Raw genomic sequence first — 144,179 nt, forward strand, 5'->3', positions numbered from 1 at the left:
TAATATGTCCCTATCCATTTTTTAGTATTTTTTTTCCTTTCTGGACACAACAAGATATCCTGACCATCTTGTACTTTTCCTTTCCAGTCCCAGAACCAGTCACTTCTCCAAGCAGACCTGGTTTCTTTTCATGGAAAAGGATGTTTGGGCACTGGTTCTTTTATTTTTGGAAGCTAGTCTTTCTGAGTCGGCTTTTTTTGAGAGGAATTATCCTTTAACTTCTATTACGTCACCTTTCACTCGTGTGCCTTCTCAACCCCTGTTGTTGTTGTTGAGTTGCTAAGTCATCTCCCACTCCTCGTGAGCCCATGGACTGCAGCCTGCCAGGGGATTCTCTAGGCAAGAATACTGCCATTTCCTTCTCCAGGGGATCTTCCTGACCCAGGGATTGAACTCGTGTCTCCTACACTGGCAGACCGGTTCTTTACCAGGGAAGCCCTACCTCCAGATTTTTCTCCACTTGGCAGACTTGGTGCCTCTGTATTCATAGGAGCTGGAAATGTGTTTCTCCAAAGGTCAGTGACTCTGAGAAAGTATAGTGAGCTTATCAAGTATACATTTTTATAGAATCATATCAAATTTAGGGGTAAATGTCAGAATTGCAATTTAAGGCCCAAAGCATTTCACAAATAACTTCACCCAACTCAAGTTTTTTAATGGAATCCAAAATTCTTTAGCAAAAGTGACCTACAAATACCCACTTTTTATTTTGTTTGTTTCCTAAGTAATATTTAACAGTTATTGAGAGCTTAAAGCAGGTACTATTGTAGCCTTCTCTTTCTCTAGCATCTCACAGGGTGTGTTTCATGGAACATGAGTCTTATAGACGGCTAAGAGGGGATCCCTGAAAAGCAGGAGGGGTGGGCTGGTCTCCTGACTGTAGAATTTCTCAAAGCTTTTTCTTATTTTTTAAATGTTTACTTATTTCTTTATTTTTGGCCGCATCAGGTCTTATTTGCAGTGCGTGCAGTCTTTCTTTGTGGCACACAGGCTCACGGTTGCAGTGCATGGGCTTAGCTGTGCGTGGGCATGTGGGATCTTAGCTCCCTGAGCAGGGAGCAAACCTGCATCCTCTGCATTGGAAGGTGGGTTCTTTCTTTAATTATGAAACTATAACACATTTATAGGATTCTTGGAAAATACAGAACAAAATTACATACATAGTTCCATTATAGCTTACGATTATTTTTTTAAATAGATAAATTAAGATTTTTAGTTTTTTTGTTTTGTTTCCTAAGTAATATTTAACAGTTATTGAGAGCTTAAAGCCAGGTACTATTGTAGCCTCCTCAATATCCTCCTTGAGGATACACGACTGAGTTCAGTCGCTCAGTCGTGTCCGACACTTTCAATATCATGCCCTCAAAAATTAATAGAATGGATAGACAAAAAAAGTAGAAGGATACAGGAGACTTAAAAAGCACTATGAACCAATTCAACATAATTAAGATTTATACAATTTTCACACAACAGTAGGATACAAATTCTGTCCAAGTTCCCATAGACTATAAACAAGGAGACACTGGAACATTTTCAGGAAAGCAAAACAAGGGGCAAAAATGTCACGGTCTAAAGGTATTGAGATCATATGGAGTCTGTTCTTTTATCCCTGTGGAATTATGTCAGAAATCAATATCAAAAGATATTTGACAATAGTGGATTGAGAAGGTGGATTCTTAACCACTGCACCACCAGTGAAGTCCCTCAGAGGTTTTTAATATGTTTATGTGTGTTGTGACTTCCAAGGAGAATGATGGAATATAACCCTTTCCAAATTTCTTTTTTTTCTTAACATATATACTTTACTGAAATATAGTTGACTCACAATGTTTCAAGTGCACAGCAAGCTGATTCAGTGATACATAAACACATATATTATTTTTGAAATTATTTTCCATTATAGGTTACTACATACTACAAGCTATTGACTATAGTTCCCTGTGCTATGTAGTAAACCTTTGTTGCTTGTTGCATTTTTTTTTATTAGAAATCTAGCATTCTATTCATACTAAGTCAAACAAGTAGAATCAAAATGTCATAAATGCTTTAGTTGGGCAAAAATTAATGTTTTCTAAAATCATCTCTCTTGATCTTAGAATACTTCCTGTAGAGCACCTGCTGACCCAGGTTCCACTCTTCCAACACCCAGTAAACCAACTCTGCTTCCTAAACATCTCTAGAATTTACCCACCCCTTTTCAACCTAACAACCACTATCCAGTTCAAGTAGCAAAGTCTCTCACTAACTGAGACCTTAATTGGTCCATTTGTGTATCAGTCAGGGTCCAGCAGGAAACAGATGGCTGCTGAAACTGGAGACTGGAAGAAAAGTTAATAAAGAAACAGGCAAGGCTTACAGATAATGTAGGACCCCCTGGGGCTAGTTACAGCAGGAATCATTAGCTCTCTGGGCCACAGGGGACCTGGGGAAGGATTGCTTACTGCAGTAGGGAGAAGGTGGTTATCTGTAGAGAGGAACCCGAGAGGAACTCTGGCCTTTGGTAGGGAGAGAAGTTAATTCACAGTGACCTGGAAGAATAAGTCTTAACCTCTTCTTATTCTGGGCTCCCCTGGTGGCTTAGATGATAAAGAGTCTGCCTGCACTGCAGGAGTCCTGGGTTTGATCCCTGGGTTGGGAAGATCCTCTGGAGAAGGGAATGGCATCCCACTCCAGTATTCTTGCCTGGAGAATTCCACAGAGGAGCCTGGAGGGCTATAGTCCGTGGGGTCACAAAACATCAGTCACGACTGAGCGACTAACACTTTCACTTCACTGTTTTTTCACCTTATTTTAGACCTCTGCTCTCCTGAGGTGCCTGTCATTGGCCAAACCCAAGCAGAAGCTGGAGGGAGACAGTGATGTAGTCTACACAGCCAGCTTCCTAGGGCCCAGAGGAGAGTAGAAGGTGGAGAGTGGATCTGAGGGACAAACAGGAAGTAGCGTAACCTGGAGTCTTGCCTCCGTATCCCCATCCATCCTCCACATTTCTAAGACCCAGATCTCATCATTTCTTGCTCTTAAAACCCATCCATTGCTCCCTATTACTGTTGGAATAAAATTAGTAGTTTAGCACCAACTCACGAAAGCCAACTGTTAGCATCTTTTCCCAACTCTAGGGACTTCCCTGGAGGTCCAGTGGTTAAGACTCTCATGCTTCTGCTGCACAGGGTGAGGGTTCAATGCCCGGTTGGGGAACTTAAGATTCCGCCTGCCATACGGTGTGGCCAAACAAGACAAAACAAAAACACTTCTACCCCTCAACTCTATGTTCAATGACCAATGGCATCAAGCCTGAAATCAGCTGTGGGAGGTGTTCACACTACGGAATTGGCAAATGCTACAACCATTATTTTTTTCTTTCATAGAACTGCATATGTTAAGATAAAAGCATTTTATTAGAAGAAAAGAATGAACTCAGGAAATGTTCTTTAAAAAACTCTTTCTATTGAAAACAGAGACAATGACCAACCTAACAGTCATGAGTTCTCCTAGCACCCAGACTATATTTTCCAAGTACCCTTTCCCACTAAAAGTAAGCAGGGGTCCTTGGAGAAATAGCTGATTTGAAGTCTGGGGGTGAGTAAAGTAGCAAGATGTGGCTGGAACATCTTAAGCCAGAAAGCAAGGAAGCTATCAAAGTCTACTGGGGTCATGATAAAAGGACAGTCACCACTGAAGGACTTCTACTGGTCCAAAAGAGGACAATTTGAGCATGTAAAAACATTAAAAAATTTTTAACATTTAAATTTAAAATTTACCATAAAATTCTTATATATTTTAAAAATATATGTATATCTACAGTGGACTGAAAGACATTGAATATTAATACATTAAAAAAACTAGGAGTCACAGGATTGAAAAAAACAAAACCTCACCGGTCACCTTTAGAAGATGTTAGGAGCCCGCCAGGCTCCTCTGTCCATGGGATTTCCCAGGCAAGAATACTGGAGTGGGTTGCCATTTCCTTCTCCAGGGGATCTTTCCCAACCCAGGGATAGAACCTGCATCCCCTGCGTGGCAGGCGGGATCATTGCCACTGAGCCTCCTGGGAAGATGAAGATGTTAGGGAACACGCTTTTTCTGAAAGCTGGCAAATAAAGGGAGAGAGACAGCATTCCATCTTTTCCTGTATCAATAGTCTTCAAGGTAACCAAATAGTTGGTGATAGGACATTCTTTTTGGAAAAATTCTGATAAATGAAGAAGTAATGGCTGATTATCACCATTCTGCAACCCTCAGTGAAGTAAGAAATCTAGTCAATCATGTCAGTGGCTGCTGAATCCATGTGGTATGTGATGAAAAGGGGATAGGAAAATTTATAACAAATGAATCAAGCTGGAAATATTTGAACTTTGTGATCAGGCTTTACATCACAAAAAGATACATCCCTGAGATCACCCTGAAGATCAGGATATAATAAGAAACCTCAGAGAATAGAAATTCTATAGGATCAACACCAAATATTGTGTTGACCAAAAAGTTCATTTGCATTTTTCTGTAACATCTTGCAGAAAAACCTGATAGAAAATTTTGGCCAACCCAATATGTTGCAAGATTTGAAAAAACAGAGAGAGGTTTCCCTGGTGGCCCGTGGTTAAGAATCTGCCTTGCAATGTAAGGGACACTGGGTCAATCCTTGGTCCAGGAAGATGCCACAGGGCAACTAAGCCCATGCACAACTACTGAGCCTGCGTGCCCTAGGTCCTGTGCTCTGCCGTGAGAAGCCACCACGAGAAGGCTGCATGCCACAGCTAGAGAGAAGCTCCTGCTCTCCGCATCTGGATACAGTCCCCACAGAGGAACAGAGAATCAGAGTACTCAAAAATATTAAAATTTTAAAAAGAGAGAGAATTCCTAGATTAAGAGATTTAAGAAACCCATCAACTAAATGTAATGTGGGAATCTTGTTTGGCAGCTGATTCAAATATATGAAATGTTTAAGCCAATTATCAGATGTCTGGGGAAATGTAAACAGTGACTGCCTATTCAGTATTTCAAATTTATTTTTTAGGTGTGATCATGGCTTGGAGTGTTTTTTTTTCCCCCCAGTGTTAAGAGTGGGATTTCTCACCCTGGGTTCTACCGACATTTTGGACTAGCTCATTTTCTGTTGAGGGGTCTGTTCTCTGCATTAAGACGTGCATGAGCAGCAACCCTCATCTCCACCCACTAGATGCCAGCAGAGCTCTCTTAATAAAGACAGCAAAAACCATCTCCAGATATTGTCAAGTGTTTCATGGAGGGACAATTGCTCCCTGTTGAGAAACACCGTGGTGGAGATACATACCCAAGTATTTGTGGTTGAAATGATACTGTAGCTGGGATTTGTAAAAATAACCCAAGGGGATGTGGGTGAAGGTAGAGATGAAAGTGTTGGTAACTGCTTAGGCTAGACAATGGACACATGGGAGTTCACTATACCATTCCTTCTGTTTAGATTGTTAGACATTTTTTTCCATGATAAAATTTTGTTTAAAAATTGTCATACCAAAGAAGTATTAAAATATTTCTACTTTTCCAAAGCATCACTAGCATATTAGTTTAAGTAAGTTATCTCTAAGTCAAAAGGAGAAGGGGGCAGAAGAGGATGAGATGGTTAGATAACATCAGTGACTCAATGGACATGAATCTGAGCAGACTCCAGGAGACAGTGAAGGAGAGGAGCCTGGCATGCTGCAGTCCATGGAGTCGCAATGAGTCAGACTCGACTTAGCAACTGAACAACCACAAGTCAAAGGTTATGAGTGTAACTCATAGTCATTCAATAAGTCTTAGTAAAGTCCCTCGCCTACTTCCCAAGCCTTGACACACACAGTGTATGATCTACAGACTGGATAATAAGCTCTTTTCCAAACTTTTTTCGCTTTCAGCAAAATTAGAGGGCCTAATCATATTTAATTTTTTAATTATAATTTCATTGAGATTTGGGAGATATGATTAGAGTCCTAAAAAATGGGTGACATCATTATCACAAAACACTTTCCATTCCATATATTAGTACTTACTATGGACTTCCTGGTGGCTCAGAGGGTAAAGCATCTGTCTATAATGCGTGAGACCCGGCTTCAATCCCTGGGTCAGGAAGGTCTCCTGGAGAAGGAAATAGCAACCCACTCTAGTATTCTTGCCTGGAAAATCCCATGGAAAGAAGAACCTGGTAGGCTACAGTCCATGGGGTCCCGAGTCAGACCCGACTGAGTGACTTATTTATGGTAGCAAAGGTTCTCAGAGCTCACATTTATAAAAGTGAAAATAGGAAGAGAATTGGTCAACAGCTCTCTTTTATTATGGCCAGCAGTAATGCTTATCCACATATTTGGGAGGGGTGGTATTCCCAGGTGGCGCTAGTGGTGAAGAACCTGCCTGTCAGTGCAGGACACAAAAGAGACAAGGGTTTGATCCCTGGGTGGGAAAAGATCCCCTGGAGGAGGGCATGGTGACCCACTCGAGTATTCTTGCCTGGAGAATCCCAAGGGCAGAAGAGCCTGGTGGGCTACAGTCCATAGGGCTGCAAAGTTATAGACACAACTGAAGTGACTTAACATGCACGCACTAAAGTTTTTTATTCTTTTTTATGTGGCTCATTCTAAAGTCTTCATTGAATTTGTTACAATATTACTTCTGTTTTGTGTTTTGTTTCTTTTGGCTGCTAGGCATGTGAGCTCCCCACCAGGGATTGAACCTGCGTCCCCTGCACTAGGGAGAAGGCAATGGCACCCCACTCCAGTACTCTTGCCTGGAAAATCCCATGGACAGAGGAGCCAGGTAGGCTGCAGTCCATGGGGTCGAAAAGAGTCGGACACGACTGAGCAACTTCCCTTTCACTTTTCACTTTCATGCACTGAGGAAGGAAATGGCAACCCACTCCAGTGTTTTTGCCTGGAGAATCCCAGGGATGGGGGAGCCTGGTGGGCTGCCGTCTATGGAGTCGCACAGAGTCGGACATGACTCAAGCGACTTAGCAGCAGCAGCAGCAGCCCTGCAATAGAAGGCAAAGTCTTCACCACTGACTGCCAGGGAGGTCCCTAGCCATAAGCTTTTAAACTTGCACTTTAAGAACTTTCATTTATTTCATTAAGAGATGCATTTCAAATATCTTTTAGAATTTTTTGTCAAGACAATACATTAGGGGATTTTGATTAAAGATGCACTAACAATAATTATGATGAAAAGAATTTTTCTGGATCGTTAAGAGCCTTATGGTCACAGGCAATAAAATATTTTAAATTTTTTCACAAATAACGATGACAGGATGGTCAAAAGTTAAGACTTATGCTTTAAAAGATTATTAGAATAAAATTCTAAGGGAATGGAATAGAAACACGAGTTTAAAGAGGAAGAAAAGATGTCAACTTTCCAATCGACAAAGGGCTTTGTCCACATGCCTTTTATTTTTATTGGAATGTAGTTGCTTTACAATGCTGTGTCAGTTTCTGCTGTACAGCAGTCAATCAGCCATACGTACACATATATCCCTCTTTTCTGGACTTCCTTCCCATTGAGGTCAGCACAGAGCACTCACGGAGTCGAGTTACCAGTGCTATACAGTAGGTTCTCATTAGTTATCTACCTTATACATAGCAGTGTATATATGACAATCCCAATCTCCCAATCCATCCTACCCCGCTTCATGCGCCTTTTAAAACAGTCAGTCCCATTGCAGTGCCCTACCAATGAGCTCTTCCTCTCATAAACAGCAGGGTATTTCCTGCAATTAATAAAGCACAAGTATTAAAAAATAAAATTAGGGGTTTCCATTGGGTTCCTTTAAGAGTGAGGTTATTTTTACCTGGAAATTCACAATATGTTGGCAAGTATACACTTTACAGTTTTTACAAGCGGGGCTCCTCTCTAGGCGTGGGCTTCTCACTGCGGTGCCTTCTCCAAGGTCCGGAGCATACACTCAGGAGTTGTGGCGCACGGGCTTAGATGCCCCACGGCAAGTGGGATCTTCCCAGACCAGGGGTTGAACCTTAGCCCCCTGCATTGGCACATGGATTCTTTACTACTGAGCCACCAGGGAAGACCCTTTATTTGTATTTTTAAGTATGGCTGCCCCTCGGGGTCTTATTTAAAAGGCAGCTATTTTCCCTCCCTTTTGCTGCTGTTTCCTTTTCCCATATCCAATGTCCCATAGTCTTTTCTGGTGATTTGTACGTAATGGAGAAGTCCCTGGAGGGACATACTGTGACTTAGAGTGCTACTGCCATAAAACATTTAATGCTACTGTAATTTGAAATTTCCAGCCATTCGCTGATCAGAACTGACATTGAAATATCCACCAATAATGATTAAAGAAAAACTGGATGATTTTTAAAAAAATATTTATTTAGGCTGTGTTGGGTCTTAGTTGCACTCACAGACCCTTAGTTGTGGCGCGTGGGATCTGCCCAAGGGTCTGAACCAGTGACCCCTGCATTGGGAGAGCAGAGTCTTCACCACTGGACCACCAGGAACTCCCTGGATGGTTTTTTCACCTTAAAAAAGAACTAAGTGACATTATGCTAGTTCTCCACCTTGCCACACCCCCCAGTTCTTTTTATGCCAAGGCTACTTACAGCATTTTATATCTAAAAAGGCTCACGAGTTAAAAAAAATTGCTTTGAGATAGCTGATTTGTTTGTTCCTTCAAAAAGACTATGCAGGGGTTGTTTTCTGTTGTGGTTTTCAATTATTAAACTTCACTCTGGTTAGCACTGTTTTGCAGGAACTGCTAACAATGAGACTGAGGAGAATCAACACAAAAACAAACGAATGACCTTTTATTTCATACAGAGATACAGAGGCAATTGTGTGGGGCAACGATCTGATGGGCAGTCCAAATTCTTGAAGGAGGAAATTCATGGTAAATGTCATGATGGCTGGTTGAAGAGAAGGTCAAAGAAGGAGAGAATTGAGACAGAGACTGCGATGGCTAATAAATTAAAATTACAAAGAGCTACCAGGTTTTAATGCCATGACTTGACTTTGTCTGGGCATCCTCAATGCTGTGAACACCGTAATTATGCACAGTTACCATCAAAATTCTTGAGGGTAGTTTGTGCCATTTGTGGCAAGGGAACCATGCTCCTTACAGCCACTGACACATCATGCTTCATTAAAGAGTTGTGAACTTCGCTCACTGTCTGTCATCGATGTGGCCTTTGGGGCCCGACATGAATTTGGGTTGAATATCATCTTTTAAGGTAAAACAGTTGACAGTTTGGTTGGTCCCAGTTTTTGAGGCAATGCCACTTAGAGTGATTATCTTCTTTTAATCTGAGGAAAATATCTACTAAAAAAATTGTCTTGCTACTAAATTGTCTACTAAAAAACACAAGAAACGAGGTCAAGGTAGTGGAGACTCTTGCCATGACACTCCACACCTCACCTCTTCACCTGTCTGTGGGCTGCATGGGGTGTGCAGACTCGTAATCTGCACCTGCGGACCTGACTCAGTAAACTGACTCAGTAAACAGTCTATCATGAAAAACACACTGCCAACACTTAACATCTGTAACTGGGACACGTCACATGATTTGTTATCAATGAAGACAGTTTATTGGCTTTAAATATACACCAGTAAATGTTTAACTGTTAGTTTATGTTTTACGATAAAAGAAGACTGAACCAAAACATCAGAGGAAATGAGGCTCAGTAGCATGATTTCAATATATTTTCCTGGATAAAAAGACTGTTTTAAAAAAGTACATGACTTTTAATCTAAGAATGAAAGCTCCATGAGCTCAGTGTTTAGCACTGAATTGTTTGTGACTAAATTTAAAAAAGAGTTCATAAAATAAAGGCATAGTGTGGGCAGCAAGAGAAAAGACAGAAAAAAAGGGGGGGGGCAGCTTTTAATATCACGTGTAACATCACTTGGCTGCTTTTGTCTGGTTTTGTTTCAGTCTGTTTAAGGCAGGATAATCTCTTTGCAACCCTGCAGATAAACCCTAGTGTTTTAGCTACAAGAAAGTTTTAAGAGTTCAGATATACAGATAAGCCAATTAAAAAAAAGAAAAACCCAAACCGTTTTCTTACAGTATTCTAAAGACTTTTGAAGCATTATATAAATCTTTAAAATTCCTATCATCCCCACTTTAAGAAATAAATCTACACTTTCATAAGGCACTCTTAAGACATAAAACAGCTTTGAAAATAGTTACATTCTACGCTAGGGATAACCCATTCCTTTGCCATAGGGATGGAGTGGATCGTCTGCCTGAAACTAGTCAATCTTTTGCACCAACAGAAACAAGCAGGTGTTCAGACCATTCTGAATTTACCTAAATAGCTTAATTTTAACAATGGGACTCTCCCATCCACTGATGAGAATTGCCCAAATTTAATGGTCAAATTTAAAAACAATATCCCTCTCTTTCTAGAAAATGCTTCCTTTGAACACAGAACAGTGACTTCTATTAGCTCCCACCATAAAGGAAGACAGAATGGAAGACAACCAAAGCCTCCCCATATCCTTCAATTTTACTGATGGAACAGTAATATAAAGGAACTTCACTTTTAAGTGACAACCTAAAAACTATGGATAATCTAACATTTTAACTGTGTGTCTTCTAAGTATGCACGTTATTGGGCTAATGGCTTCCACTTCTAAACAGCAAGTATTCAAATCCCACTGTCCCTATTGCTAATAGAAACAAACACCAAAGCTTACAATATAGTAATGCAACCTCTAAGACTGTAACAACATGAGAGATTTTAGGACAGTTCCCACTCTTCCCTAATAGAAGAGAACGAAGGAACAAGATGGGTCAGACTGGGCCGGAAATACAATTTCACTATGAAGAAAGGACGACCAATGTCCCTGTTGAGCGGGAGGAGTTAAACTTGTGGAGCTGGGGGCGATATTAGACTGAGGCAATGGTGTGGGCTGGGTCTTTGTTTCCAAGAAGTAAAGAAGGACCTTCAGAAAGGCTGCCACTGGGCACTCCTTTCTTCATCCTTCTGGGCTGGAAGCAAATGCTCTGTTACTTCTCGTAGAACTTCTTGTTGAGAAGGAAGATGAGGAGGTTGACGTTGACTTTAGCTCTGTCAAATAATTTCATGACAGCGACTCCTTCATACTGTAGCTGCAGCAGGTCCTGTTCAAAAAAAACATTCTGATGGTTAATCAAGTCCGTGGGACAAGAAAAGGAGGGATCCGGAAGGGACGAGGCCTGCCTTGTGTGCCAGATGTGAGCTGGGGTGCGACACAAGTCCCCAACTACGGAACCGCCTGCTGTGGCCCAGTCAGTCTAGGTGACATGTCGCCTGGAGAAGGTGACGGCGTTTCAATCCATGCTGAGACATAGTAACCCCTGAACACAAGATAAGGCCAGTAATGTCATCTCAACACTGTCTACTAGAGTCTCCATTCCCTTTTCAAATGACAGCTTTCCTATCCTGAACGCGACGGGGAAGAGAGGGCTAAATGGTTTTACATTTACTATATGCCCCTCAGTGTAGGAGCATGTTATATGACGTCTGTTTAAGTCCTGTCAGAAATCCTACCAGGGGTGATTATCTCACATTTAAAGATGAGAATACTGAGGCTGGAAGATGTTAAATGACCTGCCCAACAGAACAGAGCAGGACGTGGTAAATCTGGATCTGGCAGCTAAGGCCTGTTTCTCTACTACCCTCCACTGTCCAGAACAAATCGAGGAAATCAGAGTGGTCTCACACCCAAACTCTGGAAGAGCGGTAGTGAAAAAGCAACCATCAAAGGGCCTGAAGGCAGGACTTCTCAGTGGTCCAGTGGTTAAAACTTCACCTTCCAAAGCAGGGGGTGTGGGTTCGATCCCTGGGTGGGGTGGGGGGACCAAGAGCCCACATGCCACAGGGCCAAAAATAAACAAAACGTAAAACAGAAACAATACTGTAACAAATTCAATAAAGACTGCAAAAAAAATCTTTAAAAAAGAGAGGGGCTGGAAGGGACCCCAAAAGTTCAACCAATTCATCTTTTGGAAAAATCTCAGGGGCTCCAGTTGGACAAGGACCCTGATGTGTCATCTGAACTGTAACACCTTGCACCTGGCGGTCATTCCATAGCTAATGACTCTGTGCATGGAGTGATACGCTGAGGCAGAATGGGCAGCCAACACAAATTTGGTGAAACTGAGAGAATAAGAGGCTCTTTTTCACGTAAGGACTTGAGTTAGCTAGGTGCATCATAAAATCATTTCACATCTGTACAGTTAATGTGTTTTGAGGGTCTACTGGTCATTGAGAAGGAGACAGAGAAATACTACCTGTCCTTAAGGAGTCTGCAGTTTGGAAGTCGAGAGGAAAGTAAGTTGATGCCTGTAGTCAACAGGGGCTGGCTCTCTCTATAGGCTATGGAGGCGAAGGAGAAACTGACTGTGGTGTGGCTGGTGGGGCAAGTTTTAGGTGTGGTAATGACATGAAAGTCCTCAATAAATGACAGAGGAAAAAAGCGGGGGAAAACTCCCAACGAAGGGGGAGCAACATGTACAAGAGCCCGAATTTCCTTTCAGCGAAAGGCCCCTGACCAGCCTGACAGGGTGCAGCCATCTGAGGAACATAAGCTGGGTACCAACCACGAAGCACTGTGCTCACAGAACTAATGGAAGCTGGACGTTACCTAGGAGTCCTCTCACTGCCCTTACATTTTTTAATGCAAAAAAAAAGAGAGAGAGAGATGTTTTAAAATAAAAATTAGGGATAGTTTTGTTACAAAATGATTCACTGCAGAATTCTTAAATTTAGAAAGGGATTCAGAGGGGAATTCCCTGGTGGTCCAGTAGTTAGGACTTGGTGCTTTTATTGCTCAGGGCCTGGGTTCAATTCCTGGTGGGGGAACTAAGATCCCAAAGCAGTGTGGTGTGGCCAAAAAAGAGTCATATTGCATAACAGCTTCAGACTGGAAACCCAGGCCCATCATTTATTTTTTTCATTCTGATGTAACTCACGCTGTTTGTCTGCTATTTGTTCTGTGATCCCTATTTATTAACTTAGATTCAGTAAAAAAGTTGCTTTCTCTCCAAAAAAAAGGGAAAGTTCCCAAAATATAAATAAAGTGAGATTCAGTTTACAAAGATGCAATTTACACACATCTTGTCAGAAGTATACCTTTAAACCCCCTATATCAAATCAAAATGAGAGGGGGAAAAAGATTTCAAGCTCCTGAAAAAGTTCATGACTTTGTACAGTCGAGATCTGTACCTAAGCATTTTGTTCAAATCCAAGGTGTCGGTTAATTTAGTGGCAATCCTAAGTGGAAGCTTCAGGTATGCTCTCTGAAGATGTATACGTCTGCAAAAGCTCACTAGCCCAAACAGACCAAATCAGACACACAGAAGTCCTCACTGCCATGTGCGGGCAGCTCTCCTCACGTGGGTCTGCTTTTCTCCCCGTTCCTACCCTGACAAGAACACGACTATCTCACACACAGAGCTGTCAGTTTCACCTGGTGCAGACCCACCTGATAATGTAACATAAACGTCTCCATTTGAACTCCCATGAACTTGGCCTTCACTTCGAAGTCTCCAACTTCTTCTGTTGGACTGATTTCAAAGATGACATTTTTAAACCTGTTTGAAACACAGCATCATGAGGGTTTGATTTTTGTGTTCTCATATAAAAATATTCTGTGAAGTCTGGAAAGGAGATGAGCTCAGTGTTCAGCAGTGAAAAGGGGGACAAAATAAAGGTGCAAAGTGCTTTCACAGGGGGGGATGTGTGTGATATTGATGCTGTAATTACCATCTGCTTTGGGATCTGGAGAGAAGAGTGGCAACCTCTCCTGGGAGAACGTGCTTCCTACTGAGAGAGGCGCCACTGAGGAAGGACACAGTGACCTCTGAAGGGATGACGTCAGGAGTCATCCTGGCCTTCCATGTGGCCACTCCTGAAACATGATAGTGAAAGGAGAATCAAGAGGAAATGGGGCCAAGAGGAGGAGGAAAAGACAGATGTCTGAAAACAAGCATGTCTGAGGACTGGAAATGGTACATAAACAAAGCCGGGGTCAGAACCAAAAGAACCAAGACAGTGGGTGTTCTGGAAGGAGTAGGTGCTACAGATATAAATGGACTGAGTATTACCAAAGATAGACTGCTATTACTGAGAATACTTAAGGTGCCACTCACTCTCAACATGTTACATGCTCAGGAGCTTTATGGCACCAGAAGTTGGGAGCAAGCTGTTCTCCAGGTGATCAAAGTGTGTCACCCCAGATTTCCAAAACTCAACTATGGAGCAAACTGCTCTATTATAAACAGGGTTGAGAATCATGGAGGATGCAAAAGAGGTCACTGAGAAGCTAGATGAGAGGTTACAGAGTCCACAGACTAAAACACACGCATTTTACTCAACAGGAGACTCTCATGGGTTTTATAAAGATATTATTTTACGTAATAAGTAATTTTATTTTAACTGGTTTGGTTTGTCATCTGGTTTCTAATCTGTGGTAGCAAATTACTAAATAATGATAGGCACCTGAACAATAACAGGAAATAATGACAAAAAAGAAGGGAATAAATAACAAATTATGAAACAGGTCTGAAAAATGCATACAGTGCTAATCTAAAAAACAAATAAACCCAAAACACCAAGGTGCTCAATTGAAAAAATAATCAGAGAAAACATAGATAATAAGCCATGTTTAAATACACACACACACACCCCCAAAAACCTCAACTAGAATTCTAAAAAATGCAAAATTTAAAAGTGTTATCTTTTTTATCTATTAAGTCAAAAATATCAAAAATTGCTTTGCTATTCAATGATGGTAAAGAGTTACTGAGGTAAGAGAGTGCTAGAAAAACATCTATTTCTGCTTTATTGACTATGCCAAAGACTTTGACTGTGTGGATCACAATAAACTGGGGAAAATTCTGAAAGAGATGGGAATACCAGACTACCTGACCTGCCTTCTTGAGAAATCTGTATGCAGGTCAGGAAGCAACAGTTAGAACTGGACTTGGAACAGACTGGTTCCAAATAGGAAAAGGAGTACGTCAAGGCTGTATATTGTCACCCTGCTTATTTAACTTCTATGCAGAGTACATCATGAGAAATGCTGGGCTGGAAGAAGCACAAGCTGGAATCAAGATTGCCGGGAGAAATATCAATAACCTCACATATGCAGATGACACCACCCTTATGGCAGAAAGTGAAGAGGAGCTAAAAAGCCTCTTGATGAAAGTGAAAGAGGAGAGTGAAAAAGTTGGCCTAAAGCTCAACATTCAGAAAACTAAGATCTTGGCATCTGGTCCCATCAATTCATGGGAAATAGATGGGGAAACAGTAGAAACAGTGTCAGAGTTTATTTTGGGGGGCTCCAAAATCACTGCAGATAGTGACTGCAGCCATGAAATTAAAAGACGCTTACTCCTTGGAAGGAAAGTTATGAACAACCTAGATAGTATATTCAAAAGCAGAGACATTCCTTTGCCGACTAAGGTCCGTCTAGTCAAGGCTATGGTTTTTCCTGTGGTCATGTATGGATGTGAAAGTTGGACTGTGAAGAAGGCTGAGTGGGCTGGATGGCATCACCAACTCGATGGACGTGAGTCTGAGTGAACTCTGGGAGTTGGTGATGGACAGGGAGGCCTGGCGTGCTGCAATTCATGGGGTCGCAAAGAATCAGACACTACTGAGCGACTGAAGTGAACTGAACTGAAGTACTTTCATACACATTTTGGACGCTGTTTGAAAATATTTTGTAATATTAATACATATGAGCTAAAAAATCTTTTTCAACTGCTATGGAAAATCGTATGGCAGTTCCTAAAAATATTAAAAATAGACTTTATCATATGATCCAGTAATTTCACTTCTAGGTATACATCAAAAAGAACTGAAAGCAGGGTCTCAAGAGATATTTGTACTTCCATGTTCAGTGTAACATTATTCACAACAGCAAAAAGATGGAAGCAACCCATATGTCCATCAAGGGACAAATGGATGGCAAAATGTGGTTCACATATACAGTGAAAAGCGACTCAGGCTTAAAAAGGAAGAAAACCTGTCACAGGTTACAACCTGCATTGCCGGGAGCCAGTGTGAGGAATCCCGCCCGTGACAAGGTCATGAGGAAGGAAGCTGACATACACAAGGCGTGCTCAGACTTCAGGGACCCCTCTGGAAATTCCTAAGCATGTACCCCAACAAAAATCTGCCGGCTTTACCCCAACAAAAATCTGCCGGCTTTTGTGCTCTGTTTTTCCACTCTTCTGACATTTTCTGGAAAAAGTCAATTCAGGGCTTTAGTCTTCTGCATTTGAAAGAGTGTTTCAATCCAAATACCCCTCTGATGGCTTTCTAGCCTGCCTGCAGGACTCGTACAGCTGCGCATGTGATTGTTTGAGGCCTCCTGACCGCAGGAGGCACAGGAAGCTTAAAACATCATAGGAATGTAGGAGCTTCCGAGGAGTCAAAATCTTTAGAATAGGACTGATTAAAAGTTTCATTTGTTGAGCCAATGCTTGCTGCCAAATTTTCATATCCTTTGTTTCTAGATATAGTTGGTATATAAAAAAACAAGTAGTAGACCTGGTATTAGATCTTTGAGTTAAGTACCTTCTTTGTTATAACCAACTGTGCCTTTGTTCTATAGAGATGTAACTTTAGCGCTTTTAAGGAGATGCAGATTAAAGAAAAACACTTCAGGAGAAACAAAATTAACATTCATTAAGGAAGAGAGCCAAAAAGTGTTAACAAGCCTCTTGGCCAGAAGATAATGTAAATCACCTGAGACCTTTTGTATACAAAATGATATACAAAAAGAATCTGGGTGGCGAACGCTACATAATTTTGTGTTACCCATTGATCTCCGTGTTTTATCAAAAGTATAAAAGGCCTTCTGAACAATAAAGGATGGGACCAGTTTCTTGGACCAGCTTCTCGGACCAGCTTCTCGGACTAGTCTCGGCCTGGTTTCTCGGGAATCTGGCTCCCCCCGTGTCTCTCTCTCTCTCATTTTCTCTCCCTTTCCCTCTCTCTGCTCTTTACTTTAATTTCAGGCTGAATTTTCATCTGGGACGCGGAGGCTCGCCAGGTCTACTTACTTGCCGTGGTTGTTAAGACCCGCGCGAAAGGGAGCTTAAGGCGAGGCACCCTTAGATATTCAAGCGGGCGCCAGTGGCCCAACGTAGATGGTGCAAATTCCTTGTCTGGAATTTTATTGGTCTTCCGCGTAAACCAAGCTATTCAGCCCTCTTCCTCCACTTAATCTTCCTACTACACTATAGTTTCTTAATCTAATCTTATATTAATAAATAAACGAGTTTTTCCACGCCAACGCCGTCCACCCTTCGAATTCCCTGGATCCACCGGGGCTGGACCCCGGCACTGCATGAACCCTGAGGACATCATGCTAACTGAAGAAAGTCAGACACAAAAAACAAGTATATTACTCCCCTTGTATGAGGCAACTAGGAGTCAGACTCAGAATCAGAGAGGAGAATGCTGGTTTTCCGGGGCTGGGGGAAACGGGAGTCGTAATTTAATGGGTGGTTTCAGTTTTCTAAGATGAAAAGGTTCTGGAGATGGGCTGCACAACAATGTGAATGTACTTAACACTACTGAACTATACACCTAAAAGTAGTTAAAAAGGACTTTCCTGGCAGTCCAGTGGTTAAGACTCCAACTTCCAATGCACAGAGCATGAATTTGATTCCTGGTTCGGGAACTAAGATCGCACATGCCTCACAGTGTGGCCAAAAAACTAACTACTTAGAAAAAAATAGTTAAGATGGTAAATTCTATGTTTTGTGTTTTTCACAATAAAAAAAATTATACAATGACCAGAAATTGCATTTTTAGGCATCTATCATAAAATAAGTAATCAGAGGTAGAACCAAAGATTACATTATAAAGGTGTTATTATATGTGTAATATTGTAAAAAGCAAAATCAACTTAAAATATTCTACAATAGGTAAATGGTTAAATTAAAACTACAGTATTAAAAATTATGTGGTCATTCAAACTATGCGAAAAATGCTCACATCATGTAATGAGGAAAAAAGCTGGATACGTGACTATAAACAGTATCATTCTAATTTATGTTAAAAAAAAAGTAGGAAAGTGAGTGAATAATCTTTATGTGAATAGAGGCCTATTAGGGAAAAGATACAAATACATTCCATTCTATGAAAGACAAATTAACTCTGGGTATTAGGCCAAATTCTGCATATAACTGATTAATTAGTCAATTACAAACACACATAAAATATAATAATGATTATCCAGATAAGAGAAAGTCAGTAAGATAAAGCTATGGCAAACGCAGAAACAAAAATAATCAATATATAAAACAAAGTTAAAAAGTAAACACTCACTGATTCACTTGCAGGTCCTCAATTTCCAAAAGAACTCCTTTTTCATGTAGTCTAGCTGCCGTGTATTTTAGAGAGATCTTTTTGCTCTTCTTCCCTTTCATTTCCCTAGGCTTTTTGGAGACCCTGTAAAGACCACATTATGTTACTTTCTATAAGTTACTATCTACTGTGAATCTCTGTTGGTCACTCAAGGATATGAGGTTGGAAAACAAACTTCCCATACCCAAGCATAAGTAACAAACCAATTCTAAAATGGCAAATGAATGCTAGGATTTCTACTTCAGGGAACTATACTGAAGGGAATCCCACAGGAGTCACTCTTAGCCCCCTTGGCTGTGAAGAAGAAAAAAAAAATACCTTAGAATGTGTCATTTTTAAAAGAGTTTAAGTCAGCATAGCAACATAGATGAATGGGAACAAGGAAAAAGAAACAGATGTTAGCAGGCCACTGGGATAACCAAGGCAAGAAGCGGTAAGAAAAGTAAGCTAGGGAGGAACTGAGATGAATAAGAACAGGATCTGGGACTCTCAAGGGAGGGCTCTCAAGAAATGGGGCAGAAAAGCTGGTAGTTGTATAAAAGGTAATAATCCCTACAGCTGGCTACTGAAGTATCTATCAAAATCACAACTGCATAAAATTTTGAAGCTGGAAATTACATTTCTAGAAATTTATCTTAAAAAATATGCCTACATTTTCAAAATGACATATGTACAAGAGGCTATTTGTTACAGAATTTTTTATAATAAGTAACTGGAAACAATGTCAATGTCTATCAATGGAGAACTGACTCAGTGGTTAATTTATCTCTATAATGGAATACCATGCAGCCATTAAAAAGGAAATGAGAACCTAGCTCTGTCTGCTTAGAAGGCCTGAAACAATAATGGCTCTGGCAATGAGCATATCTAGTCCCTAGATTTCGGTTTCTAAATACCATTCTTCATTAAAAGGAACAAAGGATGTTTGGAAAAATAGCTGATTCCAAGCCTGGGGAGGGGAGAATACAAACTGAACCAGAAACATCTTACGTCACAAAGTCAAGGGTTGCTCAGAGAATGATGTGGACATTTCAGAAGGATAGAGGCGCCAACTCCACGGGCTCGGTTACATGAATCTGATTTTTACCCCTTCACCGTCAGCCCTGCCTTACTTTGGGAAGTCTTCAGGGAGGGAGAGAAAAGGCACAGATGGGAAGAGTAAGCAGGCTAGGGAGAGGGGAAGCTGATGGGCTAAACACAGTCAATCTGTTGATAGCTGAAAATTATGGGTGCTTACTTTTCTGGGGTTTGAAAAGTCTCAAAATGAAAAGTTGGGAGTAAATAGTAAACAGCCTTCTAGTAAGCATAGCCTGTGCTTAATCACTTCAACTCTCTGGATTTTCAGTTTCCCTCCCTGAAAAATGGGCAGACTGATGGTTTGTAGCCAGCACCAAGGAGGCTGCATCAGTTCTTCCTTGGAAGCTGGGAAAAAATCATGGTCTGGGAGCCTGTGCTCAGGAAGTACAAGAATTTAACTGTTTATACTGTTTCTTAATTGAGTTTTGAGGCACATCCTGGTTTGGGGGCCACTAAATGACCCCTTTACAAGGCTCTTTAATTTCTAGGGCCGAGAAGATACTTTGGAACACAGGATGTTTAGAAATAAGCATCCCTGAAACCCTCCACACATTATTTATTTACACCATACCATAACAAATGGAGGGCTTCCCTGGTGGCTCAGCAGTAAAGAACCTGCCTGCCATGCAGGAGACGTAAGAGACTTGGGTTCGATCCCTGGGTCAGGAAAATCCCCTGGTGAAGGAAATGGCAACCCATTACGGTATTCTTGCCTGGGAAATCCCATGGAAAGAGGAACCTGGCAGGCTACAGTCCATGGGGTCACAAAAGTTGGACACAACTGAAGTGACTTAGCAAGCACGCACACATAACAAATGGAACTAGGAGATTACAAACAATTAGAAGCCAAACAAAGGACTAATGCAATAAACAGATCCAGTGTGTTGTCAGTAAAAAGCTCCAATGTCACTCACTTCAGTTGCCTCTGCTTCTTCCCCTGACATTGGTTCTTTATAAAAATACTCACTTGCCCTTGCTGGCTAAGTTATCCAGGCAGGTCTTGATGTAGCTTTTATAGTAGTCCACCTGCTCTCCATAAAAGGTGGCCTTAGAGTTCAGGGCAGCGTACGTCTGCTGCAGCTTCACCAGCTCAGCCTTCCTCCTCTGTCGGTATCTCCGCTGATTCCGAATATCCTGAGACATAATTATTAAAATCACAAAAATAATGATGTCACGTGCTTCTCGAACCATTAACACTAGAATCTGGCAGTGTTTAACTCGGCCTTGCTTCACCACATGTTCGTCATAGGCAGCAGTTTTATGCTCAAAAATGAACAAGGAAATTCAGATGTCATCCATTTTTCCCCCCATTTCTATTTTCTAGAGGCAGGGGAAATGGATTCCTTTCACAGTCTCAGAATCAACTTGCAAAGCTTGTTTATACATCTTAAATATGTTGTCAGGAGAGGGAGGAAAAAAATCATTTTACTATAACAAGTGCCAAGCTGCGAGGTGTGTGTGGTGTGCCCTTAGTGCAACGGCAGAGGACGCATAAATTCCTCGGCCTGAACCAGAGCCTCTTACTTGAAAAGACTCACACAAACCTAGGATGTGATAATCGATCTGAAGCGAATTTCTACTGCACAGTTATCACTGAAAAGAGCCAGAGGGATTCTTTAAGGTCAAAAGACAAACTGAGACACAGGAAATTCTAATCAGGCCAGGGAATAAGCCATGGGAGGGCAGGCTAGGACCTCATGCTGGAAGGGTCAGAAGTGATTCCCGGGAGGAGAGGACCTGAATCGGCCCGTGAACTAAAGGTATGTTGTCACTGGAACAGCTACCATGCCCCCACAAGCCTCTGAGACAGCTTTCAGCACGGCCAGGCCACTGCTGTCCCCTAAATGCCGTACCCTGGCGATGTCATTGATCAGTTCCTGGTATCTGTTCTTTGGGTCTACGGTGCCAAGCTCTGTGAGCTTCTTCAAGCCTGACTGGATCTTCTCCTTCTTCTCTTGAAGACTGAGGTTGCTGTCCTCCTTTATGGTTTTGGACTTCTTCATCTTGTCCGGGGTTTTGGCATCACGGATGGCGCGTCTCTGCATGGCCCTCTGATGCTCTGCTTCCTACAGCAAGAAAGAGGATTTCGTGGGAGGCCTCCACCCTAACCCACACCGGAGCCTACCCAACTCACACATTCTATTCTAGAAACAGAGGGTAACATATTTATATCCCCCCTGCCCCCCAGCCCAACACATGACAAACTGCATAGAGCAGAGGCTGCTCTCCTTTCATCTAGAAGAGAAACATCTGTGAAGCTAGATCTTGGCATCTTTTTTTTTTAATGTTGACCATTTAAAAAATCTTTATTGAACCTGTCACAATATCGTTCCGGTTTCTGGCTGTGAGGTGTGCGGGATCTTAGCTCCCTGACCAGGGACTGAACCTGCACCCTCTGTATCGGAAGGCAAAGTCTTGACGACTGGGCTGTCAGGGAAGTCCCAAGATGATGGCTTCTTTCCTGGACTCCGAGGTTTAATCAGGAGCTTGAACTCTACTGCATACAAAATCCCTCACTTTTTCCCTATCACATGTGGGATATGGAAACCATTTACTTTTGCTTGAAACCTGGCATGATGAACGTTACAATCACACCAATGCAATGCCAGTGGCCGCTGGATGTTTTCTTCCCCCCACCTCGTCACAGCTGGATCACCTGCAAGCCTGCCCTCTGCTTTCAACGTGCTGCAAACGCCAGTGAAGAGACCCTTCTTGTACTGGTATCTTTCTAGTCACCAACCAATGTCTGTCTGTTGTGTTCCCACCCAACAAACGAGCCTTCCCCTTCTTTCAGCACTTTCCTCAAAGTCTGGCTATCATCACCAGTTCTCATTACCATTCCTCTCACCCCAAATCCAGTGCCTTCTCTTAGCTGTTGCCTTGTTCATCTTCTCTGCACATCTTCCTTGTCCTAGCAAGGGGTGGTGCCGCCAAAGGACCCATGGTCCTTTCCTGATGACTGTTCTCTCTCAAACCCTCAATGATCACCTCTGTGCTGATAGATCCTAGCATGTGGCTAAGGTTCTGGGACCCTATTTTGAATTGTTTATACTATGGATGTTTATACTCAGAAAAGTTGTAATTTTTCCCAACCTGGAGCAATTCCTTTCCCAATATTCCTTTTTCTTCTAATATCAAAACTACTGCTTATCATGTGATATAAAGAGCATGAACTGGAGTCAGACAGAACCAGACCCAAGTTTGGTTCTGCTACTGCAAGTGAATGATCATGGGCAAGTTATTTAACCTCAAGGGGGTCTCAGTTTTGTCATCTGTGAAATGAGGAACCTTGGTTCAAGCCCCATACCTTCCTGATGCTTTGCTCCTCACTGGCCCCTTTCTTAATTTTTATTATTTTTAGAGTCAAGACCACGGTGAATTTTCAGTGGTTTTCTAATTGTTTCAGTTTATATGTCACATATATCAAACTGTATCATGAGTTCACAGAACTCAGGAGCCATATTCTACTCTTCTCTCCTACCTACCAAGGCATTTAACAGAATTCTAACTACAGGACTTCCCTGGCGGTCCAGTGGTTAAGAATCCACCTGCCAATGCAGCAGACATGAGTTCGATCTCTGGTCTGGGAAGACCCCACACGCCTCGGGACAGCTAAGCCCGTGCTCCAGAACTACTGAAGCCCTCAGGCCCTACCGCCTGTGCTCTGCAGCAAGAGAAGCCACTGCGATGTGAAGCCCATGCTCACCACACACAGAGAAAGCCCTCATACAGCAACGAAGACCCAGCACAGCCAAAATATAACGTAATGAAATTTTAAAAAATTTAGAAATACAATATTCAATAAATTGCTGGGCAGACTCATTGATTCTGTCTCAGGTTAAATTAAAGCACACAGACAGACGGTATGCAAGTGCCAGTGAGCTCTGTGCCCTAGAAACATCTACCTCTGGATTTAGGGACCAACAGCTTTCTCCGGAAGCCCTGAACACTACCATCTGCCAGTCACATCCAGGCCCACCTCCCAGTGACCGCCTCTCACCATCTGTGTCAGCCCTGTCACATGCCCACCACAGGAGCACCTGTCCATCTAATTATGGTACACGCTAACCCCCAAAACTTTACCTGTTCACTGGTGGCTGGTGTCTCTAGGATTTCAGTCAAGGTCTCTCCCGGCTGGAACCGGATGACATCCACAATTAAGCGTTTTGTGCTGAAAGGAGATTCAGGAGGCATCCACACATTAGCACCTGTCCCGCTTCCTCTCGAAGGGACCTCGGCAGGAGCAGAACAAACACCGCCTCCCAGAGTCCCACTGGGCAGCCCTAACACAGGTACCTGAAGCCCCAGGATCACTCATGCAGCTATGACAGAGTGGGCACTAAGGTCAGGATCTCAGAGATGCAAATTCGTTTCAGCATCTCATTAGCAAATAAGGCAGGTAAGTTCTGTGCCAACTATACTATGGGAGATGACCAGAACTATATTGGGCTTAAATGGCCAAGGTCATTTTAGGTACGAACAAGTGGACTCGTTCAGCAAGACCAAGGGACAGGCGTGATCACTGGGTTAGTCACTCCACTCCTCCTCCTTTCAATCCTCACTTCAGTAAGATGGTCCGAGCATCCATCTCTGCATTCTCGTCTCCAGGCACATCGAACTTATTGGTCAGTGTGAGAGACACTTCCGTCTTAGCCAGTGCCTCCTTATTTGGGTCATTTAAATTGCCAGCACCTTCTCCTAAAGTTTTGGAAGGGTAGGGAAAAAAAACCAATATAATACAGAGAAGAGACATTGGAGAGTAGATGATAATTCAAATAAAAGAGAATTCAAGTTTAAGAAGATAGTTGAATCAGCCAATATGTACCTTGTGGCAAGGATACCCTTCAGTGAGAAAAAAAATATTATGCCAAATGATTAAGACAAAGGACCCCTAATAAAATAATAAATGTTTGACAAATCAACACTGTAATATTTCTCTCTCAAAATACTCTGCTCATTTCCTTTATAGGACTCGTCATTTCTAGTCACACGAATATCCGTATTGCTCTTGCTGTTCAGTCGCTAAGTTGCGTCTGACTCGTGACTCCATGGACTGCAGCAGGCCAGGCCTCCCTGTCCCTCACCATCCCCCAGAGTTAGTCCAAGTCCATGTCCAATGAATTGGTGATGCCACCCAACCATCTCATCCTCAGATATGTGTTATATCTGAGCGTTTATAATATGCATTATTTGAGTCCATTATCCACTGGACTTTAGTTCCTAACAGATGGGGATGGCACCTCATTTCTTCCCTGATGTGTATTTGGAGCATGAACAGCGTGGAGACAAATGAGGAGACAATCACAGCACTCCTACCATGCTCCCCATCTCCAGCTTCCAGGCAGTTAAGTCGGAACCTTACCTATCAGGGACTCGATGGTGGGCACCTCGCCGAGGTCGTCCAGCAGCTCGTGGATCGGATCGTTGTGCTCCGGGGCAATGGCATCCTGGTGGTCTAACAGGAGCTGCATCCACACATCCAGGGGTCAATTCCATTCACACACTCAACCCACCATCCCCCAGCCCCACCCACAACATCTAACAGCACAAAAGATAGACAACAAAACTCCTGTGTTTTTAAGAACTGACAAATTAATCCTCAACAGACTGACCCAAATAAACAACATGACACACAGAGCAGCATGCTGGCCTGTGATGCATGAAGAAGAAATGCTGGTATTCTCCCAGTACCAGATAGAAAGGATTTAAATGCACCCTGCAGAAGAAAACTAGCTTCCCTGGCGGCTCAGACCGTCAAGCGTCTGCCTGCAATGCAGGAGACCCAGGTTTGATCCCTGGGTTGGGAAGATCCTATGGAGAAGGAAATGGCAACCCACTCCAGGACTCATCCTTGGAAAATCCCATGGACAAAGGAGCCTGGTAGGCTACAGTCCACAGGGTCGCAAAGAGTCAGACATGACTGAGCGACTTCAGTACAGAAGAAAGAACAAGGAAGCTCACAGACTTCAATACCCAAGTTATCAACGTACTCTACAACCAGTTCAAATGACTCACACTCATGCTTTTGCTTAAAGCTTCTGGTATATACTATCTTTTAATTTAGAGAAAAGTGCATCAGATCAACATTATTAATAATTCAGGGCCATTCGCCAAATCCTGCATGGTGATATCCTCAAAAATGACAATCACTGAAATTTCATTTTACTTCCTCATTTCTTGTTCTATATGCCCCCAAAGGGGAAAAGGAATGAATTGTAAAAACAGTATTTTATCCAGTCATTATATCAGAGGTCACAACAGAAATTCTGACGCCCACCCACGGGGCTTCTGATTCAGCTGGCCTGAGGTGGGGTTCTTGGAAATTTTGTTCTTAATAGCCAGCCCAGATGATATTGACACAGGTGGCCTGGGGATCAAGCAAGAAAGTTAAGAAAAATAAGCAAAGGAAGATAAGAAACAAGGCAGATGTGATGTCAGTAAGATCAAAGGATGGGGAGGTATCTAGCATCCAGAGACAGTGGGCAGCGGCCAGAGAAGGCAATTTAGACAGAGCAATGGAATCACGTCATTGAAGAACACTTACCGTGTGGGTGTTGATGATCTCGCCGATGGAGATGTAGATCACTGGCTTGGTGAGGGTCACTAAATCGGAGTACTCGTCCACATTAAATTTATCCTGAAGCTCTGGGACATCACAAGCAGTTTGGAAAAACCGTCTGAAAATAAACACAGGAGCCGGGCCCCAACAAGTGCCACGCGTTTAAGAAGCTGATTAAGGAAGGACACCCCACAAACCCTTGGAATGGTGAGTTCAAACAGAAGCCAGGCGAGACGGTTGACTTGAGAGAAACCGCGGCATGTCCGTTGTGCTTGACAGCCTTGGGACGTTGGTGCTCTTTCCACTTTATTTTAGTTCTGCCCACAAGAACCGCTCAACCATAATTTAAGACGGTTCTCAAACACCAGTTGTCGTTAGTGGACCCAACTCTCGAAGACAACGCCCTGAACTCACGACTGAATGATTAACTTACAAATACTAAAACTACTCTCCAATTCTTCTCTGATTGCAAAGTAACATGTGCCTGATGTAGACGTTATGTTTATGGTAAGCATTGTCTATTTCATAGGAACACATTTTACTTTTTAAAAATATTTTTAAGTATTATTTTTCATTTCTATTTTGCCTCTGTTGGGTCTTTGCTGCTGCTCACGGGCTTCCTCTCCCTGCGGGACAGGGGCTTAGTTGCTCCACAGCATGTGAAATCTTTCCGGACCAGGGATCCAACCCCTGTCCCCTGCATTGGCAGGCGGATTCTCAATCACTGGACCACCAGGGAAGTCCAGAACACATTTTAATAGCTCACACATGCTTCTCATCATCATCTGGAGCTCTGAGCACATCAGCAACGTATCCTACAATACTGTGGTCCAGGGAATTCTGGGTGTGGTATTTCATCTCATCGTTACCCTTAAAAGTTAGAAGCACACCCACTGTCTTCTATGTACCTCATCCCTTTCCCCTTACCTGAATTTCTGGTAGGACTGGGAGAGGTATTCATTAATGATGCTCAAGTGAGCATTATCTCCCAGGAACATCTTATTGGAAGCTGCGTGCTGGAGCATCTTGGCAATGGACCCAAGATTGCGGCGTTGGTCTGTGGTGAGCTGGCCTCCTGCCGACAGGTCAATGATGTCAAAGGCATCGGGAGCAACAATGGCTGGATTCATGTATCGGTAGTAAAGTAAGTTGCCAATAATCTGGGAACAGAGGAAAAAGAAATGGGTGTTAAAAGCCACTTCAACAAGAAAGCCAAAAATGACTTTGCTAACAAAACCAGAAAATGTGGCCCTGTGAGGAAAAAAAAAACCACTTTATACACACACACGCACACACACACACACACGCACACACACGCGCACACATGCGCACGCACACACGCACACACACACACCTTTTCTCAAGGCCTGAAACTAAAATGACCAAACTTCCCTCGACTGGATGCAGAGAAAAAAAAAGAAAATGAGAACAGAATTGAAAATCACTATAATGAAAGAACAGATTCAGAAGGTAAAAATGGTAGACATAAAGTCTGTTGTTGAGCACTTTAGGGCATTCTTTGTCCACATATCATGGCAGCAAATAAAGCTGTGTCAGCCACATGTACTTTTCATTACCATGGAGGTGGGCACTCATTCTAAGAAGCTAAAACAAATCCTTGAACTTGACCTAGCGTCATCTGTCCAACCCCCACCATCCTCATGCTGCGGACGTCAAAGGCAGACAAGTCAATGCCTCTGAAATCAAAGCCACTCAACACATATCTCTTCTACAGAAGAATTCAAGGACAGTCAAAGTATTTCCCCTGGAGTTTCATTCAGAAAAAAAGAAAATGAATTCACCTGAACAGAAAGTCTAGAATCGAGGCCTCACTGTAGGAAAGCAGAGAGCTAGGAGAGAAGAAAAATGCGTTCAGATTAAGGAAAAAAAAAAAGAGGGAGCACAGCTGAGTAAGAAAGAGTTATCAGCAACAGCCTTAGCGCAAACAACTGTGCTTGCTACCATTCACCTGGCCACCAGCAGAGGGAGCAAGTCTTCAGCAAAAAGACAGGACTCAAAGAAATGCTATCTCAAGACAGAAAAATCCATCTTCTCTACTTGGTGGATAGCCGTGTGCCATTCAAACAACATAGGAACCATACAGGAACTAAGAGAGGTATCATTTATTGTTTACCATCACTTTCAAAACCTCACGCTTAATGGTGAGCTACTGACAAAATCTATGCTAAGGTCCTTATTACTAAAGGTCTAAGGAAGGGAACAGCTACCCACTCCAGCATTCTGGCTTGGAGAATTCCATGGACTGTATAGTTCATGGGGTTGCAAAGAGTTGGACATGACAGAGAGACTTTCACCTTTACTTTTCATTTTCAAGCTCAGGCTTAGTCCTGGAGAAGGAAATGGCAACCCGCTCCAGTATTCTTGCCTGGAGAACCCCATGGACAGAGACCAGCAGGCCAGTCCATGGGTTCTCAAAGAGGCAGTCACAACCAAGCGACTGAAACAAACAAAACGAAGGTCTAAGGCCAGGTTTGGTCTGGGCACCTTTCCCTCCAAGGGCTACTATCGGAAGGGAAAGAACATGCCAGCTTTCGGTCTTACCTTCAGCAGCTCATCCTCACCAGCATCAGGGAACTTCTCGTGTAAGGAGTCCTTCAGCACTTTGGCAATGAAGCGCATCCCATAGCTGTGGGGTAGACAAAACTTGGTGAGAAGGACCGGGAGCTGGAGGCCACTAGTGCTGGGCTCTACCGGGGGCCACAGCGGGCGACACTCACGGGATTTTGTCCACGGAGCTGATGATGGCTGCCAGGAACTTGTCAGTCACAGCCCGCATGTTCCGGATGGAATTGTCTAGCCGAGTCCTGACTTCCTCGTGAGACAGGGCCTGCTCTGGGGTCACGTCGTAGGGCAGTTTGCTGGGAAAGCAAACATTACCCCCAAGTATGTTAGACCATCACTCCATGGCAAACAGAAGGGGAAAAAGTAGAAGCAGTGACAGATTTTCCCTTCTTGGACAAAGGTCCATCTAGTCAACACTATGGTTCTTCTAGTAGTCATGTATGGATGTGAGAGCTGGACCACAGAGAAGGCTGAGTGCCAAAAAACCGATGCTTTCTAACTGTGGTGTTGGAGAAGACTCCTGAGATTCCCTTGGACAGCAAGGAGATCCAACCAGATCCAGCCTCCAGCAAGGAGGTCCCAGATCCAACCCTGACGCTGGGAAAGATTGAGGGGAAGAGAAGAAGGGGGCAACAGAGGATGAGACAGTTGGATACCATCACCGACTCAATGGACATGAGTTTGAGCAAACTCAGGGAGTCAGTAGAGGACAGGAAAGGGTGGCGTGATGCAGTCCATGGAGTCGCAAAGAGTCTTAGCAAATGAACACAACTTAGCAAATGAACAACAACATGCTAGACCAGCAGCCTGAGGCAAGGCTGTGTCTTTCACAAGCAGAATGACCCAGAGAGACCAGGTAATTTTGTTACACTCACAGAGCTGGTGAACGGTGGGGCTGGAACTGGGGCTCGAGTTTTCAGCTGTGAATTTGGAGCCTAGATCTATGTGCCAGGCACTGTGATGGGCATTTGGGATCAAAGTGTTAAGAGACATGATAGCTCCCTGAGTTCCTCACGGTTTATACATGTGGGAGAGACACCCACGTAACTATCTATAAACACATCGTGCAACAAGAAGAAACTGACCGGAAGTCTTACAATGCCACAGAGAAGAGGCTTCTACTCAGATTGGAGGAATCAAGAAGACGTCCATAAGGAAGAAACGTATGAATTCAGAAATATGGGAGAAAAAAAAGTCTTCTAGGAAAGAAGATCAAACCCAAGGAGGTAAGAGGAGGACAGATGAGAACATTAAAATAAATAGAGGCCACGTCATGGAGGGCCCTGTGTGTATTGCTAAGTCTGGACTTTCCCAGAAGTCAGGGAGAGCCATTTAAGGGACAGGAGATCTGAATTTTGAAGGTTACCCCCCGAGAACCTCACGTCTGATCTAACCCTACTCTACACCAAATAAGAAACCTGCTGCAGACCACATTGCTCACATCTCTAGCCCTCACCCAAGCTAGATAAAATCAGAAACATTTTTGCTCTCTGAGCTATCTTTCCCCAGCATTTCCCATATTCTGGTGACACATTCCTGCTCTGGATGTACTCATGTAGGTGGTAAACTATGGCCTGGGCACAGAAGTCTCCTGGATTATGGTAATTTATTTGGCCTAACTTGCAGTGTTCCAGGGCAGCTCATCATTTGCCCACAGCATCTCCTGTTCCCTCTCACAGAACACAAAGATTTCACTCAGATCCAGGTGTCTCTTCACACCTAACCCCACTTCTGCGATGCCAGTGTCCTTCCAGTCTTAGGCTCTCTGAGCTCTTTTCACCTGCCAGCATTTGGACAGGAAGACTCTGCACTCGGCAGGGCCCACTGCACCCTCCAGCCTCCACCACATGATGCTCACCCGCTCAGAGAGGCTCTGTCCAACCACTCTAAGTTAGCTCCCACTTGTATGCTTTTTCACAGCTCCCTACAAAACTACAAAACTTCACAAAACTACTCTCAGCTTGAAACTTCATTTCTATGTACCTGTCTCATCTCTCCAAACTATGAACAGAGGGCAGGGAGTGTGTTGGTTTCAATCATTATTGTATGTCTCATCTGTTATTGTATTTTTTTTTTTTTTGGTTTGTTTAATGTAGACCATTTTTTTAAAGTCTTTATTGAATTTGTTTCAATATTGCTTCTGTTTTATGTTTTGTTCTGGCTGAGAGGCATGTGAGATCTTAGCTCCCCAACAAGAGATTACCCGCACCCCACCCCACTTAGAAAGTGAAGTCTTAACCACTGAACCGCCAGGGAAGTCCCCAGCATCGTATTAGTATATGTGCATTTAACCCACTGTCTGGCACTTGGGAAGTACTCTATAAATATTTGCTAAATAAGTGAAGAAACTACCAATTCAACTACTTAAAGAAGAGGTTCCTATGGAAAAACTATTTGAACAATTACTAACTTTCAAATCAAAGAAATATTAACTGCCTAAAAAGAGAGAGAAAATACTAAAAGCATGAAAGAAAAAGGGGCTGTGATGATCATACCTCGCCTCTCCTGTCTGGGACTCCATCTGGTTAACCCAAGACTTGTAAATATCCACGGGGTCAGTTTTGATGTTGAGGGTCTTGTCGTCCATGATCTCCTTCACCACTGGAGCCAAGATCTGTCTGAGCGCGTTCTGGCCCCGGGCGCCGCGGTTGAAACTCACAACCATCTTAATAACTGTTGGATTTCCTGTCACAATCTCTTGAATCTGATCTACTTTCGACCTGTAAAACACAAGAAACAAGTTCAATTCAAACTAATCACGAATCTACCAACTTTCGGATCCTTCCTACTTAAAGACCCCATCTCCTTAAAAACAGAAGTAGCTGGAAAGAGGTTGGGTACATGCTCTTTCTCTAGAAACTTTCCCAATCTCATCTGAATACGGAACCTGCCTGCTGCTGCAAACTCTCATCATGGGGACATGATCAGGTCTCTTATTAGCTAAAGATGAGAAAGTTTCCTGTTTGGATCAGTTTCTTTAAAATTCTATCTTAATACAGAATGTTTCTAAAATTACTGGCAAATGTCTTACTCTATCATCTCCCCAGAAACAGCAACACTTTATATTAGTGTTTGTATCAGTTCATCATTAGCATATTAGTTTATATTGTGTATATATGATTAGTTTATATTGGTGTGTAGTATACACAGTATGAAAAAGTGAAAGTGAAACTGTTAATTGCTCAGCCATGTCTAACTCTTGTGATCCCATGGTCTATAGCCCACCAGGCTTCTCTGTCCATGGGATTTCCCAGGTAAGAATACTGGAGTGGGTTGCCATTCCTTTCTCCAGAGGATCTTCCCGACCCAGGGATCAAACCCAGGTCTCCCGCATTGCAGGCAGATTCTTTACCATCTGAGCCACCAGGGAAGACCAATTAATTACATATATATGGTATATGTGTAGTTAATTTGTACTTTTAGTACAATTAGCTTGCATTAGTGTATAACATACATTGCTGTTGTGGTTTAGTCCCCAAGTTGTGTCCGACTCTTTGCAACCCTATCGACTGTAGCCCATCAGGCTCCTCCGTCCATGGGATTTCCCAGGCAAGAATAGTGGAGCGGACTGCCATTTCCTTCTGCAGGGCATCTTTCTGATCCAAGGATAGAACCCACATCTCCTGCACTGGCAGGTGGGTTCTTTATCGCTGAGCCACCAGGGAAGTTCTATACTATGTATTATTATGTTATAAAAAATAGATGCTTCTTTAGATTAAGTATTTCACACATATCACAGTGTGGAGAAAAGGCACAAACAGGCCTGAATCTCTAACTGGCAGCATCTGTGATGGAGGGGAGGGGTTCCCAGCTCTGCAGAAATCTGTCCCTACTTGATCTCCTCTTGCAGGGCTGTCTTGAAGAGCCGCAGGAGCAGGTACTCCTCGCGCTGGTTGGAGGCATAGTTGTAGAGAGTGAAGATCACAGAGTCCATGAACTTGGTGGACTTATTCTGGGGCATCTGAAAGATCAGCTTCGCCAGGTAGGTGGGGTTGGTCTGAAACATAAACCAAGGAATAAGTGACTTCCATGTAACGTGAAGGCTGGCACAAATATTCAAGACTTTCCAGCTTAAAGGATCAGGATGTACCTGAATAATAAAAGAAAAATAAGGCAAGCCCTTTGCTCACCCCTCAGTGGAAATCAGAAAGACTTCCACAGAGATCCATGCATAAGGTTTTCTTGAGAAAAAGTTAACTAACTTTTACAGTACTGATTCCAGGAGCCACTCACCTGCAGTAAATAAAATAAGTGTTGATACGCTTCCAATTTCTCTCTCTTCTCCTTGCTCAAAGCCTTCAGACCTCCCTTCTGTTTATTTAGCATCATCATATCAGACAACTGTTCCTTATTTTTTTTGGTAAGTTTTTTACTGTGGGAAACCACATCCTGTAAACAAACACATATATACGTAAATCAAAACACTTTCAAAGATGCAACTCTGGGCATTATGGACAGGTTTTTACCACGTAAAACCTTTCATGACGGTCTACTGCACTGGCAGATCCCATTATATATTTTAGAATTACTACCATCTGCTGTTGCTGTTTTAGTCACTCAGTCGTGTTTGACTCTTTGTGACCCCATGGACTGTAGCCCACTAGGCTCCTCTGTCCACGGGATTCTCCAGGCAAGAATACTGGGCTGGGTTGACACGCCCTCCTCCAGGGGATCTTCCCAACCCAGGGATCGAACTGCTTGGCAGGTTGATTCTTTACCACTGAGACATCTGGGAAGCCCCTGGAATCATTGCATTAAATCCTATTTTCATTATGTCAATCAAATCTATTCCTACTCAAGTCTACTTATAAAGAACCTAATCCTAAAAATGTCCATTGATTCAGGAAACCAGCTTCTAGGAGTCTATCTTACAAAGTCTTATATACAATAAAAGCTACATGTACACTGAAACATTAACTGCAGTATTATTCTGTAATAAAAAAAAGTTGAAAATGCCAAATAGTCTGGAAAAAGACGTGACTCAGACTACTTCCTGATCAATTATTACACTGCCATTAAAAATATTTGTGATGATATCACATAAAATGTATCTTATCCTCTATATTAAATAAAAATGTAGGATACAAAATGATTGTTAGAGTGGTGGAATTATGGGATGATTTTATCTATGCTTTTCTGTTTTTAAAAAATATTTATTTGGTTGCCCCAGGTCTTAGCTGTGGCAAGCAGACTCTTAAGTTGTGTCATGTGGGATCTACTTCCCTGAGCAGGGATGGAACCCAGGCCCCCTGCACTGGAAGCATAGTCTTAGCCACTGGATGGATAAGACTAAAGCTATATGGTCAAATAATTTCATTTCTTATATAACATGAAAGAAAACGCACAGCATTCACTGAGAAGAAGGCCAGCCCTTCAAGGCATAAAGGGGGGAGGCAGAGGTATCAGGGAGGACAGTGCCCCAAGGCCCTGGCTGGCAATGGACCATACCTGCAGTGTAATTTTATTTTTCACCAGCAGTCCGATTTTGATATCCATGAGATTGAGGTCATTCTCCAGCTGCTGGTTAGAACGGATAAGGGTAATAACCTCTTCCCGCATCTTCATAAGATCGAGCTCCTCCTGAAAATCCTGGTCACTTTGGTCAAGCAGGTGGACAAATTTCCGGACCACAATCATAGGCGGATCCTCAGCGTTGACTGACAGAGAGAAAGCATGTGTCAGATGAGGAATGGCATTCCCAGAAGTTCTGTCTCTTGGAAAGCATCAGCATTGTCATATATTTACAAAGGAAAACAAAAGCAGCTCTATTCACACGTAAGATATTCGTTTATTTTTGAGATGTGCAGAGACAACCACCAAGTGCAACCTTCCTGGTCATGCTACTGCTGTGTTGTTATGTGGAAGGCAGATACGGCAAGCAGCAAGACACCAAGCCATGGGTTAGCAAAGGGGCTTCAGTCACAAGCAGCACCCTGCCCCCCAAGCCTTGCCTGCAGGACAAGAAAAGAGATCCGTGGAGAATACCCAGAACCCGATGGCTCTCAGCCACTGCCTCAACTCTTCTCTGCTGAGCCACAGTTACTCACTGAGAGTCTTGTAGTCATCACGAGCTTTGTTTGCCCGGATAAAAGCCTGGATTTTGATAATGTCATTTATCTAAGGGACACAAAAGAAGAAATTTCTCAATTCATATGTCCACCACAAACACAGCAAAATTGATTCTACTGGTACTTCTCTCCCGGGGTACTCACATGATCTCGGAAATACTGCAGGCGTTCTCTATAGCGCTTTCTAGCTTGGTGCATCCTTGCCAGAGACTGGATCTGTGGAGAAGGAGAGGGGGTCCCAGAAATGAGAAGAGCCCTTCATCTCTGCACATGTCACGCTCGCATGCCATGCTGACGAGAAACCCTGCCTGGGATACGTACCTTTATAACTTCATCTTTGTGGGAGCGCAGGTAAGCCAAGCGGTCTTGGTACGCCTTCTTCTGCTTGTATCCTCTCCACTGAGACTGAAACCCAAATGTTACAGAAGACACGTCATTTCCCAAGGCTCAGAGGAGGTTAAAAAAGGTCCCCCAAGAGCAATTCGCGACACAGCTTTAAAAAGGACCACGCCCACTTGTGATGGAGGAAGGAGCAACTGGGCGGCACCTCCACCAGGAGAGCACCTGGCCAACTTCCACCTCCTGGAGGTGAGCACAGCGCTGCGCGCTTTTCAAAGGGCATCCACACAGATGCTGTCACTGGCTCCTCACAACCAATCGGCGAGGAATGTAAGATGAACATTAGCATCTGCATTTACAGAGGAGGACACAATCTCAGAGAAGAGGCTCGCCGCCACCTGCCAGTGCTGGAGTCGTAACTCCTAACCCAGAATTCTTTCCGAGCTTCCCTATCACTGAAGCAAAGTCAAGAGTTGCTTCTCTCCATATTCAAACCTCACGTAAAGGAATAGCCTTAGGAGACCGCGAGGTGCCGAGAAGAACTGCCACTGAGCTGGACAACTTACCACTGAATACCATTAAGCACACGCTTGATTATGTGGCAGTAGAGAAAGGGATGGTCAGAAGGCAAAAACCCACTCAGACATTCGATCATAGGCACTGGACTGTTCATCACGCCCAGACACTTGACTGTAGGCTCTGACTGTTCATCACACTCAGACACTCGACTGTAGGCACCGACTGTTCATCACACTCAGACACTCAGCTGTAGGCTCTGACTGTTCATCACACTCAGACACTCAACTGTAGGTGCTGGGTGTTCATCACACTCAGACACTTGACTCTAGGCACTGAGTGTTCATCACACTCAGACACTCGACTGTAGGCACTGACTGTTCATCACACTCAGATGCTCGACTGTAGGTACTGGCTGTTCACCACATTCAGACATTTGACTGTAGGTACTGACTATTCACCACACTCAGACACTCAACTGTAGGCACTGGGTGTTCATCACACTCAGACACGACTCTAGGCGCTGACTGTTCATCACACTCAGACACTCGACTATAGGCTCTGACTGTTCATCAGTCCTGCTCTGGAAGCCCCCTTGCTGTCTGCACACAGGAGGCTCTGAAATACCTGAATGCAGGTGATGGCCGGGATCTGTTTCTTCAGGAAATTCATCCTGGATTGGAACTCCTGCCGGACTAAGTACCCCCGGCAGCAAGCCTGCAGCTTGGTGATCAAGCCTTCGTTGGCCAGCCAAAGTTGTTCCCGGTTATACGCAGCCGTTACCCCAGAGATGGAACTCTGAAAACACAGCAGTCACGTGAAAAGATGTACACATACAGAGTTTTAACATGGTGTCATCTGCAGTGCACACACTAATGCTCACAGCTGGCCAAGGCTATAGTTGCAGTGCACAGGCTTACTGACCTCACGGCATGTGGGATCCTCCTGGACCAGGGATCAAAACCATGCCTCCCGCGTTGGCAGGTGGGTTCTTTACCACTGACCCACCAGGGAAGCCCCTATTCTAGACCTTTAGCCAAGAAACAGGAATGAAGACTTCAGGTCTATTTTTCAAGGCCAAGTTGTCCTCACATCCTTCTTTGACCTCATGTCATTTCCTTTACTCACTCACCTACCTAATGCTGACCATCCCAGGAACTGTGCTTCCTGGTCTGGGGTCATACTGACAAGAAGACAGAGAGACAAGTGCCACCAAGGCCTGGAGCCCCTGGAATGCCACAGAGGAGGGCCCTGTGGGGGAGTGGACAGACTACAGATGGTCTGGAGAAGCAGCCTAGCGTGTTTGGACTGTTACTACCAGCTCCGGAGAACCATCAAACCTTCAAAGAAGAATAAAACCGTCAGATATGTTTTTAGAAAAGCAGCATGGTTAGCTGAGTAGCTGGCAGATTAGCATGAGCGGGTGAATTAGAATTCTGGTAGCGTATGATCCCAGTGAGAGCAACCCTGGATCACTCTGGGTGAGGGCAGGAGTGCCGAGAATGGTTACTGAGAACACCTGCAGACCCACCTGATAGCCATGGTCCCTTCTTGTCTTGGATGTCAGAGCTGTTCCCCTGCTACCCCCAGGCCGCAATGTGTACAGTTAAAAGACTACATGAGGACCTCCCTGGTAGTCCAATGGTTAGGATTCTGTGCTTCCACTGCAGGGGGGATGGGTTTGGTCCCTGGTCAGGGAATTAAGATCCCACATGACATGCAGTGCAGCCAAAAAAACCCCCAAATAAACAGAAATAAAAAGACTGTATGACCTAGGGACAGTCCATGGGATGCAAGCAGAAGCAGCTTGGTAAGATCTTTGGGAAGGAAAACTCTTTAAGAGAGACAGACAGTTGGCATCAGGCCTGTCTGTTCTCCTTCCCGTCTTCCTACTTCCTGCCTGCCTTCCTTCTGGAGGACAAGGTGACCTTGAGAATGGCAGAGCAGGAAGACAGAAGAACCCTGGGACAGACCAGATCGTGGAGCCACCACACCTTCCCTGGATGCTCAACTCCAGAATTACTTTATGTGAGGAAAAAAAAAATACACCCTCATGTACCACTCCAGGCCCAATTTTCCTGCCAACCTGTGCTGAGGTGTCTGCTGGACTCCTAAACTGCAGATGCAAAGGCACACCTGGTGGTGAGGAGAAGGACTTAGGTGGCAGGCGGCGAGTCTGAAGGAATAAGACTTAGGTTTGCAGGCACACAGGCCAAAGTGGGGGCTACCGGCTTGAAAGAGACGACTGAGGAAGCCTACAGAGGAAGAGAAAGGGGCTGATGGAACCCAGATATAACACAAGTGGAGTCAGAGGAAACGAAAGGAGAGAAAAATTAAGCAGGGACACTCGGAAGTAGAACCAGAAGAGAACAGCGCTGGAGAAGCCGAAAGAGTTGAGGGTTTAAGGAAGAAAACACACTGAGAGGCCGCCTATGATGAGAGCACACCTCCTCGCTGAACTTGGCCATTAAAAGGCCACTGATGCATTCTGAAGCAGGAGTTTTACTAAAGTAAGAGCTGGATAGCCATGAGCTAAGACGTGAATGGTAATGGAAAATGAATTCACGAAGGACAGACAAACTTAAAGGCATTTAGTAAGAACAGAGTATGAACTTACAGGCAAGACTGAATCAGGAGAGCTCTAGAGGATTAAAATTTTTCTCTTTTTTGTTTTTCAAAGACAGGGAGACATCATTATGTATGTAGGTGGTATTTAAAACTATATGCTTGAACCAGCAGCACCAGTATCACCTGGGAGCTGGCCAGAAATGTAGAATTTCAGGCCTCATGTCAGACCCACAGAGTCAGTCTTCACGTCACCAGGATCCCCAGGTGATTCACACACACACGTTAACTTCTGGAGAGCATTGATCTATGTTACACAGAGGAGGTAACACTTGAGATGGGTATGCCTGGACAGCCAGAATTTTGACAGATGTAGATGGCAGGGGAGGGACATCTCACATTAGCAGGGACTTTGTTTTGTTTACGATTACACATCTGATGCGCAGAAGAATATCTGGTACATGTAGGAGGATAGGAGGTGTTCAGAAAGTGTCAAATGAATGAAGAAATTCTAAAAAGAATGAACATCAGCATCAGCAAAGACATAGGGGATGGTAAAGATGTGCTTTGAAAGCTGAGATAAAAATATGCTAACTATGTGAAAGTGCAGGCTATAGTCTAATAAAGTTTGGAGTTTGTGGGATAGTCAGAAAAGAGATTAAGCATGTAAATTGGGAAAGATTAAGAGTAGTTGTATTTAATGAGGTGTCAGAACAACTTCTCATTTTTCTTTTTTGCTGGACCATCCAAGTTTTCTTTAAAAAAAAAAAACGCACACAATTTATCTGACCTAATTCTATAATCCAGATGTTCTACTAATTTAGATCTGAGGTACTCGTACTAAAAAAAATTATTCCAAATTAGTTACATAGCCTTAATTTTATTTTTAAAATTTATTATTTACTTTTAAACCTTTTTATTTTATACTGGACTATAGCCAATTAATAACGTTGTGACAGTTTCAGGTGAACAGCGAAGTGACTCAGCGATACAGATTCACGTATCCATTCCCCCTGAACTCCCCTCCCATTCAGGCTGCCGCATCACACTGAGCAGAGTTCCCCGCGCTGCACAGCAGGATCTTTTCTGTAGCCTTACTGTTAGTCTAGGGCTTCTGACCACACACCCTTGTTCTTCCTAAATAGTATAACCTCTAAACTACAGGTACTGTCTCTCAGCTTCTTTTGTGAATAAATGTGACCTACCTGGATCTCCTCCCGAGAAAGTTGCATGGAATTCTGCACAAAGTCTGAGGGTTCATCCCATCCTCCTTCCTGGGTCTCCAGATTGTGGTAATAATAATATCCACCTTTCACCCAGTGCTTCACCCACTTGCTGTTGTTATCTCCTGACATAAATGAAAGATCAGAGAAACTCAGAGCCACACTCCCCACAGCCACATGTCTAATCCTATAGGATCATTCTGATTAGGCTAAGCAACCGAAATGAAGACCATTCCCAAAACCTGCCCCTTGGGTCTATCAGAGTAAACAGGGATCCTCAGTGCCTCTTAAATTATGGCTCTGTAATGTCTCATTTAGCTCATTCATGTCCACACTATAAAAAGAAAATCCCTATGAAGTCCACATGGGGAAACTGACCTCGTCTACCTCTGCCCCTTTCAAAGCCCCCACCAAAGTAAAACCACCTGTATCAGAAAACTATTCTCATAAAAGACTTGCAAACACTCAGTCTCTCTAGTTAATTTTCAAAAAAAGGGGGGGGGGCATAAAATGGGATAAAATATCTTATCTCTATTCCCCCCTTTCTGCAGATGAACTACTTTTAAGTATCTTATAGGCTTAGGTAATCAGAACTATATCCTATGAAAGAAACATTTTCAGAAAATTGACCTTCTTAACAGTAGCTGTACTCAAGGGGCAGAAACAGTTATTTTTAAACACGGGAGTATTATCTCCTTATGCAATGAGCCCCATACTGTATACAGTGCCTTTCCCTATAGCTTGGCCCTTTCCTCTTCTTTTGTTTCATGACATCGCTAAGCTCTTACTTACTGACACACTGATTTACCCATAACTCACCTGCTGCCAGTTTTTTCTTCTTGGCTTCAGCAAGGTCACTCTGGTAAGTCTCACCACATTCGGGGATGACGCCATACAAGCCGACGTCGGGGGAACGAAGGGCGCTGAGTGTTTTGCCGACATCGCCTTTCTCCACTGCTTCATTGATGGCAAGGATCCCTACGGCAACTACCCCAGGAGAGAACGGCTACTGGAATAGTTTAGAAAGCACCTAGATTTGCTTACTAGCACACTGTCCCCCCTACAACTATCTTGTTTTTTTTTTTAAATTTTGGCCACACCACCCAGCCGGTGGGATGGTTCCCCATTCAGGGATAGAGCCCGGGCCTCCACGGTGAAAGCGCCAAATCCTAACCACCAGGCAATCAGAGAATCCCCAGCCCTCTATCTTGGTCAAGCTGAGTACTGAGCTATGGAACACCTTGCCACTCCCCACTTTCCATCAGAACAGAAGTAAAACAGATACATACACCTCTGTGCCTCTTGGGTGTCTTTGTTGGACTGCCTGATTCCACCTTGAATTTCATCCAACCATAACACAGCTGACTCATCCTGGGTTTCCTATAAACCATTAAGAGCAAAACGGTATTAGAGGCATGAAATCAGGGTACATGCCATGATGGTGGCTTCTGAGACTCAATGAGAAACAGAGGAAGAGGTTTCATATATACAAGACATGTGGAATAATCAACTGGAAGAAGCCAGCATCAAAAACTAGTAAAAGGGTTACATGAGAAATATCTCAAATATAAGTGACGGATATAGGAAGATGAATTCCAGTCATTCAGGAGAACAAGAGTAGCTAGAAGGGGCAAAAGGTCCAAACTGGGAAGAGGCCCAGGGACTTAAATGCTGACAAGGACCACAGCACGCACATGAATACACAGTACATTTTTTTTTTAAAGCCTTCTTTGCCAGCAATATTCAGAGGGAGTAAATATTCTCTATGTATTTTTGGGGGTTCCCTGGTGGCTCAGTGGTAAAGAATCCACCTGCCAGTTCAGGAAACACAGGTTCGATCCCTGATCTGGGAATATCCCCTGGAGAAAGAAATGGCACCCCACTCCAGTATTCTTGCCTAGGAAATCCCATGGACAGAGAAGCCTGGTGGGCTACAGTCCATGTGGTCGCAAAGAGTCAGACACAACTTACCGACTAAGCAACAACAAAAATACATTCTCTATGACCACTATTTTTAAGACTATCAAGACTTTATCACATGTAAAGCTAGGAGTCACTAGGGGAATTTAAGCTTATCATCAACTTATATTCTAAAACTTGGAAGTTAAATCAGTTGTTGGAAACTTAGAGACACATCTTCACACAGAAACATAATAAATGGTGATTAGTTTACTCAGCATGGCCAACAAGAGTTTCTCCAGCCCACAGTGTAGTTTGAGTTGAATACTAGTGACAAGAGTGAGGCAGAAATGGAGTCTTTTTCTCCTTTTAGGCAAGGCACCTCGGGTTTCAAAGTGACCAGGCTGGGAGAGCTGTGTTTGAGACAACCTTGGCAGACCTAGCAAGAGTAACTACTCCTGAGGCTTGAGCTAATAGCAGTTGGGATAAATTGCAGCTCAAAAAATCCTTTGAGACTGCTTGATATAAATATAATTTGCCAAGGCACCAAGGAGACGGTTGGGGTCAGTTACTTTAACTGTGTTGTCAGATGAAGCAGGGTCTTGGTTTTGGGAAAAAATGGAAAGTTTCACTGTCTTCAGCACGCACAGTAGTTGAAGAAACTACAAAATCTTAAAGGAGGCTTGGCTTTCCTCCTCTGTTATTGGGGAGAGACACACTATTTCATTCAGCCAAGCCAAGAAGTCACAAATCCCCGCAGTTTACAAAGTGCCTTGGTGACAGGGTAAGGCCAAAGGAAGGCACCTGAAATCCAAAGTAAAGATTTCGCTCAAATGCAGAGTTTTAGAAAGAAAGACCACTTTAAATTATGTTAAGTGCTGGGCTTACAATCATAGGCACTATCCCAATGTAAGAAGCTCAAAGTCTTGGTAAAGGAAAAGAGGACTCCAATAAACAAACGCAAGAACAAGTCACCCAACAGCTGCAGAACTTAGCCGTTCTCTACCACTGGTCAGTTTCTGTTACTCAAAATAGAAAATGGCCACACACAACTCTCAAGAGTCCTATGAATAAACACTGGCAGTGCTAAGTAATAGTTTCAACATGAGATAATACACTGAGTCAGTGACAACTTAAACTGAGAAGTCATGAGCGAGACAGCTGAAGGTGTAGTCTCTGAGAGAAGTGGCGTAAACGTCCTTGCACCCTAAAAATGGGTACTTCCACAGAATCGCGTCATTTGGAGGTTCACTTTTAGGCTACTCGTACACGAGCAATCTCTGCACAGAATCTCCTGTAAGCAAAGCTGGGAGGTTTGGCTCAGCCTTCCTTGCATCTGGAGAAAGCTGGAGCTTAACAAGAACTCTGACCATCCAGGGGATTTCCCTGCTGGTCGAGGGGCTAAGATTCCATGCTCCCAATGCAGGGGGCCCAGGTTCAATCAGGAATTAGATCTCACATGCTGCGACTAAGATGAAAGACGAAGATCGAAGATCCCTTGTGCTGCAGCAAAGACCTGGTGCAGCTGAATAAATAAGTAAATATCAAGAAAAAGAAATTCTGACCATCCAGAGTTCTGTCATCTTTGTCCCATGCAGACTAGAGCAGGAGGAACAAAACATGGCCTTTCATACACACATTTCATACGTTCCTCAGAAACAAGTGACAGAGCTGTGGTGTGAAAGGGAAAAAAAAAAAAAAGACTCGATCTGTGTCTTAGGTGGGTCAGGGGGAAATGAGATCGAAACATCCTTCCTCTGACTGAAGGAGGCAAGACAGATGACACACACCATCATCCCAGTATAAGGCGAGAAGAGGACCTCACTACTCCAATTAGATCAAATCAGATGACAAAACCCAACATCCTCCTGTGAGAGTTTGCTCTAAGGAATAACTCAAACCACTCTAGAGAGTTAAAAACCTGACAAGATACTGTAGAGGATATTAAGATGAAATAGATTTAATGTGAAAACGCCATATAAAATATACCGAAATAACCTCCCCTGACATCTCTGACTACACTTTGAAGCACACTGCATTTTAGAAGAGGTAAAGAGCCAGGGACCAGAAACAAGAATCCAAGTAGTGGGCAGTGATTGGAGGTAAAAGAGGTAGAGATGCCACAAGATACAGGGAAAGGAAAGGGAAGACAGGTGAAAGAAAGAACAGTTACCATTTTATGTATATATATGGAAAGCACACAGACATTTGCAAAGGGTACTGTGAAAGTGCAAGTCGCTCAGTTGTGACCGACTCTGCGACACCATGCCTGCCAGGCTTCTCTGTCCATGGAATTCTCCAGGCAAAAATACTGGAGTGGGTAGAGTCCCTTCTCCAGGGGATCTTTCCAACCCAGGGATTGAACCCAGGTCTCCCACACTGCAGGTGGATTCTTTACTGTCTAAGCCTCCAGGGAAGCCCAGAATACTGGAGTGGGTAGCCTATTATCTTCCTGATCCGGATTCCTTGCCAGTTGAGCTACCAGGGAAGCCCACAAAGGGCACTTCTCACCCCTTAAAACCTCCTTAGAAGTCTCTCTTGTTTTATGTGGCATGGATGCACGTGTCATGATTTCTAAAATATTCATAAATGTGTAGACACATATGTGTAATATAAATGTAATATCTTAGCACTCATCACATACATTAACCATGCTATATATACACATAGATATACATTAAAGCATCATACATACCATATACACATGAAACACACATACATGAATCTATAAAACATTTATTAACACAAGTGCTGAGCAATCAAAATGGAGCCTTGATGGTTTAGGTATCGATCTTCTTGTTGCTCACAGTAAACGTTCAGGGAAAGAGCTAGAACTGGGGGTGCCACACATTTGGGAGGTTTGGGACAGGAGCAGTGTACCAAACAAAAGTATCCGATATTCTAACAGCTGGGCCAGCTGTGTCAGTGCACACCCGCTGGGTTTTAGCTACATGCACGTATGCATGCCTGTACACACAGACTGCGGTGGCTGAGGAGAAGCAAGACTTAACATCATTCATATTTACAGTTATAAGTTCCTGGAGAACCCCTGGTGATACTGAGGCAGGGCCCTGTGGGGTTCCAGGGCACAGAGTCTTTCTGTCTCCCATTTCTTTGATTACAGGAAACAGCTTTCATTCAGCCTCTGTGACCTTCCCTGAGTTTGGTATTCTGCCCACAAGCATGTAGACCCCAGACTAGTTGGACCTAAAGGTTGATGACGCTGACTCTTCTTACCTCACTACCCACCCATCAGTCTCTAAAACTTCTTACTGTCTTCTCCAAGTGGGGACATGCAGCTTTTCAAGGCAGGAGTTTGCTGTGTCCCACTTTGCCTAGCAAAGTAATAAAGCTATTCTTTTCTGCTTCACTCAAAATTCTGTCTCTGAGATTCGATTTGGCACTGCCGCACGCAGAAGCTGAGCTTTAGGCATCACTAATACCATGCCTTGGAATTCAAACAATACTAACCCAGTGACCAGTAATCTACTTTTAGCAAGGATTCCCAAGGCACTAGATTTAAAGAAAGAGAGGAGTGACTTGGTGAAAACAGTAGAGGCAGAACCTCCGAATATCCCTTCTACATAAAAACAACAAAAACACTGGCAAAAATCATCAGGATTAACTTTTTCAAAACTCCAGAAATTAACCAAAGGCTTCCAGCAGTCAGAGAGAATTTATCAAGAACAGTTGACTCTCTGTAAGAAGAGTGAGGTTTGTGGCGCTTTAAATGGCTTTATTCCCTTTTCGTGCTCTGCCCACACACTCGGCTCCCACCCCGTACACACCTTCCTCCTTCAAATCTACCTATTCCCAGAGAACTGTCATTAGTTGACACATTAGGGAGTTCCCTGGAAGACCACAGCTAGGTTCTCTTTATTTGACCTGACTCAGAGCATGCCCAGTGCAAACAGCCTTTCTGGAGTATCTGTCCAAAACAGTAAGGGGTAACTGCTTCACATCAGAGATGTCTGAGGCAGTGGATACACACTTAGGCAAAAAAAAGGCTAACAGAAGAGCTTAAAAGGATGGACTTCCCCAACGGTCCAGTGGTTAAGACTCCATGCTCTGACTGCCAAGGGAGAGTTCAACTCCTGGAGTTCAATCCCTGATCGGGGAACTAAGATCCCACAGGCTGCGTGCACAAAAAAATAAAACCAACTCCAGAGGAAAAGCTAGAGAATGAGATGTCCACAGACAGCTCTGAAAAGCGCTGACAAGTTCCTGGGACGGGGATCTAGACGACAGTGCATGTGTAGGCTCTGCACACGCTCAGAAAAGATCTGACAAGACTGTAAGCTCTGGCCACTGGCTGAGCCTGAGGCTCTGGGCAAGCATGAAGTGAAGGTTAAAGCAAAACTGTGAACTGCCTAGCTGAGTGTTGAAGGCAGGCCCCAACACACAAAGCCCCTCAGCAAAGGCTGGAAGCTTTGCTGGTTCTAGGCATTCAGGGAAATTTCTGTCTGATCATTAGCTGACCACTAGCTAACCAAGCAGAGACTTCAGCGGACACACATGACAAAGAACACAGACTTGGAAGAACTGAAAGTCACTAGCAAGCAACGACAGAAGTGAACCGGCAAAGCAATAAACCCCAAGGCGGGGCAGAAGCTGATTCCCAACCCTTCTCTATTACATTATTAAAGTGTCTAGCTTTCAGCCAAAAGTTACAAGATATGTGAAAAAACAAGACAGCACAGTCCAGAGAGGAAAAGAATAAAGCAGACAACCAGGAGACAAAACAGTCAGTCAGCAATTCAAAGTATGCTCAGATAACTAAGGGAAATGAGAACGATGCCTCACCAGATAGAGAATATCACACGCATGCACACACACATTAAAGAAACAGATTAAATTATGGAGTTGAAAAACACAATAACTGAAGTAGTCACTAGAGGGATTCAGCAGATTTGAGTAAAGGGAAGATATATGCAAAGTGAAAGAAAAAGAGGCATTTTACTTGAAGAAAATCTGAACAGATCTATACCAAATATAGAGATAAAAACCAGTTAAAAAAAAAAATCAAAACATAGCCTACAAAAATAAAACCAAACCAAAAATTCAGGACCATATGACTTCACTGGTGAATTCTACCAAATGTTTAAAGAAGTAACATTGATCCTTTACAAACTTTTCTAAAACGTAAAAGAGGATGGAACACTACTCAATTCATTCTATGAGGCCTTTATTACTCTGGTACCAAAACCAGACACAGAGATAATACAAGAAAAACAGACCAAATTTAAATTAAGCTCTTTCACTTGCTAAATTTGGAACTCAGATGGCTATTTTTAAAACTACTCCCAAGAGGAACTTAAAAGCTGAGCTGAAGCTTAAAAAGAAGACAATTATACCGAAACTATAGTGTACCCAACTGAGCCTGGCAGTGTAAGTAAAATCTCCTCTTAATTCTCCCTATTCCCCTGCCTTTGATGGACTCTGGAAAGTTATTCCACACCAAAAGGAAATACTTCAAACTCCAGTCACATCCTCTAAAAGTTTAACTCCCATGACCCAAACAAAGGGAGCAGTGAGGCCCATCACATGATGAGAGCAGGTGCAACTTATATCCTCAATCTTCTTTCCTTTTTTAGACATGGACCCAGACTTAGTTCATTCTTTCAAAAGTCCACTCCTTCTGGACTAATAAGGCAGCAAAAGACAACATGACCACCACTGGCCTGTGCAGAATCATAGCAGCCAGGCCCCACACCAGAGATTCTGGACTAGTAGAAACAGCATTAAAGCTTAGGAATCTGCATTTTAAAAATGACCTTTCAAGGTTTCTAGTGATCAGTCGAGTTTGGGAAGCTCTGATCCAACAAACTGGTATCACAGACAGACCTCCATTTATGGCTTCCTATGGCCAACTGTTTCTCACTAGAGGGAACTAAAACCAGCTCATGCCTCTGTTTCAATTTCCCGGCTACAGAATTTCCTGGGAGTTGTGATTCAGCCGGCAGCACAGGATCAACTGACATGCATAATAACGACCCTCTTAAAAGGAGCCTGGTACTTGCTACATGTGTACATTTAGGACACATTAATGTCAAGCACTCTCTTGACAACAGAACCAAAGATCTATCCACATTACAGTATGGGGCTTCCCTGGTGGTCCAGCAGTTGGGAATCTGCCTGCCAATGCAGGGACACCAGTTCAATTCCTGGTCCGGGAAGATCCTACACGCCAAGGAGCACCAAAAGCCTATGTGCCACAACTACTGAAGCCCACACACCCTACAGCCCATGCTCCACAAGAAGAGAAGTTACTGCAATAAGACGCCACACTGCAACTAGAGTAGGCCCCACTCTCTACCACTAGGGAAAGCCCACGCACAACAACAAAGACCAATGCAGCCTAAATAGATACACACATTTTAAAAATAAAATCTAGGCCCTGGACTAATTCCACAGTTGATTTTTGCCGCTTAAAAAAAAATAATTGTATTATCTACAACTCCTGCCCCACAGCCCAAACTTACAGAATCCACAAGGACGTCAGTGTACAAAAGCTCCAATTATACAAAAGCACTGGTCTGTTTTACTACTTTTCACTTTCCAGAAAGAATCTGACCTCCTGAATAAAGAAATTCTTTTAGCTCTTCTGCCTGCTGCAAGAACCTCATGGCAGGGATCTTCAAAGTTGCAGGTCTCAGCACAACTGTTGAGGAGGTCCTTATTCAACTGTTGTTGGAAGAATTTAAAAGGAGATGAACCACAATTCAGATAAACAGATGGTCATTACATTTTAATCACAGAACAAACAACTGAGGGCCTACTAAACGCATGGCAAATTCCTACTCGTAAGGACTAAAACAGGTATAAATCTCATCCATCTCCTCAACAAACTGGCTAGGAGGCAAAACAAACTTTCTAAAACTGTGTGACAGTTACTTTGGAAAACATATTCATATCAGCATTATCCCCAACAGCCACAAAGTGGAATCATGATCATCAGCTCATGAACAGATAAATAAAATGTGGTGCAGCCATACAACGGAATATTGTTCAACAATAGAAAGAAAATACTAATGCATGCTACAGTTTGGATAAACCAAGCTAAGTGAAAGAAGCCAGTCACAAAGGACCACACCCTGTACTGATGATTTCATTTATATGGAATGTCCAGAACTGACAAATCCACAGACGGAAAGTAGACTGATGGGTACCTAGAGCTGAAGAGATGGCAGGGAAGCAACTTGGTACTGACGGATACCAAGTTTCTTTCTTTGTTAAAACAATACTTGTTTATTTATTTGGCTTTGCTGGGTCTCAGTTGCGGCACATAGGATCTTTTAGTCACAGCAGGTGGGACCTAGTTCCCTGAACAGGGGTTGAACCTGGGCCCCCTGCACTGGGAGTTTAAGAGTTTCAGTCACTGGGCCACCAGGGAAGTCCCCTAGGTTTCTTTTTGGGGTGATGAAAGTGCTGCAAAATTGATTTTGGTTATGCTGTAAAACTGATTGTCTATGAACAACGAAAAACTACTGGACTGTACATTTTTATGCAGTGAGCTATATGGCATGTAAACTGTATCTCAATAAAGCCATTATTTTAAAAAAAACTTTATGGCATTATTTACTAAAGCTTAACATATGTATTCCCTATGACCTACAAATTCCACTGCTAAATGCATACTTGATGGAAATGCATATATACATTCACCAAAAGACATGCACTAGAATATTCACAGGAGTACTGATTGCAATAGCAAGTCAGAAACAGCCAAAAATTCACCAATAACAGAATATGGAACCACAAGACAGAACAGTACACAACAACAAGAATGAACCAACTACTGCTACATGCAACCCCATGGATGAATTTCACTAACATTATGTGGAGCAAAAGAAGCCAGACTCGGGAGTAAATAATGTGTGATCTCATTTAAATACAGTTCAAAACCAGACAAAAAACAACTGGGGTGTTGGAAATCAGGACGCTGGTTACCAGCACATTGCAGGGAATGAATAAGTTTGTAAGGGAATACAAGGGGGTTTCTCTTAATGCTTTTTATAATCCGAGCACCAGTTACATAGGTATGCTCACTTGAACATTTATACATATATATACTTAAATAACTGACACATTTTCCTGGATCTTTTGTTTCAACAGATAATTTATGTAAAGAGACATAAGAGGTGTGTCTACAACCATAACAACAAACACCAACAAACGAACCAAAAGCGTAAAATAGCACAAGTTCTGGAAGGCAGAGTCTATGACTCTTACACTGTGTACGCCACTGCTCCGAATCTAAGGGTGCCCAAGGAAAAGAGTCATTGAGCGAATGCCCGTCCCTCTGTCTCTGTTCTAGGATGGATGGCATTCTCTGAACAGAAAGGAACAATTCAGGGAAACTCACCTGGGCCTTCTCTCTCTTTGCTCTGATCAGTGTGTCCTGATAATGCTGGGCCACTTCTGCGAGGACCCCCTCGAGTTTAGCTGCAGGAATTTGCAAGGCCTGCAGGGTCTTCTGGGCATCACCTTCATCCAGGGCTTCGTTAATCAAACCAATGGCTAAAATCCCTACACAGGGATGGACAGAAGGTTATTTTTTTTAATTAAGAAACTGTATAAATAAATCAGTCTTTAAACAAGCTAAGTGACCATCAATCCTCTACCCAAGTGCTGCTGCTGCTAAGTTGCTTCAGTCGTGTCCGACTCTGTGCGACCCCATAGACGGCAGCCCACCAGGCTCCCCCGTAAGTGCTACCATGAGTTAAACTACAATTTGCCATCCAAAATGTTAAGCAGCATTTAAATTGTCTCCTTTAAATGTAGTGGGGATTTTTCATCTAAGTAAACTCCCTTATATCTATTTCCCTACTGAAATCTCAAGTCTTTTTGTTTTATTTTTAATTGGTCTAACTGAAGAGTGATGAAGACTGTGACGAAACTAGCTTTACAGGATAGCTTTCAAGTATACTCCAACGTGTGATCAAAGCTATTCTTGATTCACAAAAAGTCTAGGGTTCAAAGGAATCTTTTTTTTTTAAACTTTTTACTTTGGATTAGGGTATAGCTGATTAACAATACTGTGATAGCTTCAGGTGAACAGCAAAGAGACTCTGCCATACATATACACGTGTCCATTCGAGAAGGCAATGGCACCCCACTCCAGTACTCTTGCCTGGAAAATCCCATGGATGGAGGAGCCTGGTGGGCTGCAGTCCATGGGGTCGCTAAGAGTTGGACACGACTGAGCGACTTCACTTTCACTTTTCACTTTCATCCATTGGAGAAGGAAATGGCAACCCACTCCAGTATTCTTGCCTGGAGAATCCCAGGGACAGGGAAGCCTGGCGGGCTGCGGTCTATGGAGTCGCACAGAGTCGGACACGACTGAAGCGACTTAGCAGTAGCAGCATTCTTCCCTCTAATCCAGGCTGCCCCATAACATTGAACAGAGTTCCCTGTGCTATACAGTAGGTCCTTGTTGGTTATCCATTTTAAATATAGCGGTCTGCACGTGTCAATCCCAAACTCAAGCATTCAAGGGAATCTTCAACATCACCTAGATCAACATTTTTATAGAAAAAAATAAAAGGATGAGGTTTAGGTAGCTCTTTAAGATCACACAGCAAACAAGTGGCAGATGGAAAATCAAAGTTCAGGGCCTCCTTCTCCAAGGCAAGGCTCCTCCCACTAAATCACTGATTATTTCTCACAGGAAACACTAAATAAAACTAGGAATGTTCACTCCTTAAGTACCTCAGCCAGCTGGACTACTCTTCTTTAATCTTTATTTTCTGGCACACCACATGGCATGCGGGACCTTCGTTCCCTGCCAGGGATCGAATGCACCCCCCGGCAGTGTAAGCGCACAGTCTCGACCACCGGGCCGCCAGCAAAGGCCCTGTGCTGCCTCTGTAATGACTCTGCTGTGTGATAAAGAATTTGGCTGGTCTTTGTCTCTGGCTTCTGGAAAGTGAAAGTTGCTCAGTCGTGTCTTGACTCCATGCGACCCCCTGGGCTGTGGCCCACCAGGCGCCTCCGTCCATGGGATTTTCCTGGCAAGAATACTGCAGTGGGAAGCCACTCCTTTCTCTGGGGGATCTTTCCGACCCAGGGACCAAACCTGGGTCTCCTGCACTGCAGGCAGATTCTTTACCATTTTTCCCAAGTGATAGGAGTATCTTTGTTGTTCATGGTAGGCTCCTAGGATCACACCTGAGTTTATGCCAAACAGGTGACTCCTGCTGGGCCCCTATTAACTTCTGGGGTAGGGGCTGGTCATGCTGGAAAGACCAACCATGTGATCAGAAGGTTGGGGTTTTGAGTCTTACGATCTCGGAACATCAGCTTGGCTATTCCAGACACAAAAGGCAGACTGGAAACTGAGCTCCATCACTTGGCCACTACTTTGCCACATAATTCAATCAATCAGAAGCAATGAAGCCCCGGTAAAGCCTCTGGATAGCCAAAGCTCAGGTGACCTTCCGGGGATATGACACACATCGGTGGGCTGGAAAGGGCAACATATCCTGAGGACACAGAAGCTTTGAATTTGGGGCCCTTCCAGACACCACCCCATTGGTTTCTTTCGAGTGGTCCTGATTTGTACTCTACACAAAACTCTTTTTGTACTCTTGTACAATAAAACTCAATTTGTACTCTTTACAATACTTTGGCCACCTGATGCAACAAGCTGGCTCGTTAGAAAAGTCTCTGATGCTGGCAAAGATTCAAGTCAGGAGGAAAAGGGGACGATAGAGGACAAGACGGCCAGAATGCATCACTGACTCAATGGACATGAGTTTCAGCAAACTCCGGGAGGTGGTGAAGGACAGGGAAGGCCGGCATGCTGCAGTCCATGGGGTTGCAGAGTCGGACACGACTGAGTGACTGAACAACAACAATGATAAAACTATAACCACAAACACAGTGCCTTCCTGGGTTTAGTAACTCAGTCTAGTCAATTACCGAAACTGAGGGGGTGCAGGGGACCCCTGAATATATTTTTCGAAGTGTGGTGACCTGGGAACACTAGGTTCAAAGCTGGTGTCTGAAGTGAGACACCTCTTAGGGAGGACAGTTTGTGCAGTATGATCTAGCTCCAGGCAGTGTCAGAACCTGTTATAACGGCATTTAAAAGTAACAGATCACATTCAATTCACCTCCTGAAAAACCTTAGTTCTCTTTACATTCTTCACCAATTATAGCAGTGGCCTGATGTTTTTAAAATAGACAACCATAGCTTTTTGAGATAGCTAAATGGACAGGCTTTTTTGTTTTTTGCAGTTCCCAGAAATCCCCTGGGGCAGCGTCCCCGGGAGGGCACAGCCTGGGGAGCGGAAGCAGCTCACTCACTCTCATGCTCCTCCTGCACCACCCGGTTCACATGGTCCACAGAAGCCTGGATGTCATTCCACGTAATGAATTCATTGTTCTCTGCATGGGCCTGAGCTTTCAGTTTCATCAGCTCATCCAGATACCTGCCCCATTCCCCCAACAAAAGAGAGAAGGGCAACATTAGAAAAGGGACCTGCAGGGTTATTTCTGTGGATGGGAATAAGAAGACGTGGGGGCACAGGATCCAAGAGATGGCTGAGGAACCCCAACAGTTTGATGTATTCTAGAGATCAGCTTTGGCACCCAGGCGTTACCCTGAACAAAGGGTAAAAATACAAAGATACCACTAATTCTTAATATCTATATGAAAAATATTTATATTACTTGTTCTAAATTTCAGGTAAGACTAACTGTGGAATCAGAGGCAGCAGCTCAGACAATCCCTCTGAGGATCAGAAAACAAGGTCATGCGCCAGCTAATAAACGTAGAAGGGATGACAGGTCAACAAGTCACCATTCAGCAACTCTCACCGAAAGTCTGGGTTTACACAAGGATTATCAGTTGGAGTTAAAAACATTAGACGAATGGTTAATGGGAAACTGGACATTGTGATGGTGTAAAAGGTACAAAAAAAAGATTATGTTCTGGAGATAAGGAAGAAAAATAAATACACAATGAAGGGACTAGCTGACTGCCTAATCCAAGGATCAATCTCAGTATCTCTGGTGGTGGGGACAAACAGGTATTACATGCCTCTTAATATGAGAAAATACGAAACACACGTCACCAAAACTACTTCACTGAATCTTGACAAGCCTTTAGACCTGATTTCCAATTTACAGGAATAAAACAAATATTAAGAAGCAACCAAAACTGAAGATGGGACATTTTAGAGGACAACTGGCTCCAAGTCTTTAACAAGTCAGCACTATAAAGAAAGGGACAATGCTAGATTAAAAAAATATCAAAGTGTGGGGGGTGAGGTGGAAGAGGTTCAAGAGGAAGGGGACGTGTGTACTTATGGCTGATTCATGTTAACGTATGCCAAAAACTAACACAATAAAGCAATTATCCTTTAATTAAAAATAAATAAATTTTTTAAGTAAAATTAATAAAAGCTACCAAAAGGACACAATATGGATTGCATCCTGGTTTGAACAACCAGCTGAAAAGAACAGTTTGGGAACAAGAGAAGAAGTAAGAAAACAGACTAGTTTAGAGTATATTCAAGAAGTATTATTGACTTGACAAGGTATAAGAGTGTTATTTTGACTACATGACAAATATCCTCATTGTTTTAAATAAGCATATTTATAATAAATTTAGGAGTGGAATGCTATAGTATCTGTAATTTACTACAAATCCTTGAGCATAATAAAATGAATTGAAATACGGGGGTGGGTGGGGAACCAAAAGACGATTACAAGGAAGTCCCGATTCCTGCAGAGAAAATAAGTGTTGGCTCACAGAAGACAGAGGTTAGGGTCAGGGCCACCCACCTCTGGCAGTTCTCCTCTTCGATGTTTGTAAGGCCTGTCACTGAACTGCTCAGCTGTTTCCACACTGTGTTCATGTCTCCAGATTCTAGTGCCCTGTTGATTAGGGCCACCGATGACAGCATCTCCACCGCAACAGAGAGCTCAGGGTGGGTGAGGCTATGCTGCAGAGAAAGGGAGACGCGGGGAAAGAGTAAGGAAGGACATCTTGGAAGACCCAGGGAGGTCAGACATTTAATAAAAGCACAGGGAGTCTAAGATTCTGGTTAAAAAATAAAAGGTTCTGCCTAACTACACCCAGAAGTGGGTATTAAATTCATGTCCACTCTTGTTTTGCTCACAAACAGCACGGGTTTGATGAACTCACCTCGGGACTCTGTTGCTGCAGGGTGGCCAGCTCCTTCTGATAAAGATCGGCGGCAAACGGGTACACCTGGGGCAGCTGGGCTTCGGGGTTCATCAGTTCCAGGACAGTCTTCTCGGCCACACCCTTCTGGATTGCGGCATTGATGGCTGCCACTGCCGCCAACCCTGGGTAGAGAACTCGAGGTCAGAAAAGCCACTGGCTCCCAGAGCCCCAAGGGGGCGCAGATGCCAGTCTTCACAGGAGAAAATCGTATTCTGCAGCTAAACTATTAGTTGTGACGTTTGAAGTGGAACTTCTACCTTCAGACAGTGGTCTTCTTAGTCTGAGGATGAACTCAATGGGATGTGAGCCGCATCTCAGTAAATATGTTTTCTTTCCTCTTCTCTTCTCCTCACCCATTTTCTTTCTGCTCCAACTCCTCCTGCCTGCCACCACTACACTCTACCTAAAACATCCCTCCTCTACATCAAGGAGAGCCTGGCAAAGTCGTTGTCGTCGTCGTCGTTCAGACACTACGTTGTTTCTGACTCTTTGTGACCCTATGGACTGAAACCCACCAGGCTCCTCTGTGCACGGGATTCTCCAGGCAATAATGCTGGAGTGTGTTGCCATTTCTTTCTCCAGGAGCTCTTCCTGACCCAGGGATCAAATCCACTTCTACATTAACAGGCAGATTCCTTACCACCGAGCCACCAGGGAGTCCTAACCAGCCACGTAAGCACGTGCTTAGAGCCAGAGTGAGCCTGCACAGACTCTGATTCTACTTTTAAAACTAAAGAACTCCTACTGCCACCAAAGGTACCTGGTAGTTGACTGTGGCTAATAGGCTTGGGGTGGGTTGAGGAGTGACAGAATCTACTCTTAGGCTCCTCCATGACACAAAGGCACTCTCCTCCCCTACTCAGCACCTCAGGGGACACACAGTTGAGGGGACTCTTACTTCTCTGATATTCCTGGGCGGCAATGTTTGCGGCATCCACTCCAGACTGTAGCTCCTCCTTCTGCAGGAGCTCAGCCTGACCACCCTGAGAAAAGCAGAGAACATTCAGGTGAAGATGACTCTGGCCTGCATGTCCAGACCTCACAGTTCTCACATCTCAACAACAGTCGTCAGGGACACTGAGACACAGACCTAAGAGACAGCTCAGGCTACAAGCAGCTGGAGCAGCAGCCCAAACTGAAGGCAAAACCCTTGTCAAATCTGGGGAAGAATGACTTTCCAGATACCAGCACACTTAAAACAATATTTTGCAAAGAACGTCGAAATGTTCCAAGATAAAATCTTTACAGAAGCATTAGCACATTAATGTTGCTTTCTCTGGCCAATAATGAGAATTTATAAAATGTATACTAGTCCTTATTTAGCAAAAAAAAAAAAAAAAAGCCCCTTGTATTTATTCTAAAAAATAAAAACCCATAGAGTACAATCCCACACAGTCTACTCTTACCGCAATATTAAATGCTTTCCCAGTGTTAGTGAGAGGAAACTAGTGAGGTGTGGTTTTTTTTTTTTTAAGTGGAAATTCCTGAAGAACATAAAATTTCAGGTTCTCCCCAGTGGCTTTTGTTGTTCAGTCACTGAGTCATGTCCGACTCTTTTGCAGCCCCATGGACTGTAGCCCACCAAGCTCCTCTGTCCATGGGATTTCCCAGGCAAGAATACTGGAGTGGGTTGCCATTTCCTTCTCCAGGGGATCTTCCCAACCCAGGGATCAAACCTGCATCTCCTGAATTGGCAGGTGGATAGTTTACCACTGAGCCACCTGAGAAGTCCTCTGCCCAACAGTTTCAAGTTGGGGATTTAGCAGACTTCAAGTGAAGAGGTGGTGAGATTCAGAGGGTGGGCGAAGCTGTTTAAGAGGGGATTTACAACTCTACAAGGAAAAGAGAGCCGAGGACAATGTGCACTTTACCTGAGGATATTAAACAGCTTAATTCACATGTAGGAGAAACAGTTATACTAGTGGGGGGGTCGGGGGGAAGGCTCCACAGATTTCTTTACACAACAGCATGAGACTGAAATGGATGGAAGTCAAGCCTTACAGGTGCCACTCAAGAGGTTACCTGTCTCTTCTGCTCTCTGTCACTCAGGAGCTGCTTGAGGTACCAGTCACTATTCTGCTGCTGCAGCCCTCGCAGGCCCAGTGCAGGTGACTGCAGGATCTTGAACAAGGCTGGTGCAGATCCCTGCTCCAAAGCCAGGTCTATATTTGTTAATGCAGCAAGCACTGAGGAGGAAAAAAAGGCAAATGCTTAAGACAAAACTATGTTAACATCATAGCCGGGAATATTTTTCCTTCCCAAAAACCAGTCTCAGTTCAGACTGGGGAAATAAAATTAGATAGCCTTTCACGTGAAAGAGACACATGTACCCCAATGTTCATCGCAGCACTGTTTATAATAGCCAGGACATGGAAGCAACCTAGATGTCCATCAGCAGATGAATGGATAAGAAAACTGTGGTACATATACACAATGGAGTATTACTCAGCCATTAAAAAGAATACATTTGAATCAGTTCTAATGAGGTGGATGAAACTGGAGCCGATTATATAGAGTGAAGTAAGCCAGAAAGAAAAACACCAATATAGTATACTAACACATATGTTGAAGGCTCTCACATATATGGAATTTAGAAAGATGATAACAATAACCCCGTATGCGAAACAGCAAAAGAGACACAGATGTATAGAACAGTCTTTTGGACTCTGTGGGAGAGGAAGAGGGTGGGATAATTTGGGAGAAAGGCATTGAAATATGTATAATATCGTGTAAGAAATGAATCGCCAGTCTAGGTTCAATGCAGGATACAGGATGCTTGGGGCTGGTGCACTGGGATGACCCACAGAGATGGTAAGAGGAGGGAGGTGGGAGTGGGGTTCGGGATTGGGAACACGTGTACACCCGTGGCGGATTCATGTTGATGTATGGCAAACCAATACAGTATTGTAAAGTAAAATAAAGTAAAATTTAAGCAACAAAAAAAAAAGATAGCCTTTCCTGTGGAGCATCACAGAAGCATTAGGTTTTGAGGGTGGAAGAGAACCTTAAAGTCTCCAAGTTCAGAGGTTCCCAGGCTGTTCAGAATTAATGGATTCCTAGACCACACCCTAGGCCTACTGACAAACTTCTAGATGTAGACAGCCTGGCACCAATAAGGGCAGCAATTTAAGAGGCACCAATGATATATGCCTGCATTCCCGCTAAAATGCCGAGTCTTTATCCAGACTGAACTACGACACAGGAGAAAGTGTCTCCCACTGCAATTTACTACATCTCTAGATGATTCTGTTTAAAAAAAAAATTGTTAAAGCTTACACACTAGAGTTGATACTTGAGTACCTCCAACCCCTCTTCCCTGTGACAGTCTACTCCCGACTAAGGAGCCTTAGTTCCTTCAAATATTCCTTATACAGCATCATTCTGAATCCCTCCATCATCCTGGCATCTCCTGCCCCTAAGCAGTGCTGAGACATCAAGGCTGGTCTGACCGTGTGGAGCAGAAGGGGCTCTCAGCGCTGCCTCAACATTCTGTACTTCTAGTCATAGAACCTGACATCACACAAGGTCATTAACACATTATTGACAGTAAAAATGCAGATTTCCCTTAATCTGAAAATGATAATAAAGGTACGTTCCTCCTAAGATTCCTCATGAGATTAAATTAAATCATACATGTGAAAGTACTTTGCATATTATAAAATAAATAAGGTATTAAATTGAAAGTCAAAATAATATATTTTCTGATTTCAGAAATGACAGCCCCTGGAAAATCGTAATTATTATTTTCAGCTTCCCTATTTTTAGAAGAAAAAATAGGGTTCTCCTTCCCGTGCCCCATCCAGGAATGAACATCTAATCTTATCACCAAAGTAGCAAAACAAATCAATAATAAAATACTAAAAATCAAAATACTGGGGGCATAGCAGTAGTTATCAGTTTAAACTGTTTTCATTTGTAAAAAAAAACAAACAACAAAACAACAAAAAAGAAAATTAACGTAAGATGTCATAAAGAAAACAGTCCAAGAAAAAACAGTCTCAAACCAAAACTAATAAATAACACCAAGAGGTAAAAGGGCGAAAGGCTAGATTCCTAAGACTGTTCCCCTCTTCCCAACCTTCTCCCCTACGATTTGGCTCACAGGTCACCACAAAGAGGAGGTGAGCAGCTCTCTGAATCATGGCTGCAGGTCTACGTGGCCACTAGCCAACTAACCAAGCATTTTCCCACCACAAGGACCAGGCTGTAAACATGCTGTAAACATAGTCAGGAACAAAACAAACAGGTTGTCTCCATCCTCAGGGAGCTTCTGTAGTAGTGGGGGACTGAAAATACAAGCAACACAGGCTGGTAACAACCAGGCTTCCTCTCTGTAACGCAGAGTTTCAGATGATCCATCTGCAAAGGCATCTAGTCATTTATGCTTTTACTGGAAACGTAAACTTACTATGTACATAAATATGTAAATATTTAAGTGGATATTTTCTAATACTTATACTATAAAGTTTAGAACAGGGGTTCCCAACCTCCAGGATCTAATGCCTGATGATCTGAGGTAAAGCTGATGTAATAACAACAGAAATAAAGCGCACAAGAAATATAAAGCGCTTGAATCATCCTGAAGCCATTTCCCACCCCCACCCCCATCACCCTGGTTCATGGAAAATTTACCTTCCATAAAACCGGTCCTTGGTGCCGAAAAGGTTGGGGACCACTGATCCGGAACATTATTCACATACTTTCTCCCACTATGCTTTAATTATCTAATTTTTCTTATCCTACTTAACAAAAAAATAAGAACTCTTTCTCATTTATAACTATTTGGCCTGCAGCTTTCTTCTGGGGCAGCATAATGGCTTCACTGCAAGCCCTAGGGAAAGAATCTTATCTATAATTACATTAAGATAATTCTTGGGACCTAAAGTCCCTCTGTCTTCCAACGTTCCCTTGTCTCTGACTTTCCCTACTGTTAGGAAAAGACTGTCCCTCTATTGAGAATTCTGCCTTATCCTCACCTCCTTATCTACCCTAAGAACCCCAGTGAAGGGTCATGTACAAACCTTGAGGAAAAGTCATCATTCTTTTCTTTACTCTATGACTATATTTCACACGTCTCTGGTTGCCTTGAAATTACTCACTGAATTGTTCTAGCCAAGTTGCCCTGAAATTATGCATTTGCCTACCTTCCTCACTGAAACATATCTGAGGGAAGTTTTACTATTTTGTTCCTTTGACCATGTAAGAACAATATGCATGGAACACTTTCAAAATATACACATACGTTTCTTTCCTTATGAGTTTATAACTAACTCTAACATAATCAGCCAGGTATAGCAATAAAGGCCCCAAACAACATAGTAGAGAGAAAAGTCCCTTAGTAAATAAAAGTATTTTATGCAGTGTGTACAGCAGGAAATGTGCTAGACTTTCTTCTACAGAGAGAACTGAGTGCAAGGACATTCTGGTTTACCCACACGTGAATGGAACTACAGCTCTATTCAGAAAGCTATTTATCCTAAAGGAACCAGAATGGAACAAAACACACAGACTCCTGGTCAGGATTTAGAACTCTCTACCATAAGGAGTTGGCAAAATCTATAAATTCTCACCAGTTATTCAGAGCATTAGTACAAGTGAGAAATTAGGATCTCCAAAGAACAGAGAGGACCCTGATGACTATTACTACTATTATTATCATCTTGATCAAAATAACATAAGGTCAAGTCTGGTTGAATTAAACAAGGTTTTCTTTACTTCTTTCGGTGACTCTAACTCTATGCTAGGAATTATGAGGATTTAAAAAGAAGCAGAATTCTTAAGCAAACTCAAGTTTAAGTCTGCTAAGCTGCTGCTAAGTCGCTTCAGTCGTGTCCGACTCTGTGCAACCCCAGAGATGGCAGCCCACCAGGCTCCCCCGTCCCTGGGATTCTCCAGGCAAGAACACTGGAGTGGGTTGCCATTTCCTTCTCCAATGCATGAAAGTGAAAAGTGAAAGTGAAGTCTCTCAGTCGTGTCCGACTCTTAGCGACCCCATGGACTGGAGCCCACCAGGCTCCTCCGTCCATGAGATTTTCCAGGCAAGAGTACTGGAGTGGGATGCCATTGCCTTCTCCCAAGTTTAAGTCTATACAGATGTAAAAAAACAAAACAAAACAAAAAAAGACAACAGAGAAGTAAATACAAAATCGTGTGGTTAAGCATACAGATGCTGTAGGAGATGTGAAAGGCAAGTATATAGTGAGCTAGGATACACGCTGAGGTGAGAACTGAGCTGAATCTTGAATGATGGGTATAATTTGGATGAGGTAAGAGATGAGGCGTGAGGGCATTACAGTGGGGCAGTTACATGATTAACAACAGTAATGATAATATTATTGAGTGTTTACTAAATACGAGCCAATTAACATATATTATCTCATCACGCATATAATGATTCTATGCCACAGGTGCCCAGTTCCCACAGTGATTAACACAAGGGCAAGAGATCAAATCCCAGGTCTGAACAACTCCAGAGCCACTCTTCATGAGTCATAAAATGAACACAATGAACGTGGGAGATGAGTAGGCACATGAGTATCTAGAGAGTTGTATGCATGAAACAGTGCATAAACAGCTCCACGAGGCCAGGGAATAGCGTTTGACTGGCAAGTAATAAGAAACTGATGCAGGTTCTTTTGCAAAAGAGAGACTAAATTAATTCAAGGAATTAATTTTTCAAATTAATTTTTGTGTAACACATACACAAAAATCAAGATGAACAGGACAACCTCATTTCTGTTTAAATACGTTTTGAAGGACATGTTAAAAATACCAAGCATGGTCATTCTTAGGAGTCTAATTTTTTATTTGTGGCTCATTTCTGGATAACTTGTATTAACCTTTAAAAGCAAAACAAAACTAGTATTACTTTAAAAATAGAAAAATAAAATCCCTCTTCAGATTTAAGTGTCTAACACAGGGTGAAAAGAGTAAAACTGCAGCCAAAAACTCCAGTCTGTGAGTTACAACAGAAGAGCGGGGGGGCGGGGGGTGTGCTGCCTGAGGACCATGGTAGCCCAAAGAGAAGACACAGGAACACAAAAGACAGTAAATAGGCAACAGTTCCTAGGCAAAGCCACAAATGCCTGATATAAACTTAAACCATGAACAGATCCACAGGCCCATTATTCAGTGACATTCCTTTAGGGGCTTGACGGGGGCACATACTTACAGTTGACCTTATTTATGTTGCCTTGAATTTCAGCTTGAGTGAGCAGTTCCTCATAAACGTCCCTTTCTCTCTCAGAGCTTTCTGTCTGAAGATGAATAAAAGGTGTAGCTAAATTAGCGGAGGTCTCTAGGAAGACCACAGAAATACACGTGTTCCTCCCCTACCACGACAGAGTCAAGAGCAAGGAAGGGTGTGGCTTAAAATCCTTAATAAAGAACAAAGCAGAGTGCTACCTGATTGTGACCAAAAACATAGAAAGGAGATCCACTCGTAAGTAACAAGCTCAAGGGGTTCTTCCAGAATCCGGCAGAAGGAGACACTGGTGAACCCTGCCCTGCTCATCTGGGAGCCTGAATCCTTGTCTCAGACTAGATGTCAGAGCCTCTCACAGGTTTGCACACAATTCAAGAAGAAAGTAGATGTCAAAATAGAATCTAATACTGAAAGACTACATATATAAAATTCCAAAAAAGATAAGCTGAAGTGATAAAACATAGACCTGGAGTTGCCGGGGTCAGGGGTGGACAGAGGGAGGCAGTAGAGGTTGACTCTGAAAGGGAGATATGGGAACTTTGTGGGTGGTGGTCACATATCTGTATACACTGGTCAAAACTCATCAAACTGTACACTTTACATGGTTGGGTTTTATTATACATCAATTAGTATCTCAATAAAACTGATCTTTAAAATGGAGTCATATTAAATAATGAAAGACTGTAAATCAGTTGTGAAAAGTGAAAGTCGCTCAGTTGTATTTGACTCTTTGTGACCCCCATGGACTATACAGTCCATGGAATTCTCGAGGCCAGGATACTGGAGTGGGTAGCCCTTCCCTTCTCCAGGGGATCTTCCCAACCCAGCAATCGAACCCAGGTCTCCCATGTTGCAGGCGGATTCTTTACCAGCTGGGCCACCAGGGAAGCCTGAGAATACTGGAGTGGGTAGCCTATCCCTGCTCCAGCAGATCTTTCCAATGCAGGAATTGAACTGGGGTCTCCTGCATTGCAGGCAGATTCTTTACCAGCTGAGCTACCACGGAAGCCTCTACAGATCAATTAAAAAGAGCAAATGTTCCATTTTTACCCTATTTTTAGCATTTGCCATTTTGTCCTGTTTGGCCTGGTAAAGTATGTCCTGGTAGGTAGAGGCCAAGCATTCTTCAAGATTCACAAGCATGGCATTGGGATTTTTCAAAGCTGTGAAGGTGTCAGCTGGAATTCTGTGGTCAATAGCTTCATTAATGGCAATAACAGCCGCATGTACTGAAAAAAAAGAATTCAAAACACAGAACACTGAGGTTATATAAAGTAAAGGACGTACATTACACATTCAAACACAGCAATCCCCCAGCACAAACAGAGGCTGCTTTTTCATAGACAGAGGGGTTAGAGGAATCCCCAGATCTTGTGAGCCCTGTCTTTACCCTAACACAAAAAGTCACAGCTCTGCCTATAATCCATATCTGAAATGCTCAACCTGGAATCTTATGGGGAAAACATTCAGTAAGGGACTTTGCAGGGAGCATGTGAGCATTTGTTATGGAAATGTTCATCCTTAATTATCATGTAAACTCCATTAGAAAATAAGAAACTAAAAAAGGCACTGAAATGTAAAATTTGCTTTCTAGTGCTTTTATTTTAATCAAACTTATTTGATTTTTTCGCACTTATTTCCAAATAACAGCATAGACAACTGTATAGCAGTGTTTGAAACTGTATCTACTGACCGAAAGAAAGAAGTCTAAGTGTTAGTTGCTCAGTCATGTCTGATTCTTTGCAACTCCATGGACAGTAGCCCACCAGGCTCTTCTGTCCATGGGGATTCTCCAGGCAAGAATACTGGAGAGGGTTGCCATTCCCTTCTCCAGGGGATCTTCCCGACCCAGGGATCGAACTGTGACCTCCTGCATTGCAAGCAGACTCTCTCTTTACTGTCTGAGCCACTAGACATCTGCAGGCAAAATGCCTCATGTCCAAGACCACCATTATAGTATTAATCATTGAAAGCAAAAGCAACAACTCCACTTGAACCCATGAAATCACTCTCTTCTTACATGCGGCTTCATCCACTGACAGCTCATTAGCCAGAATACCCCCAATCTTGCTAAAGGCAGGCATCTGAATCCCATACTTCTCCAGTTCAATCTTCATGTTGTTGATTTCTTCTTCTACAGGAAAGAATTAAGACCCAAAGGTAAGCACCCTTTCAGGCCTTAGAAGGAAACAGATTCCTTAACCACAAAATGTACTGGATAAAAAATGATATCTAACTCTTAGGGTTGTCATAAGGATTTAAATAAGATAATATATGGAAAGCACTTAACCTGATATCTGGTATATAACATGCATTCAATAGACACAGGAACTATTACTAGTACTATCAAGAGCATCAGAAATAACCATAACATGAGAATGGCTCTATACAGAATAGTTTTCCCAAACTGCTACTAATGGCATTTCCTCTAATGAACTTATGAATGGAGTAGCTTTAAAGGGACCTCGAACAAGAAGTGAATCACAAGCCAGTTATCTTAGTCTTTATAATCCAAGTCACTAGCTACTACTAAACAATTCTGTGTCTAAGGCCAGAAGCCAAATGATAAAGGAAACATTTTAAGGTTTGGCCCTTGCCCCGAGTCTGGGGAACAACTTCCCTGCAAGAAAAAACATCATAGATAAAAGCTGTATTACCAATTTTTAAAACTTCAAGGCCTATAAAATAATCACCAGTTCAAAAAGATTTGAGTCTATTTTACCCTTCGCCAATATTCCCCCTGTTCTTTTTCTCCCCAAGCCCCCATCTCTTTAAGGATTTGACTATAGCAAATATACACAGAAACACCCACCCAAATAAACTAAAGTTTTAAAATTAGTAAACTGTCATCTTTGTATCATCTCACTACCATCACACCACTTCGTTTGCCTACAAATGGTGCTCACCGGAAGGGAAAGGGAAAGGGAAAGACTGTCATAAAGTTTTTCTCACTGTACGTGAACATTTAATATTAGATGTTAATATTCTTTCTAATTTAGATATAAGAAAACGGAGACTTCTCAACCACAGCATGTCACAACTGAGAGAACAGAGCCTGAAACCCCAAGTCCTGTGTTCCTTCCACCACACCAGAAAAGCAGGTTCCTCGTGCTTTTTTTAAAAATCTCTGCTGGCACAGTGTTTTTAAAGCCCCGCATCTTTAAGATTGGTACAGTTGACTCTCCAGGCTATTTCCACATAAATCAAGCACTTCCCGCCAGGTCTGGAACTTCTTACCTGTGAAGTCAACCTTTCCGTACAGATCTTGAATCTGAGGAGCCAGGCCTAGTTTGAACAGGTACAAACTAGAAGACATAATACGCAAAAGAGTCAGGACTCCCAGCCAGATGTTCTGCTGCTCTAAAGTCAAAGGGGAAAACCAGCATAAAGAACAGAAGCATTCTGAACATGGAGACTCCCAGGACTCTGCCATATTACACTCAGCAGCTATGATACTTTATCTCAGAGCCTTCTTTTTCTATAACAAGGAGGTCCTTAAAGTCACATAATGTAACGCAAAAAGCACTGGGCTGGGACTCAGGAGACACAAGTTTAAGTCCTAGCTCCAGGACAAATCCAATAAGCAATCAGACAGTAACATAAATGTTAATATAACAAATATAAATGAAGCCTCTTCCCTTCTGTTTAACCTCCTGTGATCAGTAAGTTTTAACTGCAAAGACATTTTAGAAAAGTCTCAGGAAAATGACTGAGCAAATCTTACTTAAGCTGAATTCGTATTACTGGTGGAAAAGTTTAATTCAGGTACTTTAAGAGTTTTACATAAAGTATATATCATAAATCTTTACTCTTTAAATAAAAATCTCCTAGACTCTAAGCCCCATGAAGTCAGGGTCAATAAAAGTCTTGTTTACCAGTGGCCTACCCAAAGCCTGACATATATTAATAAATAATAATCAATATTTCACAGATGGATGAATGTCTATAAATATGAATCAGATTAACCAGAGACTAAGGCTCTACCAGCTCAGAATAAATTAGATTAGAAAACCACTCCACAGGGATTAACATGAGCAAGACACTGACAGCCTAGTAACAAGAGAGGAAATAAAAAATATCTAAGAAACAAACCACAGAAACTCAACAAAGTAGCCTACAGCATTTGCAGATACTCTCTACATCTAAATGTTATCTAAATACAAACATGTACCATGTACACTGCATTCACAAAACTGATCAGCATCCAAAGTGTATAAGATAAACCCAAATGCATACTCTTAAAAAAATCAAGTATTCTGAAAACACATTAGAATATATACATCCACAGTAACCAATCATTTTCTCAGGTAAGTACAAATACAAATGATACATATACAATTATGGGCTTTTCTTTTCAATAAAATGCTCGAGATGGAAATAAAGTTCCTCCCTCCAAAGATTTTACATTATTCAACACAGTTTCCAAAGTCAAAGAGCTAATCACTTTCTGGACGTGTAATATGCTTCTTCATGTACTCTCCCTGCACAGTGTGTTCCATCTGCATTCTAAATTGGTAAAAATGTTTTTCTCCAGAACCTTCTTCCTCTTTTATTTCTACTGTAGAACAAGAAAGTGGTTGCCACACTTCAACAAAAGCTTGAGCATGTTACTTTCACAGCCCCAGCAAGAGTGCGTTCCTAATGTCTTCAATGATAATCAAAAGCATCACAATGCTATCACTAGTTGCTGTAAAAAGCAGAAAAGGGAAGCTGAAAGCAGATGGGCATCATCTTGCTTTTATCTCATTTTAATTACTAGGAATATTTTAAGGACATGCTGGAACTATAAATGGAATCATAATGGCCACTTGGGTCCTCTTATTCAGCCTTGAAAGCGCTTAGTTCAGTTCAGTTCAATTCATTGCTCAGTTGTGTCCAACTCTTTGTGACCCCATGAATCGCAGCATGCCAGGCCTCCCTGTTCATCACCAACTCCCGGAGTTCACTCAAACTCAAGTCCATCGAGTCGGTGATGCCATCCAGCCATCTCATCCTCTGTTGTCCCCTTTTCCTCCTGCCCCCAATCCCACCCAGCATCAGAGTCTTTTCCAATGAGTCAACTCTTCTCATGAGGTGGCCAAAGTACTGGAGTTTCAGCTTTAGCATCATTCCCTCCAAAGAACACCCAGGCTGATCTCCTTCAGAATGGACTGGTTGGATCTCTTTGCAGTCCAAGGGACTCTCAAGAGTCTTCTCCAACACCACAGTTCAAAAGCATCAATTCTTCGGCGCTCAGCCTTCTTCACAGTACTCTCACATCCATACATGACCACAGGAAAAACCATACCCTTGACTAGATGGACCTTTGTTGGCAAAGTAATGTCTCTGTTTTTGAATATGCTATCTAGGTTGGTCATAACTTTTCTTCCAAGGAGTAAGCAGTCTTTTAATTTCATGGCTGCAGTCACCATCTGCAGTGATTTTGGAGCTCCCCAAAATAAAGTCTGACACTGTTTCCCCTGTTTCCCCATCTATTTCCCATGAAGTGATGGGACCGGATGCCATGATCTTCGTTTTCTGAATGTTGAGCTTTAACTCAACTTTTTCACTCTCCTCTTTCACTTTCATCAAGAGGCTCTTTAGTTCCTCTTCACTTTCTGCCATAAGGGTGGTGTCATCTGCATCAGTTCAGTTCAGTTCAGTCGTTCAGTCATGTCCGACTCTTTGTGACCCCATAAATTGCAGCACGCCAGGCCTCCCTGTTCATCACCATCTCCCGGAGTTCACTCAGACTCACGTCCATTGAGTGCATGATGCCATCCAGCCATCTCATCCTGGATCGTCCCCTTCTCCTCCTGCCCCCAATCCCTCCCAGCATCAGAGTCTTTTCCAATGAGTCAACTCTTCTCATGAGATGGCCAAAGTACTGGACTTTCAGCTTTAGCATCATTCCTTCCAAAGAAGTTACAGGGTTGATCTCCTTCAGAATGGACTGGTTGGATCTCCTTGCACTCCAAACGACTCTCAAGAGTCTTCTCCAAGACCACAGTTCAAAAGCATCAATTCTTCGGCGCTCAGCCTTCTTCACAGTCCAACTCTCATATCCATACATGACCACAGGAAAAACCATAGCCTTGACTAGACGGACCTTAGTCGGCAAAGGAATGTCTCTGCTTTTGAATACGCTATCTAGGTTGGCCATAACTTTCCTTCCAAGGAGTAAGCGTCTTTTAATTTCATGGCTGCAGTCACCACCTGCAGTGATTCTGGAGCCCCAAAAAAATAAAGTCTGACACTGTTTCCACTGTTTCCCCATCTATTTCCCATGAAGTGATGGGACCAGATGCCATGATCTTCGTTTTCTGAATGTTGAGCTTTAGGCCAGCTTTTTTGCTCTCCTCTTTCACTTTCATCAAGAGGCTTTTTAGCTCCTCTTCACTTTCTGCCATAAGGGTGGTGTCATCTACATATCTGAGGTTATTGATATTTCTCCCGGCAATCTTGATTCCAGCTTGTGTTTCTTCCAGTCCAGCATTTCTCATGATGTACTCTGCATAGAAGTTAAATAAGCAGGGTGACAATATACAGCCTTGACACACTCCTTTTCCTATTTGGAACCAGTCTGTTGTTCCATGTCCACTTCTAACTGTTGCTTCCTGACCTGCGTACATATTTTCAAGAGGCAGGTTAGGTGGTCTGGTATTCCCATCTCTTTCAGAATTTTCCACAGTTGATTGTGATCCACACAGTCAGAGGCTTTGGCATAGTCAATAAAGCAGAAATAGATGTTTTTCTGGAACTCTCTTGCTTTTTCCATGATCCAGCGGATGTTGGCAATTTGATCGCTGGTTCCTCTGCCTTTTCTAAAACCAGCTTAGGTGAGGTTATTGATATTTCTTCCGGCACTCTTGATTCCAGCTTGTGCTTCTTCCAGCCCAGCGTTTCTCATGATGTACTCTGCATATGAGTTAAACAAGCAGGGTGACAGTATCCAGCCTGACGCACTCCTTTTCCTATTTGGAGCCAGTCTGTTGTGTTCCATGTTGCTCCATGTTCGAAAGCACTTAAACTCACAGCTAAAACTTAAAAATCCTAACAACAAACATTACTTTCAGTTTTTGTTCCTGGCCTCCTATGCTTGCTTTCACAAATAAGCTATCAGCTACCTATCACAATCAGCCTGTAATTGAGTTCAGATTTCTTTTCTTTTTTTTCCTAATTAAGTTATACTCTATAGCAATGAGAAGCTTGTGTCAGCCTATCTGGATTCTATCATCAACGACTGTGAAAGTGAAAGAAAGTGAAAGTGAAGTCACTCGATCGATCGTGTCCACTCTTTGCAACCCCTGTGGACTATACAGCCCACCATGCTCCTCCATCCATGGAATTTTCTAGGCAAGAGTACTGGAATGGGTTGCCATTTCCTTCTCCAGGGGATCTTCCCAACCCAGGGATCAAACCCAGGTCTCCTGCATTGCAGGCAGATGCTTTACCGTCTGAGCCACCAGGGAATACAAATCAATGACTGTACAGTAACCTATGAAAGAAATCACTATGCTAATCTCAAAGATCACTAACAAATGCTCTTAAACACAGAAGGTGATGAGGAAACAGAATCTAGTACAGGCCCACATCCTTTACCTAAATTCTCTTGGGCCAAATACTAATTTAGGATTTCTCAGAAAAGTTGTACAGTGTATGTAGCATTATAAAACACCCCCAACAAGTCTTGGGGAAGCACCCCTAATCAAATACATTACCTTTTCTGCAGAAAAACATCTGAATAATCACATTAAGTAGATATACATTCTATGTAATCTCAATTAATACTGATCAGATCTTGCCAACAAATGAGTTTGAACTGAACCAAAACTCAGAGTTTTTAGCATGTTTTTTTGAATTTAAGATAAAGGATTATGGGCCAATTTAACCCCAAAGTGAATTCTTAAAAAGATAAAGCATGTGGGTAGGGAATGGAAAGGAAGTATACAACTACATCTGGAATAATGGAGAAGTAGGGTCTTATCTGAGAGTGGAGTGTAACCTACAAGAGTAATTTAGTCTGACTTAAGAACAGTGAGTACCTCAGGAATAACGCCAGTCAAGACTTGGGGTGGTGGGGGGGTGAGGACAGATGGCAGGAAGGGGGAAAACAAGGAGATAATGCTTCTTTATCACAATTGATTCAAAAGGGAAACAGTGCCTCACCCAAAACAGGTTAAGTGGAGTGAGGGAGCGGCCTTGAACACAGTCCTGTGAGGGTAAACAAGAGCCTCAAGCACTTAGAAATACTTCCTACATATTATCAAGAGTGGCCAACCCACCCCTCAGGAAAAACAGGGAGGAAAGAAACTGTAAATCACCCACCGGGACACACTGCTGTGTATATACTTTCTAAGCACGAACTGCCTATTGAAGAGAAATCGAGAACAATAGCAGGCTTCCTCCCTTTCTCATTCTGATTCCTTCATGAGAAAGGCACTGTTAGTTCTTCAGTCTCTCTTCAGGGGAAGTGAGGGCCTGGGACCCCGGTTACATGGCAGAGAGTCGTAGCTACAGGCCTAGCAGAGAGGAACTCTGCCAGCTTAGCTTCTCTGCCTGCCAACTTCAGATACCATGGTGGGTACTGCCTTCACAAGATTAGCAACACTGACAGGCCTCACGGAACCCTGAGCCAACCACAGCACTCAGAATTAATCTGATTTTAGCTCAGACATATATATCGGAAATGGCTACATTCTGAAAATTCTCTGACTTATCACCTATTCCTAAACGATGTTTTTAAACCTCATTTTACCATTGTCTGTCCAACATTATGCCATGTACCTTTGAGAGAAAAAAAGAAGTAATGCATGACTTCTGTCACTAAGATGCTAATAAATATAATAGGAAGAAAAGATATGAAAGAAGGAATATATAACTAAACAGACACAAAAAAGAAACAAACAAAAAAATCCAGAGGCTTAGAAAAAGATAAAAGCTGTCATTGGAGAAACTTCAAGAAAGTGAGAACTGAACTGCACCGTGACTGGATAAGCAGAGACAAACACGAAGAGCCCTTTGATAAAGACAAAGTACCATTTCCTTTTTCACTGACAGAGCACAAATTATCCCCCTGGGCTGGAGAAAGGGAGGGAGATTTGTTATAATGTATAAGTTGGACACACACATTTATTGTGGTTATATACCAGGCATCTAAGTACTAACAACACAAAGATAAAGAACAAAGGAAATACTTCTTGCCCCAAAGGAGTCCACAAGAGAGCCAAGCAGAAACAGTAACCAGAGGACAGTGTAAAAAGTAAGATAAGTGGAGTGAGAGGTATGTTCAGTTCAGTTCAGTACCTCAGTCGTGTCCGACTCTTTGTGACCCCATGAATCGCAGCACGCCAGGCCTCCCTGTTCATCACCATCTCCCGGAGTTCACTCAGACTCATGTCCATCGAGTGCATGATGCCATCCAGCCATCTCATCCTCGGTCGTCCCCTTCTCCTCCTGCCCCCAATCCCTCCCAGCATCAGAGTCTTTTCCAATGAGTCAACTCTTCTCATGAGATGGCCAAAGTACTGGACTTTCAGCTTTAGCATCATTCCTTCCAAAGAAGTTACAGGGTTGATCTCCTTCAGAATGGACTGGTTGGATCTCCTTGCAGTCCAAACGACTCTCAAGAGTCTTCTCCAACACCACAGTTCAAAAGCATCAATTCTTTGGCGCTCAGCCTTCTTCACAGTCCAACTCTCACATCCATACATGACCACAGGAAAAACCATAGCCTTGACTAGACGGACCTTAGTCGGCAAAGGAATGTCTCTGCTTTTGAATATACTATCTAGGTTGGTCATAACTTTCCTTCCAAGGAGTAAGCGTCTTTTAATTTCATGGCTGCAGTCACCATCTGCAGTGATTCTGGAGCCCAAAAAAATAACGTCTGACACTGTTTCCACTGTTTCCCCATCTATTTCCCATGAAGTGATGGGACCAGATGCCATGATCTTCGTTTTCTGAATGTTGAGCTTTAGGCCAGCTTTTTTGCTCTCCTCTTTCACTTTCATCAAGAGGCTTTTTAGCTCCTCTTCACTTTCTGCCATAAGGGTGGTGTCATCTACATATCTGAGGTTATTGATATTTCTCCCGGCAATCTTGATTCCAGCTTGTGCTTCTTCCAGCCCAGCGTTTCTCATGATGTACTCTGCATAGAAGTTAAATAAGTAGGGTGACAATATACAGCCTTGATGTACTCCTTTTCCTATTTGGAACCAGTCTGTTGTTCCATGTCCACTTCTAACTGTTGCTTCCTGACCTGCATACAGATTTCTCAAGAGGCAGGTTAGGTGGTCTGGTATTCCCATCTCTTGAAGAATTTTCCACAGTTGATTGCGATCCACACAGTCAGAGGCTTTGGCATAGTCAATAAAGCAGAAATAGATGTTTTTCTGGAACTCTCTTGCTTTTTCCATGATCCAGCAGATGTTGGTAATTTGATCTCTGGGATCTCTGGTTCCTCTGCCTTTTCTAAAACCAGCTTGAACGTCAGGGAGTTCACGGTTCACGTATTGCTGAAGCCTGGCTTGGAGAATTTTGAGCATTACTTTATTTATTTATTTATTTATTCTTTTGAGCATTACTTTACTAGCATGTGAGATGAGTGCAATTGTGCGGTAGTTTGAGCATTCTTTGGCATTGCCTTTCTTTGGAATTGGAATGAAAACTGACCTGTTCCAGTCCTGTGGCCACTGCTGAGTTTTCCAAATTTGCTGGCATATAGAGTGCAGCACTTTCACAGCATCATCTTTCAGGATTTGAAACAGCTCAACTGGAATGCCATCACCTCCACTAGCTTTGCTCATAGTGATGCTTCCTAAGGCCCACTTGACTTCACATTCCAAGATGTCTGGTTCTAGATTAGTGATCACATCATCATGACTATCTGGGTCGTGAAGATCTTTTTTCTACAGTTCTTCTGTGTATTCTTGCCACCTCTTCTTAATAGCTTCTGCTTCTGTTAGGTCCAGACCATTTCTGTCCTTTATCAAGCCCATCTTTGCATGAAATGTTCCCTTGGTATCTCTAATTTTCTTGAAGAGATCTCTAGTCTTTCCCAATCTGTTGTTTTCCCTTATTTCTTTGCACTGATTGCTGAAGAAGGCTTTCTTATCTCTTCTTGCTATTCTTTGGAACTCTGCATTTAGATGCCTATATCTTTCCTTTTCTCCTTTGCTTTTCGCCTCTCTTCTCTTCACAGCTATTTGTAAGGCCTCCCCAGACAGCTGTTTTGCTTTTTTGCATTTCTTTTCCATGGGGATGGTCTTGATCCCTGTCTCCTGTACAATGTCACGAACCTCATTCCATAGTCCATCAGGCACTCTATCTATCAGATCTAGGCCCTTAAATCTATTTCTCACTTCCACTGTATAATCATAAGGGATTTGATTTAGGTCATACCTGAATGGTCTAGTGGTTTTCCCTACTTTCTTCAATTTAAGTCTGAATTTGGTAACAAGGAGTTCATGATCTGAGCCACAGTCAGCTCCTGGTCTTGTTTTTGTTGACTGTATAGAGCTTCTCCATCTTTGGCTGCATAGAAAATAATCAATCTGATTTCGGTGTTGACCATCTGGTGATGTCCATGTATAGAGCCTTCTCTTGTGTTGTTGGAAGAGGGTGTTTGCTATGACCAGTGCATTTTCTTGGCAATGCTAAAGGAGCACAAAGATGGTAAGTAGCTAATTCTGCTTCAGAAGGAAAAAGCAAGAGAAGATACTTATAGCAGCATTCTGAGGTGGCACCCCGGGAAGAGCACAGGTTAAACCAGGGAGAAAAGGGCATTTTAGGCAGAGGAAACAGCAGAACCAAAGGCATGAGATACTAGAGCACAGATACGCGCGAGGGAATGACTAGAGGTGACACTACAAAGGAATCATCAAAGCATTTTATGAAGTGTCTGGTAAGATGAAGGCTGTTCTGGAAACATAGCTCTGAATGCAGCCTAACAGATGGACCAGAAGGTAGAGAGCCTAGGGAGGGAACCTCTGAGGGGGTTAATGCATCCATCAGTCCACACAAGAGGTCTACCAGCCCTCAGTTACATTCTCTCTTTCAAGGGTTTCATGCTAATTTCAGTGATACCCAGGGTCTGGCACACATTTGATCAAGAAACTAGAGACAGCAGGCTTCTTGTACAACAACAACATTATACATACATTTATATATACAATTAACATTTATTAGGTGCATACACAGGATGCTATATAAAAAGAACAGCCCAAGCAAAAAGAAATCTCATAGTCCATGTTCCTTCTTATACTCACCCACTTGTATCGCCTTCTGGTTTAGTCCTATGGCCATCCAGTAAATCTAAGCCACTCTGAAATACTAGACTACCAGCACCTGCTCCCCTCCCATCCTACCCCGCCCCCTCCAGACAGATCACCTCCTCCCTCCAACTTAGTACTGTGTTCCTTCTAAGGGCTGAGGACCTGAAATTAAGTCATCTTCCAAATTTACTATGAAACTGAGAAAAAAATTATACCCTGTTTCAATTCCTATTTATTATATTTACATAGTCATAAAAATTATTTAAGGAACAAATGACTTGTCAGGGTCCTAGATAACTAAACAAATTATCAATCAACCATTTGATAATTGCTGGTACTATGTTACCAATCAGTATCAAGACATAGAGTATTATGTTCAGAAAGACTCACAAACTTAAGAGAACGAACTTATGGTTGCTGAGGTGGAAAGACGGGGGGGAAGGTATAGTTCGGGAGCTTGGGATGGACATGTACACAAACTGCTCTATTTAAAATGGGTAACCGACAAGGACCACTCCCAAATCCCCACCTCTGGCAGCTACCAATCTGGGTTCTATACCTATATAGTGCTTATTCTACCAAGAAAACCCTATTACCTCAGTGCGTGAATACAGTAGATACATCTGGGCATGTTCTTTCGATCATAGATGTCTGTAGTTTCTGGATAAAAAATCTAAGGAGAAATAAAAGAAGCAGAGTCAGGTATGCATCCATCTGGTTTCATTTAATCATTCACCAGCCATCACTGATACAAGTAAAACTTTGGACAATTAGCAAAGATCATCAGTGTTCTGCAAATAACTTCATTAGGGTGAACAGACAATTCATCATAAGCAATGTAAGGAATCAACCTTACTAATGTAGGAATCAACCCTGAATATTCATTGGAAGGAATTCATTGGAAGCTGAAGCTCTAATACTTTGGCTACCTGACGCTAAGAGCTGACTCACTAGAAAAGACCCTGAGGCTGAGAAAGACTGAAGGCAAAAGGAGAAGGGGGCGGCAGCAGAGGACGAGATGGTTAGATAGCATCACTGACTCAACGGACATGAATTTGAGCAAACTCCAGGAGACAGTGAGAGACAGGGAAGCCTGGTGTGCTGCAGCCATGGGGTCGCAGAGTTGGACAAGACCGAGCACTACCACCACTCCCACAATACCTGTGGCTCCCAATAAGAGCTGTGCACCAAAAGAGAGACAAGACGTACCAGAATCACCTCTTTTGACAATTTTTAAATTATGTGCTCATTTCCTAAGACTAACATGTCTTCCCCTGAACAGTGAAAATCATGGTCAAAGTCAGTTATCCTTCCCCCAAAATATTACAGAATCCATTTTAGAAAGTAATAGGAAAAAAAGGTTGGTTAGATAGGACAGAGACAGATTATGAGGACTTTGACAGTCAGACCAGTTTGAACTTGATATGCAGGCCTCAGAGAAGTCCTAGCTTTGAAGCCAAAGCTAAAAACAGAGCCTCAGGAAGATCTGACTGCAGACAAGACACAAAACACAGTGAATAGTGAAGAGAGTGAAGCTGGAGAAACCAGGCTGGGAGGTGGTTTCAACAGAAAAAACAGACACCGCAAACAACTGAGGAAGGCTTGGGGAAAGACTCTGTTTAGGAGTCCAAGGAAATGCCAAGGCTTTGAGCCTGGATGACCGGGAAAATGATGACACGGTGCCACTTACTCAGAGGAGAAGTTCACTTGGGAGAAAAGGTAGGCTTAGTTTTAGATACGAGAAAGTCCAAGAGATAGAAAGCTATCCACAGAGAAACGTCCAGTAGCCAATTGAAGACGCTGTGTTTATCGTAAAGCAAAGAACAACTGAAAACAACTGAAACCATGAGAATTAGAGAATGTGGCTAAAAACAGAACTGCATCTTAAGGAACGCCCACCAGGATACACAAGGTAGAAAAGCTGAAGAAACCAGAGGACTATCAGGCAGATTAAAAACAATGGTGTGACGGGGGGGGTTCGGGATTGGGAACACGTGTACACCCGTGGCCAATTCATGTTGATGTGTGGCAAAACCAATACAATATCGTAAAGTAAAAATAATAATGAAAATAAAATAAATAAAAAAGCAAAAACAATAACATGCTTCATGGAGGAGCTGGCCAACAGCACCAATTATAATAAAGAGTCAAGTGGATAAAAATCGAAAAATTATATTAAGTCTCTACAGTTTGTGTATGTACCACATGAAAAGATTAGGAAAGACATCTCAACAAAACTATGTATGTGTTGCTATACGGCAGAAACCAACACAATATTGTAAATCAATCATCATCCAACTAAAAATAAATAAAATTTTAAAAATACTATATAGGTATTGTCAATTATTGATCACACATTATATTATGGGCAAAAACACATTTTTTAGGCTAAGCATCTTTAGTCTACATTACTCAGAAATCTTCTGGACTTAAATCCTACAGAGCAAGGCTAATAGCCATGGGCTCAGTCACTTCAGCAGTGTCCGACTCTTTGCGACCTCATGGACTGTAGCCTGCCAGGCTCCTCTGTCCATGGCAATTCTCCAGGCAAGAATAGTGGAGTGGGTTGCCATTCCCTTCTACAATTGTTCTGACAGCCTTTGGGGAATTCTGTTTGTCAAGACTGTGGTTCAGGACAATGCACTACTGTTAGTAAACAAAAAAGGTAATAAAATTAAATTATTAAAAAAGCATTTTTATAGTAAAAATACTATTAGAAAGAGCAATTATTAACAAAACTCTTAGTATCATTCAAAAAGGTTAAACTGTCATTGCCCATTGGGCATACTATATAAAAAACAGGAACAGGAAGTTACAGGTGCGCAGAAAGGCCTAGTGGCTGTAAGAGCATGACGTATTGCACTTCCTGACATGTGTGGGGCTTAATTCTCAAATGTACCAGTGCAGGGAAGAGAGCTTCAGCACTTTGCTCTGAACAAAAGAGGACACAAGCTAGTCTTCAGCCAAGACGTAGCTCTGAGTTAAACTCAATTCAACAGGCATGTGTGCAACAGTGAGCTGAGCACTCTGCAAAATGCCAAACACTAATTTCCCAGTGGCTTCAGCCACCTTCTGATACGCTACATTTCTTCTGAATCTTTCTTTGGTTACAAAAACTTAGACTCCACAGGAAAGTATAAATAGAATGAAAACCACTCCTTAACTCCATCACACAGAAATGAAAACTATTTCTGTCTGCAGATTTTTCCCAAGAACACTCTATTTTTAGACAAAAATCCTGACCTCATCTAAGCCAGAACTCAAAGTTGTATAATCTTAGCCTGATTTTATTTTTCACTTAACACATCACAGTTAGGTATACAGATTGACATCATCCTTTTTCAATGGCAGCAGTAGTATTTGACGGGCTGTAACATGGTTAATACCTGGAGTGAAGGAACATGTGGTTTGCTATCAATTTTTTACATCATAAGCAATGCTGGAAAGCCTTACATAATATTTTTTTGTGCTTGTCTAATTTTTTTTCCTTTTTTTTATTTTGAGCTGGTGGGATGTGGGTGGGGATAAATTGCTAGAAGGAGAATTCTTAAGTCAAAGGATGGTGGGGGTAGGGGGAATAAAAGCTGTCCTTGCCTCTAACAGTTATACTACATCATGGCCTCTCTGGCTATTCAAGGTAGGACTGGGTAGCTAGTTGTATGATCACCACCCAGGTCAGTGATTCTCTTGCTTTCTGTACATCACCTGCTCAACCAGACCCTGATTCATCTATACCCTATTCATATGACTGACATTCCCTCTTAACTGTACAGCCTGATCAGTAAATGCTAGTGACTGTTCTAATCTTTAGATCAGAATGGCTCCACGATGCTACTTTATCAAAGGGAAGACTTCTGCTCGAGGGGCCAAGAGGGACGTGCTCCGCTGCTGCTTTCCCTGGGCCAAAGAAAGTGGTAAACAACCCCCCATCTGCACCACCAACAGCAAAGCCTGCTGCCATGTTCTGTCTGCTGTCTGCGACCCATGGCAGGGTGTTACTCCAGAGCTTGCTCCAGACACGGAAGATCCCCTATCCAATAAACCAAGGATGTCTCTGTTGCTGTCTCTGGGCTCTTCCTTCAGTCTCAAAGCTGGGCAACTACAAGGCTTGCCAGCCTGTGAAGTGCAGCCCAACATTTGAGATAGCAATTTCACTAAAAGCAGCACTAAACAAACTCAGGAGCAAAAATGCTCAAAGATGCCTACTCCCATATCAAAAGCACAGCCCTGGACTTCCCTGGCGGCACAGCAGATAAGAATTTGCTTGCCAATGTATTGGACTCTGGTTTGATCTCTGGTCCGGGAAGATTCCACCTGTCATGGAGCAACTAAGCCCACGTGCCACAACTACTGAGCCTGTGCTCTAGAGCCCGGGAGCTCCACCTACTGAGCCCACATGCCGCAACTATTGCAGCCCCATTCCTAGAGCCTGCGCTCTGCAACAAGAGAAACCACCACAGTGAGAAACCGCACACTGCAACTAGAGAGTAGTCCCTGCTCTCTGCAACTACAGAAAGCCCGAGAGCAACCACAAAGACTCAGTGCAGCCAAAAGAGAGCTACAGCCATCATTCCAAACTCAAGACATAAAAGTTAAATATGTGTCACTTTTCTACCATCAATTATACCTCAGTAAAGCCGTCATAAAAACAAACTACAGCCATCACCAAGACCAGATATAGGAAGTCAACATCATTATATGGCCTACACAGTCTGAAATATAAAATAAGCCCTTCATACTCCCCACAGATTTTGTTATTCAAAAGCTGGAAAATCATGTTTCTAAAATATTTCCTTATGTTTCCTAAAGTCAGACCTGAATGTAGCAATTCTGTGAACAAACAAAATCCACTGAATTGTGTACTTTAAAATGGTAAATTTAATGGCACGTGATTCCCACCCCCCACCCCCCCTTTCCTGGCTACACCTCAAGGCTTGTAGGATCTTAGTTCCCCAAAAAGGGATTGAACTTGAATGTCTGGAGTCCTAACCCACTGGATGACCAAGGAATTCCCTCATGGTATGAGAATTTCAACATTTATAATTTGGTGCAGTAAAAGTAAAGGACATCATAGGGAATTTCTCTAGGGTAAGGTGAAGCAGGGATGAGAAATATAGAAGAAAAAGAACAAAGCTAATTCCTAAAACAAACTGGAGAGCTCCTTTAGCATTTAAAAGAGAAAAATTACACACACACACACACACACACACACACAAACATATATATAAAACACCAACTGAAGATAATTTTATATGTTGAATGAGAACTGTTCCGCCAAAACAGCCAGAACTAAGCCAGAACTATGACTATCACATAAATTACCTTAGGCAATCCAATCTCGCCCATGGCATTCAACCACTGAATCACGTTATCAGTATGTCTGAAGTGAAGGCCAGTTGCCTAGAGCAAATGAAAGACCATTAGACATTGTTTGGCAATACTGAAGCAAATCCTAAATAAAAACTCTCCTTGTAAAAGCTTCTCTGTGAGACTTCACATGTCCCCTTAAACTTAAGGTCTATCTCTAGCATACATTCACATTTAATCCCTAGAAGCCAAAACCACATCTCAGCTCTTCTCAATGGAGTACCATCTGGAGAATCTTCTGAGTATGGTGTGCTCAACAGAACATGGTCTTTGGAATTCAATTATTCTGGATTCTGTTCCTTACGTGGCCATCTATTGGTGACACTGGGCAAGTCACTTCACCCTTTTGAGTCTGAGTTTCCCCATCTTTCATGGAGAAGGAAATGGCGACCCACTCCAGTATTCTTGCCTGGGAAATCCCATGGACAGAGGAGCCTGGCGGGCTACAGTCCATACAGTCATAAAGAGTTGGGCATGACTTACTGACTGACACTGTTACCCATCTTTAACATCTACTTTATGTCTGTCAGAAAGATTAACTGAGAAAATGTACATAAAACACTCAATGTGGTGTCTGGCAGGCAGAAGATACTCCCCAAATGAGGTTTTCTCATCCTACACATACAAACGTCCCCCTCTAAACCTCTGCACCTGTTGTTTTTTAGGAAGGCTCACTCTCAAGACAGGTAGAGGAGTAGGCTAATTGCTTTTACTGCTGCTGCAGTCTCCAGGCCTCTCATGTCTATCTGTTCTGCACACATTCTGTAAGCTCTTAACAGAACAACTCAGGAGGTATCTTTAGAATAACTACTTAGTTAACACTCCACACATAAACCTTTGCTTTTTAAAAAATTTTAAAATGAGGTTAGCATAATTCTTTCTTTATTTTTTGATTGCATTGTGCAGCATGTGGGATCTTAGTTCGCTGACCAGGGATTGGACCCACACCCCCTGCATGGAAGCATGGAGTCTCAACTCGTGGATCAGCAGAGAAGTCCCAAGTCTTTGCTTTTTGATGAGGGAAAGTTTCTATTTGGGATGTTAATTCTGGCTTAAGATCTATCGTTCCCTTGTTTTCCTTCGAAGTTAAACATAAAGCAAAAATCTTTCTTGACTCTGTCTTCATTGTTAATTCTCAGCTCTGACCCAGTTCTGACAGTTGACCCCTCATACATTTGCTCTTGGTTTTGTAATCTTCCACTATCTTCTACACTCATCCTTTTCTAGATAAGAGCTCGTACGAAAGCTCCCCACAAAAACTCTGTAGGCAATGGAATTTGGTCCTAGTCAACATCCCAACTTACTTAAAGTAGTCCTCTTTTTGAGGGTCCCAGGCCGCAAGAATCAAACACTCATCTCAATTTCTTAAAATCAGATCACTTTCCTACTTATCTTAAACTTCAATATCACGAGGTGATTTTCTTCCCTCCAAAGTTGCTAATGATTTTAATCTGTCAACAAATCTCAGAATTTGGTTAAAATTAAAGTAGTTATTCCCCTAGTTATCTCCTCGGCCTTCTAAGAAATAAAAAATTCATTAAGGACCATAAAAATTTCTCTATACAAATTACTGATTAGAATTGCACCAGGAATACAGTCAGCTCAAGTTCTTTTACGACTATATCTTGACTTTGCACTGAACTTTCTCCACTCTGCCAGGCATTTTATTTTGTTGGAACAAAGACATTTCCACATATTTCTCAGTAACTCTTTCATGGGATAAGGGATGCTAAACTTCTCTCTTTGATTTATGGAAACTGAAGCACCAAGCAGGGAAGGACTCACCTTGTATCTGGTCTGCTCTCGGTCATAGATCTTCTTCAGGGACACCACTTTAGGGGAGAAGAAGTTTCCCAGTTTGGCAAGGTAGACCCCATTCCTAAGCCCCTCTTCCAGTTCCGTGGTGGGAGGCAGATCTTCCCCAAGGCATGCTTCCATCCACCTGCACAGAAGGAGAAAGGACTTGAGAAAAGCGAGGGAAGGTCTGAACACTTTCCTCAGAGATCTCAAGCTTAATTTCCACTCTCTTTGGACAAGTTTATATCGAACCTAGGCAACATTCTTTAAAGATTCAACTTCAGAGGCTTCCCTGGTGGCTAAGTGGTTAAAGAATCCACCTGCCAATGCAGGAGACACGGGTTTGATCCCTGATCTGGGAAGATTTCACACGACTCTGAGCATCTGAGCCTGTGCCCCACAACTACTGAGCCTGTGCTCTAGAGCCCGGGAGCCACAATTACTGAGGTCTGAGCACCCTAGAACCCACGTTCTGCAACAAGAAAAGTCACTGCAATGAGAGAAACCCGTGCAGCAATTAGAGAGTAGCACCCCCCGCCCCGCCCCGACTTGCTGCAACTAAGAAAAGCCCGAGCAGCAGCGAAGACCCATCACAGACAAACATAAATAAATAAATAATTAAAAAAAAAAAAGATTAAGTTTCACATACATCCTTGTCCTGGCCCAGTCACACCTCAGAAGCCGGGAGCTGAGGAAAATTCCTGAGTATAAACGCCGCCCACTTCTCTGCCCTCCTTTCCTCTCCTGCAACAAGACGCCAGCTGGACCGGGTCCTCACTGCCCACGAAGCTCAACCCAGACCCTCTCCCTCACTCCTTCAGTTGCTCCTGAAGAACTCCTAAGAATAATCCTTTGTAACTGAAGCCACCATCTCTCAGCTGCTCAGAAACTTAAATTTGTAGATGAAGTTCTCTTCTGGTTTGAGAATTCAGCATTGACAGTGAATTTCTAGATTCAGATTTTAAAGCCGTTTGGGGGTTAACCAAAACAGTCAATCATCTCACCTAAAATACTTTAGGAAACTCCAATGGAACCAGTACAAATGAATTAAGTGTTTTTTTAAGAGGGGAGAGGAAGTTGGAAAGGAAAAGAAAACTCTACTGTCCACCTCAGATTCCCCTTATAAGATTTTAGGGAAGCCCAAGATAAAACCCTACTGGCTCAGATGGTAAAGCATCTGCCTGCAGTGCAGGAGACCTGGGTTCAATCCCTAGGTCAGAAAGATCCCCTGGAGAAGGGAATGGCAACCCACTCTAGTATTCCTGTCTGGCGAATTCCACGGACAGAGGAGCCTGGTGGGCTACAGCCCACGGGCTCACAGTCACTGGACAGAGCGACTAACACTTTCACTTTCAAGACAAAACAAAGCAAAATTTACTTGCATACATTTTCTACCAACAGAAATGTAGGTAACTAAAATACCATTCAGGGCAATGCTTTTAAACTTTTTTTTTGAGTCACAGAATCCTTGGAATATGTAAGGAAAGCTATATGCCTCCCCTCAAAAATGTACACATACCTAAGTTTATAATTTCAGAGATTTCATTGACTCCATATTGAAAACCCTTAATTTAAAATTATGCTACTCAAACTTTACAAGGCTATTCTTATCCCCATGTTCTTCACCACACCAGGGCAGTGGGTGGGGTGGGAAGAGGACCCCTATATGATGCCTGGTCTATTTCACTAGTGCTAAATATTTGAAAAGCCAAATGAAAAACACAAAAGAAAAAAGATACAGCAGACTGAAGTAAAAATTAGATTTACTGACAAATGAGACAACAGAAAAATTAAGCATTTATAATGTCAATTGATACATAAAGTTTAAATTAAAAGATAATAAAATTCCTTGTATTCCATCTTTTCAAACTTAGATTACCACTCAGAATCTTTAAAAAAAATAATAAAGGAAAGCAACAGTGGCCCCGCCTTTCTCAAGTTCTACAAAATAGTTATTCAACCTCACTTTCAAAACTATCCTGTTTCTAACTCAGCATAACATCTGACACTAAGTCGGTACTCAAATAAATATTAGTTGGATAGATGAATGGGCAAGAGAATTTTCTGGTTATTTCCTATATCCAATGATATTATGTTTTCTCCTCTGGATTTTCTTTTACTAGTAGAACTGAAATGTCACTAGAGGAAAAAGAAGAAACAAATTAATTTCCCAAGAGAGTTGCCACAGCAACTAGATACCAATTAGTAACAACTATAAAATCCAAACTATGCTTCTCCAACAGCGTAAAGACCAGGAGGGCAATGTGGGGAAGAATGTAGGTCCATGGTATGAAAAAGAGCTGTAGTCATCAGAAATAATCATCCCTCCAATGTTTTACTGCTGAAAAGGATACAGCAAACAGCTCCTGGCAACCCCTGCTCTCAGGAGGCAGTCTAACTTGTGTTCTCGTTAACAGGGACAAATCTGGAATAACTCGAAGCGAAACACAGTCCTTTACCACATAAGGGTGTAAAGAAAAGGTAATGTTTTCCTCTCAAAATGGAGAAGACTGGATAAACAGCTCACTAGTTCTTTTGCCTTGCATCAGAGCCAGCGACCAGGGCTCTGCAGGCTCTCCTCTCCTCTGAGACCACTAGATTACAATCACAGTAAAAGGAGGGACCACAGTCACACCCCCTACAATCCTTCTCTGCCTCCTCTTGTCTGACGACTCTAAACCAGTCCCGATTGAGGACAAGACTCGCAAGCTTTCTGGTGGAGGTGAATGCCCTGCGTATCACACAACTGTCAGGCCGAAAGAAAAGTCACCTGTGACCTGGTCAAAAAAGATAAAGCAGAGAGCAGGAGCTAGAATAAACAAGCAAAGCATACGAGGGTCTCTAAACAAGCCCCTAACTGCACTCCAGTTCCCTGCATGGCTCATCCTTCATTCTAAACTCTGCTCCACAGCAAAAGTATCATCTGGTTTGTTTATAAGCATAAAATTAGTTAAATGAGGACAAAATTATTTTGGAAAATTAAGAATATTAAATGACGTGCTATATTACTATCATTTTTAATCATAGCAGCAGTTTGAGTTCTACTATAATTCTGAGGAGATAACAACAAACCCACCCGTCCTCTCCAGCCCATCTGAGATTCCCCCTCTGCCACTAATTCAAAGAACCACAAAATGCGAGAGCAAGGAGCTGTTAGGACAAATCCCTTTGGGGTCTTCCCCCCAATATAACACACATCCATTATAGAAAACTACAAGAACTTTCTCATTATTTTATGAATATTTTCCATGTTATTATACAGTCTCTGAACACCCTGAGTCACATTAAAATTCTACTAAGTGCTTAATCAGTCACCTATCTTGGATATTTATAACATTTCTAAATGTTTTCAATTGTTAAATAATTCTCCAAGGAACATCTTTGTACACAATATTCTTCTGTATGTATAATTAACTGCTGAGGAAAGATCTTAGAAGTCTAACTCCAAAACAAAAGACGTTATTGACCAAAAGCTCACCCAAAGATTGTACCAATTTGCACAACCCTCTTGTTTTACAAATAAGAATTAAGGTCTATCCAAGGCTACCTGCTAGTTAGTGACAAAGGTGGGATAAGAGGACCCTGATTCCTAGTTTAGAATCCTTCTCACTAAACCACTATTGCTCTTACCACATCACCCCAGAAGCCTAACACGGCTGAGCTCCACAGAGCTGTCTAAACAGGACAGAGCTGTAACTCTCCCAAGCAGGAAAAAGACTGGTATCTCTGCACATTTTGTCCACTTAATAGGGTTTTAAATATTTCAGCTTAACTGTAAGTCCACCAGTATTTCTCAGCTCAGATACAAAGCTTCCTTATAACAGTTAAGCATTTAACTGTATAAGTTCACTTTAGAATAAATCTGCACATTGATACCTATCTTATGCCAGACACGAAAAAAATCAACTCAAAATGGGTTAAAGACTTGAACACTGTAAATCTGAAACTGTAGAACCCCTTTAAGAAAACATAGAGGGTAAGCTCCTTGGCATCAGTCTTGGGGACAATTTTTTTGGAGGGTTTGACATCAAAAGCAAAAATAAACAAGAAGGATCATATAAAATTAAAAAGCTTCTGCACAGCAAAGGAAACCATCAACAAAATGAAAAGGCAACCTACAGAATGGAAGAAAGTATTTGCAAATCATATATCTGTTAAGGGGTCAATCTCCAAAATATTTGAAGAACTCAACAGCAAAAAAAAAAAAAAAACCACACACACACACAAAAACCAACACTCCAATTTTTAAATGGACAGAGGTACGGAATAGTTTTCCAAAGGCATACAAACAATGAACAGGTAACTGAAAGGATGCTCAGCATCATTAAATCATTAGTTCTGTTCAGTCGCTCAGTCGTGTCCAACTCTTTGCAATCGCATGAATCGCAGCATGCCAGGCCTCCCTGTCCATCATCAACTCCCGGAGTTTACCCAAACCCGTGTCCATCGAGTCAATGATGCCATCCAACCATCTCATTCTCTGTCGTCCACTTCTCCCGCTGTCAATCTTTCCCAGCATCAGGGTCTTTTCAAATGAGTCAGCTCTTCACATCAGGTGGCCAAAGTATTGGAGTTTCAGCTTCAACATCAGTCCTTCCAATGAACACCCAGGACTGATCTCCTTTAGGATAGACAGGTTGGATCTCCTTGCAATCCAAGGGACTCTCAAGAGTCTTCTCCAACACCACAGTTCAAAAGCATCAATTCTTCAGTGCTCATCTTTCTTTATAGTCCAACTCTCACATCCATACATGACCACTGGAAAAACCATAGCCTTGACTAGACGGACCTTTGTTGGCAAAGTAATGTCTCTGCTTTTGAATATACTATCTAGGTTGGTCATAACTTTCCTTCCAAGGAGTGAGCGTCTTTTAATTTCATGGCTGCAATCACCATCTGCAGTGATTTTGGAACCCCCAAAAATAAAGTAAGCCACTGTTTCCACTGTTTCCCCATCTATTTCCCATGAAGTGATGGGACCAGATGCCATGATCTTAGTTTTCTGAATGCTGAGACAACTTTTTCACCCTCCTCCTTCACTTTCATCAAGAGGCTCTTTAGTTCATCTTCACTTTCTGCCATAAGGGTGGTGTCATCTGCATATCTGAGGTTATTGATATTTCTCCCGGCAATCTTGATTCCAGCTTGTGCTTCCTCCAGCCCAGCGTTTCTCATGATGTATTTGGCATATAAGTTACATAAGCAGGGTGACAATATACAGCCTTGACACACTCCTTTTCCTATTTGGAACCAGTCTGTTGTTCCATGTCCACTTCTAACTGTTGCTTCCTGACCTGCATACAGATTTCTCAAGAGGCAGGTCAGGTGGTCTGGTATCCCCATCTCTTGAAGAATTTTCCACAGTTTATTGTGATCCACACAGTCAAAGGCTTTGGCATAGTCAATAAAGCAGAAATAGATGTTTTTCTGGAACTCTCTTGCTTCTTCCATGATCCAGCGGATGTTGGCAATTTGATCTCTGGTTCCTCTGCCTTTTCTAAAACCAGCTTGAACATCTGGAAGTTCATGGTTCAAGTATTGCTGAAGCCTGGCTTGGAGAATTTTAAACATAACTTTACTAGCATGTGAGATGAGTGCAATTGTGCGGTAGTTTGAGCATTCTTTGGATCGCCTTTCTTTGGGATTGGAATGAAAACTGCCCTTTTCCAGTCCTGTGGTCACTGCTGAGTTTTCCATATTTGCTGGCATATTGAGTGCAGCACTTTGACAGCATCATCTTTCAGGATTTGAAATAGCTCACCTCCACTAGCTTTATTCATAGTGATGCTTCCTAAGGCCCACTTGACTTCACATTCCAGGATGTCTGGCCATGGGTGAGTGATCACACCATTGTGATTATCTGGGTCATGAAGATCTTTCTGTACAGTTCTTCTGTGTATTCTTGCCACCTCTTCTTAATATCTTCTGCTTCTGTTAGGTCCCTATCATTTGTCCTTTATTGAGCCCATCTTTGCATGAAATGTTCCCTTGGTATCTCTAATTTTTTTTGAAGAGATCTCTAGTCTTTCCCATCCTATTGTTTTCCTCTATTTCTTTGCATTGATCGCTGAAGAAGGCTTTCTTATCTCTTCTTGCTATTCTTTGGAACTCTGCATTCAGATGCTTATATCTTTCCTTTTCTCCTTTGCTTTTTGCTTCTCTTCTTTTCAAAGCTATTTGTAAGGCCTCTTCAGAAAGCCATTTTGCTTTTTCGCATTTCTTTTTCTTGGGGATGGTCTTGATTCCTGTCTCCTGTACAATGTCATGAACCTCCATCCATAGTTCATCAGGCACTCTATCAGATCTAGTCCCTTAAATCTATTTCTCACTTCCACTGTATAGTCATAAGGGATTTCATTTAGGTCATACCTGAATGGTCTAGTGGTTTTCTCCACTTTCTTCAATTTCAGTCTGAATTTGGCAATAAGGAGTTCATGATGTGAGCCACAGTCAGCTCCCAGTCTTGTTTTTGCTGACTGTATAGAGCTTCTCCATCTTTGGCTGCAAAGAATATAGTCAATCTGATTTCGGTGTCGACCATCTGGTGATGTCCACGTGTATAGTCTTCTCTTGTGTTGTTGGAAGAGGGTGTTTGCTATAACCAGTGCATTCTCTTAGCAAAACTCTATTAGCCTTTGCCTTGCTTCATTCTGTACTCCAACGCCAAATTTGCCTGTTACCCCAGGTGTTTCCTGACTTCCTACTTTTGCATTCCAGTCCCCTATAATGAAAAGGACAGCTTTTGGGGGTGTTAGTTCTAGAAGGTCTTGTAGGTCTTCATAGAACCATTCAACTTCAGCTTCTTCAGCATTACTGGTTGGGGCATAGGCTTGGATTACCGTGATATTGAACGGTTTGCCTTGGAAACGAACAGAGATCATTCTGTCATTTTTGAGATTGCATCCAAATACTGCATTTTGGACTCTTTTGTTGACTTATGATGGCTACTCCATTTCTTCTGAGGGATTCCTGCCCACAGTAGTAGATATAATGGTCATCTGAGTTAAATTCAACTATTCCAGTCCATTTTAGTTCACTGATTCCTAGAATGTCGACGTTCACTCTTGTCATCTGTTTGACTACTTCCAATTTGCCTTGATTCATGGACCTGACATTCCAGGTTCCTATGCAATATTGCTGCTTATAGCATCGAATCTTGCTTCTATCACCAGTCATATCCACAACTGGGTGTTGTTTTTGCTTTGGCTCCATCTCTTCATTCTTTCTGGAGTTATTTCTCCACTGATCTCCAGTAGCATATTGGGCACCTACTGACCTGGGGAGTTCCTCTTTCAGCATCCTATCTTTTTGCCTTTTTATATTGTTCATGGGGTTCTCAAGGCAAGAATACTGAAGTGGTTTGCCATTCCCTTCTCCAGTGGACCACATTCTGTCAGATCTCTCCACTATGACCCGTCCATCTTGGGTGGCCCCATATGGCATGGCTTAGTTTCATTGAGTTAGACAAGGCTGTGATTCCAATGCAGGGACCACAGGTTCGATTCGTTTGGGGAACTAAGATCCCACAAGGTGCACAGTGTACCACCAAAAAAAAAAAAGTAATAATTTCAATAAGCTCAGACTCCTGCATCTTCCCATATGTAGAAAAACACTAAATTTGTTAACCTGAGATGTCTGGGTGGTGGTGGTGGTGTTGATAGCAGTAATCTTATGATGTTCTGACTACCTGAGCATTTTGGGCTTTTTTTCCCAAAAAACTCTCATTTTTTCCTGGCTCCTCCCTTACCTCTTTGAAACAGTCCTTCTGAGCTATCTGAGAGGCTGTCTCTTGGGTTTAAGTAAGCCTAATAAAACATAATTCTCAACTTTCAGATTGCACTTTTTTTTTCTAGTCAACAGTGGGAATATAAATTGGTGTGGCCACTATGGAGGCAATATGGACATTCCTCAAAAAACTAAGAACAGAACTGCCTTCCATCCAGCAGTGCCTCTGCTGGGTATACAGACGTCCCTCGGTATTAACAGGGCAGTTTCAGGACCAAAACCTTGGACTCAGGTAAGACCCCAAATCCAAGGATGCTCAACTCCTGTATATAAAATGGCATAGTATTTGCATACAACCTAAGCACACCCCCCCCATATACTTTACATCATCTGTAGATTACTCATGATACCTGATACATTGTGAATGCTATGTGAATTATTGTGAATACAACGTAAATGCTATGTAAATAACTGCTGCCAAGCAGCAAATTCAAATTTTGCTTTTTGAAACTTTTCAGAATTATTTTTTCTCTGGATATTTTCAACCCACAGTTGACTGAATCCATAGATGCTGAACCTGCGGATACAGAGGAATGACTGTATGTCCAAAGGAAATGAAGACAGAATATCAAAAATATATTTGCACTCTCACAATCATCACAACACTATTCACAACAGCCAAGATAGGGAAACAACCCAAGGACCCACAAATGCATGAATGGATAAAGAGGTTGTGATACATGTACTGTTGTTGTTGCTTTCAGTCACTTGTGTCTGACTCTTTGTGACCCCCATGGACTGCAGCACACCAGGCTTCCCTGTCCTTCACCATCTCCCAAAGTTTGCTCAAACTCATATCCATTGAGTTGGTGATGCTATCCAACCATCTCGTCCTCAGTCGTCCCCTTCTCCTCCTGCCTTCAATCTTTCCCAGCATCAGGTATGCATATACATACAAAGAAATATTATTCAGCCATGAAAATGAAGGAAATCCAGCCACTTGTGACAACATGGACAGAGCTTGAGGGCAGTATGCTAAGTAAAATAAACCAAAGGGTATAAAAAAAATACTGTATGGTATCAATCACATGTGGAATCTGATAAAATACATAAAGTCTAACTTTTAGTGCTTGCCAGGAGGTAGGGCCTGGAGAAAATAGGGAGAGATTGGTAAAAGGATGCAAACATACACCTGTAAGATGAATAGGGTCTGAGGCTCTAACATAAAACACAGTAACTATACTTGATAACACTGTATTGTTTAAGTGAAAGAGAGCAGAACCGTAAATGTTCTCACCAGAAAAACAAAGAAAAAGATAAACATGTGAGGTGATGGATATGTTAACTAGACAGAGGAAATCCTTTCACAATGTATACATACATCACATCACCACAATGTACTTGCATTCAAAGTCCTACAATTTTATATGCTACTTGTACCGAAATAAAGCTGAAATCTAAATAAAATGAAATAAATTTGGGACTTCCTTCGCAGTCCAGCAGTTAAGACTACATGCTTTCAATGCAAGGGGCACAGGGTGGATTCCTGCTGGGAAACTATGATCCCACACGCCGTGCAGTGAGGCCAAAAAAACAAAAACTAACTGAATGAATAAATAAATAAAATATATGCACAAAAGAAAAGTCATTGGCCAACACAATTCTCATGTTACCAACTCTCATGTTGAAAACTATCTTACTATTCATAGAATTTCACGGTTGGAAGGCTCATTAAAACCCTTCCAGTCTACCTAACTCCTCCACTCCCCTCTCACCTCCCACTCCCTCCCTCACTTTAACGCCTGAATACTCCCAAAACATCTTGGTCAAATCATGCTGTAAACTGACTCTGTGGTGGCTCAGTGGTAAACAATCCACCTGCAAGTTAGGGGGCACAAGAGAGGCGGGTTCAATCCCTGGGTTGGGAAGATCTCCTGGATTAGAAAATCCTACTCCAGTATTCTTCCCTGGGGAATCCCATGGATAAAGAAGCTTTGCGGGATACAGTCCACGGGGTTGCAAAGAGTCGGACAGGACTGAGTGAGCTCAAGTATATGAGCATCCAGGCTGACCTCTGATCACTGATGCTGACGTGGAATCACACATTCAAGTTATTAACCCATTTCATCTCAGGATTCTAGTAGCCAAAAAGCTTTTTATTAAGCCAGCATCAGCTCCCCATGAGCACCCTAAGATGCCTCATGGAGCAAGACAACATATGGAATTAAAATATAATGTGTCCAGAAATGGCCAAGGACTTTTAAAGACCTGAATTTATATCTTGTCTCTGTTACTTATCAAGACCGCAAGTCACTTACCCAATTTCTTCATTTGTTAAAAGGGAATAACAATACTTTCCGGATAGGTCTATTGTTGAGGCTTAAATAAGATTACATATGAAATGCAGGGCTTAAGCACAGGGCTTGGCCGGTATTTTAAAAACATATGTGCTTTTCCTCCTTTCTTCTCATATGATGAGTCGCATGCTGACACTTCTGTCAGTAAGATGATTCCAGTTCCTTCAAGTGTGCCTCGAGAAAAGAGAACAGCATCTACCTCATAGGACGACCGTGAGGGTTAAGAGATTACCACACAGAGTTAAGAACAGTGCCTGGCATGAAGTTACCACTCAGGGCATCAGCTGGTGCTACCAGGAGTCTGAGATGTGACTCCCTGTCCCTCGAATCTTCCTCATTCATCTCTGAACACTTATGTTCCAGGTGTGGTCTGACTGGCCTGAAATGGAGCTGGAACATCACTTCTTCATTCTGAACAGACCAAAACCACAGACAAAGCCTTGATTTTATTACTGTATAACACTTTGCTAATCAACAGAGTTTCTTAGTATGTTTTCCCCCGAATACACAGCTGCTAAACCTGATCTCTGCAGTTCCGTGTATTAGATTCTTATTTGCACTCATCTCTAGCACATTTCTTTCTGCTGATTCAGCCCATCGTCCCGAATGTCAACATATTTGCAGATCCTAATTCTGTGGCCCAAAATACTAACTTCTCTCCCAGCTTCACATTATCCATAAATACTAGTGGAGTTTGAAGAATGGTGAGGAGTCAACCAAATGGGCAAAGCAGAGAAGGCCTCCAGGCAGAATGCGTATCATGTACAAAGGAAGGGAGGGCTGAGAAAACACAGTGGGTTACAGAACAGCTAGGCACTGACATTGCTGTAAAAAGCAGCTTGGATGGTGCAAGGCCTGCTTATCAGCTAAGAAACCTTTCCATCTGTCACAAGGGACACTGGAGGATTTTAAGTCAGAAGTGACCTGATCAGATCTGTGTTTTAGAAAATCTCTTTGGCAACAAACAGGATTTTTAAGTTTTTCTTTAAGTACAAATATTTTAACAAATAAGTCACTTAAAAACAAAAAGTTCTGAGAATATTATACCAACTGGTGATACCAGCACACTCTTATCTGTGATAAGGTGTCTCCACCAGGGCCACACACAGACCTCGGTGACAAAACTCCTAACATTAAGGAAACTGAGAACAGAGTTGTTAGTCCTTCCGCCCACAAAAAGGGATATAAACTTTGAACATTTTCTCCTCAAGTTTAACCCTACAACAGCTTTAACAAATCTAACTCAAATGAAAATTACTAAAAAAAAAAAAAATTAAGTGACATCTTACCTGAAACACAACTATTAAACAGGAAAAGTAAGTTTTAAATGGTTCATTTTCTAGAAATAATGCTAAAAAAAAAACCTCTAACACCATGTTTTAATTTTGGCAGACAGACATTAAGCTGACTACTTCACATGCAGTATCTCAGTTGATCCCTCCAAAACCCCTTAAGGTAAACAGTATTATTATTCCTACTTTACTGATTAAAAAAAAAAAAAAAAGCAAAACACGGACTCCTCAAAGTAAAGTAACTTATCCAAGATTACTTGTCTAGTAAGTGTCTGAGCTTACAATTAAACCCAAGTTGGTGTGATTCTAAAGCTCAGACTCAATTGCTGCAATATATTGCTTCCTTTGAAATAATAATAGTTATCATCTACTTAATACTCAAGTTCTTAATGCTCAAGTTCTGATTCTTGTGAAAGCATCCTAAACTACAGGGCATGGCCCTCATTAACAACCCTTATTCTATCAAGTACCAAAAAGGAGACCTATTAAACACTGAAGTTGACATCCTTAGTGTGAAAAATACGTGCTTTTATAAAAGCCCATCTTTACTATAATGGCAAATAATTCTTATAAATAGTCTTGATATAATTTCATATTTAGCCTATTTTGATAAAACTTTGATTTATACATATTTTTAAAATGTACTCTGACAGTTATGTGCCCATTTAGGAAACATTTCTAATGGATCACTCTGTGCAACCTTACAGTGGCATAAAAAAGTGCTGAATACCTGGAGATCACCCCTCGGAGAAGAGAGATGCTTAAACTACTGGCTACAATAGGAGATGATATTTGAACTAGGCTTTATAAGGTAAATTGCATGTAGAGAGGTGAAAACGGGAAAAACAGACACTGAGGATAAAGGAGACAGCACAAAAAAGAGCAAAAAGGACTGAAAACAAATGGCATATTTAAGGAATGACAAATCCTCGTGGTAGAGGAGTACGTGGAGATGTGTCTGGAACATTAGGATTTTAATCTGCAGGCAATGGAAATCACAAAACTTTCTGAGCAGAAGAGTAGCTTGGTCAGATCTGACATTTAGCACGGTAACTAGGACAACAGCACAGAAGACAGGTCAACAGAGAAATATTAGGCAACTACCTCAAGGATCCAGGTGAGAGGTAATAAGCTCTTCAATTAGGGCACGGTGGAAACAGAAAGAAAAGTGATGAGCAATTTCAGAGAAAGAACTGACCCCACTTGAGGATCTGTTATATGGCTGGGAGTAGGGGTTAGAAGGACACTGAGAAAGATGAAGGTTTAACAGACAAATGGGGGAAAAAAAAAAGCTCCTGACCTTACATTAAATATCAAGTTGGATTAGACATTTTAAAACATTAAAAAATTAATGTTAAAATTTTTTAATTTTTAAAATTAACATTAAAAATTTTAAACATTTAAAAATAAATAAATGAATGGTCATATAACCTTGAAATGAGAAAGGCCTTTCCGAACAAGACTGTGGACACAGAAATCATTTTTTAAAAGGGAGAAATAAACTGGCTACATCATTAAACTTCTACAAGGCAATTAAAAAAAATTAAAATCTGAAAGAAGCTGGAGGAGAAATTTGCAACTCATAACAAGGAGCTAATAATCTCCCATAATCTTTATTTTTATTTTTTGGCCACATGCCATGTGGGATCTTAGTTCCCTGACGAGGGACTGAACCTGAGTCCCACCCTCCACCGTGGAAGCATGGAGTCCTAACCATGGGACCACCCAGGAAGTCCCCTCACATAATTTCTAGATACGCACGCACACGCACACACACATACACACACATATATATGCTTTAAATAAATAAAACGACAAATATCTCCCTAGGAAAATGCTCTAGAAACACAGACAATTCAGAAAAGAATACAAATAACCAGCAATTATGGGGAAAAAAATCTTAACCTCACTACTGATCAAAGGAATTCAAATTAAAGTAACAATAAAACCATTTTCAGTTATCAGAATGGCAAAGATAAAAAAGGATAGTAACTTATTATTGCCCAGTATGTAGGGAAACTTCACATTCTCACACTGTCCCACTGGCAACATGTACCATCTACAGCAAACTTGCAAAAACTTCCATAAAAGAAACAAGGTTGTTTTATTTTTAAGATATGATTTGGTGACTCGTGGAATGGATGGCTAAATAAAAGACAATGCCATTAAACAAGGCTGGGGACCCCTGAGGAAGCAGGCCAGAATGAAAAGCTCATGTCTGAAACGTGTTCAACTGGAGAGGTCCATGAGACACCCAGGTAGAGACGTGTTGGAAGTACAAGTCTGAAAAACTCAAGAGAAAAACCAGGTTGGAGACCTAGATTTGAAAAGTGGCACCCCGGGAGTGGATGAGCTCCCTAAAGAAAGACCATAGCGAAAAATTTTCAAGTTCCAGGACTGTGCCTTGGAAAACGAGAACACTTAAGAGGCAAATATTACAGAGAAAGAACAGTTCCTATGGTAAAATGAGAACTATGAGAGAATCACATGATGGCAGGCAAGGAAGAAAACATTTTAGGAAACTGGGGAGGTCACCAACTTCAAATGCTGCAGAGATGGGTGGCAACAAGAAAAGAACCTGGCAAATAAGAAAGAAGGTCATCTGGGACCCCAACAGGGGGTGTCTCAGTGGAGTGGTGAGACAGGATCAGATACTATCACCAGAAATGTCAGTAGAGGTGGAAAACCAGAGACAGCAAGTGTAGAGTTCTTTCTCAAGAAATCTAAAAAGGGAAGAAAAACCAGAGGAATAAAGAAAGGGTTAGGACTTCCCTGGTGGTCCAGTGGTTAAGAATCTACCTGCCAATGCAGGGGACACGGGTCCGATCCCTGGTCCAGGAAGATCTCACACGCTGTGGAGCAACTAAGCCCGTGTGCCACAACCACTGAAACCTGCTAGAGCCCCAGAGCCCGTGCTCAACCACAAGAGAAGACAATGAGAGGAGAAGCCTGAGCACTGCAACAAAGAGCAGCCCCCAAGAGCAGCAACGAAGACCAGCCCAGCCAGAAATAAAGAAAGAAGAGAGAAAAGAAACAGCTGGGGTCGCAAAGAGTCGGACATGACTGAGCGACGGAACCGACCGAGTCTGCAGTGGTGGCAGAGCCAGGGAAGGCATGTATTTCCCTCTCTCTTTTTTTAAATAATTGAAGAAGAGGCACTTACTTGCACCTTGCAAGGAAAGCCGGGACTAAAGACACAAGAAACAAAGAGTAAAGAAGAAGATTCTGAAGAACACGGGGGGCAGTTATCTATGGAAAGGAACATACCCGATTCTTCCTTGAGAAAAGAGGGAAGGAAATAATGAGCAAGAATGACCTAACTATACCTCTGAGCTTACTTCCTGTCTGTAAAGCAGGATTAGGAATGGCACCTATTCTCATAAGACTGCTGTGAGGATTAACTGAGGTAACGCATATAAGCGCTAAGGCTCTAAATTTTGGTAGCTACGTGTTTGTGCATGTGTAGAGGACAGCCAAATCCCAGAAATAAACCTGCTTCTAGAGTCTGACACCCAGTAACGTGTGGGCTCCCTGATAACATTTGTCAAAGGGAGCATCTACGTGGCCCTACCATCCCACCACTCGGCAAGACAAAGAAATGACTATTTGGAGGACTCTCATGTGGTAAACCTTGAAACAAGCCCAGACCGAGAGCATACGGAGGGAAGAATCAAGGTGGGAATTTGAATCAGGGGTCTGTGAAGAGGAAACCAGTTGAACAAGTTCCACCCAGCACATGACTTCAGCGGTTGCCCAGCTCTGTGCAATACAGAAGCGGAACACACCAATGCCGGAACTGACTACTCCAAACCACTGAGATTCGGTTCCTCCAGGAGCGGCTCGGCGGGTACACACCCAGCTTGCAGAGCAAACGGCCCCCAAATGTCTGCATGACTCACTGAGGAAAAACCTCCCAAGTAGGCTGTCTTTCCTCATAAACAGGATAAGTACTGAGCCACTAACACATTGAGCACCATCTCAGCCTTGGAAACAGCCTCATGATTTCAACATTGTGTGGCAAAAACCCAGTCCTGAGAAAAAAGGAGTGTAGATTACTCAAAAAGGCGTTCCTCACCATATGAAGAGGGAGGGGAATTAGGGCTGGGTTCTTATGTGTTAATGGGTTTGTGTGTGTCTGTGTGTCTTGATGCGGGGGAACATGTCAAGCCAAAGGAAGAAACTGTACAGAAACTCTGAAGGATTTGAAACAGGGAAGGAAGTGATTAGGTCTGATTTACAAGATTACTCCAAACACAATGGATTAGGAAGAGGGGCTATTAATGGGTTCAGAACTACTGAAGAAAGGCAGGCTAGTTTTCCAAGCCATACACGCAAAATGAGAAATCTTGATAGTATCTGTTTTAAAAGAAACTTCTGAATATGAATTAAACCAATCTGAGCAGCTATAGGAATAAGTGAGAAGTAGAAGGGAATTTTTTTTTTCTTCATCTTAAGTAACTTAGTTTAACCTCTGTGTTCCTTGATACCTAATATAGACCCATCCCTGAACTAATCATTTCATTCTGCTGAACTGGACATGAGGTATGCCCGGTTCATTTGCCAAAAGTAAATGCCTGAATTTCAAAACGGTCCCTCGTCTTAACTAGGGTGGTAGAAACTAGACCATGGTGATGGCTGCACCATTTGGTAAATTTACTAAAAATCACTGAGTTATACACTGAAAATGAGAGAATTTTATGGTATTTAAACTATACTTCAGTGAAAAGTTCTGGGCAAACAGGATTAACTCACTTTCGGACCAAATATTCAGGAGCTCAGCCTGGTGAAACATTATCGTGTTCAACCTATCCACCCATCCACCTCGACTTTACCACATATCATAAAGCATGAAAGACCTTTTAACCCTAAAGGAAAAAAAAAAAAAAAAAACTTCAAAGTAAGCTAAAGCCTCAGCCTAGTCACTGCTGATTGCAATCAGCTCTTGAGAAAAAAAAAAAAAAAACCGGTGAGAGTCCTCTACTAGGTGGAAGACAGGCACATATTTCTTTGCAAAAAAAACAGTTCTCTGAGTCACTGCCAACTGCAGCAGCTGCTAGAGCCCAGGGGAGCAAGGAGGGCCTGCAGAGCAAGAAGACACCAAAAAAGTGAATGGTCAGATCTAATCGTTAGTGAGAATATACCAAGAGTCGGGGTTAACTGTGATAATCATGAAAGACATAGCCCCTGGTCTCTAAAGTGAAAAAAAAAGTCACTCAGTCATGTCTGACTTTTTGTGACCCCATGGACTGTAGTCCACCAGGCTCCTCTGTCCATGGGATTCTCCAGGCAAGAATACTGGAGTGGGTAACCATTTCCTTCTCCATAGGCTCTTCCTGACACAGGGATCAAATCCAGGGTTCCCGCACTGCAGGCAGATTCTTCACCATCTGAGCCACTAGGGAAGCCCCTAAGACTCACAGTAAATTAGATAAGACATAAGTATAAAGCACTATACTGTGAAAACTACAGTAAAGACACCTGGGGGGCAGGAGCTAAAAAGACACAAGAGTGTGTGTGTGCTCAGTCACATCCAACTTTTTGTGACCCCATGGACTGCAGCCTGCCAGGCTCCTCTGTCGATGGGCTTTTTCAGGCAAGAATACTGGAACAGGTTGTTATGCCCTACCCCCAGGGGATCTTCCAGACCCAGGGATCGAACCCGCATCTCCTGCACTGGCAGGTGGATTCTTTACCACTGAGACACTTGGGAAGTCCATAGAGACACAAGAGAGGGGCATCTAACTCAGACCCGGAGTAAAGGTGAGTGCCCAAGTAAGCTTCTTGGAGGAGGCACTGCCTAAATTTATTTTCTTAGATAGGCAATATATTTTTACACAGGTCAAAATTTTAAAGCATAAAAAGAGACCCAGTTAAAACGAAGAAAAATCTCATGAAGTGAAAAGACAAAGAGTGTCATATGCTGCAGAGATTAAGTAAAATAATTCATGAAAATTTTCCAGTGGGCACAGCAATTAGGTCACTGGTGACTCAAGAAAGAGAAATCACAGTGGGCGGAAAGGAGGGCACACGATCATACCCACCTGAGTTAAGACACACCAAAAAAGTGGACATAGGGAATCAAGACAAGCTTTCCTTCAAGGAGAAAAGGAGAGACAATAATCCTAGACAGGGTCTCAGATTGAGGGGGTCTATCTAAAATGGGTGAGGACATTTATGTGCTAAAGAAAAAGAACTGAAAAAAAAAGTCAAGTTATGAGCCCAAGTTAAGAAAAAAACACTGGATAAGAACCTAGAAGACAAGAAGGCACAGGATCCAGACCACAGAGAGAAGATTGAATATTAGGAAGAAAAACAGTTCTCCCATTGCTACAGGGAAGGAAGTCAAGATGGCATGATAAAAGAGATGCCGTAAATTTGTTAGGGCCAGAAAAAATGAGGGAGTTTGTAGAGAAAGTAGAGTTCATCAAGTTGTGACATGGGAAGCCAGGGATGGAGATGTGTACTAAGAATAAAGGTTGATAAAACTTCTGATCGGCACAGCCAATCTCTGACAATTCAAGTGGTACTTTCAAAAGGCACCTCCATCCATGAACTCTCCCACCGTCTACCACTGGAAATAATCTCTTCTTCCTCCAAACTTCCTCTAGACTTTTTTACTCAGTATCTCTTTACCTCTTAACATTATTTAAGAAGGTAAGGGTGGAATCCTTTTCTGATTTCTATTTGAAGCATGGTGCTCAGTAAATAACTGCTGAATGTCACAAACTGTTTTCTCTCGCTTGAGGACCACAGTCCTGGTCTCAATGATTAATACAGCCAAATAATGAAAGAAAAAAGAAATAATGCTGAACTCTCATCATCATCAACAATGGAATTCTCTCAACCACCAGAGCCCCCCTATTCCACACAACTTTTCACCAATTCAATGGAATGATATTCTGAGCATCTACTCTGTGAAAAGCACTGTGGCAACATCTGTGGCCAGATGCTGTTGGACACCAAGAAGTGGAAAAAGACTCACCCCTAAAGGAGCACAAGAGAGTAAGACGAACACACACACACACAGTTATGCTGTCCATTCCCTTCCATACTATTTCAGACTATATTGCAAAACTCAGCCATAAAAGAATTTCTTCCTTAGCTAAACTTTCACACATTAACTTTTTGCATCATTTCCAGGGCAATCTATATTGCCTTTTGACATCAGTTAGATCTTTCATCCTTTGATGTTGAGTAATTTTTGAATAACTCTTCCCTTGTAGCTCAGTCAGTCAAGAATCCACCTGCAATACAGGAGACCCAGGTTCAATTCCTGGGTCTGGAAGATCCCCTGGAGAAGGAAATGGCAGCTCATTTCAGTGTGCTTGCCTGAAAAATCCCATGGACAGAGGAGCCTGGTGGGCTACAGTCCATGGGGTCGCAAAGAGTGAGACACAATTGAAGCGACTAAGCACGCAACATAACCATCCCAACATTTTTAGCCATGTCAGAAAAAAAAATACAATGAGCAATGGAATACTATCAAGTCATTCAAAATAAAAGTACCTTTTAATAACAGGAAATGGAAATAAAAACTATTTTAAGTAACTTGAGAAAGCCCTTAGGTTAGAACATAAATCTTCCACTAATCCTTATACGATCTGTACATAAAAATCTGCAACATGTGTTTTCTCAAAGCAAGTTTTGGGAAATCTCTTCTTGTTACAAAGTTCTTCCTCAATTAAGCAGATTTTCATTGACAAGTTCCATTCCTCTGGTACCGCACATGATAAATTGACACTCTCTTTCATTTTTCAGGGATTTTTAAATAATGGCAGGCAAAACATTAACGGGTGAATAAATTCCTACACTGGAGGAGAGGTTGATCTTCTGCGATTCTATGATTCTGTGTTCCCTCTAAATTTTGTTTCCATATTAAGTGATCTGTCCTTCAGTTACTCCCCAAGCATTATAATCTCCGTACTGTGCTGTGCTCAGTCACTCAGTTGTGTCCGACTTTTTGGGACACCATGGACTATACCCCACCAGGCTCCTCTGTCCACGTCCCTCTTAAAGTATGGCCTCCAGAACATAAAACCAGCTTCAGGCAGCCTCTGATTCTTACAGAGGACAGTAGAACCACCTCTTCCTTCGCTGCACAGGTCACATTCCTACTAGTGAGTTAATAAACATCTCATATGCATACCTGTGGCTGATTCATGCTGATGTATGGCAGAAACCAATACAATATTGTAAAGCAATCATCCTCCAATTAAAAAAATAAAGAAAGAAAGTCAGCAGCTGCATTGCTGCTACTGCTAAGTCACTTCAGTCGTGTCCGACTCTGTGTGACCCCATAGACAGCAGCCCACCAGGCTTCCCCGTCCCTGGGATTCTCCAGGCAAGAACACTGGAGTGGGCTGCCATATCCTTCTCCAATGCATGAAAGTGAAAAGTGAAAGTGAAGTCGCTCAGTCGTGTCTGACTCTTGGCGACCCCATGGACTGCAGCCTACCAGGCTCCTCTGTCCATGGGATTTTCCAGGCAAGAGTACTGGAGTGGGATGCCATTGCCTTAGCTCCTAAAATAAAACAGAAAGCTCAGGTTTGGTTCACTTTGTTTTTATTCTCACTAATCCTCTCCCTACTAATGCTACTTCTCTATCCTGTGTTGCAGACACTCCATTTTTTGAACCCAAGTGCAGGACGTCACAGTTATCATTATTAAATTCCATCATTACATTCAAAGTATTTTGAAAGCAAAATCTGTCATGTATTAACTATGTGCAGCGTAGTAACCATTCCAGCAATTGAAGTTTGATCAGTATACCACTAATGCATTCACAAGTCCAAACACAAATGTTTTACATGTAACATGCCCTAACAAGTTATCTTTGAATTAAAAACCTAGCAGCTCCTTTTTTTGAGCTACAATGTATATTAGATAGATTCACCATTTTTTAACCATTTTACAGAATGGAGTTCAGTGGTTTTTAGTATATTCACAATGATGTGCAACCACCATGACTATCTAATTCCAGAAAATTTCCACCCAGAAGGAACCCTACACCCATGAAGCAGTCACTCCCCACCGAGCAGCTCTTTTGGAATGATTTATTCAACTGGTTACAAATCTTAATCACATTACAGTCTAGTCCACATGTATCCAATCTGCAGAAGCATCACAAGACAAACTCTCAAATGCCTTACTGAAATCTAGACATTACTCTGCTTCTCTGATTCACTAATCTGGGGACCCTGTCCAAAAGGCAATGATGTCATGGTGACAGGGCCTTTCTCAGGAAGTCCTGGTTGACTTCTAAGGATCCCTTCATTTCTTCCCATAAGCCATATATACATGCTTAGTCTCTCAGTCGTGTCTGACTCTTTGCAACCCCATAGACTGTAGCCCGCCAAGCACCTCTGTTCATGGGATTTCCCAGGCAAGAATACTAGAGTGAACAGTCATTCCCTTTGCCGAAGGATCTTCCGACCCAGGGAGCGAACCCAGGGCTCCTGCACTGCAGTCAGACTCTCCACTGTCTGAGCCACCAGGGGAGCCCTCTTTAACACACGACAGGGCGTATGCTACGGACTTCTGCCAGAGACTAGCTCACTAGACTAGAATTTGTGGTGTCTTCTCCCTTTTAGTAACTAGTACATTTGCAGTCCCCCATTTTCAAAATTCACACTCCTGTTCTTCACAATGTCTTAAAGATCGCTGGCGACAGTTCAGTAATTGTGCCTAACCAATTTGTACCTTAATGGCTTTAGTTTAAGCTCCATAAATCAAGAACATCAGAACTCAATGAAGGAAGTAATGAAACTGCAGATAAAACATAAAACAGTTAAGAAGTGACCATCAAGAGGTCTTGAATTCTTAATTGAAATAGTCCCTTGAATCCATTATTCTGATAGAGAACACTGTTTCCCAAACAACTAGTCCTAAGAAAGACAATCTGTGAGGAAAAAATCTGATAGTAAACTAGGTTGGAGGAATATTGCCTACATGATCCTCGCCCTTGAAGATTCAGAATTTACAGCCCATGACAGTCTAACAGTCCACTAGTTACATAATCTGTTTAACTTGGTTTATTACAGTATTTCTGAAACATATCTGACCACTAAACCCTTTCCTCCTTAACGTCACATTAACAGAATACACCTCAAAATAGTGATACAGAGGTTAGCTACACAGTCTTCAAAAGTTCCTCAAAACTGTACTCTCCTTTAACACAAAGAATAAATTGTGAGTTTGACAAGTTGACTCATACCTTCACAGTATACATGTCAAAACTGTCCATCCAAAACCTGTTTTCTCAAGACCAATTTCATTACACTATTAACCTTTTTAACATAATACAACTTGCTTGAAAACTCTCTGGAAACTTCTAGCTAATTTTTCCAAGAGGATATTTAAGCCATATGTTGCAAAATTCTCAAAAGTTGAAATGCTTTATTCTGAGAAAAAAAAAAAAAGAAAGTTAAATCTCAATTCATCGACTAAAGAGTTTGGCAAATTCCGGAGCACATTTCATGAGAGAGCCATCCTGGTGCTCGACATCTAAGACTGGGGTCCCCAGCCCTGGGACCACGGACTGGTACTAGTCTGTAGCCTGTTAGGAGATGACCAGCTGGCAAGCGAATGAAGCTTCATCTGTATTTACAGTCACTCCCCATTGCTTGTATCACCATCTAGGTTCCACCTCCTATCAGATTAGCATCAGCAGTAGATTCTCATCAGAGTGCCAACGCTGCTGTGCTTGAATCAGCCCAAACCACCTCCTCTAACCCCCATCCGTGGGACCGATCCAGGGGCCGGTGCCAAAAAGGCTGGGGACAGCTGATTTAAGATACTATCCAAATACCATCTAGAGAAAAAGTTTTACCTCACTCTTTACACCAAAATAAATTCTAAAAGGATCAAAGGGTCAAATGGTAAAATTCTTTACATCCTAAAAATACTTGAAGAAAGCCTGGGGGAATATTTTTGTATGGAGACGGACTAAAGAGTCCCTTTAAAAATGATACAAAGCCATAAAGCTAAAAAACAAAAGCTTAGTAAAACCAAACATGTTTTTAAAATTCTAAATTATTTTAAACACCTTAAAATTGAAAGTTAAAAGACAGCATCCAAAGGGTCGACCTCCTCAATATAAAAAGAGCTCGCTTTACATCAATAAGAGCAATAACACGCTAGAAAAATGAGCAGGACTTCCCTGGTTGTCCAGTGGGTGAGAATCTGCCTGCCAGTACAGGGGGCACAGGTTCAATCCCTCGCCCAGGAAGATTCCACAAGCCTCGGAGCCCTGACGTCGGTGCACCTTCCCTCTAGGGCCCTCGAGCCACAACTACCGAAGCCCAAGTGTCTAGAGCCTGTGCTCCACAGCAAGAGAAGTCACCGAAGTGAGAAGCCCAGGCACAACCAGAGAGCAGCCCCTGCTCTCCACAACTAGAGGATGCCTGCAGTGAAGGCCCAGTGCAGCCAAAATAAACAAACAAAAACTTCAAGGGTTTAAAAGAAGAAGAAAGAAAAACGAGCACAGAACTCCCAAACAGTTCACAGAAAAGGACACAGAAAGGCTCTTAAACACATGTGAAGATGCTCAGCTTCACTCGGAGAAAGGCAATCTGAAAAACAAACTGCAATTACAACACCACGTTCAACTATGAAATTCGTAACTATGAAAACATACCGAAGAAAACGTACTCTAGGTTAGTGAAATCATAGGGAAAGCAGTCTTCTCATTTATCACTGATGTACATATAGTCTGGTACAACCTCCAGAGAGAGGAGACTGACAATATTTGTCTGAATAGTCAAAACTATGGTTTTTTCCAGTAGTCATTTACAGATGTTAGTTGGATCATAAAGAAGGCTGAGCGCCAAAGAATTAATGCTTTCAAACTGTGGTGTTGGAGAAGACTCTTGAGAGTCCCTTGGACTGCAGGGAGATCAAAACAGTCAAACCTAAAGGAAATTAACCCTGAATATTCATTGAAAGGACTGATGCTGAAGCTGAAGCTCCAATACTGTGCCCACCTAATTCCAAGAACTGATTCACTGAAAAAGACCCTGATGTTGGAAAAGATTGAAGGCAGGAGGAGAAGGGGATGACAGAGGATAAGATGGTTGGATGGCATCACTGACTCAGTGGACATGAGTTTGGGGAAACTCTGGGAGATGGTGAAAGACAGGGATGCCTGGCATGCTGCAGTCCATGGGGTCACAGAGTCGGACACGACTGAGCAGCTGAACAACAACAAAATGTGGATATTCCCACTGACTTAGAAATTCTACTTTTAGTATAATATAACTAATGCAGTACTTCAACTAATGCGTTGGGGCATCCCTGGTGGCTAAGTGGTAAAGAATCTACTTCCTAAGAAGGAGCCTCAGGTTCGATCCCTGGGTCAGGAAGATCCCCTGGATGAGGTAATGGCAACCCACTCCAGTATTCTTGCCTGGGAAATTCCATGGACAGAAGAGCCCAGCGGGCTACAGTCCATGGGGTCACAAAAGAGACAGGGCTTAGTGACCAAAAACAAAAAAACAAACTAATTTGGTTTAGATCATAGATTTGGGCCTAGAGTCAAACTCCACCAGCACCTTGCAGGTGTGTTGTTTCCTATCTTAACTGTTTCCTCAGGAGAGAGGAAATTAAATAGTATGGGATAGCATTGGGCTGGGGGTGGGGGGGGTGCGGGGTTATTTGCCTGTAAATGATCATTGTCTTTAAAGATAAAGAATCACTTGCAAGAGATCAAAAGTGGATATGTGCATGCTCATCGTGTCTGACTCTTTGCGACACCACGCACTATAGCCCTCCAGGCTCCTCTGTCCGTGGAATTCTCCAGGCTTTAATACTGGAGTGGGCTGCCATTTCCTCCTCCAGGGGATCTTCCCAACCCAGGGATCAAACCCGCATCTCCTGCACTGCAGGCAGATTCTTTACTGCTGAGCCATCAGTAAAGCCCAGGAGACAGGAGACCAAATGAAGGGTTATCTTTGTAAATCAGTTAGGCGATGAGAGTAGCTTGAATATGGGAAGTGGCAGTGAGGATGGGGCGAACTGACAGAAATAGATGGGGTGTGGGTGTGTGTGCACTCATGTCTGCACATGCACGTATTAAAACAACACTAAAAAACTGCATCAGTTAGACCTGAAAGGTGACAGGAAAAAAAAAAAAAGTAATTTCTAGGTTTGCCTAACTGAATGTCTAGTAGAGCTGGCAAGTGAGGTTGAGAAAGAAGATAAACTGGAAGAGGGATGATTATAAATTCATCTTTGTAAATTCTTGGTTTGGATTTTCTTCTTTATAATATTCATGGAGAGGTATGGGTCCACAATCCCTTATTCCAATATTTAAAATTCAAGGTTCCTTGAAAATCAAATGATTTGTTCTCATAAATCTGTAGCAACTTGTTTGGCAATAAAGTGATCTAAAACAAAACCAAAAAATAAAGAAATTCCACTTTTAGAAACTCATCCTACATCACTCATAAATGCAACAAGACGGCAGGTATACAAAGTTGCTAACTACACCACTACTGATAAGCGTAAAAGCTGGGAGGGATACGTCCACTGATAGGTTAAATCTGTATACTGAAAAACCAAGCAAATGTGAAGGGGGAAAAAAAAATGAAGCACTATAATGTATTCACACAGAATATGTTACAAGATGCAAAGAAGAAAGTATAGTGTTATCACTTCTACACAAGGAAACAAAAGTGATTTGCATAAACAGAGAAGATCTGGGTGCCTGGCAAACAAGACTAGGCAGGCAGACTCTTTTTTTTTCTTTACTGGATAGCCTAGCAGAGCTTCTGAATTAAGTATCATATCTCTATATTACCTGTTTTTTAAATAATTAATAATAAAAGTTTAATTTTAAAAAGTTAAAGACCAAATCTGCCAATACCTTTGTGGGTATTCTTGAGTTTTTAAAGGAAAACCCCCAAAGTCAAGCCACTGTCTAGAACAAGCTCGTCAAATTAGCTGTGACTAAGTCTTCGAGGCAGGAAAACATTGTGCTGTGATGGCCATGAAGTGATAAGTAACTTTTGTCTCCTTTTAGCTGTTTTAAACTTTATCTAAGATGTATGTTATTTGTAATAAAATGATCCGCTACATCATGAGATTTTTTTCAATTTTTTTTTTTTTGGCTGCTTCACTCGGCTTACCAGATCTTACCAGGGATTGGACCCTCGCTCTTGGGAGTGAAAGCATGAAGTCCCACCCACTGTACCACCAGGGAATTCCCTTAAATTTTATTTTTATACCATTTTTCTATTTTTAATATCATAGGTTTTTTTCCCTTTCAGGTCTTCTAAATGTGCCCCATTCCCTCTTTTTATACTTCAGTTCCTCTGCTTCAATTTTTAGGAACACTAATTAAGCCATTTCAAGGAATAGTTTTTTATGTTGCTGATTAATGATCCCTAGCAAAAGGCTGATGCTTTCTACCTTACGGATAAACACCTGTCACAACAATAGTATTCCCTTCTACTGCAAAAGGCTCACAATTTTTCTTAAAGCCAGCGTCCTCTGAGTCCCCAGACTTCTAGCCCGACAGAAGCCAAGTCCTGGGCTGGCAGCTGCCTCTCTGACGCTCCTTCTGCTTCTCGTTAGGATTTCCAGTGAGTCAACAGGAAGGTATTCAGAGTAAGGAAGAAATAGAGGCCTGGAGACGGGCCTTTCCTCCACCCACAACACCAAAAAATACAATTCTTGTCAAACTGTCCAAGGCAATTTCCAATGCCACTCCTGTCTGCATGAGGTCACTACTGAAAAAATAAGCAACTGGGAAGGAGGGAAAGCCTTTCTGAGTTGAACTGAGAAGACGTGCCAGGTTAGGAAGAAGAAAACTAACCAGGCCCTCTCTCTAGTCTCCCCAGAGTTGCTATATGTAACCATGGGACCTCTACTGTGTCCATTTCCAATCCCGGAGGCCATCTTAATGAGTAGGCATTAGGCCAAAAAAGTTAAACAGATCCAAATTTATCACAGACCAGTTATGTCTCTTTGTTGTTTAGTCACTCAGTGGTGTCTGACTCTTTGCAACCCCATGGACGGTAGCCCACCAGGCTCCTCTGTCCTTGGGATTCTCCGCAATACTAGAGTGAGTTGCCATTTCCTCCTCCAGGGCATTTTCCTCACTCATGGATCAAACCTGAGTCTCCTGAATTGGCAGGCAGATATTCTTCACCACTGAGCCTCCAGGGAAGTCCCAAGTTATGTTTCTAGACCCCTGTAAAAAATCACTTAACTCAATGTTTACTGCCTTCCTTATAAGCATGCAGGCACAAATTTCTCCTCAATCAATAGTCAGCAGTTACTCATGTATGCCTATCACTATCTTTAGCTTTGCAGTGAATAAGAAAAAGTATATTAGGCAGAGTCCGACAATTTGTTAGATGCAAGAATACATGAGACAAATACAGAGACCACCTATATGAAGCAGGTAAAAGAGACTCCGCAATGAGAAGCAAGAAATAGCTCACATTCCCTCACCCACCTGACACCAAGGAAGCTGTTTAATGTCTGGGAACTAGCTGACTGAACTGTGGACTTAAACATTGCCCCTTCAGTAGAGGTTGGCAGCGGTAGTGACAGTGTCACACAGAAGTGGGCTGGAGTTCCACAGATAGTTACGTGACCTTGAAATATGTGATACCAACTCATTTTTGTCACTCTTTAAAATAAAAATAATGCCTATCTCACTGTAATGTTGTATGCTAGGAGATCAAACCAATCAATCCTAAAGGAAATCAACCCTGAATATTCATTGAAAGGACTGATGCTAAAGCTCCAATACTTTGGCCACCTGATGCAAAGAGTCAACTCACTGGAAAAGACCCTGATGGTGGGGAAGATTGAAGGCAAAAGGAAAAGAAGGTGGCAGAAGATGAGATGGTTAGATGGCATCACTGACTCAATGGACATGAATCTGAGCAAACTCTGGGAGACAGTGAAAGACAGGGGAGCTGGCATGCTGTAGTCCATGGGGTCACAGAGAGTTGGAGATGACTTGTCATCTGAACACACAACACACCATCATTCTGCTTAATTACTGGTAACTACTGTTGCTGGCATTAGATTTTGAAGCATAAATGGTACAGAAGTGAGAGACTGGACCAGGGAAGAGCAAAGGCTTTGGAGTCCTCGCCAAGCCTGGAATCTGGATCTATCACTTAAAGAGATGGTGAGTCAAGTTTTGCTTTCTTTTCTGTTAAACGTAGATAAGAATAAGCACCTCACGTGACTTCAAGCACAGCTAATTAGACAACACATATGAAGTGCTTAGCACAGTACCCAGTACATGATTAAGTGCTCAATAAATGGTACTGACGATGATGATGAGGGGGTGGGGAGACACTGACCTCGGGGCAAACAGGAGTCCTGCATACCATGCTGTCCATGCAAACTGCAGGGCTGGGTTTTGGCTAGGGGGTGTGGGGGTTGTTTTGCTACCTCTTAGCTGGTGTAAAGGTATCGGAAGTATTTAAGTTTCTATAATAAAACACTGAAAAAAATTAATTCTTCCTATCGCACAATTAAAAGAAAAAAATTTTAAACATTTAGATTTAAGCAAGTAGACTTCCCTTCAACATAAACCCTTTAACCAGATTTTTTCATTTATATGTTTAAGATTTTTTGATTCACACAGAGTCAAAGTACGGGGATCAATGAGATTATAAAAAGGTCTTTCAGAAGAAAAATCAAATGGCAGGGTCCTTTTTCGATCAGGTAGGCAGTGAGACCTCTGCATTCATGTGGCACTTCGCTCAGCTTGCACAGATACGGTCTCTAGGCAACCAAGTCCCAACTTAAACAAACAACCCCAGTCGCATGAATCACTTCCGGATGGTCTCACTTTGCCTACCAGCACTTTCTTACACAAATACTTCCTGTGAAAAGGTTTACTTAGCAGCCCCAGATAGAAACAGCCATGCAACCATCAAATACCTCATGGTTTAAAAATGTTCGAAACAGGTCTTTCTACCATCAGGTATCCCCAAATTGCTAAACTGAGAAACGGAAGGAATCATGCAGAAATTAGAGACAGAGTATCATGCAAAACCAGAAAAGCACATTCCTAGAACATGCCAACTTCAGCCTTCAAGTATATTTTTACTGTTTCTTAAATGGGGAACATCAAGACATATGAACAATTGCTGCTTTGACATCTAAGGCCAGAAGAAATATGTCAGATGAGGTCAAACTAATAGCCCAAGACTTAGTCCAACCAGACTTTCCTAACCTTGACTGGCAGACAAACCGGTTAACACCAATTTCCTGTGGTCAGTTCCACTCCAACACTTACTGAAAATAAGGGAAACTGGTAAAGCAACCAATTCTTTTGACTACAAACTCCTTTTTTCCACCTGAAAAGAATCCTAAATCACAGTATTTAGTGATACATACAGGATCCTTTTCAGGTGGAAAGAAGGATTTTGTAGCCAAATCAGAGACCTTTTGACCTATTAACAACAGTAGAGAGGGAAAAGGAGTTAACAGGCCCAAATGAACACTCCAACACGACAAAGTAACCACCATTAACAGACTCAAAGAGGAAAAATCAAGATGGCAGAAAACCAAGTTAGTAGAAAATTTAAACAAACAAGATCAGCCATAAGACACTGAGATATCTAACCTACCACCAGGCACCCCCAAGAAAGACTACTAAATTAGAACCAATTATTAAAGGTATAATGATTTCCAAGGGCAAAAATAAACAAAAAAGATATGAAGATATAAATCGAGAAGAGTTTCCACATTTACAGGCAAAATTACTAAGCCGGTATCAACTGTAATATGTAACATGAGGACACTTTATAAGAAACAAGAACTTTACAAGTTTCAAATTGTGAAAAAGTATTTTTAAAATGTTACTTGTCTTGGAGCTAAAAATCAAGCTAGCTTCAAATGTTGTTTCTAAATAACAAATACAAAAAATGAAGTTATACATTTCTCTAAGAAAAATGAAATACAGTTCACCATAACAGAATAATAAGCCTAGAAAGAGAACTATATGTAATTCAATATCTGACATAGTAGATATCAATCGCTAATACACAGTAGAAAGATTATTTTTAAATAATATTGGAATGATTTAGAAACAGGAAATTTAAAGACTTAGATGCTTACAAAATTAAATCACTACATCATAGAAAAGCTAACAGAAAACTTCAGATTTTAGCAAAGCCTTACAGAAATTAAACTAGATAGAAGAAATTGCAAAAAGATTAACACTTAAACTACATAAAATTTAAAAATTCTATACAGTAAAAGAATAAAATGGAAAATCAAGAGAAAATATAGCAATACAACAGGCTGATGCCCATAAGAAAGCTTTCAAAAATCAACAATATAACTCTAGAAAACAGACAAACACCATTGATAATTTGCATAATAAAATAAACAGTAAACAAATATGTGGGAAAACATTTAATCTTTTCAGAAATCAAGGCAATATAACTTTGGAATAAATCTAAGTAAACTACAGACATCATGTACCCAATGAAAATCATAATTAAGATGACAAATACAAATTCTAAATTTCTTTACTGTCTGAGCCACCAAGGAAGCCCAAAATTTGTGATTACCACTACCTAAAAATTATATACTTGGACACTTTTTCCTTTTTCTTTCTTCTTTTTTCAGTCAAGAGATTGAAACTGGGCCCTCCACAGTAAAAGTGCAGAGTCCTAACCACTGGACCACCAGGGAATTCCCAGTTTTTCCTTGTTCTTAATCCATTCCTTTTTCATTATAAAATTCATGATCATTGTAGAAAGCAATTTGCTGCTGCTGCTGCTGCTAACTCGCTTCAGTCATGTTCGACTCTGTGCGACCCCATAGACGGCAGCCCACCAGGCTCCTCTGTCCCTGGGATTCTCAAGGCAAGAACTCTGGAGTGGGCTGCCATTTCCTTCTCCAATGCATGAAAGTGAAAATTGAAAGTGAAGTCTTTCAGCCGTGTCTGACTCTTTGAGACCCCATGGATTGCAGCCTACCAGGCTCCTCTACCCATGGGATTTTCCAGGCAAGAGTATTGGAGTGGGTTGCCATTGCCTTCAAAAAGTATTTTAAGTACATGGAAAAGCATTATGTAAAAAGGAAAAGTCTTCTCACACCCTCCAATACCTAGAGGTATCCTCTTGTTCTTTCAGACAACAGCTTAAGAATGAAGCAAAAAAACTAGAACTACCAACCTTGAGAATCTTGAAAGAACCCAGAAAATTCCCCAGAAAAGTTTATGAATGCCTCTTCGTCTCCACATTAAATCTGCTTTTCCCCAAGGACCAGGATAAAGAATACGTTTATTGAGTGCCTACTGTACTTCAGACACTGTGCCAGGCACTTAACACTCACCTCAACTCCCTAAAATGCACAGCATTCCGCAAAGTACAAACTTGGGCTCTTCCCCCTAAGGTTAAGAAACTGGCAAGACCAGAATCAGACTCACACCTGCCAAAACTGAAAGTCCTCATTCTTTGCACTTTGAGTATTTCAACAGTCAAGATTTTCAAAGATGTTCTATTCAGGCTTTTAAAATTTGTTTTACTTAATTATAAGTATTATGAGACTATGGTTATATGACTTTTCTTAGTAATCACAACAGCTAATAACTAGTAGACTGCCTAATTTATACCAGATTAGTGTCTACCTTTCTCAAATTTTAAATTTACTAAATGGCTCAGCTACACTGTAGGCAAGGTTTACGTGGCCACGCTGGGAACATTATCTGCTGATTTGTAACATTGTAATAATAAGACAAAGCACTCATAATTTGAATTAGTTTTATCACTTTTAAATAGCAACCCACTTCTTACCATGGAGTCTTTCCAAGGCAGTTGCACTAGATAAATTTCAGAAAAAAATGAGACTTTCATCTATGTCACCATTTTAAGAATAAATCCCGCCCCATACTTCTCCTTGATAATCACAAACACATGAATGCATCCAGCTTGTACTCTGAAAGTACCACTACAAAGCTACATTTACTGTGGCCCCTTAGTCATACTGGGCCTCATCAAACAATTACATTTGTTTTCTCATCTGTGAAAGGAGAGCTTGGGTCAATCTAAAAATGACCCTCCCCAATCTTTAAGTGATATTCCTCCCTAAGGGAATTCTCCAAGCTGGTGGGCAAGCTTCTAGTTAAACGTCTTTAATTTCTCTTTTCATGATCGCAGTGTACTAGCCTAGATACATACAGATGTAACTGGAATTCTGATCCCACTTACAGGAAAGGAGATCTGAAAAATACTCGATGCCAGAAACAAAGACATACATTCGTACAAAAGAGAATTTGTTCTCAAGGACCAATTTCTTTGCAAGATACGTTTTCAACGCCCCTAAATTACAGACGGTAAAGTGCTTCTATTTAGTGTTACACTCTTGTTAACATCACATGGTTTTTGACAGTCTCCAACCAGCCACAGCCTTCGCTTTCCCCGACTTGGGGGAGCAGGGGGAGGAGTTGCTCTGCTCCCTGACTTGAGCAAGAGGAAGGAGACCCATGGCAGGCTCAGAAGGCGTACGGGCAAGCCTCTGAAAGAAGAAATCCTAAACTGTCAAACTTGTGGAAATGCTGGAATTAACCTTCTTTCTGTGACCTTAAACCTAACTGGATCTCCTCCCATTTTTTAGTCCTACTCACTCGTTCTCCTGCCCTGCAGTCTGTTATATTCCCTTCTCAGCTGTTTTCACCTGAACCTTCTGTTCTTTCTATTACTGAACACTTACCATATCTCATATATTTAAACCTCACCTCCTTCAACTGAGTGAAAAATGCTCTTCATCTCTACTGTACAACTGCTGCTTAGCCAAAACAAATGTAAAGCCCAATCAGAACAGGCAATAGGATAAAAATGAGCCCATATGTAAGCATAAATACAGAACGTAAGAAGTCTCGCTTAATAAAATCCCTTGGTCTGCTCTGTAGCCCTCAGCATAAAACTTGATGACACTGCATTAGGACAATAACTTAATTTCTGTATCGAAACTAGAGTAAAGCAGAATCTGTAGTTTCTATTTCCCAACCACTCCCAGAATGTACACTTTTAGAGAATCACTCCTAAATTTTCCCACTTACCCTTTCAGGTTAAACTCACAACAGGCTCTCACTATTCTCTACACACACTCTCACTTACACTCCCTGCCTGCACTCCCTGTTTATATGCTCTCTCCCTCCACACGCCCTCCTCTCTTCCCACAACAGAGCTGTGGCAGGTACAGGAGAAAGCACAGCGCCCTGGGATACACAATGGGGCCACTGTGCAAAAGCTGGGGCTACTAGTGGGAGGAGCAGCAGTGTTATAAATAGAACTAAAGAGGGGGCCTTTTCTCCCCTGGATCTCTCTGATCTTTCTTCCTGGCCTTGGGATGGGTGTAAATTCCAGACCTTGGGACTCCTCCAAACTGGGAGGGGTAGAGGTTATGAAGGAAACAGGATGGGGCCAATCCAAAAAGGCAAAAAGGACCAGAGGAGCCTGGGCAGCACACAAGATAGATACGCCCCAGCTCACCAGGGCAGAAGACACAACTGGTGGCTGAAGCCGCAGCTAATGAGCAAGAGCATGTGATCTGTCTGTGCTACACCTCGGACACTCCAGGGGTGGCAGCAGCCTCGATGGGTGGCCAGGAGGTATCCCAGTCTTCTTTTCTCAGCTCGACATCCCAAGCCTCTTGTCCTAGCCCTCTCTAGGTGTAAAGTCTAAAGAGGTGCTTCTGAAGTTGATAATCTAATCAAAGCTTTAAACAAACAACAAAAGCTACTGCATCCAGATCTTCTGTAACTGCCTCCATAAAATAAACCAGGCACATTTCCTCATGTGGGGCCAAAGCGCAGAGCACACAAGGATAAAAAGCCACTATTATGCTCTCCCCTATAGCCAAAAGCATGAAAAATCAAGACTGTCTCAACTGTCTCACCCCCTTAGTCACTCCCTAAGTATGCAGAAGCACCCAACCAAAAAACGTCCCAGGGGATCACGGCCCCTGGATGGATTTTAAAGGAAATGGGTTCCTTTTTTATTCTAGGAAAAGAAAAAAAAAAACAAAACATCTGCCAGAAAAGAACATGCTCTGGAGTAGAGGGAAATTAAATGCCTTCCTAGTGGAGCACTTGAAGAAGGAAATGTGATAAAGAACACCATCCTAGCCTTTTACCTCGTTGCAGCCGAGAAAGCAACATGGGTCACCAGCAGCTCTACTGGAGCCATCCAAGAAAATTCGGCCAGGGTTCTCGCTCTTGCCGAGTCTGCTCAAACCGGCACGGTCTCATCCGGAAATACGGCCTCAATATGTGCCGCCAGTGTTTCCACCAGTATGCGAAGGACATCGGCTTCATTAAGTTGGACTAACCGAACTTCCTCAGATGGCTCATCCAGCACATCAACCTTAGGCGGAAATAATACTAGCTCTTTGTATATAAAATAAAAGTTTTCAAAACTTCAAAAAAAAAAAAAAAAAGAACACCATCCTAGTCAGGCTATCGTAATCTAGTGTAAGGGAGAGGTCTCAAATGTGATTTTCAATCTCATTTCTCTACTAGGGGGGACCATGAGAACCATCCTGCTGTTGTTGATAGTCACTAGGTCATGTCCAACTCTTTGCGATCACATGCACTGTAGCCCGCCAGGCTCCTCTGTCCATGGGATTCTCCAGGCAAGAATACTGGAGTGTGTTGCCATTTCCTTCTCCAGAGGGATCTTCCCAAGCCAGGGATCGAACCTGCATCTCCTGCATTGGGAAGCCCAATCAGAACCATCAGGAGTTTTTAAAATATATAGGTATCTGGACCTTTTAGCCCAGATCTACTGAACCAGAATCTCTGTGGTAAAGTTCAAATAGCCACATTTTTTAAGCTCCCCTGACAGTTCTAATGTACACAGCTGGTTAGAAACCACTGTTTAAAACGATGGAAACTATTCTTCAATAAAGAAAACTACATGTGACCATGGACATTCAGACCTCAGTTTCCTTGATGAAATGAGACAGCTGAACCAGATCAGCTGAACTGAGGACTTCCCTGGGCAGTTCAGTGGTTAGGACTCCAAGCTTTCACGGCCAAGGGTGCAATTTTGATCCCTCGTCGGGGAACCAAGATCACACAAGCCACAAGCATGGGCAAATTAAAAAATAATAACAGAACTGGATTAGTGGTCTCAAGGGAATGTTAACTAAAATATCCTTTTTTAAAAAGGGAATTTTACTGTGCAAAGCCAATATTAAAAGCAGAAATGTTTTAGACGGGGGAAGGAAGATAGGTTGGGGCCCTTCTCTCACCCACAGGCCACCTCAACAAAGACACCAACCAACCCTTCACAGAGCACAGGTGGTCTTTCATATCAGCTACAGCTTTTAAATTCTTTACCTTCCAAAACTAGATCTAGTCCATAATATGAGTAACAGAGGACTTGATGTTTTTGTTCCTTACAAACTTTGCATGAGAAACATCCCCCTTCCTAACAACATATTCACCTCCTTCCATTTAACCTTCCATTTAGAAAAATAAGTGTTATTACCATTCTCTCCACCTAAATCATCACTAATCCCCTCTCCCATTCCCCAGTCTCATGCAAGGGCTTCAAGCTCAGAAAAGAAGCCCAGATTCAAGAAGATGCATCAAATGCATATTAGAGGTAACCCCAGGAATAGAAAGGAGGAGAATGGGACCAGGGAGGAACACAAAGGGGACTCCAACTGTGCCTTTTTAGAGCAAAGGGAAAAATCTGAAGGACTGATATTTGCTAGTTTGGGAATACATGATGTCTGGTGTATTGTTCTCTGGACTTTCTGGTAGTGTTTTAAGATTTTCAAAATTAAAAAGACAAAACAAGACAAAAAACTCTTGTTTATTAGCACCCTTTGAAACATCCTGGATTTTCATTAGACTTTAACCACAAAACCTCTCATTTTCCCTTGCTGGCCTTTTCCACCAAAGCTCACTTATAGGATACATGATCTGTAATTACATCTATCTACCCGGCAATCTTGCAAAAAACAAAAACAAAAAACAAGCACCAGAACAAAAGAAATGAACCACTGATAGTAAATCGACACCCTAAGACCACAAGGTCTTGGAGCATCTGAAAATGGAAAACAGCAGTTGCACATTAACTTCACGAAGAATGCAGATGACACTGCCTTTGGTAAACAGTCTTTGAATATTGCCAAATGGATAGAGCTACACCCAGAGCACTACCAAGGGGAAAACGGACCCAATTCACATATAAAGCAAAATTAGTAAAGAACCAGCGAAACATTAAGGCCCCAAACTTGAAACCTTAAAAATGCTTTTCTCCCATATAGTTGGTAGTGCCCAAAACATGCACCATAAGCATAAAACCGAACAACACAAACCAGGAATATTTTCAGTATACGTAAGCGCCCACTGGACATGACTTAGAAACTGAACAAAAGTGCCCATCAGACTGTTTCATGATAAAACTACCATCAAGGCTACTTGCTCCTATGAAAAAAATATCCTAGCTATACTTACTTATTCCTTCAAACAACCTGCCTCCCATAGTCTCATCTACATACTCAACGAGATGTTTATCTTTGTTCACACAGTATCAGCTCCTTTCTCCCAGTCTTCTCTCCAGCCAATCTTTACCTCTTTGCTTCTTCCAAATGACAAAGGTATTCGTAGGCCACATTCTGACGTCTCCTCTCATCCATCTCCTCTGCAGTAAGTCTCTCATTATCCAGGACAGCTAAAACATGAATGAAAGAATGTAAGCGCAAGAATCTGTAACCCTTCCTGAGCTATCAAAGAATGCCACAGCATCAAATTCTTGCTGGTCACCTGGAGAGTTAGGGTAACGTGTAGATAGCCAGGTGGACTATAATGACTTTCCTTAGATATGAACCATTTTTCAACTGTTATATATTTATCTTAGTATCTATTTAAAAGTACAATATTATTTTACTTTTAAATACAATAACATATTGTACAGTTGTTACAGTTGTTCAGTTGCTAAGTTGTCCCTCTTGTCCCTCTTTCAACCTCAGGGACTGTAGCCCACCAGCCTCCTCTGTCCATGGGATTCTCCAGGCAATAATACCGAAATAGGTTGCCATTTCCTTCTCCAGGGGATCTTCCTGACCCAGGGACCGAACCCATGTCTCCTACATTGGCAGGTGGACTCTTTACCGATGAGCAACCTGGGAAGCCCCCAATATTATGAACATGTACTATATGTACTATATGACTTGAGATTTTGGTCCAAATTTGCGCTAATCTCCCAGACTCTCAATCCAGAGCACTTTGTGCTTTTTCACTTTTTTATTAATCACTAAAGCCAGCAGTCACTGAGACCTAAGTGGCAGTGACTGTACTGTGCGTTTTACATGCATTCTCCCATGGAAGCCCCACAACAATCCTGTGATTACCAAATGTTTTACAAATGAGGAAACAGGCTGGGTGATCTTTGCCCCAAGGCTAATAAATGATGGAGCCTATATTCAAACCCAGGTGGTCTGTCTCAAAAGCCCAAGATTAACTTCAAAGCAACCTGCTTTCTTTATGGGCATCCAGGAAACAGAAAAAATGCCTAAGTGCTGGGGTTGGCATTCAATGCCTTTCCCAATTTAGCCGCAACTACTTTTGGTAACTCTTCCCCCCACACTACTGTGTACTCCACACAACTCAGGAGCCAACACACACAGCACTCTTCTCTTCCATAACTTAGTTCACTCTCTTCCGCTTCACCCTCATGCCTTGCCCCACCCTGCCCTGTCAAACTGCACAGCATCCTGCAAGGCTCTGTTCCAATGTTCCAACTGTGTTCCTACTGCCTTCCCTAAACCCCTCTTCTTCATCCACATTACCTTTTAAGCCTGGTTGGTTCACATGACACCTTTATCTCTATCCCTCCTTACTATCATTAGATAGTTACACCTGTCTGCCTCCCTAATTAAAACGTTCTTTGAAAGCAGGGTCTGGTCTTACTCAGCTTTAATGTCACAAATTTGACGTAATACCTGGCACAGAACTGTCGAGTGAAATTACCCTAAAACACTATTCTCAGAATATCAAATAAAATCGGGAACCTCAAGACTCCAAAAGGCCCTCCTTTGGCCAGCGGTAACTATTCCACCTGCAGTTCAGTGATGTCCCAGGACAGGGACAGAAAATGAGATTCGGAAAATGAGGAAGTCAGAGGTATGTTTCTTTTTTTCTTTTTTGTGTCTTCACTTTTGAAATCCTGTCGAGGGAACTAAGCCCGAGAAAGCTGAAGTGACTTGCCCAGGGCCGCACCTCTCAGCTAGCCTGGGGCCGGGCAGGTCTGGACCCTGGATGTACCCGCAGGCAGCGCTCGGGCAGCGCCTTCCCGCGAAGCCCGAGCAGAGCCCGCGTCTCGGGGCTCCGGTTCCCGGGACACGCCCTGCACCGTCCTCCTGCCACCTCACCCTAGGCCGTCTCCCCAATCTCGGTCGAGCTGGGCGGCGGGAGGCGCTGGGTGGGGCCCTCCGGCCGCAGCGCCCGGGACCAGGCGTGGGGGCGGCCGGGGTCCTCCCCGCCGCCTCGGACACCGAGGGGGCGCGGGCTGGGAGCCTCGCCACCGGCCACCCCGTCACATCGGCTCTTCCGGGTCCGCACGGCCCACAGCCGCCCTGTCCCACCCGCCAGGCCAGCCCCCCGGGAAAACGGCGCCGGGGGGACGGCGAGCCCGCCCCGGGACCCCCGCGCCGCGGAGCCCACACTCACAGCCATAGTGCGGCCGAGCCACGCCCAGTCCGTCAACCTCGTCCGTGGAGGACATGGCGGCCGAGCCCGGGTCTCTGCTCAGGAAGCGGCGAGACCTTGGAGGCGCGAGCGGCGGCGGCGGCAGCTACTGCACAGTGCGCGGGCTGCCCTGGTCCCCGAGGCTCCGCCCCGCGCCGCCGGCCCCACCCGCGGGCCTCGCCCCAGCGTCCCCGCCCTGCCGCGCCGACGGGAGAGGGCGGAAGGAGGCAGGGCCTGCGCCTCCCGGCTCCGCCCCCGGCCCCCTCCCTGCACCCAAAAAGCTCTCTGGAGGCGGAAGGAAGAAGGAGGAGCCTGCCCGCCAACCGTTCTCGCTGGCAGCTCTTCTGGACAGAGAAGACCCGCCCCGGCCCTGGATCTTTGCCCTCCCCGGCCGCCGCCCGATCCGCTCCACTTATCAAAATGCCGCCAGTGTCTGTAGCCTGACATAAAATACGTGGGCATCTTCCGTTCCCCTTCCCGCCTAACCAAACTCTTCTGCACCAAAGGGCTCAAGGAAGGCCTCCTTTGAAGTGGCCCAGTGTGTTCCTGTGGACACATGCAGGACCCAGACTGCCCTAAGGGGCCGCACAGGCTGGCAGTCGAGACAAGTTTCCCAGCTTCGCCAGCTATCGCCGGAGTTGAACTGCTTAACCCCTCTAGTATCTGAGAAGTGGATGCTAAAGCAGGAGAGTTGTGTTTGTCCAGATTTCCTTCCCGCTAGATTCATAGCCACTGTTTTTTGCAAGTTCTTCTTTTTAGGGGACTCTTTACCTTTTTAGGAGTGCCTCCTCTCCTTGCAACTTGTGCCCTGCCCTTAAAATATTGGTATGCAACGGAATTCTGGCCTCAGCACTCTTCCGTTTTTTCCCTTGCCCCCTTTTTTCTGAATAACTTTATGCACGTTCACCTTAAATTGCTGAAGAGTCGTAAATATGTATCTCAGACCAGACTTCCTAGAAGCCCCAGTTCAGTATTTTCGGCTGTGTAATGTGGCTCAGACGGTAAAGCGTCTGTCTGCAATGCAGGAGATCCAGGTTCGATCCCTGGGTTGGGAAGATCCCCTGGAGAAGGAAATGGCAGCCTACTCCAGTGTTCTTGCCTGGAAAATCCCATGGACCACGGAGCCTGAATGGACATTTTAACCTATGAATCCCGCAGAAACTTTAACGGGCCGAACCCTGACCCTGCTCCTGTTACAATCCCTATTGTGTATGCCCAGTCGCTCAGTCTTGTCCGACTCTTTGTGACCCTATGGACTGTAGCCTACCAGGTTCCTCTGTCCATGGAATTCTCCAGGCAAAAATACTGGAGTGAGTTTCCATTTCCTCCTCCAGGGGATCTTCCCCACCCAGGATCCTAGGGGGCATCTCCTACATTGGCAGAATTAGGCACTGTTAATTGACAAAAAGTCTAATATAGGTTAACCATAACATTAAGATTATCTGGATTTATGAAATATAATTTAAAAATCCAGTCCCAAGGACTCAACCTCTCTTTTCTGAAGACTTATTGAAAATATTAACTATTTGGGTGCCTGATATAAAAGATAAATCTAGTATAAAGGCTAGTCCACAGATAGTGGGGCTCCTGCTTGAAATTCAGCCAGCAGCTCTGGGCACTATCACAAGCTCTGGTAGCCGTTGTGACCTTCCATTAAGAGAACTCATGCTCTGAACACAGGTATGCTTTAGTTTAAATAAACATTACGATTTAGTTCTGAAATTTGAGGACACAATCCACAAAATAAAATCACGATAGTTTTTTCTTCTCTTACAACGATCCAGTATATAACTCCTCCGTATTAAACTACCTTTCCAGACAGATAGGAATTATATTTGCAGAAACACAGAACAAAATTGCTCAGGATGTTGAAAACTCATATTTGAAAAGAGTTCACAATATTACATCTAAGTTTTACAGAAGATCCCAGTGATCACTGGGAAATCTACTACAGTCCAGTTTTTCCAACCCTAGCAAATCCAAACTTCAGGGAATAACCACTGTTAGTAGTGCTCAGTTCACAGTTAGGGACATACCAGGCTCCTTGTCTCATGTCTTATGTGCAGTTGGTATTATTTCTGAAGTATCTTGCTTTTGTCTCTGTCTCCACTGTGATTACATCATCTCTGTTCTCCACTCTGCCAGCAAAGTCCCTGCAGTGACTTGCTTATTCTTTCTAAACTATAAATGCGGTCGTATTCTTCCTTATTATGGTCTTTTCCTAATACTTTCTTCAGGATATGGCCCAAGTTCCTTAGCATGCCAAATAAACCACTTCACAACCTGACCCAGGCTTTTTGCTGTAGCAACTTTTGTTTTACCCATTCTTCCTTTAAAATATTAAAGTGAGATACTTGTTAACGTATAAGTATAGAACACCTCCATTAAAAAAAAAAAATGGCCAAAGGTTTAACTTGTTACAAATTCAGAAGTTAGTTCTTTCTCAAGCTTTTCAAAACAAAATCACTTTTTTAAAAGATGTTTTTGATGTGGACCATTTTTAAAGTCTTTATTGAATTTGTTACAATATTGCTTCTGTTTAATGTTTTGTATTTTTTTTGGCCCTGAGGCATACAGGATCTTAGCTTCCCCATAAGGGATGGATCCCATACCCTCTGGCATTGGAAGGAGAAGTCTCAATCACTGGACCACCAGGGAAGTTTTGAACCATACAGTTCCAACAGGTATTAAATATTTAAGCTCATATCTCACTGAGTGTCAAATATCTAAAATAGCTTTATCTAATTGTCACAAATTGTCATTCTTAAGTATAATAAATGAAATGTACTGAGGCTTTACTGGACTTTGCATTTTATATTTATTTTCTCATCTGAACCTTATAATAATCCTAACAAAGAAATATTATCTCAACAATTTAAAGATGAGAAAATGAGAACTAAGTAATTCAACTGAAGCCACACAGCAACAGGCATAACTGAAACTCAAGTTCAGGTCTGTTTAATGACAGAATCCACATGCCTGCTCAATGAAAACAAGTTCAAAGAAATGCACATTATGGTCATAACTGACATCAGAGTACCAACCTTTTCCTTTTTTTTAATTTATATTAATTGGAGGATAATTGCTTTACAGTGTTGTGTTTGTTTCTGCCATAAAACAGCGTGAGCCAGCCATAAGTATACATATGTCCCCTCCCCCTTGAACCTCCGTCCCACCCGTTATCCTATCACACCCCTGTAAGTTGTCACATAGCACCAGGTTGAGCTCCCTGTGTTATACAACTTCCCACCAGCTATCTATTTTACACATGGTTATATGTTTCAATGCCACTCTCTCAATTCGTCCCACCATCTTCTTCCTCTGCTGTGTCCACAAGTCTGCATCTCTTTTCCTGCCCTGCAGATAGGTTCATCAGTACCTAATTGATCCTATTGGCAAGAGGGTGAAAAAGCAACCTTTCTCATGCACTGCTGATTGGGCTGTACATTGATACAATATTTCTGAAGTCCAACTTTGTGGTTACACAGCCATCCTTCAAACAAGGAATTTCACTTCTTGGAATATATTGTAGCAAAGTTATTTTTTAACCTGAAAAAATTTGATGATGAAGATGCTTATTGGAAACATCTTAAATGCCCATCACTAGGTTGTTTTTGTTTGCTTGGTTTTTACTCAGTCATGGCAGCTCCACACAATGGAATGCTATACAGCCATAAGTAGTGGTTTATGGTTCTGGTCAGACTTGAAGAAATAGATACCCATTGTTTTTTTCTTTGTTTCTTGTTTTGGCCTTGCCTCATGTCATGTGGGATTTTAGTACCCCCCCACCCCCCACCAAGGGATTGAATCCATGCCCCTTGCCATGGAAGCACTGAGTCCTAACCAGTGGACCACCAGGGAACTCAGAAAACCCACTTTGTTATCTTTAGAGGAAAGAAGACTGAAAGGGAAGTATTTATAATAAACATGTATAGACTAGAACACTAGAGAAAAAAAAAAAAAATAGGACTAACAGAAGCCTGATGGCACGGCTCTGTCCTCCTGGGCATCTCGGTTTTTGCCACAGGTCTGTTCTACCCTCCTCTCTCTGACAACCAGCTTCCTCCATTCTAATTTTTTCTGCTCCCTCACAACTCTAGCCTCTATCTGATGCAAGGCCATGGCATCCTTACACCATCAGCTCCACTGAGGATGTCAGTTCCCCAATTCTATGATCCAGGGACATCTGATTGGCCCAGCTCATCTTTTCACCCCATGAGCATGTCTCTGACCATCTAGAGGTGGGCTGTCCTTGGATCAGATCCCAAGCCTTTAGTTCAATCAGCTGGGGTCATGAGATCAAGTCAATTAAGAGTAGAAAACTATGAGTTGACATTATTTCCTTTAATGGGTAGGCAAATAGTGATCAAATATTTTTAATATGATGGTTAAGTAAAAATAACATTATGAACTAATAAACATACCACTTTTGCTTTAAAAGTATAGGTAGATAGATATAGATGTACATATGAATTTTTTTAAAGGCCTGAAGCAATATAGTAACAGTGGTTTCTCCAAATGGGGAATTACAGCAGATTTGTGCAGGATTTATTTGCCTCTCTGTACTTAACCAAAGGTTCTACAACAAGCTACTCATAACATTTTTTCAGTAAGAATATATATGAATAAAGTTAGTAAATATGAAAAGAATAAGTAAACAATAATTAAATGTCCCCCCAAAAAATGAGCTAATGGGCTGTTTTGGAGACAGAATTGGTTCATGACCTCAAGGCATTTATAGACTCATGGAAGTGAAGCAATATTAACAGAATAGGTTCAGATAAACACCATAATAAAGATTTCTCTTGCCCTCGGATAGCTTTTAGCCTCTTATCTGCCTGGGAAACTCCTGCTCAACTTCCCAGACTCAACTCAAATGTCACCTCTTCCCCAAGCAAAATTAATCACTTCCTTGTTTATTTCCCATAGCACTTAAAAACTACATGTCTTCAAAAAAAAAAAAGAAGTCCCAATTTTTTTTCACATTTTCATACTTCTGAAATCAGATAGCCTTACAATCAGCATAAAAGAAACTAGCCAGCTGCCAGGTAGAGAAGTCAATGGGAAAGTACCATAATTGTTATTGCAGATGTGTTAATTTAGCTAATTTCTCAGAAAAGGACAGAGAACTTTCAGAGCTGGAACTGATGACAGATTCATGCTTGCTGAATGACTAAAGTGAAAGTGAAAGTCGCTCAGTCATATCTGACTCTTTGTAACCTGTCATGTCTGACAGGAGTCCTGGCAGACTCCTCTGTCCGTGGAATTCACCAGGCAAGACTACTGAGGCAGATAACCATTCCCTTCTCCAGGGGGTCTTCCCAACCCAGGGATGGAACCCAGGTCTCCTGCATTGCAGGCAGACTCTTTACCATCTGAGCCACAGTTGTTGACTTAGGAATGGCTAAGTGGATCCAAATAAAGTTAGACTTTTCACAAAAAGTTTGACTCTAACTTTGATTTAGAGAAGAGTTACTAAGTAATCCTGGTGATGAAGTGAAAAGTGAAGTCACTCAGTCATGTCCAACTCTTTGTAGCCCCATGGACTGTAGCATACCAGGCTCCTCCATCCGTGGGATTTTCCAGGCAAAGCTACTGGAGTGGGCTGCCATTTCCTTCTCCAGGGGATCTTCCCGACCCAGGGATAAAACCCAGGTCTCCTGCATTGAGGGCAGGCGCTGTACTGTCTGAGCCACTAGGGAAGCCTAAATCCCAGTGATAAATATACTCTATTGTCAATCAATGTACATTTGATAAGATATTCTCAATGTCCCAAAAAGCTGCTAGAAGACAATCAAAACTGTCTTCAGTTCCAGTGAATGAGGTACAAGGCCCTAGATATTGAAAAACTCCTATTCTTTAAAAATATAAGTTGAAAACTAAATATTAGTTATATGAATAGCCTTTGCTACCAGAAATTTTATTCCTGCAAAAATCTCTTTAATGAAATGGATGGTCTTCGAGATATTCCAAACTGTGATAGAAATAATGCATTGAATTTGAGTAGGCCCCTTCTTCAGTCATCATTCACAGACCCCACCACTTATCAGACAAACTTCATGATTCTAAAGAACCAATCCAAGTAGAACGTGTGAAGTTTTCCCCAAATGTTCTATATGTATAGGCATAATGTATGTATGTATAGGCATAATAGAGGCTTTTTTCCTTTTTTATTTAAATTTAATTTAAATTTATTTCTATTTTATATTAATGAGTATATTATTTTAAATAATACTTTTATCATTTGACAGTATATCCTATATAATATGCTATGATGAAGGAAATCTGACTTTATTGTCATTTTAATGTTTAATCAAAATAATTCTTAAGTTATAAAAAAATGTCTTCAGTTCCAAGAAGTGTGTACTTTTACATGGCTCTATTATAGCACTTAACTCATAGATCACAATTAGTTATTTATCTGTCGATCTTCCCAGGCAGATCATTAACTTCTCAAAGACAGAAATTTGGGTAAATAAACTCAGTGTCAACAAATTGTCAACAAATGCAGCATACTTACAGTTGGAATTTTAAGATTTGCTTTTTACATAGTTCATACAGAAAATTTGCAGGATGGATTCCTTAGGTTAGATAGCAACACTTTTGACTGCTTTGGTTCTTTTTCTTGTATGAATACATATAGGGCTTGGATGCATATTGCTTCTTTTACAAGAGGCTGGAAAATCTGAGGCTATAGCTTTTCAATACTCTTAAAGGTCAAAGGTTCAGAAATTTGACATATAGTTTTTCAGGGGGCCGTGGCTATGCTCTGGTAAGCAGAATTCTAAGATCAATGCCCAAGATTCTGCCCTTGGTTATCCATTCAAACACTAATCTAGGTCCTGTTTTGAAGGGCTCTTGCTGACGTAATGAAGGGTTACTAATCAGTTGATCTTAAGGTAGGGAGATTATCCAGGTAATCACATGAGCCCTTTAAAAATAGAGTTTCTTTAACTGGTAGCAGAAGTCAAAGAGATTCAAAGCACAGAAAGGCTCTCATGGACCATTACCAGTTTTAAAGATGGTTGGGGCCACTTGGCAAGGACCTGAAAAAAGCCTTGAGGCGCTGAGAGTGACCTCAGACTAACAGTCAGCGAAGGAAACAGGGACTTCAGATCTATAAAATCAAGAATTTTGATTCTGTCAACAACTTAAAGAGCTTGGAAATAGTTTCTTCCCCAGATGCTCAAAGTAAGAGCCCAGTCCAGTGAACATTCTTACTTTGGTCTTATAAGTCTTGCCCAAAAAATCCAGTCAAGCTTGCTCAGAATTCAATAGAAAACTAATACATATGCCCTAGGACACTTGAGTGTATGGCAAGGGGAATAAAGTGGTTCACAAGTTGTATTGCCAAATATACTGATGGTAAAATTTTGCATTAAAAGAACGATGAGCTAGTTGGGCACCCTGTTCCTCTCTTACAATATGATCTCCATAAAGAGTCTTTTGAGCAGCTGTAACCAATAATAAAAGTGAATATTCCATTTGATCTATGAAATCTCTGATCTCATTTCTCTGTCTTCCTATAGACTGAACAACTTGGGTAAGTAAGCTAAGACTAGAGTAGAACAAAGGGGTCAACAGAGCAAATTACAGAATACCATGAACTGGGTCTCTATTAAAAGTCAGTTTTCATCTTCATTAAACCTTAAGTTTAAGGCTTAAGTTAAGGACTTCCCTGATGGTCCAGTGGCTGAGACGGTGCTCCCAGTGCAGGGGGCCTGGGCCTTGGTCAGGGAACTAGATCCCGTATGCTGCAACTAAAGATCCTGCATGCCACAGTCACAACCTGGTGCAGCCAAATAAATGAATAAATATTTTTTTAAATCATAAGTGTTATCTATCACTATTTAACTTTCCTTTACTTCTTCATTGAAGAAAACCTAGTTTGCCTTGCACTTCAAGTATTTATATATTCCAGACCTTGTGTCTGGGCATATCTCCTGCCAGGTATTTTGACTTTTGATACATCTTCAACCTCACGGTTTTTCGGAAAGGAGCAAAATTTTTTAAATTATCTGTTTAAAAGAATCTGCCTGCGATGTGGGAGGTCTGGGTTCGATCCCTGGGTGGGGAAGATCCCCTGAAGAAGGGAACAGCTACCCACTCCAGTATTCTTGCCTGGAGAATCCCAAGGACAGAGGAGACTGGCGGGCTATAGTCCGTGGGGTCACAGAGTCAGACACAACTTAGAGACTAACACTTTCACTTCACTCACCAACTATTTACCATGTTCCAAAACACGCTAGGTGCTTTACTGTCTCATTTAATCCTCACATTAGCCCTATGAAAAAGATATAATTATTCTCATTTTTATAACTGAGAAACAGCCACAAAGAGGTTAGGTATTTTGCTGAAGGTCATAAGAATCAGGATGAGGAATCAAGCCTAAGTCTTTGTGATTCTAAAATCTCTGACAAATCACCATTCAACACCAGCTCACAGATAATAGACAGCATGTCAATGAGAACGTGTTCATTCAATTCTTGTGCATGCCTAATTCCCTCTGGAAACCTTTCAGCAAACATTTCTGAACATCCATATTCTGGTCTAGGGACAGCTGACCACGACAGGCTCAGAAATTGCATTAGGAAAGCCGGGAAGTCAGCCCAGCAAAGAGCTGGAACATTGACTTCCTGGCTGGGCTTAAAATAAGCCACAAGGCATTACTGCAGTCCCCAGGCTATAGACAAAGGACAATACAAGGACTATCAAGAGACATTAGGATCCATCTGTTCAGTAGGTAACCAGACCAGACTATGGAGAGAAGAGAGGTAAACGGGGCAAAGAACACCGGACTCCCTCATGGGACTGGATACTGAGACAAGCCTTCATGAGCTGGTTTCACTCATGGCAAGCTTCTTGAACATCTACAAGGATAACAGTGCATTACTAGTAACAATAGCTACCTTGTGATGAATGTCCTCCAGGTCCACTTCTAAATGTTTTGTGCACTATGTTTTTGATCTTTGCAACAGGCCTATGAGGCAAGAACTACAACTGATCCTTGAACAGCATGGGTTTAAACTGCACAGATTCACTAAGATGCAAGTATTTTTCAACAGTAAATACTACAGGACTACATAGTTGGTGGTTGATGGAATCCTCAGATGCCAAGGAACTGTGAATATGTGTGTGTGTGTGTGTGTGTGTACACGCACATGTATGGCTCACTCAGTTGTGTCGGACTCCTTTCTGCCTCATGAACTGTAGCCCACCAGGCTCCTCTGTCCATGAAATTCTCCAAGCAAGGATACTGAAGCAAGTTGCCGTTTTTTCTCTAGGGGATCTTCCTGACCCAGGGATCAAACCCACGTCTCTTATGTCTCCTGCATTGACAGGTGAGTTTTTTTTACCAGCTGAGCCACCAGGTAAGCCCCATGAGTTGTTTAAGGGTCAACTATAGAAGAATTCTCCAATTTAAGGATGAGGAGGGATTTCTCCAGCAGTCCAGTGGTTAAGACTTTACCACTGAGTCATTAGGGAAGCTCAGCAGAATTAATACAGGAAACTTAGAGAATTTAATTTCAAGACCATGCCTTGTAGTCATCTACTTATTCATGTATCAATTGCTCTAAGTGACACTTCCTCCAAGGAGTCTTCCTTGACTCTCAACATAACCCTTTCAGACTTCCCTGGTGGCTCACTGGTAAAGAATCAGCCCACCAATGCAGGGGACACAGATTCAATCCCTGCTCCAGGAAAATTCCACATGCTGCGGGGCAACTAAGCCCATGCACCACAACTACTGAGACCGTGCACTCTAGAGCCCGTGCTCCACAACAGGAGAAGCCACTGCCGTGAGAAGCCCAGACACTGCACCTAAGGAGTAGCCCCCATTTGCCACACTAGAGAAAATCCACATGCAGCAGTGAAGACCCAGCGCAGTCAAAAAAAGAGATACCATGTGGACAACTTAAGACCCAGTGCAGTCAAATAATAAATTAAAAATTTTAAAAAATAGACAGCCCTTCTGTGTCTCCCATATTCTTCCTTGTATTGAAAATGTGTGTTTGTATGTTGGTCTCCTTCAACTACCTAATGTGCTCCTTGAGAGAACTGTTGTGTCTATATCTATATCCCTAGCACCTTGGACTGGGCCTGGATGTCATAGGGGTATAATAAGTATTTGCTGAATTAAATTGAATCAGTTGGGGAGATACAACGTGGATTAGGCATGTTTTCATATATTCTGTTTGTGATATGCCTCTGACTCTGAAGAGGTAGGGCAGGCTGTGTCCAGGCTTAGACTCTAGGCTAAGGTGATAAAGTTAAGTGCTTTGAGTTTTCTTCAGTTGAGCCTAAATCACCGGGATAAGGAAATGTATATACACATAGTACACAAATGACAGATTCAGGGCAAAATTCCTGCTCATCAGTAAAAGCAAGCTGCTAACTTTAGGATCCTTAAATTTTTCTGTTAAGTAATCTGATGTGCAGCTAAAACAGATGGGATCAACGTGGCATCCTGACTGCAAGGAGAGAAGCCATACATTTGAGTACTGGGACCTCATTGTGGATAAAGAATCCAGAATCTGGGAGAGAAAGCATGGTCTCCCAAGAGGAGAGTCAGGAAGGAAATTTGCTTTCAGAGCCCATGTAAGGGTCTTACATGCTCCACTAAGGAGATTCAACTCTCTCCTGTAGACAATAGGCAACTAAGATTTTATAAGCAGGGAAGGAATGATTTGATTCAATAAAGATTTATGAAATGTTGTACTAGGTACTAATGAGGTCATAAAATTGAGTTAAACATAGGCTCTGCCCTTTAGACAGGTACACAAAACAAAGTACAAGGTAAAATTAAAAAGTGAGTGAAACCCAAGACATACAATAGAAAGGGTTATGGAGATTCCACCTGCTTGATGGAGGAGATGTGGAAATATTTCCTGGAGAGGGAGTGTTTTAAAGGGAATTTAAAGAATAGATACGTTATGAACACAGAATTCACTGAACAGCCAATAAACTCATAGAAGTTGTTCAACTTCAAGACTATTCAGGAAAGTGCATATTAAAACCACAATGAGATGTTATTTCACATCTATCAGACTTGAAAAATTCAAGTCTCTAAAACTCAAGGCCAACAAGAAAATATAGTAAAGGTAATATTTACACCCTGGTGGTGATGGTGGAAATTAGTACAGTCACTTTGGAGAATAATTTGGCAACATCCAGGTAAAGATGCACTCACCCTGTGACCTCAGGATTTCACTTCCAGGTGTGTATACCCAGAGAAACTCCTACATATTGCAAAATACACAAGAAGATGTACCCAAAATAGGCAGAAATACCTGTGCCAGCAAAAACCATAAATGACCTAATAGCTATCGTCAAGAAAACAGGTGAATTGTGGTATATATACTGAATGTTAAAGTAAGGAAATTAATTAAGTTCAGTATGGAAAACCTCACAAACATAATATTGGGGGAGGCGGGGTACAGAATTCTTAACCTTGCTACTCATTTATATGCAACATAAACAAGTTTATACAAACCAGTAGTATACATTGCTTAGGGATGTATATCAGTATCTCCTTATCAATATATCTAGAGAGACAGAGGGCATCAGTAAATACAAAGGCACAGGAGTGAGAAATACCAAATTTAGGACATAGAATATGGGTTGGAGAAAGGCTGTAACTGGGGAGGAAGTCACAGGAATATTTAAATGTATTGGTAAAATCTTCTTTCCTTTTTTTTTTTTAAATTTCTTAAGCTGAATGGCAGGTACACAGTTGTTCTTTCCTCTCCTCTTTGTAACTTTTGTATACCTTTTTTTTTTGCTATGCCACCACACGAGCATGGAACCCCAGTCCATGGAATGAAAGGGCTGAGTCCTAACCACTGGACAACCAGGGAATTTCCCCTTTTGTATATCTTCCATACTGAATTAAAAAAAAAAAAAACAATAAGTGGGGCTTCCCTAGTGGCTCAGTGGTAAAGAATCTACCTTCCAGTATGGGACACCCATGTTCAATCCCTGGCCTGGGAGGATCCTACACGCCATGGAGCAACTAAGCCTGTGGGCCACAACTATTGAGCCTGTGCTCTAGAGCTCGGGAGCCCCAGCTACTGAGCCCACGTGCAGGCACTACTGAGCCCGCCAGCCCTAGAGCCTGTGCTTCGCAACAAGAAAACTCACCACACAGAGAAGCCTTCACACTGCAACTAGAGAGAGCATGAGCGTAGCAACGAAGACCCAGAGCAGCCAAAAATAAATAAATAAAATTATTATTTTTTTAAGTGGATGCTTGTTTATTCAGAAGAATTGAGCAGAAAGTCATCCTAGAGAGAAGAATGTTCTGGATGTATCCAGGGAACAAAGTGCCACCTTTCTGTTTAGCACGGTAAAGGGTGTTTTATATAATAAGCACAGCAACTTGCAATTATAAAACATCCTGTACCTTATAAATCACTTTCACCTACACCAACTCATTTAATTATCAACTTTAGAGACAAGTATTCTCATTTTATAAGTGGGGGGAAATGCTCAGAGAGTTTAGGTTGTTAGAGAAGAGGTTTAAAAGGATGTACAATTAACAGTAGTGGTTATCCCTGGTAGGTGGAGTAATAGGTGATTTTACCTTTCTTGTTTGCTGAATGCTATTTTATGATATTTCTAAAATGAACGTTTGAAAAATAAAGCAGGGAGGGGAAGGGAACAGGAAAAAAGTAACTTCCTGAAAGTTAAATAGTGGAGTTCTTTGATTCTGACCCTATATCCTAAGTACCCAAATGACAACAGATGAAATAAAGAAGCTGACACTGGAAAAAATGTTTAATTTCACTGATAAAGAAAGGAAAATTAAAACAGTATGTAAGGATCATGTCTATTATATTAGCGACAGTGTTTTTCGAGGATGAGGGTGTGGTGAAACTAGCCGTCATTTATGACTGGTAGCATTGTAAATTGGTACAATGCACTCAGAAAAGGATTTGGCAACCAGCAGCGAGAGCTGTAAAAGTGTTCACACCCTGTGGAAATAATCCAAAATGTGGAATTTTTTTTTTTCCTGAGAGGAAAAAATAAGGATGTTCTCAAGAGCATTATTAATACAGCAGGTCATCCTCCATTCAAACAGAGGGTCTGAGTTTGGCTCTTTATAGGAGGGTGAGCCTGTAATCTTCTGAATGTTCGTTTGCACTAACTGATCTACATAAAGGGAGGGTTTGTTTCTTAGCTGAAGGAAAAGTGACAAAGTGTGAGTGTGTGATTTACAATAAATGGAGGAGATTGACCTGGTTGGTGTCTGTTCGGACTCAGGCATTCTGAACTGTCTTTTTTTTTCTCTTCTTAGTGTAACTCATCTCTATGAGGTTTAAGTAGAAAAGATTCATTTGTGGAAGAGTATTGTTTTCCTATTTGCTTTTTATTCTCTTGTGAAATATAAATTAAAAGTCAAGAGTATATAAACAATACATATTAATTGATATTTTAAAGTTTTTTTTAACGTGAACCATTTTTGTTTAAGTCTTTATTGAAATTGTTACAATATTGCTTTTGTTTTATGTTTTGGTTTTTCAGCCATTAGGCATGTGGGATCTTAGCACCCCGACCAGAGATAGAACCCAACCCCCTGCTTTGGAAGGTGAAGTTTTAACCATTGGACCACTAGGAAGTTAAAGAATTATAATTCTATGATCAAAAGAATATTTGTGCTTAGCATCCAGCTTAAGAAATAGAAAAGAAACTGAGCCTCCCTCCTCCCCATTCCAATTAACCTCTACTTAGAATTTTGTATTAATAAATCCTTTGCTTTTCATGACAGTTTGTGCTTATTGCTTAAGCAATATAGTATTTGGTTTTGTCTGTTTTAATCTGTATTGTCTTTTGACCCTTACTATATGTATTTCCTGCATCTTATTTTTCACTCTCAATATTGACTTATTGAGGCCTATCTGTGTTAATACATACAACTATAGTTTATTCATTTGTCCTGATGTATTCAAGAATTCCACTGTGTGAATTTACTGTATTTGCTGGAGGTGGGGCCACTAAATCTGAGTTTTAAACAAGCACTTCAGGAGGAGGAATGCAGGTGGTTTTTGACTCATGCTTTGAGAAATACTCTTAGAGGTTGAAACCAAGCTATTACTTTTTAGTCTCCCAGTTCTCTACCTTTACCTTTTAATTTCATTTCAACTGCTTGTCTCCCACTTTCCAACAATATTTTTCTTCTTTTTTCTTTGGCTGTGCTGGGTCCTCACATGCAGACTCTGTAGTTTCGGTTGCAGGCTTGGTTGCCCTGTGGCATGTGGAATCTTAGTTCCCTGACCAAGGATCGAAACTGCAACCCCTGCATTGGAAGGTGAATTCTTTATCACTGGACCAACCAGGGAAGCCCCTCTTCACCTGCATAATTCTTATTCTTTGAATTTCCTCATTAAACTATAAACTCTTCCAAGGCAAAGATGAGATCATTATCATTGTTGTTATCGAGATTTATAGAACACACACAACATACCAGGTACTGTGCATAGAATTTTCTATGTATCATCTCATTAATCCTCATCGACCCCATAAAGAAGGCTTATCCCCATTTTACAGGTAAAGAAATAAGGATCAGAGAGAGTAACTTCCCAAAATGTAACAGCTTTTTAAATGTGGAATTCTTTCACTGTTTTGTCTTTGTACCTCTAGTATCTGGTGTAGGACTTGGTGTATCAGTTCAGTTCAGTCGCTCAGCCAGTCATGGATTGCAGCACGCCAGGCCTCCCTGTCCATTGCCAACTCCCGGAGTCTACTCAAACTCATGTCCATTGAGTCGGTGATGCCATCCAGCCATCCCATCCTCTGTCGTCCCTTCTCCTCCCGCCTTCAATCTTTCCCAGCATCAGGGTCTTTTCAAATGAGTCAGCTCTTCACATCAGGTGGCCAAAGTATTGGAGTTTCAGCTTCAACATCAGTCCTTCCAATGAATACTCAGGACTGATTTCCTTTAGAATGAACTGGTTAGATCTCCTTGCAGTCCAAGAGGCTCTCAAGAGTCTTCCCCAACAACACAGTTCAAAAGCATCAATTTTTTGGCACTCAGCTTTCTTTATAGGCCAACTCTCATATCCATACATGACTACTGGTAAAACCATATTCTTGACTAGACAGACCTTTGCTGGCAAAGTAACATCTCTGCTTTTTAATATGCTGTCTAGGTTGGTCATAACTTTCCTTCCAAGGAGTAAGTGTCTCAATTTCATGGCTGCAGTCACCATCTGCAGTGATTTTGGACCCCCAAAACATAAAGTCTGCCACTGTTTCCATTGTTTCCCTATCTATTTGCCATGAAGTGATGGGACCAGATGCCATGATCTTAGTTTTCTGAATGTTGAGCTTTAAGCCAACTTTTTCACTCTCTTCTTTCACTTTCATCAAGAGGCTCTTTAGTTCTTCACTTTCTGCCATAAGGGTGGTATCATCTGCATATCTGAGGTTATTGATACTTGCTGTATAGCACTCAATAAATGTTTGTGTTTTTTTTTTTTTCTTTTTAGTTGAACTGAAGGGAAAAATAATTGAGAACAGATGAAAAACCATCTCTTTAGAGGCTAGAGTGCAGATGGAGAACAGGAGCTAGGAACAAGATTTGGGATGCCAGATGATTACAGGGGTGAATTCTGGGGAGTGAGATTGTGGGAAGGAAAAAGGAAAAGTCAAGGCATTTTCTTTTCTTATTTATTTATTTTACTGTGAGCGCTTCTGTACTGTTTGGAGAATTTTACAAAAAGCACATGGTGCTATTACAATTTAAAAGGTGAAGGGCAGTGTGGAGACAAGTTCTGTGACTCAGCACCAGCAAAATATAGGAAAGAAGGGGAAAGAGAAATCTAAGCCAAAGGTATCATGGAGGTGAGAAACTCAATTCAAAGAGCCTGGACATGATAGCCCTGAGAATATGATACATATTAATGGAAGTTTGACAAAAAGGAGAGTGGTCCAGTGGGTAAGAATCCACCTTGCAAGGCAGGTAACACAGGTGTGATCCCTGGTTGGGGAACTAAGATCCCACATGCTGATGAGCTACTGAGCCCCTGCACCACAACTAGAGAGAATCTGTGCACCAGATCAAAAGATTCCCATGACCCAGTGAAGATTCCTTGTACTGCAACTATTTATTTGGTTTCAACCCAGCCAAATAAATAAAACATTTTTTAAAAATATAGTGAGTCTTCACAGGCATAGAGAACAAAATTTTTAAAAAAGGTTGGGGAGGAAAGGAATGTGACAGTAGGGTTTAGGAAGAATTCTTTTGAGGTAGAAAGAAGGTTTAATGGTCTTGCCTTTTTGTTCTGTTTCTCCCAATGCCTGCCACTGTGCTTGGTGATTAACAGTCATTTATTGGAGAGCTACTATGGGCCAGACACTAAGCCCTTGATGTCATGCATTGAAGCAATGCCTTTCATTTTTCCCTCTGGAATGTGATTTACACATGGCTGCCCAATCAAACTTCCTCAAACACTGACCATGCCTTTCCTCTATTGGAAAACCATCATTGAGGACAGACACTCCTTCCCCCAAGAGAATAATATCCACACCCAGTTTGGCAACTAAGAGCCTCCCTGGTGTAACTCTCACTCACCCGTCCCTCTTCATCTCACACCGCTACTTTTCCAGCACGAGTCCCTTGCCTAGGAGCACGCCTCCATGAATTCATCCAGTGAATGCTTACTGAGCACCTAGTACCTGCCAGGCACTGTTTTAGGTGCGAGGGAAAGAATGGCATGTAGGAGAAATGGCTCCCTCCTACCATGATGTTTACCAAAACAAGTAAACAGGAAAAGATCAGGCAGGTTTAAGAACTTTGATGAAAATAAAATAGGATACGGGACTTCCCTGGTTATTTAACATACTGATTGTATCTGACTTAGAACAATGCTTGGATAGATAAGACAAACGAAGATGATGTGCTCTTATAGTACCATGAAAGGGCTATAAAACCATTCCCAGCTAATGGGAATGTAATTTCCTCTCCTGTTTTCAGGCCTGGGTCAAGAAATACTGAGTTGTCCAAAATTTCCCTTCAGGTTTTACTGTAACATCTTACAGAAAAACCTGAATGAACTCTTTGGCCAACCCAGTATTAATTGGCAACTTAGCAAGTCCATCCCTAAGGAATCACTCAGGTGTTTGCTGAGCTCTTTAGCACATGGCTTTCTGGAGAACCCAGTCAAACCGGAGTGGTGTAAGCAGGAGAAAAATATCAGAGGCCATTAGAAAAAATTTATTCTGAGATTCATGCACTTATAAATGTCCTGTCAGAGCAGAGTCTCTCACTGAAAGGCATTTAAAATATAAGGCACAGAGGCCAACATTTATATAATGATATTAAGAAGAAATCAAAGGGGTTCTAATCAAGCAACTCTTGTTCCTATACAAGCTGTACCTCAGGGAAACAAAATAGTTGACTGGGGGAGTTCTCTTTACAGAAGTATTTCAGCTAATAGATGAAGAAGGATGACAAATATAAAAGCATTTGGCAAACCCAAGTGAAATAACAGCTTATCAATGGTTGCCAACTTCATGAGACTAAACGAGGTACCAGGTGCCTCCTGACAGAAGTGCATAAGATCACTATGGAGTATTATTGCCCATATTATTGTTGTTTATTCACTTAGTCATGTTCTACTCTTTGCAACCCCATGGACTAGAGCCCGCCAGATTCCTCTGTTCTCCATTATCTCCCGATATTTGCTCAAATTCATGTCCATTGAGTTGATGATGATATCCAACCATCTCATCCTCTGCCTCCCCCTTCTCCTTTTGCCTTCAATCTTTCCCAGCATCATGATCTTTTTATTTCCCAGGCAACAATACTGGAGAGGGTTGCCATTTCCTTCTCCAGGGGATCTTAACAACCCGGGGATTGATCTCAAATCTCCTGCATTGGCAGGCAGATTGTTTACCACTGAGCTGCTGGGGAAGCCCATTCTTGCCCTCCCCTTCCCTAAATCTGAATCTGATCATGTTTACAGATCCAGTTACCAACATTAGGAGAGCAGAGGATGAGGAGCATATTAAAGGACCCCATAGGTTGGAATTAGCAAAATATACAACCGTAGACACTGAAAGGACAAGCTTGTTTGTTTTTTTTTCCCCAACAAATGAAATACAAGGAAAGGACAGAGAGAAGAGGGAGGGTTTATGTAAGGAACATATCAACCAACTGAAGGCAAAGATCTTATCTGGATTTTGATTCAAACAAATTGAAAAATAAAAACAGGTACTTCCCTGCCAGTCCAGGGGTTAGGACTCTGCCCGGGTTCAATCCCTGGTCAGGAAACTAAGATCCTGAAAACCATGCAGCACGACCAAAAGGCATGTAAATTAAAAATAGAAAAACATAAGACAATTAGGGAAATGTGAACACTGACTGCAGTATTTGAGTTAGTATTTGGAGTATTACAAAATCCTGTTAAATTTTTGTAGGAACAATAATAATACTGTGGCTGCATTTAGTAGAAGAGCCATCTTTTAAAGCTGTGGTTCTCAAACTTGGGCTTGCATAATAATCACCTGGAGGGCTTATTAAAACACATATTGTAGGACTTTCTTTGTAGTCCAGTGGTTAAGACTTTGCCTTCCAATGCAGGAAACACAGGTTGGATCCGTGGTCAGGGAGCAAAGATCCCACTGGCCTTGGGACAAGAAAACCAGAATTTAAAAAAAAAGAAAAAAATAGAAGCAACATTGTAACAAATCCAATAAAGACTTAAAAAAAAAAAATGGTCCACATTTTAAAAATCTTTGAAAAATTTTTTAAAAATAAAACACATATTATTAGGTCCCACCCCTAGCTTCCAGTTCAGTAAGTCTGGGATGGGGACTTGCATTTCTGACAAGTTCCCAGATGATGATAATGCTGCTGGTCAAGGATCACATTTTAGGAACTTACAGCACTGAATTAACCAGATTTTTTTTCCCATTCAATTATCTATTTTTTAATACTTCCATTTCAGTTTAGTCACTCAGTCGTGTCTGATTCTTTGCAAAGCCATGAACTGCAGCACACCAGGCTTCCCTATCCACCACCAACTCCCAGAGTTTGCTCAAACTCATGTCCATTGAGTCGGTGATCCCATCCAACTGTCTTATCCTCTGTTGTCCACTTCTCCTCCTGTCTTCAATCTTTCCCAGCATCGGGGTCTTTTCCAATGAGTCAGTTCTTCGCATCAGGTGGCCAGATTGGAGTTTTAGCTTCAGCATCAGTCCTTCCAAAGAATATTCAAGACTGATTTCCCTGAGGATTGACTGGTTTTCTGCAGAGTTCCGAAGAATAGCATGGAGAGATAAGAAAGCCTTCCTCCGTGATCAATGCAAAGAAATAGAGGAAAACAAAAGAATGGGAAAGACTAGAGATCTCTTCAAGAAAATTGGAGATACCAAGGGAACATTTCATGCAAGATGGGCACAATAAAGGACAGAAATTTTTAAATACTTTTTATTTATTTGGCTGTACCAGCTCTTCATTGAGGCATGCAGAATCTTTAGTTGTGGCATTTGAATGCTTAGTTTCTGCAGGTGGGATCTAGTTCCCTGACCAAGGACAAAACCTGGGCCCCCTGCACTGGAAGCACAGAGTCTCAGCCACTGCACCACCAGGGAAGTCCCTCTGATCAATTATCTATTAAAGAAAGCATATAGGTTGTCAGCTGAGTTCTATCCCCTGTTACAGCACTCAGATGGCACTCCATATAATGGAAGAGGACTAGTGTTCCAAGGCTGATGTATTAGTCTGTATTGACATAGGAAAGCTTGGAAGAAAAACCTTCAGTCTCTCACCTTTCTCTCCAAAGTGTTCAACACCCAACTCCCTCCTTACCCACTTACATATGCCATGAGGATCAAGGAGCCCAGCATGGGACCCTGTAAAGCTGTTGGGAACTTAGCCTACCTCCCTGAATCATCTCCAATTTCAGAGTGGTTTGATGGACATAATATGGTTCCTTCAGTCCTGTGGTGCCTCGGAGATGCTCTAACAAATCCCAGAGCTGGTCTGTTCCATGTTGTGGAAGAGACCTGCAGACAGATTCTGGCTTTTCTGTGAGTTAATCACATGACCCACAATGAGTCATTTAGGGCTTCCCTGGTAGCTCAGCAGTAAAGAATCTGCCGGCAATGCAAGCAACCTGCGATGGATCCCTGGGTCAGAAAGATCCCCTGGAGGAGGAAGTGGCAACCCACTCCAGTATTCTTGCCTGGAGAATCCCATGGACAGAGGAGCCTGGTGGCCTACGGTCCCATGGGATCAAAAAGAGTTGGACAGGACCAAAGGGACTTAGCACACATGCAATGATAAAATGACTACATTTATCTCACTTCTCTTTTAGTAACCAGGCATCAACTACGAAACTCACATTTCTCTATGAGTCAGTCAAAAACACTGAAGGAATGCCTTTTGTGTTTAGAACACTGTTTGGACCCTCTAGGTTTATCCTTGCCATGAAAAAACAGAAAAAGAGAACAGATTAGGGCCTGACATGAGCTACCAATGCTCAGCTTTTCTCTGTTTGGAGCACTTTGAGATCATAGCGGTGGGACTTCCCTGGTGGTCCAGTCGTTGAAACTCCGAACTTCTAATATAAGATTTGACCCCTGGTCTCCATCCCTGGGTCGGGAAGATCCTCTGGAGAAGGAAATGGCAGTCCATTCCAATATTCTTGCCTGGAAAATCCCATGGACAGAGGAGCTGGTGGGCTACAGTCCATGGAGTTGCAAAGAGTTGGACACGACTGAGCGACTGAGCATGCACAGAGGGAATTAAGGCTCCACATGCCTTGCAGCACAGCCAAGAAAAAACAGAAACAAAGATAAGAGCGATGGAAATTTGGAAGGGAGAAAAAGAAGCATGAAAGACTTTCCTACATCAGGTGAGTGTTCTGATGGCACAAAAGGTGTGCTTTCTGCCGGAAGCTCTTGTCGCATTCACTGCAGTGAAAGGGTTTCTCTCCTGTGTGTGTTCTCTGGTGTGTGAGGAAATGGGAACGCTGATTGAAGGTTTTGCCACACTCAGGGCACCGATAGGGTCTGTCTCCCAAGTGGATCCGCTGGTGGGTGATGAAGTGGGAGCTCTGGTTGAAGCTCCTGCCGCACTCGCCACATTTATAGGGTTTTTCTCCGGTGTGGATCCGCTGGTGCTTGACCAGGGCAGAGCTGTCGGCAAAGCCCTTCCCACAGCCGTCACACTTAAAAGGCCTCTCGCCCGTGTGTGTCCTCTGGTGCGTGACCAGGTGCGAGCTCTGACTGAAACTCTTGTGGCAGTAAGGACAGCTGAAGGGCCTTTCTCCCGAGTGAGTGCTCATGTGGGCCACAAAATGAGAGCTATCTCGGAAGCCCTTCCCGCATTCGGGGCACTTGAAGGGCCGCTCTCCCGTGTGGGTGCGCTGGTGCTTAACTAGATCCGAGCTCTGGCTGAAACGCTCCCCGCAGTCGCGACACCCGTAGGGCTTCACTCCCGTGTGGGTCCTCTGGTGGGTGATGAGATTGGAGCTGCGACTGAAGCTCTTGTGACACTGGAGGCACTTGTAGGGCCTCTCCCCCGTGTGGGTTCTTTGGTGCACCGTGAGGTGCGGTTTCCGTGCAAAAGTCTTCCCACACTCAGGGCACTGGTGGGGTCTCTCGCCCGTGTGGGTTCTCTGATGTTTGATGAGGGTCGAGCTGTCGCTGAATTTCTTCTCACACCTGTGGCACTGGTAGGGTTTCTCTCCTGTGTGTGTTCTGCGGTGGGTGACGAGGTCTGAACTCTGTTTGAAGCCTTTCCCGCACTCCATGCACTTATAGGGCCTCTCACCAGTATGGGTTCTTCGGTGCCTTATGAGATAGGAGGCCTGGTTAAAGCTTTTCCCACATTCCGCACACACCAGCTTCTTTCCTATATATTCTTCCAGGAGCTTGTTTAATTCTTTCTCCTGTGAAAAGGGCCCCTGCTGGCTCTCTCCCAGGAGGGTTCCACGCTGCCCTGCTAACTCAAGACCCCTCTCCCAGTTCCCTCCCCAACTAGGAGGAGGAGAAATATCTTTATTGGCCCCTTCTGAGGATGTTCCACATGGTTCTGCCGTTTCGGAAACGTCCTGATCGAGTTGTACCACCTGATGCTTAAATTCTGAAAAGTTAACAGAAGTAACACAGGATGAAGTTATTACTTATCAGGAAAGATCATCAGAAAGCAGCAAGAAAGAGTAAAATTAGTATTTTTGCTACAGACCACATTTAATCTGACTACTCTCATTCTGATTCCTGAAGAGTATATCCCTGGTGCCTCAGTGGTAAAGAATCCACCTGTCAATTCAGGAGATTCAGGATCAATCCCTGGGTCGGGAAGATCCCCTAGAGGAGGATATGGCAACCCATTCCAGTTTTCTTGCCTAGAGAATTCCATGGACAGAGGAGCCTGGCAGGCTGTAGTCCATGGGGTCACAAAAGAGTCAGACACAATTTAGCGACTAAACATCAATCAGGAAAGATCAGCAGAAAGCAGCAAGATTAAAATGAGTGTTTTTGCAACAGACCACATTTATTCTGACTACTCTCATTTTGATTCCTGAAGAGTTTACTGAAGATCACTGAGCTTCCCATTCATGACAGAAGGAATTCCCAAGCCCTTTTTATTTTAAGATGGTCCAGTGAACCTTGAGGTGACCTTGATATCAAGAGTAAAGCACATATTGTCAGAACTGGGCAACTTTTTTCAATGACGTTAGAGTCTAGACAAAATTTAAATGTTTAATTTAAATGAAGACTTTATTTGGTCAATGACTGACGGTCCAGGAAGTCAAAGTTAAACTTCTAATAGCAAGAACAAAGTCTAGGGCAGGGTTTCCCTGCTGGCTCAGTGGTGAAGAATCCGCCTGCCAATGCAGGGGATGCAGGTTCAATCCCTGGTCAGGGAAGATCCCACATTCTGCAGGACAGCGAAGCCTGTGAACCACAACTACTGAGCCCAGGAGCTCTAAAGCCTGTACATTGTAACAAGAGAAGCCACTGCAATGAGAAGCATGCACCGCAAGTAGAGAGTAACCCCTTCTCGCCACAACTAGAGAAAGCCCGCATGAAGCAACGAAGATCCAGCACAGCCAAAAATAAATTTAAATTTTTAAAAAGTCTAGGGCAGCATTCCAAATTCCTTAACTAAACAAGGGCTGAAATGTTAGACTTCCACCCACCAGGTAACACACCTCACCTGTGTGACTTTCCCTCAGGATCTTCCTGGCCTCAAAATTTTGCAGTGGTAGGACCCATGCCTCTTCTTTCTGTTCCAGCTGGGAGGTTACACTTGGTTTTGAAATCCTATAAGGAAGGTGAACACAGGATGTTAATTTGAACCATCACATAAGGCTTGAGAAAATGCAAACCCCTCTTCTTCCCCAGGTACAGGAGACCACCCCAGGAAATTCTAATGTATGTTCGGTGGTCCAGTGGTTACAAACCTACCTGCCAATACACGGGACACAGATTAGATCCCTGGTCTGTTTGGGGAACATTCCACATGCTGCGGGACAACGAAGCCAGTGCACCAGAACTACCAAGCCCTGGTTCTAGGGCCTGTGCTCTGCAGTGAGAAGCCACTGTAATGAGGAAACTGCGCTGAACTAGAGGAAGCCTGTGTGCAGCAACAGAGACCCAGTGCAGCCAAAAATAAATAAATAAAAGTGAAAAGGGATAAAACAGGGTCATCTCCCCAAGAGGCTGAAGAAAAAAAGCTCTTTGCTTCCCACTAAAAAAAAAAAAATCAGACTTGGGTGATAGAAACTCTAGAATAAGCACAATAACTCATCCCTCAAGGCACAAGGCTAAACTCATGTGGAGAGATAACTTTATCAAAACAAAGCCGCCATGACCTCACCCTTAGAAAGAATCAAGGAAGTTAACTATAATGTTTGGTTTTTAAATTTTCCCAGAAGGGCAGCAGTCAATATAACCATGAGAAAAAGACAAACACTTGTAGGGGGAAAAAAAAGGGACAAAGGACATGAATGGGCAATTCACAAAAGAAAATAAAGCAGCCTATAAATATGTGAAAAACTTTTAACTCATCATAGCCAGAGAAATTCAAATTAAAACAATGACACACAGGGAATACAGTATATAGGTAAAGAGATGTAAACTCAAGAGTCGTCTTGTCTGAATTTGAATCCTAACTATGTCTCTGACTAGATGTGTGACCTTAGGAAAGTTACTTAAACTCCCTGTGTCTCTGTGTCTTCATCTATAAATTAGGGATAATGATAAAACCCACCTTAGGGCTTCCCTGGTGCCTCAGTGGTAAAGAATCCAATTGTCAATGCAGGAGATGTGGGTTTGAATCCCCGGTCTGGGAGGATCCCAATGCCATGGAATTACTACGTCCCTAAAGTCACTAATACAGGGAACACAGGTTCAGTTCCTGGTTTGGGGGAAGATCTCACATGCCGAGGGGCAACTAAGCCCACAACTACTGAGCGTGTACTCTAGGGCCCGGGAGTACTCTAGAGTCCATGTGCCATAATTACTGAAGCCCGAGCGCCCAACAGCTTGTGCTCTGCAACAAGAGAAGCCACTGCAATGAGAAGCCCTTGCACTGCAACTAGAAAATAGTCTGTGCAGCAACAAAGACCCAGCACAGCCAAAAATAAATAAATAAATTTAATTAAAAAGACCTACCTTACAGAGTTGTCATGAGGATTAAATGATTAAGTCCTCAATAAATATTAGCTATCACTAGTATTTTACCTATACTCTTAGATTACGATACCCCCCCATGATAGATAGAATATGAAGGAATAGATACTTCATATAATGCTGACAGGAATAAATAAATTGATTCAGTCTTTTTGGAAGACACTTGGCAAAAATACCAAATATCTTAGAAATGTATCTATTCTCAAACCCAGAAATTTCTAGAGAGTCTAAAGAAGTGAACAAAAGCAAACAAACAAAAAAAGGACATTGTGCAAAAAATACATATATTAGCTAACTGTTAACTAATTATTTCAATAAACAAGACTTTTAAAAAGACAATTAGTTAAGACAGCATCATCACAATACTGGTGAAAATTTAAAATGACCCAAATAGCTCCAAACAAAGAAATCATTTCATTTGAGGAGGCAGTGGCAACCCACTCCAGTACTTTTGCTTGGAAAATCCCATGGATGGAGGAGCCTGGTGGGCTG

General features: G+C 42.3%; 3 protein-coding genes across 3 annotated transcripts in view; 1 reads left to right on the top strand and 2 right to left on the bottom strand.

The window, feature by feature from the left end:
* Positions 1-8,288: 8,288 nt before the first annotated feature.
* On the bottom strand, positions 8,289-119,113 carry IQGAP1 (IQ motif containing GTPase activating protein 1). The gene is made up of 38 exons (XM_068991560.1): positions 119,022-119,113; positions 116,925-117,024; positions 80,968-81,124; positions 79,138-79,215; positions 74,412-74,488; positions 64,799-64,866; positions 63,582-63,695; positions 62,612-62,790; positions 61,529-61,613; positions 56,380-56,543; positions 55,256-55,340; positions 54,316-54,479; positions 53,952-54,112; positions 52,470-52,594; positions 49,522-49,685; positions 40,547-40,637; positions 40,077-40,244; positions 39,240-39,382; positions 36,097-36,267; positions 34,936-35,019; positions 34,759-34,830; positions 34,594-34,663; positions 33,995-34,203; positions 32,780-32,935; positions 32,380-32,543; positions 31,042-31,266; positions 28,702-28,842; positions 28,526-28,610; positions 26,891-27,123; positions 25,949-26,081; positions 24,767-24,869; positions 23,967-24,102; positions 23,488-23,575; positions 21,258-21,470; positions 20,372-20,538; positions 18,289-18,411; positions 13,427-13,535; positions 8,289-11,081 (listed from the first exon to the last, which is right to left on the bottom strand). Exons 1-38 carry the CDS (start codon positions 119,074-119,076, stop codon positions 10,968-10,970), a joined length of 4,974 nt encoding a protein of 1,657 aa, XP_068847661.1. The 5' UTR covers positions 119,077-119,113; the 3' UTR covers positions 8,289-10,967.
* LOC138095460 (small ribosomal subunit protein uS14-like) lies at positions 114,496-114,666 on the top strand. Its single transcript, XM_068991504.1, has one exon. It carries the CDS (start codon positions 114,496-114,498, stop codon positions 114,664-114,666), a length of 171 nt encoding a protein of 56 aa, XP_068847605.1.
* A 20,778-nt stretch (positions 119,114-139,891) lies between the features above and the next one.
* Positions 139,892-144,179, bottom strand: part of ZNF774 (zinc finger protein 774) — a 5,635-nt gene continuing 1,347 nt past the window's right edge. The window contains exons 2-3 of the mRNA XM_068991058.1: positions 142,210-142,316; positions 139,892-141,132 (exon numbers count right to left, since the gene is read on the bottom strand). Coding sequence (XP_068847159.1) covers positions 139,892-141,132; positions 142,210-142,316 — 1,348 coding nt within the window. The remainder of the gene's footprint in view (positions 141,133-142,209; positions 142,317-144,179) is intronic.

This window comes from Capricornis sumatraensis, chromosome 19 (assembly GCF_032405125.1).
Source record: "Capricornis sumatraensis isolate serow.1 chromosome 19, serow.2, whole genome shotgun sequence".
Classification (NCBI taxonomy): Eukaryota; Metazoa; Chordata; class Mammalia; order Artiodactyla; family Bovidae; genus Capricornis; species Capricornis sumatraensis.

Coding starts and splice junctions, on each gene's coding strand:
- IQGAP1 (XM_068991560.1), bottom strand. CDS start 119,076: ATGTCCTCCACGGACGAGGTTGACGGACTGGGCGTGGCTCGGCCGCAC. Junction 54,113..54,315: donor TGCAGCAACAGAGTCCCGAG/GTGAGTTCATCA, acceptor CTTTCTCTGCAG/CATAGCCTCACCCACCCTGA. Junction 24,870..25,948: donor AGATCATCAACACCCACACG/GTAAGTGTTCTT, acceptor GTGTGGATGCAG/CTCCTGTTAGACCACCAGGA.
- LOC138095460 (XM_068991504.1), top strand. CDS start 114,496: ATGGGTCACCAGCAGCTCTACTGGAGCCATCCAAGAAAATTCGGCCAG.